Below are 144,179 nucleotides of genomic sequence, written 5' to 3'. Positions count from 1 at the left end.
GGGAATTGCAGCTGTACAGCAGCTGATCGGAAAGAGAATTATCGGGATACAGCATCAAGCACACGCTGCCTCAGCCATGCGCACAGTCTATTTGAACTGCCCTCACACGTCAAACACTTCAGAGCCTCTAAACGCACTCAGTCAGTCCATCAAGTGCTCTTTGTAGAACTGTCTGTTCTTCTACTGTAAGTCCAATCACCTCCCTGTAAGCTTGCACTACAATTATAATATTACACAACCTGAGCCACTTTATAAAGCGCGTATTTATATACGATGACGATATCATTTTTAAGATGAAATGAAGCAAAATATGTTGATTATATTATACAGATAAAATGTTAACTTCATTTAAATAATCTATATTGTTAATAATTAAACATGTGAGGACACGGTGGCTCAGCGCTAGCGAGCCGCTGGCGCCCCGTTCACGTATTGTTCCCACCTCACGCTATATTCTGGCTGAGACTGGCGTATCCACTGGAGGGATACAAGGACAGAATAATTAAACACATACTACGAAGATATTTCTCTGTTCCTTAAAAGTTTTGAAGAATCGGCATTCTAAGCTTACAGATGGCTTAACGTCTATTTACAGAGCTGATTGTGTGGCGATCGGGTATTTGGAGAAAGAAAAGGAAGGACAGGAACTGGAGGTTAGTACGTTAGAAAGAGACAGCACTGCAGCAATAAAGCATTTCATCGAAGGTCGCGCACGGCGCAGCAAGCATCTTGGGTGAGACATGAACAATCACTGCGCCACCGTGTTCCCATGTTTAATAACATTAAAATGATATCACGTATACATCTCAGTATTTTAGTTATTCAGGGAGCTGTAATATCACGAATGTAATGGACTCTGTGACCAGTTGGAGGAAGAGAGCCAGTTTAAGAAGCAAGTAGTGATTCACACACACAGATCACATACGAGTAGAAGATCAAATACAAAACAAAGCATTTAACGTGCTACTTGAATTACGATGTGATCTGAAAAACTGGTTAATTAAACGATTTTAAGATGAAGTTTATGATGTTCTACTTTAATGACCAAATAAACTACGTGATTAAAGTGGAAATGTCGAGATTGAAGTTGACATTTCGTGCTTTTCCCCCCCTGTGTGCCTTTTTTTCTCTGTACCCTAATAAGCTTTCATATGACACTCAGACTTTGGGCTACGACTCACCTTTTCACGGCGACATTGATATGTGACTTCTTTTTTATTTCCGGCACTGTGCGATTTTGTGAACGTGAGCTTTCAAGTTTCTCCAACACGCCATGTCACACGATCAACTTCCTTTTGTTGTTTATCCCACTGTTTAAACCCACAAATAGTACGTTTTTCTTTGCCTCCACTTGGTATTCACTGAAATTCTTCTATTTTCCCTCGTGCTTTTGCTATTGTCTTTTCTCAGAACGCTGAGCTTAAGGGCTATTTTCATTGATTTGCATATTCAAACAGGTGCAATTCTGGGAGGAGTTGGGGCGGGACAGCAGGCGCGTGCACGAGAGTTACTTTTCACGCTGACCGGGATTTCTGTAGCAGAAGAACGTGGAAGTTGGCGAACGCACAGATTTATGCACCTGGATTTTTTTGTGCATACGCACATTTTCGCTTTTGTCCATACAACAACAACAACATTTATTTATATAGCACATTTTCATACTAAAAGTAGCTCAAAGTGCTTTACATAATGAAGAAAATAAAATAAAAGACAAAATAAGAAATTAAAATAAGACATTAGTTAACATATGCCTTGTTATAGTGTGAGTTCTATTTTATAAACTTGATATCCAATTTCAAATTCTCAATAACAATTTCAAAAGTTTGGTTGTCCATCCATCCATTATCCAACCTGCTATATCCTAACTACAGGGTCACAGGGGTCTGCTGGAGCCAATCCCAGCCAACACAGGGTGCAAGGCAGGAAACAAACCCTGGGCAGGGCGCCAGCCCACCGCAAAAAGTGTGATATTACATTTCATAAAAAAGGTAAATGGATTCAGTATTAAAATGGCCTATGAGGGATGTTCAAAAATATTCTGCACTTTTATATTTTCGTTGGAAACTGTGAAGGCGGGTAGTAATAGTAGGAATTGGGCGTTAAAAAGTTGGTACGACACTGGGAAAGCTGCATCAAAAACGAAGGTGACTTTGTGGAAAAGTGAAGTAATTTGTTTGTGAAATTCTTAATAAAAAGAGTTTAAAAAGTGCAGAAACCTTTTGAACATCCCTCACATTTAAGCTCGCTTTTCTGAAATGAAATTTCAAAAGCACAAAATCCAACAATAAAAACTGGACATCAAATGTAAAAATGCATGAGGTTGATTAGCCCGCTCCATAGGTGGGACCCTGAGGCGCATTCACGAAGGCACATTTGCAAGATGTCTGTGATTTCTAAGGTAAATTGTGCAGAAATGTGCGTACGCTTCACTTGTCCGGGCATATGCGTGATCCTTTGTTTTGGCGTACAAGTATTTTGACACTCGAAAATCAGAAATTTAGAGTTTTCTAAAATTGTTGGCATTCAGCATCTCTTTTGAAAAATGTACTGCATATGCCGAGTAATTTTAATATCCGACATTAAACCTGCATCACGGTCAGTTTTATAGCGCCATTTTATAACATGACTCCTAAACCGCGCGTCTTTAAACGAGCCAAATGTAACCAAATGAGCCAATTTCGAGGGACTCGATGTCTCCTGTGCTTTCTCTTTCTAGTTTTCATGGTTCTGGGGAAAGTGGAAGTGAACCAATGGCAGAGGTACATCGGGGTCAAGAGCGGAATGGCCATAAGGTTCAAGTGCTACATAACCAAGCCGCACGACATGGAGAGCGTGCAAGTGCAGTGGTCGAAGCAGCAAGATGGCAAAACAGTGGAATACCTCCACACAGAAGTTATCGCCTGTGCCAAAAGAACAGACATCACCGCCAGTTACCGCCGGCCAAAGGTGACCCTCGCGCACAGCGGCGTGTATTACTGCAGTGTGCTCGGTGATGGAAATGTAACAGAAAATGGCACGGGCACGGAGCTCAAGGTCTACGGTAAGCGTTATCTTCAGGCTGTGTGCACGTATGTGTGGCCAAGTGTGGGGAAGGGGTTTGAAACATGGTGGGCCCTGAAGCTGGAACTGTTATTGGGACCCCTTCTTTAATCTTCTTCTTTAATAAACAGTTCACCGCAACTAAAAATGTGACCACTACATGTCAGATTTTGATTAAAACTGATGTAACGAATTACACTCTATCATATATATGTTTTATACAGTAGACATCCAAATGTTTAAGCAATGTGGACTAAAGTCATTCCTGAGGCCCCTCTGGGATTAGGGGTCTTGAAACTTAAGCTTGATTAGTTCCATAGTAGATCCAACACTAGGGTTTGAGATGGACAAAAGCGTTGTTTCACTAGTTGTTTTATCTTGGTTGAGTAATATATATATATTGCTCCACTTTCTCCTATTGTATTACAGTGGTGTGAAAAACTATTTGCCCCCTTCCTGATTTCTTATTCTTTTGTATGTTTGTCACACAAAATGTTTCTGATCATCAAACACATTTAACTATTTGTCAAATATAACACAAGTAAACACAAAATGCAGTTTTTAAATGATGGTTTTTATTATTTAGGGTGAAAAAAAAATCCAAACCTACATGGCTCTGTGTGAAAAAGTAATTGCCCCCTTGTTCAAAAATCACCTAACTGTGGTGTATCACACCTGAGTTCAATTTCCTGATTACTGCCACACCTGTTTCAATCAAGAAATCACTTCAATAGGAGCTGCCTGACACAGAGAAGTAGACCAAAAGCACCTCAAAAGCTAGACATCATGCCAAGATCCAAAGAAATTCAGGAACAAATGAGAACAGAAGTAATTGAGATCTATCAGTCTGGTAAAGGTTATAAAGCCATTTCTAAAGCTTTGGGACTCCAGTGAACCACAGTGAGAGCCATTATCCACAAATGGCAAAAACTTTGAACAGTGGTGAACCTTCTCAGGAGTGGCCGGCCGACCAAAATTACCCCAAGAGCGCAGAGACGACTCATCCGAGAGGTCACAAAAGACCCCAGGACAACGTCTAAAGAACTGCAGGCCTCACTTGCTTCAATTAAGGTCAGTGTTCACGACTCCACCATAAGAAAGAGACTGGCCTGCAAAAACGGCCTGCATGGCAGATTTCCAAGACGCAAACCACTGTTAAGCAAAAAGAACATTAGGGCTCGTCTCAATTTTGCTAAGAAACATCTCAATGATTGCCAAGACTTTTGGGAAAACACCTTGTGGACTGATGAGACAAAAGTTGAGCTTTTTGGAAGGCAAATGTCCCGTTACATCTGGCGTAAAAGGAACACAGCATTTCAGAAAAAGAACATCATACCAACAGTAAAATATGGTGGTGGTAGTGTGATGGTCTGGGGTTGTTTTGCTGCTTCAGGACCTGGAAGGCTTGCTGTGATAGATGGAACCATGAATTCTACTGTCTACCAAAAAATCCTGAAGGAGAATGTCCGCCATCTGTTCGTCAACTCAAGCTGAAGCGATCTTGGGTGCTGCAACAGGACAATGACCCAAAACACACCAGCAAATCCACCTCTGAATGGCTGAAGAAAAACAAAATGAAGACTTTGGAGTGGCCTAGTCAAAGTCCTGACCTGAATCCAATTGAGATGCTATGGCATGACCTTAAAAAGGCGCTTCATGCTAGAAAACCCTCAAATAAAGCTGAATTACAACAATTCTGCAAAGATGAGTGGGCCAAAATTCCTCCAGAGCGTGTAAAAGACTCATTGCAAGTTATCGCAAACGCTTGATTGCAGTTATTGCTGCTAAGGGTGGCCCAACCAGTTATTAGGTTCAGGGGGCAATTACTTTTTCACACAGGGCCATGTAGGTTTGGATTTTTTTCTCCCTAAATAATAAAACCATCATTTAAAACTGCATTTTGTGTTTACTTGTGTTATATTTGACTAATAGTTAAATGTGTTTGATGATCAGAAACATTTTGTGTGACAAACATGCAAAAGAATAAGAAATCAGGAAGGGGGCAAATAGTTTTTCACACCACTGTATGCATGCACACATCCATATACAATGCAATGTAATGTAAAGTCAGGGTGATGAAGCAAATGACAAAGCATCAGCAGTGGTGGTCCCTTTTCTAATTGGCAGGTTGGAAGCAAAAAAGGAAAAAAAAAAAAATCACATTGATGTCTCAGGTTAACCGGGTGCAAGAGGTGGGACTTCCTGTTGAGATATGGAAGTGATGTCAGAGTTCATCTTGTCAATCCTCAGGTGTGAAGGCAAAGAAAACATAAAAATATGTAAGGCAACAGCGCCCTCACGTGGTCTGGGGTGGAATCGCAGCCTGTAACCCGTATTACAGAAGCCCTGAAGTTGTCCCCTACTCATGTGTGTCCGACAGCAGCACAACAAACATGAACAGAAAATCACACATGGCTGACCATCACAGTCCAATCGTCAAAGGACTTCAGATGGTTCATAGGACCGGAACACTTAGTTAAAATGTTGGTTGACAAAGTCAGGTTAAGCACTTAAATAGTTAATACTTAGTATAATAGAATAAGTAAATAGTTGAACGTTTTCAAGGAGTAAATCCAATGACGATGTTTAGGAAAATTCACAATGACACTGTAGGGGAGTCTTTTTATTAGGCTGCTGCAGAATAGTCCAAAAAACTTCAGCAAGGTGAAATCCAGAAATAAAAAATGAAATCCCATACCCACCCCCAGGATCTCAGACCAGGATCAGGCCTAAAATTAATTAGGTGTGAAAGACCACCCTGGGCTTCTACTCAGATGGATGGAGCAGTTTACTGAAGGGACAAACCTGCTGTCTAAAACTGATGCACTTCATTTTGAAGGTTTCATGAAGTCAACGGACATGATGAATAAAAACGCCATGAAGGAAGCCATCATTTTCATGCAGATGTTCCTTCTGCTGGCCATTTTGATTGCGTCTGTGGTTATAACGCTGGGTAAAGTAAGTATGGATGCTTAGATGTGCTGTGCCGTGCCGTGCTTGCTTGCTTGCGATGTCAGCTTTGTCTTTCCTGCAGGTATCCCAGTTTCCCTTCCCACATCCTAAAGTCAGACGAGTTCTGTTAGTTGATCCAGAGTGGGTAAGGGAGGGCATGAAGGTGCCCAGCTATTGACTGGCATCCCAATCACCGTCGATTCCTGCTTTGTGCTTATTGCTGCTTTGAAAAACCGTGGTTCCCCACAACCCTTAACTGGATAATCAGGGCAACAAATGGATGAGTGGACATTAATCCAGGCCTTATGATAAAGATGGCATTCGCAGAATGCACTGGCATCTTCCCAGTTGGCAAAGAGAAAAAGAAAGAAATGCAAAACTACATTTCCCCCTGTGCTTGATAAAGTTGATCTCATGTAATCTCACTCGCTGCAATACAAAGTATCATGGCAGCAAAGAGGATGGGGGGCTGAGGGGCCGGAGAGGTGCAGTGGGGTGCAACTGGCCCTAATAAAAATGTAAATGAATGAATCAAAGAGCTTTTTATAGCGGGTGGCTTTTACAGCTGTTATCATCACAAGATGCTTTAAGAAGCCACCACTCCAAGTGACATACGCAAGCCACACTTGTCACGTAAAAGCTGCTCCACATGTCACTCTCGCTGTATGCGGGGCTTCAGAAGATTTCGTTCGTTTGTGCGGCACGTTTTATGAATACGTGAGCTTTACTGCCCTCTGGTGTCCGTCCATGCACCCTGCAGGTGCCTCAATAGAGTCACAGAGAAGTGTCGACCTGCAGAGTCACAGCAACACATGTCACCGCAGCAGTTTCAGGGCAGTTTCAAGTGACATCAACATATGTCTAGACCAGCGGTTTGGTGATAAACTATGGAGGAATATTTCGGACAAAATGAAATAAATAAATAAATGCGTAAATAAATAAAAGTACTGTGAAATGTGAGCATAAATAAATAAATGTGTCATGAAATGACAGCCTTAATAAATAAATATGTCATGAAATGAGAGCCTAAATAAATAAATGTGTCACGAAATATGTTTTTCGTTGCTTATTTATTTTATTTTGTCCGTAACATTCCTGCAAACCGTCATGAAATACGGCTTGAAATAAAACTGTCACTTTCACTCGTCAAAGTTGAGAGGGTGGGCTCTAACACGCCCTCTAGTTACTGATTGGTGAATCGATAGCACAAGAATTAATTAGAAAAATGCTTACTACTGCCGATGAAATGGATTCTGCCGAAGATATTACGTATTTCAGAGAGAGAATTGAAGATTTATCGGAAGAAATTACAATGTTGGCGGCCCTTTTAGAACTGAGTATTTGACCCTTGTTTTACGAGTAGAAAGTCAGTTGCATATTCGCAGCTACTTTTTCAAACAACTGTACAGCTCTGATCAGTGGTAAAGTTGTTCAGTTCAAAATATTAGTTGGAGCTGCTTTAGGCATTCCATGTCAAAGTACCTAAACTAATACAGCCGTTACAGCTTACCGTATATCAAACTGGCCCATTCCCCTTGTGATCGTCTTCTCCGATACATCTTATAGATCTGCAATCTGTCGTACTTTTAAACCGCATAACAGAAGGTGTTCTATTGACTCAGCTGGAATGTCAAAGGTTGGACATCCAGAGCAGGGTACTGCATCACCTGAACTGGAGTGTAGTAGAGTCTGTTCCACCTGTTCTTCGATAATTTCAAAAACAGTTTAATCTATATCGGAGTCTAAAAGGGCCGCCAACATTGTAATTTCTTCCGATAAATCTTCAGTTCTCTCTCTGAAATACGTAATATCTTCGGCAGAATCCATTTCATCGGCAGTAGTAAGCATTTTTCTAATTAATTCTTGTGCTATCGATTCACCAATCAGTAACTAGAGGGCGTGTTAGAGCTCACCCTCTCAACTTTGACGAGTGAAAGTGACAGTTTTATTTCATGACGGTTTGCAGGAATGTTACGGACAAAATGAAATAAATAAATAAGCAACGAAAAACATATTTCGTGACACATTTATTTATTTATGCTCTCATTTCTGACACATTTATTTATTTATGCTCACATTTCACAGTACTTTTATTTATTTCCGCATTTATTTATTTATTTCATTTTGTCCGAAATATTCCTCCATAATAAACGTCTACAGTTTGTCACAAATCCAACTAATTGACAAACCAAACCAGTGACGTGCGGTGAGGTTCATGGCTGGTAACTCCTTCAGAGTCAGATTTACAAATATATGAACCCCAAAGAGTCGCTTATTCACTTATCAGCTGGCAGCCGGAATGCGCATTGACTACTGGTTATGTTAAATATCTCATCAGCATTCTTTACACACACATCGGTGAGGTTCATATGTGACTAGGAAAGAACGGCGAGAGAGAGAGAGAGAGTGAGTGAGAGAGAGAAAGAGAGAGAGAGAGTGAGAGAAAGAGTGAGTGAGAGACAGACAGAGAGAGCGCATTTGCTCCTCACCCTCCATGTGTTCTCAATGTGATGTTCCAATTAGACTGGTGTACAAAAAATAGATTTCAATTTTGACCTTCATTTAAATATTTAGTTGTTTTTAAAAGTTTTAATCAATTTTAATAAAGACTGTTCAACAAAACGATAAATATTGAATTTTGTTTACTTAGTCTGATCCCATTTTTATATAATTGAAAACCGTTTATGATCTTACCATTATTTGTAAATGAAGTCCATGCGCCTGTCCTTCCACACGAAGATCTCCGTTAGTTTCTTGTAAAAGTCCTCCTTATTTTCCTTTACTTTTGAAAATTTTAATCTTCTATTTTGACAGTCAGTGGGAACAAAGACATAAAAATAAACGGCCCGCTGCCGTGCACGTGACTTTCTGATCTCGCTAATTTATTGGCGCCTCTGAGTAGAAGAACAGCAACGAGCAGCTGTTGGGCTCACATGCGCCCCCTTCAGGGCGCCACGGTACTGTCTGCCTTACTTTGTGCCTTCTCACTGTGGTTTTATGTCCGATCAGCAAGACTAAATATGTCAGACACATTCATTAAAGATATTAGCCAGACTGTGGAAAGTCAGGGTGTATAACAAACATAATATTGGCGACATGCGGAGAGACAGCGACAGGCTCGCACCAACAGCACCCAACAACCCCGTCATTGTGTGAGGAGAGTGCAGCCCGAGGTGAGGTGAGGCTCGTTGCTGCGCACCTCGCTTCTCTCCTGTGTGCCAATTCAGCCATTTCGACTATAAAAATAATGAAAATTATTGGACTCATACAGAAAAAAAAATGTATAGCACAGACCAGTGGACACATTTATTTTATCCATCCATCCATTATCCAACCCGCTATATCCTAACTACAGGGTCACGGAGGTCTGCCGGAGCCATTCCCAGCCAACAAAGGGCACAAGGCAGGAAACAAACCCCGGGCAAAGGAGAGCGTTACAGCTCTTCTAAAGGAGCCTCTTCAGGTGACTGTGTACCACCGCCGTTGTCGTCTGGAGTTTCTTCTTCCACTGAAGGCATACCAGGCAGTGTTTTGTGGGTAAGGAACATCATGACCGGCAGCTGCTGGCGCTGCTTTTTCATTTGTGTAAGGAGGTTTTTATACACTTCCGTGGCGTCGTCAAGCGCATTTCTAAATTGCAAAGAACGAATCATTTGCAGGTCCCATTCTTTAACCGATGTCTGGAGATCTTTTGCCATTCGTAGAATGGTCACGAGGCGCTCGAGAGTTAGGCCGGCGTCTTCTTCCTGTGCTGGGTCCTCTTGTTTCTTATCTTCCTCGCTTACTGACTTGGTCATCTCGGCCAAATCTTTGTCGCTCAGTGTCTCAGAGTGGGCATTGAGCAACTCATTGACGAAACTTAACTCTTCACACAGTGAAACATGTTGATGCTGAATGAGCAAGTCAAGATTTCCTGGTTAATGTAAAGCGGGAATTGAATTCTGTGCTCCATCACTGAGCCAATCAGTACCCAGGAACTTAACCGCGTGCTCTGATTGGGTAGCTTCTCAGCCATCCGCCAATAGCATTCCTTGTATGAAATTAACTGGGCAAACCAACTGAGGAAGCATCTACCAGAAATAAAAAGACCCATTGTCCACAGAAAAGTGCGAACCAGCAAAAAATATGCAATACAGTGGTGTGAAAAACTATTTGCCCCCTTCCTGATTTCTTATTCTTTTGCATGTTTGTCACACAAAATGTTTCTGATCATCAAACACATTTAACCTTTAGTCAAATATAACACAAGTAAACACAAAATGCAGTTTTAAATGATGGTTTTATTATTTAGGGAGAAAAAAATCCAAACCTACATGGCCCTGTGTGAAAAAGTCATTGCCCCCTGAACCTAATAACTGGTTGGGCCACCCTTAGCAGCAATAACTGCAATCAAGCGTTTGCGATAACTTGCAATGAGTCTTTTACACGCTCTGGAGGAACTTTGGCCCACTCATCTTTGCAGAATTGTTGTAATTCAGCTTTATTTGAGGGTTTTCTAGCATGAACCGCCTTTTTAAGGTCATGCAGGTCATAGCATCTCAATTGGATTCAGGTCAGGACTTTGACTAGGCCACTCCAAAGTCTTCATTTTGTTTTTCTTCAGCCATTCAGAGGTGGATTTGCTGGTGTGTTTTGGGTCATTGTCCTGTTGCAGCACCCAAGATCGCTTCAGCTTGAGTTGACGAACAGATGGCCGGACATTCTCCTTCAGGATTTTTTGCTAGACAGTAGAATTCATGGTTCCATCTATCACAGCAAGCCTTCCAGGTCCTGAAGCAGCAAAACAACCCCAGACCATCACACTACCACCACCATATTTTACTGTTGGTATGATGTTCTTTTTCTGAAATGCTGTGTTCCTTTTACGCCAGATGTAACGGACATTTGCCTTCCAAAAGTTCAACTTTTGTCTCATCAGTCCACAAGGTATTTTCCCAAAAGTCTTGGCAATCATTGAGATGTTTCTTAGCAAAATTGAGACGAGCCCTAATGTTCTTTTGCTTAACAGTGGTTTGCGTCTTGGAAATCTGCCATGCAGGCCGTTTTGCCCAGTCTCTTTCTTATGGTGGAGTCGTGAACACTGACCTTAATTGAGGCAAGTGAGGCCTGCAGTTCTTTAGACGTTGTCCTGGGGTCTTTTGTGACCTCTCGGATGAGTCGTCTCTGCGCTCTTGGGGTCATTTTGGTCGGCCGGCCACTCCTGGGAAGGTTCACCACTGTTCCATGTTTTTGCCATTTGTGGATAATGGCTCTCACTGTGATTAGCTGGAGTCCCAAAGCTTTAGAAATGGCTTTATAACCTTTACCAGACTGATAGATCTCAATGACATCTGTTCTCATTTGTTCCTGAATTTCTTTGGATCTTGGCATGATGTCTAGCTTTTGAGGTGCTTTTGGTCTACTTCTCTGTGTCAGGCAGCTCCTATTGAAGTGATTTCTTGATTGAAACAGGTGTGGCAGTAATCAGGAAATTGAACTCAGGTGTGATACACCACAGTTAGGTGATTTTTGAACAAGGGGGCAATTACTTTTTCACACAGGGCCATGTAGGTTTGGATTTTTTTCTCCTAAATAATAAAAACCATCATTTAAAAACTGCATTTTGTGTTTACTTGTGTTATATTTGACTAATGGTTAAATGTGTTTGATGATCAGAAACATTTTGTGTGACAAACATGCAAAAGAATAAGAAATCAGGAAGGGGGCAAATAGTTTTTCACACCACTGTATATATTTAAATATGCTTACATATAAAATCCGCGAAAGTCAAAGCGCGATAAAACGAGGGATTACTGTATAGCAATGATCAAAAGTATTGGAATCACATAGAGAAAAAATATATTGCACAGACCAGTGGAAAAATGTATTTTATGTTATCATCATTAGTTTTTTTTTACTTTTCATGACCGCACATCCCTGCACCAAACCCTAACCCGAACCTTAACCGTTTATCCTACATGCTAACCTTAGTAACCCTAACCCTTAACTTCCGTCCTGTAATTGCTGGCCAAGACCAGCAGTGACGTGTGGTGCTCTGGCTCTGCAGATGGAGATTACTGGATTTACAAAGCACTTCTTTCAGATATGGTGGCTTTTTTATTCTTATTTGTTTTTTTGTTAATTTCTATACATATCATTACAACAGCTGACGAGGCTCTTTCACTGAATTTTTCCAACTGATACAGAATTCTACTTTCTGCTAGGCGTGTTTAGAAATAGATTGATTAAACATCAATGCATTTTCAATGGCTCTTAAATATCGGATCATTTGAACGCTGAAGTTATTGTCTTTGAAATGGAAAAAAATTTGAAATAAAAGCAGCAAAGTTTAGCACTAAGAGGTGTCATCAGACGGCAGAAGAAGAAGAACATATTGATACCCTGAACCCAGTTAATCCAGTTAGAGATGATGATGATGATAATCAGGTCAGGTTGGGGAGCTGGCACTGGTGCCACACAATGCCGCACCCACCATATAATGGAACAGCTTGGGAAACCCCCCCAACCCCCCCACAGGAAGACACGAAATGACCTGCTGCAGCAAGGTGGTATATGGGTGTCCCCTTGGCCTAGTTCAGTCATTTGGGTCATCACCAGTGGGGGTCCTTAGCGTCGGACCACCCTCGGGTAATGATGTCACGTGGTATAACAGTCGCTCCCTCACAATGCAGGTCACGTGCCTCATTCGGGACACAAAGTCAGACCAGCGGTGCCCAAGGACTCTCTGAAGAGACACACGTGAAGGAGTCCGGTCACTCGATAGCATCCATGTCTTGCAACCATATATATAATGAGGCCCCTGGTTTGTAAATCTTAATGTCAGCAACCCAAAAGAATAAATATATTGGAAAATGGAGCAATAAAATCACAAGGTGTCCATGGTCCAGTCTCACAGACCTGTTTAATAAGCAAGTGTTATGGAAAGCAGAGAGGGGGCTCACCCACACCACTCCCAGCTTGAGTTGTTGCCCTCAGATCACAAATTCAAGGCTCCAAGGATAAAAAGCAACCTGTAGCGGCGCTACTTAAATGGCCTACAAGTCCCAGCAGCCCCAGTAGCATTCCACCATTGGGCAGCTTCAGAGTGGCGGAGCGGTGGTCAGAGGGCTGTAACTGAAATGCAGGTAAAGTGCCTCATTCGGGACTCCGAGACCACCTGCTCGTTCAACACAAAGTTAAACCGGTGGTACCCAAGGGTTCTAAACAACAGGCACAGTACTGAAGGAGTCCAGTCTTCATCTCAGGTCTCAGACATAGACAAGATGAGGATGATAATGGTGATTAATAATATCCTAGTAAAGATAAAGAATAATCCATCTATTATCCATTATCCAACCTGCTACATCCCAATTACAGGGCCATGGGGCTCCACCGGAGCCAACACCCTGTGGACAGGTTGCCAGCCCACCGCAGGGCACACACAAGCAAACACTAGGGACAATTTAGAATCGCCAATGCACCTTACCTGCATGGACTGTGGGAGGAAACGATAAAGAATAATAATAATAATAATAATAATAATAATAATAATAATAATAATAATAATAATTCTTTACATTTATATTGCGCTTTTCTCACTACTCAAAGCATTTTGCAAACTGCACGCAGGGGGATCCCAGGCATGGGCGTCGTAGTGGGGGGAAAAAAGGGTAATGGTTACCAAGGGCCCACTTGGCTCTCGAAGCCTGGAATGAAAAGTTTGTTTTCAAGAGGAAGGGTCCAGAGACTAAGGCACCTACCTGTATAGTCTTCAGGTACAACCCCTGACCGGGGACACGAACCTGTGATCTCCATACTGAGAGGCGGCAGCGCTAAATCTGCTGAACCCTCATAATCCAGTTGAGGCGCAGAGGGATGTTATCAATCATCATCATCATCATCATGGAACGACGGAGGAATGGAATTAGCCTTCTAACCCTGTTTGCTGCTGAGTGGCCCTCAAGAGCACCGGTGGCCCCTTCAGCATGGTTTCCGCCCTCCACTCAGGTCTTCAGAGGCGCCACTCGCTCCCAGCTGCTTGTCCCCTTTGTCCTCTGCCTGCATGTCACTCAATCCATCTCACCTGGGGTCAGAGGTAACCCGTATGCCAGACTCTTTTCTCCTGGTTCCAAGTCTAGGGTCCAATCTGCTGCTCACCAGCCCCACACACTCGAGCTGATGGACTTCAGGAGTCAGAGACGCTCCTGTTTAAAGTCCTCTCTGTAAGTGCCGTGTCTGTGCCCCCCGGGGCTGGGCATCTCCAGAGTGAAGTCTGGACCCAGAGCTCAATACATTAAGGAGAAGAACAAGAAAGCCTCTGTTCATTTGGCAGTGCTAGGAGTTCTATTGGCACTTTTTGGATGAATCTTGTTTTCATGTGCCAGTGGTCTTCAGTCATCCCCAGTCGCCCCCCAACACCCCCCATCACCCCCCATGTACCATGAACTCTTTTGCTTATGAGACAGCCTGCTGAAGGGGAACAGGCCCCATTTTGTTGTTTCGGTTGCCATGACACTGGGGGCGTGGCTTCTGCTTATGCTGCCCTACACATGACGTTTTAGAAGCCCTGCATTGCTTGTGCTGCAGCATCCAACATTATGGAGAAGTGCAAATACTATTGGCAAAAATTAAAGTAAAATAAAAGTCCATGTTGATTCTTGGTTTTCTAACCTTTTGCAAAAACCCCTTAGAATTTGTTTTTGATGATCGAACTTCTGACTACCCAGACAGACGTCACCCTGTAAGAAGGAGGCAGGTCTTCAGAGAAGGGTCCAGCTGCAGACCTCTACACCTCCGCGGTTCAGGTGCCCCACTAAACATCCAATCAGATTGCACGGTTATGTCACTTTGAGTCCGACAGCTCCTCCCACAGCCCTAATCTTTACCATCGTGTAACCGGGCACATCACATCACATCTCCTCAAGGGAGCGGAGCTCTGGAGGTCTGCAGCTGGACTCTCTTAGGGGATGGGTGCTCAGAAAGAGGGGCGTGGTGTATAATTGTGAGTGGGAGGGGCCTGAATGAGGGGCGTGTGCGTGTGTGGGGGGGGGCACCTGCTAAGAAACTGATTTCAATGAAATTGCCGGTTTTCCTCTCTTGCAGATAAAAAACAAAGCGGATCCCGAGGAATACAATGAAGAACACACTTATGAGGTATGTTTTTATTATTACTGAAGTAAACGAAACCTTTTTTTAAATTTGCTATAGCTACAGTACATCGTGGTGCTGAAGAATACAAAGACCCTTTATTAAATACTCCACAGGTTAATTTGAAAAACTGGACTCTGCTTTCAGGTGCCAAAGAGGAAAAGAAATCCAAAACTAGAGCGCGTAGTCCATCTTACACAAAGAGCCATAAAATGTACATAGCAGCAAAGTTAAGGCTTAGCTAAGGGGGTGTGAACGCTAGGTGGCACTGTTGCCCCTTAAACCCAACAGACAGACGTACAGGACACAGGTTGAAAGCACCAAGAAGTATTTTAATTCTTCTTGTCTTCTTGTATTGTGCCCCTGTGCACCACAGCCACCAATAAACAGGCAAGTAATCAAATAATAAACACAATTCTCTGTCTCTCTTTCACCTGCGCACCTCCTGTCCACCTGCCTCCGGCTCACTTGCTGGTTTCACAGCAGTCCTTTATATAGTCCTTCTGTCCTTCCATCCACGTGACTTTCCAGCACTTCCGGGTCAGATGGAGAACTTGAATTTTGAAGTACTTTGGGGCTTCTGTCCTCATGACTCATACTCCAGATGAGGTGTGGCTCCTCCGGTCCTCTTACAGCCCCTCCTGGTGGCATCCACGGTACCCAACAGGGCTGAGAAACCACATTCCAAGTCCGAGGATGCCCTGCGGGAATCCGGGGCACCGTTACACTCCAGGGGAGCTTCCATCTAGTGTTGTGGGGGAGGCAATGTCCTGGAAAAGCTGCCTTCCCCCATCCTTCTATCTCAGGGGCATCCCAGCCGTGATGAGCTGTCGGCCGTCCACCACACGCTATATAACTTAACACCCTAGGAGCTCTCATGATAGCTTCTGTGCACGGCCTGAATGGAAATCGTGACGACTCCACTGTAGGCGATTTCCAACCACAGGAACATTGATTTCAGGAACCAGTGACTTCCTGTATGATGTCCTGTAGGTGCTGAGCCACTTGTGGTCCCTTGTCACTTTCCACTGCACAACAAGAACTGTAACCTTTCTGCAAAATAGATAGATAGATAGATAGATAGATAGATAGATATGAAAGGCACTATGTAATAGATAGATAGATAGATACAGAAATATGTGACATGCAGAGAAGAGTGAGAATGTGCAAAGTGAGGCACATTCCGGAATTCACAGCCCCGCCTCTATTCCTTTGAACCAATCGCAACTTCACGGGGGAGATTATGTGGTGTATGGCGGGGTGTGGCTATGAAGAGTGATGCAGTGCAAAGGGGGACAACCTCACCTCATTGCTTCAAGACGATCCAAAGTCCAAGCTAGTAACAGATTTGTAAGATGGTGCCAGTGTTTGTGGTCAACCAATCGGCACAAGTCATCGCCCAAGACCCACCCACAATAGTTCCTGATTGAAGGAACAGTCCACACCTTGAAGGAGGAGCTAAAAAATAAAAAAGATTACCAGGTGCTACAAATGGCCTGAGTTCCTGCGGAGGGAATGCAAGAAATGTCTCCGAGTTTCTAAAGAGGTCCTTCTCCTAAAGCAGGGGTGTCCAACTCCAGTCCTGGTGGGCCACAATGGATGCAGGTTTTCATTCGAACCCTTTTCCTAATCAGTGGGCAGTTTTCGCTGCTAATTAACTCCTTTTCCCTTCATTTTAATAGCCCTGTTTTTAAGGATTCTGGCCTCTGAATTGATTCGTTTATTCATTAAACAGAAACGAGATGTGAAACGAGCCAACAGATGACCAGCTAAACTTGAACGTCAAACTCCAGCCAATCTGCGGTGGGCTGGCGCCCTGCCCGGGGTTTGTTTCCTGTCTTGCACCCTGTGTTGGCTGGGATTGGACCCCCGTGACTCAGTAGTTAGGATATAGCGGGTTGGATAATGGATGGATGGATGGACTCCAGCCAGTTTCACTCCAACCAGTTTCTTAATGAGATGCCAATTCCTGCTGTTAATTAAAGCCATTATTTAACATCAGGACTTGTTGCTGCTCTCGTTCTGCCACAGCAGGCTGCTGATTTTCTGTTATTTCTAAGACCACCGTCAAGATGTTTTGGTGACCTGAGCAGACAAACATGACCGAGACCTTCACCTTTCTTTATTTTTCAGGTGAGCTGGTCATGTGGTGGCTTGTTTTGTGTCTCATTATTGTTTGGCTGCTCATTAAGGATAAAGAAACAACTAAGGGGTCGGAATCACGTCAATTAAAACTAAAGGCAGAATGAAAACCTGCAGCCACTGCGGCCCACCAGGACCGGAGTCGGACATCCCTGTCCTAAAGTGTACTTTCAAATTTCAGTCCTCCCATTGTGCATTCTGATCTAACATTTTTCCTCCTTCATGTCTGCTGTCCAAGTTGCCCTTTAAAACTTTTAAACTGATTCTGCATCGTCTGCCCTCTACTTAGCCTGGCAGTGTATACCACAATAATAAATAAAAATAACACTTATTTGTTCCCTACTTTACGTCACTACTGTATGTAGTGTTTACTGTTACTGAGCGGTTGACGTATTTGGTCTTTTTCTTTTTTTTTTTTTGCTTTCTCCGCAGGGACTGGAAATCGAGCAGGTGGCCACTTATGAAGACATTGACACCGTCCGGCAAATTGCAAATGCCAAGTGGACCCACGGGGAACACCCATGTGAAGAATGAGCCCCCCAAATACCTCTGGTGGCGGCTTTTGCACGTGATGAGCTGATTGAAGAAGGGTGGTCTTGTGCTTTCTGACATCACATCGCCTGCCAATCATGTTGCCCGATAATGGACATGGCGTCGTTCTGCTGTCCCGCTGCAAGAGAGCCTTAAAGGCCACTGCTGCCTACGCCTTTGCTGACAGAGCGTCAATAAGCTAAAACTGCATTGGGGGAATTTGGGGGAATTGGGTGGGGTGGGGGGTCAACTAGTTATCGAAAGATAATAGACAATAAGCGGTGTTTAGTTTAGCACAGAATGACTTCTAGCCCAAGTAAAGCGTCGATTCAGGTATTCCGTTACAAAGACATAAAGACACCCTGGGGGTTCAAACTGATGTGTTTTAAAAGAACACTCGATAATCAGTCCGGCTAGATGTTCACCCGGGGTGGCAAAATTTGGGCATTTAGGAAACAATAACATAAAATAAAATACAGACCTACGAACACTCAGACTGAATACAACTTCCCAATTATATTGTTTTATGCGATTTTTGCATACTAGCGGTGTTTGGTCTCAACATCTGATGACCTACACGATCCAACAATAACACAAACACCAACAATGACACCATAAAAATAATAACAATAATAGCAATAACGTATCATAGAAGACACTGACAATGGCAAAACAAGGCTGAACAATCAAATCGGCCACCGGACTGCAGCTCTCGAACGTACTGCACTGCTAACTGTGATCATCACCCCATTAAAACTTGTGTTATTACTCGTCAAATATCGTGGCGAGATTCACTCTTGGCTCACTTAAGTTGTTCTCCATAATTCATCTCTCATGGATAGAAAAAAAAACGGAGAGGTTGTGCATCGATGGGACGTTTATATTGCGTTGTTTGCATACGTGAGAATACAGAAAATAAGAATCTTTGCCCGCGACTGTTATCTAAGGATAATCATTATACGTCAGTCTCATTGATTTTTGTGATAATATAAAGTCTCTAAGTTTATCTTATTCGTTGAAATGAGACGTATGTGTTGTGGTGCTGCATCGGTAAGATCGAAACTAAGCGGTCACCATCAACGTAACGTACAGGTTTGGCTGAAGGTTTAAACAGAAACCAAGAAACCAGTTTATTATACTTGAAGTGAAAATATCATTCTGCAGAAAAACAACAAGGGGGCACTGCCCCCTGGTCACGTCGCTCGCCAACCCCCGGGTATGGGTAACCAGATGTACAACTTAAAGTGATTGTTATGTTCATGGGAACTGTTATATATATACATAATAGAACTAACTATTTTACATTACAGCGAGTAATTAACCATATTATAAAATAGTGAAGTGTAATAAATTGAACGGAAAATTTATGTTTCATGTTGCGTCAGAGGAATTCGTTGAGTTAAACGTTTTACTTCTGTTTGGCGTTGAAATTAACACACAAATACTTTTTGAACTTTTACTGTAAAACTTCACTAAAAACAATATTTGGAATTAACTTTTCTTCAAGATCGCACTGAATTTTGATTCCGTTTTTTGAACTTTCATCGTGACAACGCAACGTATAACTGCCCGTGAGTGAATATCGTTTCTTTCTCTCTAATAAATAAACCGACTTTTTACATTACGGCGACTAAAAAGCCATAACAAAAAATAGCAAAACTTAATAAATTGAAAGAAATTTATGTTTCATGTTGCGTTAGAGGAATTCGTTGAGTTAAACATTTTCATTCTGTTTGGCTTTGAAATTAACAAGCAAATACTTTTTAAACTTTTACTGTAACATACGCCAAACAACAAATCTTTAAATTTTCGCGGATACGCCTCTTCATTGGGGAGTAACCCTACTTTTCCCTGATGGCAACACAAATTAGAAGCTTTAAACTTTAAAGCCGAACAATATCTACATACTCCTGTCATATCCCCTGCGTCCATAATTTCAATCTCTTTTCGTTGTTCTGTTATTTCACCGAGTAATAATTTACAATACACAATACAGTTTATTTTTGTATAGCCCAAAATCACACAGGAAGTGCCGCAATGGGCTTTAACAGGCCCTGCCTTTTGACAGCCCCCCAGCCTTGACTCTCTGAGAAGACAAGGAAAAACTCCCAATAAAAACCTTGTAGGGAAAAATGGAAGAAACCTCGGGAAAGGCAGTTCAAAGAGAGACCCCTTTCCAGGTAGGTTGGGCGTGCAGTGGGTGTCAAAAGTAGGGGGTCAATACAATACAATACACACAACAGAACAATTCCTTAAGACAGCATAATAAAAATTTTAGAATTACGGTTTAACAGTAGATGATATGACATAATTAGGTTTGGATATTTTTAGAGTCCTGGAGACCTCATCCATCTAGCTGCCTCCCCATTTGGCCATGCCACGGCTGAAACATTGCTCCGATGAAAGGACCCCTCTTTCCCATGATTCCTGTGATCCTCCATCAGGGATGACTTTACCACAGGCAGGCAAACAACTTGGCAGGTGGGCCGTGGCACCAATGGCCACATTTGGGTACCGAGAAAAGAAACAGAATAGGTGAGGGTTAGTATTCAAATATAATTATCATGTTACTTATGTTTAGTGCTAATGACTAACAACAGAGATGCAGTCTGTACAGTTAATCAGCAGCTCTAGTCAGGATATGCTAAACTGAAGTAGTGAGTCTTCAGCCGGGATTTAAAGGCTGAGACCGAGGGGGCATCTCTTATGGAAGCAGGAAGACCATTCCACAGTTTAGGGGCCCTGTAACTAAAAGCTCGACCTCCCACTGTTATTTTATTAATCCTTGGAATCCTAAGCAGACCGGCATCTTGAGATCTTAATGTGCTCAGGTTTGTAAGTCATGATAAGTTCAGACAAGTAAGCGGACCTTGGCCATTTAATGCTTTATATGTTAAAAGGAGGATTTTGAAATCTGCCCTAAATTTAACTGGGAGCCAGTGTAAAGATTTAAGAACTGGGGTTATGTGTTCATATTTTCTTGTTCTTGTAATAATTCTTGCAGCGCATTTTGGATTAACTGGAGGCTGTATAGAGAACAGTTTGAACAGCCAGTGAACACCACATTGCAGTAGTCAATCCTACTAGAGATAAATGCATGAATTAATTTCTCACAATCCTGTTTATTTAGAAAGCGCCTTAATTTCCTAACATTTTTAAGATGGAAAAAACATGTTTTGGACGACTTTGTAATATGTGCTTTAAATGACATGCTAGAGTCAAAGATAACTCCTAGATTGCGGGCTGATTCAGTAAAATTAATTGGGATTCCAACTGAGTTAAATGACGACAAAATATTGCTGTGATCAGCGTCATTCCCTCCAACAATTAACATCTCTGTTTTATCTGTATTTAAAGACAAGTAGTTCTCATTCATCCATTCCTTTAATTCACTAACACAACTAATTAAAGACAACATCGGAGAAACTTCATTTGATTTAAATGAAAGGTATAACTGGGTGTCATCTGCATACGAGTGAAAATTAACATTATGTTTCCTAATGAGAGATCCCAGTGGAAGCATGTAAAGTGAAAACAGTAAAGGTCCCAGTACTGAGCCCTGCGGGACACCATATTCAACTTCTGTGTATAATGATGGAGTACTGTCAGCACATTTCTGTACATACTGGAATCGATTTGATAAATAAGAACTGAACCAAGCGAGCACGGGGCCTGTAAGCCCAACATCGTTTTCTAGCCTGTGCAGTAAAATAGAATGGTCAATGGTGTCAAACGCTGCACTTAAGTCCAACAACATAATTTCACAATTTCTGTTTGTTAGTGCTCATGCAATCTTTACTATCAGTTTTTTGTGCCATTCGAGTTTTACTACTTCCATTATCTGTAACCTGCTCTGCATGCGTATCGTGCCAACATTTTTGAACCTCTTTACAACGTTCTACTCTTTGTCTTTTATTTCCTACACCGCTTGGACCTGCTAGGCTTTCAGTTCCACTTGGTCCGGGCTGATTATTACTTTCCTTATTTTCTGAATTTGCACTTAAGACTATTGCTGTTCTTTTTTGAACGTGTTTCTCTCCATCGCCTCTTTTCGACATGCTGCCTTTTCTTCTTCACTTAGTCGTCGACGTGTCATCTTGAACGTATAGAGTTATTGTCCAGAAACGAAACGAATAGACTGTATGTATAACAATACTGTCCAGGAAAGCCTTTTTAAAGGATGAAACTTTTCATAAACGACTTAAAATGAAGAAAGCGTAAAAATGTATAAGAGCTGAGAGCGCATGAAGTGTGTCTGACAAAAGCATTCACATGAATGAGAAGTGAGAGGACCGTGTGTGTGATTGAATACGGTTGAGAGGAGTGCGGGACTTGAAATGATCTCTTTGAAAAAGTCTCATCCCAGGATTTCCTTTTCTAATACAGAGACGTTAAACACGATGAATAAATCCTGTAAATTCAGCCCCCACTCCTACCCGTTTTCTGAAATGGCGCCGTTACGTCGGAGACAGGCTTACAGACAGACATTGCTTTAAGTAATTGACCTCCTCCCTTGACATTCCCAAATTGTAAATCCACTGTTTTGTATCCGGTTTAAGGAAATGTCGCCCCTCATATTTCATTATCCAACCCGCTATATCCTAACTACAGGGTCATGGGGGTCTGCTGGAGCCAATCCCAGCCAACACTGAGTGCCAGGCAGGAAACAAACCCCAGGAAGGTCACCAGCCCACCGCAGGACACACACACACACACTAGGGGCAATTTAGGATCGCCAATCCACCTAACCTGCATGTCTTTGGACTGTGGGAGGAAACCCACCCAGACACGGGGAGAACATGCAGACTCCACGCAGGGAGGACCCTGGAACGCTATTTCGATATTTAAAATAAAAAAAAAACAATAAAATGCAGGTAAATAATAAGTTTAAATGATCCATATAGGTGATTGGAAAAATACCCGGGGCGAAGTGTGAGGAGCGAAATGTGGGGGGTGAAGTTTAGGGAGCAACTCTTCTGGATCCCTTTGTATCCAAACCCTCCATGCTTGGCTGTCCCCAGTCTTGTCTTCAGGTTTCAATGTACGAGTCTGGCAGTGATGGTTCCACTCAAGCAAAGGGGGGTGACGGGACACCCTTTACCACTTCACCTCTGGCAGCAAAATAAAGCTGGCGCATAACAAAGAAACTTGAAGACAACACAGTGGTGGCATTACGTAACGCTTTCTCGCCTATTCAGCCAATTTGCCCTCCTGTACCCTCGACCCTCCTGGCGCCCTCTACTGGTGATTACTACATAGGTTCACTTACAACACGTGTTTTCATGATTTGAGGAATACCTTAGGGTGGTGAGGGTACTTTCCTCCTGAGATCGACTTACACCACTTGGAGGTGTCTTCTTGAGTGACATTGTGGAGGAGTTCATTTATGAATTTTAAACTTCTTCCTTTGGAAGTTGACAAAGGTGGCATCTAAAAATAAAGTTGACAACACAGCTAGGTGACCTGATGGTTACAAATAGCCAAGACGGTTTGTGTAAAATTGGAGAAAACAGATTATCATAATTAGAAAAACAGGTGTAGACCCCTCATCTTGGTTAAAGAAACTGGACAAAGCAGGTCAGGCAGTCAGCAGAGGAGGAATTCTCTTTTGTCCGAGTTGCTAAACTAGTCAAGGACAATCCATGAATCTATCCATCCATCCGTTTTTTCGACTGAATCGACCGCAAGGAATCTAAACAACACAAAAGGAATTCCCATCGAAATTCAACACCCATCACCACCACCGCCGCCACATTCCCCAGTAGAAAAGTCACAGCTCACCTCCCTTCACAAAGAGCACCACCACCATGTGCTTTTAAAAAAAAAGGAAAAAACGCAGCACAACATAGGATTTTGAATGATCCCCAACGTGATATAGTGCCTTTCACTTATAGATAACTTCCTAGAAATTAAAATAAACTCAATGCAGAAGAAATCTCCAGCACAGTAAACGGCTCCTTTTGTGGCGCACACCTTTGTCAAGTTGGATTTTGTTCCAGTTCTTTTCTCACTGTGCCCATTGCAGAAGGACACGATGGCACATGAAGGCACATCACGGAAACCCACCAGGCTCACGAAATCGATGACTGCTGAGGCATTCGTGCGTTTCATAGGAGGGCGATGGGAAATATGGGCAACGGCAATGAAGGCGTTTCTATGGATGTTCTTCCAGGAGGTCGCTGATCGACAGGCCCGTCTCTTGGCTTTAACTTTACGTGTAACAACTGGAGAAGTGGAGGGTCAAGTGGCCGGAGGTCATGTATGTCAGAAGAAGGTCCGCCTGGGCTGTGGGTGACGAGTGTTTACCACCCTGACGTGACCGAGCGCAGGAATGAACTCCGTGACAAAGCTCGGATGAGGTGGACGTTGACTGCAGCCGTCATTCCCTTATAATAGGATTTCTCGTTGTCTTTTCTTTTCAGCTCCATTGTTTTGGACGTATAGCTTTATGACAGGAGTCGCTAAAAGACGTGCGCGTTGTAAATAAAGTTTGAATTTTCAATAAAGTAAACAAAAGCTGAGGTTGACGTTTGCTTCCTTTTCCTGTTGTGAGAGTTATTTGATATTTATTTAGGTTATTTTCAACTGATCAAAGTATTTTCTTAATTATGATGAAGTTCTTGCCTATGCAGTAGGGGCCAACAGTCTGGGCAGTGACACAAATGTTGTGTTTTGCAAATTTTGCTGCTTCAGCATTTTTAGATGATTTTTTTCACGTTTCTATGGCACACTGAAGAACAATTATAAACATTTCATAAGTTTTAAAAGTTTTTATTGGTAAATACATCAAATTTATGTAAAGAGTCAGTATTGACAGAGTTGACCCTTCTTCTTCATAACGTTGGCAGTTCGCTCTGCCATGCTGGATATCCTATTTTGGGCCAAATCCTGACTGACGGTGGTCCATTGTAACCAAGACAAACTGGTTACCAAACTGGGATCGGGGAAGAGGACCAAATATGTTAATTCCCACCCATTACATGTGCAGGCTGACTTGCAGTGCAGCAGTAGATTATCTAACAGGCCCTTTCTTGTCAGCAAACGAGTCACACCTGCAGCAGTAGTCTTCTGTGTCGCGTTGGCACTGCCCCCAGTAGAAGCTCTGTTTCAGGTGCTCTATTGTCTTTGTTTGGCCCAAACTGGCCCGATCCTCTACCACCATGCATAGCTTCCAACACCTGGATCATACTATTGCCGCTGCAGGATCACAATCTGTAAATACAAACTGTTCCATTGGGACCAGACACCTTTCACCAACACCACTTCTGGAGCCACCTCCACTTAGGTTAGTCCACAACCTCCTGTGAATTTGTTGCACCTCCAGATACTGCTCCAGCCAAGACTGCCTGTCAGCCTGGCCCTCAGTGAGTATGTTAATTTTACGTGAAGATCACATTTGAACACATGAAATGGCATAATAAGAGAGGAGAAGAAGAAGATCTAGATAGGAGCATAAATAACAAACTGGTTAAGTGCTTGGAGTTGATCAGTGTGTCCGTCTGCGGGGAGAGTGTCGACCTCGTCGAGAGGTTTACTGACCTCGGCAGGGACATTCACGTCTGTGGTGACTCTTCCTTTGAAGTCAGTAGACAGATTGGGAGAACATGCGGGGGTCATGAGGTCTCTGGAAAGGGGAGTGTGGTGCTCCCGATATCTCAGGTCCAAGTCTTTAGAGTCCTGGTGCTTCCTGTTTGTGAGACATGGCCGCTATCCAGTGACCTGAGATGAAGACTCGACTCCTTCATGTGTGTCTCTTTGGAGGGTCCTTAGGCACCGCTGGTTTGAGTTTGTGTTGCTCACGGGGTCCCGAATGAGGCACATGTCCTGCATTGTGAGGGAGCGTCAGTTATGGCACTATGGCCATGTGGCGCGATTACCAGAGGGTAATCCAGCTCATTGTTGAGAACCAGACCAAGGGGGATGCCCACGTAACACCTGGCTAAGGCAGATAAATGGGTGGGAATGGACCACTAGTCTGGCTGGGGGGGGTTGCCAACCAGGATCCTGAGCTGTTTTGTCTTGTGGTGGGTACGCCAATGTGCTGTATACCAGTGCATGCTCCCCAACCTGATCTGGAGTTGATCACAGTATGTGGGCTTCTGTTTGTCCAACCACTTTTTCAGAATTGACCACAAGTTCTCAATGGGGAGTTTCCTGGCCACGGGTCCAAACCTTCAATGTTTTGATTTCCTGGCCACTTCGTCTGCACTTTTTTCCTTGTGTGACATGGGGCTCTAACATCCTGGAAAATACTTACAGTAGATCATCACCAGATTGCACCTGGATTGTTGGGAGAAGATGCTCTTGGAGGACATTTTGATGCCATTCTTTATTTATGGCCGTGTTCTTGGACAGAATTGTGATTGCGTCCAGTCCCTTGGATGAGAAGCAACGCCACACATGGATTGTCTCAGGATGCTCCACTGTTAGCACAGTGACACAGGACTCCTGGTAATGTTCACCTTTTATTTCCTCTGGTCAATCGATTTTCAAGATGTCCCAAACAGTTAGAAGTAGGATTCAACTGAATAAAGAACTCTGCCCCATTCTTCTGCTCTCCAGTCCTTGTACTTGATGTCCTTCATGTTTTTCTTGGAAAGAAGGGGCCTCTTTGCTGCCCTTCTTGACACAAGGCCGTTGTCCAAAAGTCTTCACCTCCCTCATAGCACCCTGCTGCCAATACTGAGCAGACTCTGACCGGGTGCCAACCCCATTCTGTAGCTGACCCCTCAAGAGGAGACAGGCCTGGTGCACACTTTTAGCTGATCAAGTGAACTTGTTATGCTAATAAAGCCCTTTGCAATGAATTAATATGCGTCTGATCTCTCTGCACAACCACATAAAAACAATGCGAATTGCCACCACCTAAACTGAAGGGTCAAATTTTACAAAGCACAACATGCGTGTCACTGCCACAACTTTTGGCCACTACTGTTCATGAATTCCGTTGTACCTTCGGAAATGGAATATTCTGATCACTTCTTGTCTCTCTGGCTGCAGAGCAGTACCAGGTTATAAAGCATGGAGGGCACACACTTTCCAGCTATGCCCGAAAGAATGCATCCTGTGCCATATCGTATTGTTTTGGCCGCACTGAATGTGATATACAGTGGTGTGAAAAACTATTTGCCCCCTTCCTGATTTCTTATTCTTTTGCATGTTTGTCACACAAAATGTTTCTGATCATCAAACACATTTAACCATTAGTCAAATATAACACAAGTAAACACAAAATGCAGTTTTTAAATGATGGTTTTTATTATTTAGGGAGAAAAAATCCAAACCTACATGGCCCTGTGTGAAAAAGTAATTGCCCCCTGAACCTAATAACTGGTTGGGCCACCCTTAGCAGCAATAACTGCAATCAAGCGTTTGCGATAACTTGCAATGAGTCTTTTACGGCGCTCTGGAGGAACTTTGGCCCACTCATCTTTGCAGAATTGTTGTAATTCAGCTTTATTTGAGGGTTTTCTAGCATGAAGCGCCTTTTTAAGGTCATGCCATAGCATCTCAATTGGATTCAGGTCAGGACTTTGACTAGGCCACTCCAAAGTCTTCATTTTGAGGTGGATTTGCTGGTGTGTTTTGGGTCATTGTCCTGTTGCAGCACCCAAGATCGCTTTAGCTTGACTTGACGAACAGATGGCCGGACATTCTCCTTCAGAATTTTTTGGTAGACAGCAGAATTCATGGTTCCATCTATCACAGCAAGACTTCCAGGTCCTGAAGCAGCAAAACAACCCCAGACCATCACACTACCACCACCATATTTTACTGTTGGTATGATGTTCTTTTCTGAAATGCTGTGTTCCTTTTACGTCAGATGTAACGGGACATTTGCCTTCCAAAAAGTTCAACTTTTGTCTCATCAGTCCACAAGGTATTTTCCCAAAGTCTTGGCAATCATTGAGATGTTTCTTAGCAAAATTGAGACGAGCCCTAATGTTCTTTTTGCTTAACAGTGGTTTGCGTCTTGGAAATCTGCCATGCAGGCCGTTTTTGCCCAGTCTCTTTCTTATGGTGGAGTCGTGAACACTGAAATTAATTGAGGCAAGTGAGGCCTGCAGTTCTTTAGACGTTGTCCTGGGGTCTTTTGTGACCTCTCGGATGAGTCGTCTCTGCGCTCTTGGGGTAATTTTGGTCGGCCGGCCACTCCTGGGAAGGTTCACCACTGTTCTATGTTTTTGCCATTTGTGGATAATGGCTCTCACTGTGGTTCGCTGGAGTCCCAAAGCTTTAGAAATGGCTTTATAACCTTTACCAGACTGATAGATCTCAATTACTTCTGTTCTCATTTGTTCCTGAATTTCTTTGGATCTTGGCATGATGTCTCGCTTTTGAGGTGCTTTTGGTCTACTTCTCTGTGTCAGGCAGCTCCTATTGAAGTGATTTCTTGATTGAAACAGGTGTGGCAGTAATCAGGCCTGGGGGGGCTACAGAAATTGAACTCAGGTGTGATACACCACAGTTAGGTTATTTTTGAACAAGGGGGCAATTACTTTTTCACACAGAGCCATGTAGGTTTGGATTTTTTTTCTCCCTAAATAATAAAAACCATCATTTAAAAACTGCATTTTGTGTTTACTTGTGTTATATTTGACTAATGGTTAAATGTGTTTGATGATCAGAAACATTTTGTGTGACAAACATGCAAAAGAATAAGAAATCAGGAAGGGGGCAGATAGTTTTTCACACCACTGTACGTAAAGAACGGACTGAAGTTGTCTTGGTAGAGCTCTCTGTTACTCCACTTTCCCCTTCTGTATTCTTCATTGTGTAGCCTTTGTCAGAATGCCTCATATGCCACAGACTTACCCCGTTTCTAAGGTATCGGACTTTATAACTTCTGCCCACCTTCCCTTCTACATCTATAACCTCAGGTCATTATATAGAGTAAAAGACATGCAGGAGTTAAGTTACAACTTTAAATAATGTATTATTGATAAAATTAATAAAATTATAACAATAGGCAATGTATGTTTGAATATTGGCAACCATACGACCTGATAAATGTGGATGTGTAGTTTCAGGCGGCACTCAGACTTGTTAGTTAGTTAACATGTCTTTAGCTAAGTCATCATTTTGTGGCTTCTTCAGGGCAGGCCTCGTGCCCGTCTCGATATGGCTGCCACATTGTGATTCTCAGTGGGGTCTTTTCAGTCCATGGTGTGTGTGAGATGCCCCTTCATTGTGATGGCATGAGAGAGAGAGAGAGAGAGAGAGAGAGAGGGAGGGAGAGGTAAAGCAATCGAATTTATAGATTCTCTGTCACAGTGAGAAAAGAACTGGAAAAAAATCCAACTTGACAAAAGTGCGCGCCACACAAGGAGCCGTTTACTGTGCTGGAGATTTCTTCTGCATGCAGACGTAAACATCAGCTTTTGTTTAGTCAGTCAGTCATTACCCAACCCGCTATTTCCTAACACAGGGTCAATGGGGTCCACTGGAGCCAGTCCCAGAAAGATGAATGCGGCCAAATACAGGGATATCCTGGACAAAAACCTTCTCCAGAGTGCTAAGGACCTCAAACTGGGACCTTCCAACAAGACAATGACCCTAAGCACACAGCTAAAATAACAAAGGAGTGGCTTCACAACAACTCTGTGACTGTTCTTGAATGGCCCAGGCAGAGCCCCGACTTAAACCCAATGGAGCATCTCTGGAGAGACCTAAAAATGGCTGTCAACCAACGTTTACCATCCAACCTGACAGAACTGGAGAGGATCTGCAAGGAGGAATGGCAGAGGATCCCCAAATCCAGGTGTGAAAAACTTGTTGCATCTTTCATAAGAAGACTCCTGGCTGTATGAGCTCAAAAGGGGGCTTCTACTAAATGCTGAGGGTTCCAGGGGTCTGAATACTTAGGACCAGGTGATATTTCAGTGTTTCTTTTTTAATAAATCTTCAACAATTTCAAAAATTCTTTTTTTTGTCTGTCAATATGGGGTGCTGTGTGTACATTAATGAGGGAAAAAATTAATTGAAATGATTTTAGCAAATGGCTGCAATATAACAAAGAGTGACAAACTGAAGGGGGTCTGAATACTTTCCGTCCCCACTGTAATTAAAATGAAGGCAAAAGAAGGTAATTAACAGCAAAAACTGGTCACAAATTAAGAAGATGGTTGGAATGAAAACCTGCAGCCACTGCGGCCCTGCAGGACGGGAGTTTGACACCTGTGCTCTAAACTCTCCATTTTTGTTTTATGTTTTCATGTAATTTTTTTGTCTGAGAGAACGACCTTTCCTGTTACAGTATACGGGGCTCAAAACCCCAAACCCTTTATGCGTTTTGTTGTGCTTTATTCACCTCTTTAAAGCCCAAAGAACCTAACGTCATACGACAAGAACCCTTTCCAGAACAAAATGCTTCCTTTTCCAAGCAATGGTCCCTTCAAGGGACCACACAATCCAGTACATTGCCTTCCCAGGACCGTTATGGGGCCCGACCAAAGGTTCAAGCAAGTCCACCCTTGTTAAACAGACCTCAACCCTCCCTCTAGCCAAGTCTGACCGAGCCCCCCCACCTGCAGACAGACAGCGTGGCTCCCTTGTGTGGGCGTCAATGAATGATCTTCATCAGGCTGCCACGGTGATCATCTAAAATGTGAATGACCCCCACATCCTCCCCCCCAACCCAGGCAGTGCCTTTCTTTTGTAAATGTTCTGATAAACATATCAAATTATGTTTTTGCAGGTAGACAGGTGTGTTCATGTACCTTCACTCGTGTTTACGCGGTGACATTTCAGCCTGTGAATATTAACACGGTGACTCTACTCGCTGACACAAAGCAGCTGCTCTATGACCCCCGGCTGAGGGGGATTAACATTTCATTAGGGGCTCATTAACGGATCTCATTTGTGGGCAACGCGTGGGAAAGTCGGCCTCCACGGGCTGCGAAAAAGTTCACACGAACGGAGGAGAAGCCGAACATTTGGGCAACCGTTTTGAGAGAAAACATAAAATTGGATACACGTTGGAAAATCCGACCGTGAATATTCAGCGCTGGAGTGCATGCACATGGAACATGAAGAGCGAGCAGATCATCACTGCATCACTATTCATTGTCAGCAAGTCCCTCATGACAGGCGCCATCTACTGTATATACACTCTGCGGCCACTTTATTAGGTACACCTTGCCAGTCCCGGGTTGGACCCCCTGGCTGTAATTCTTCATGGCGTAGATTCAATAAGGTGCTGGAAACATTCCTCGGGGATTCTGTGTCCATATTGACACGATAGCCTCTTGAAGTTGGTGCAGGTTTGTCGGCTGCACATCCATGAAGTGAATCACCCAGTCCACCACATCCCTACTGGGTTGAGATCTGGTGACTGTGGAGGCCATTGGAGTCCAGTAAACTCAAGAAACCAGTTGGAGATGATTTGAGTCTTTGTGACATGGCGGGTTTTCCTGCTGGAAGGAGCCATCAGAAGATGGGGACACTGCAGTCATAAAGGAGTGGACTTGGTCAACAACAATACTTAGGTAGGCTTGTGGCATTTAAACAATGCCTAGTTGGTACTAATGGGCCCAAAGTGTGCCAAGAAAATATCACAGACACCATTACAGCACCAGCCTGAACCACTGATACAAGGCAGGATGCTTTCATGCGGTTGACCCGACCATCCGAATGTCAATCAATCAATCAATCAACATTTATTTCTATAGCACATATTCATACAAACAAATGTAGCTCAAAGTGCTTTACAAAATGAATAGAAAAATAGAAGACACAATAAAAAATAAACATAAGTCATCATTAATTAACACAGAATAAGAGTAAGGTCCGATGGCCAGGGTGGACAGAAAAAACAAAAAAAACTCCAAGAGCTGCAGAAAAAAAATAAAATCTGTAGGGGTTCCAGACCACGAGACCACCCAGTCCCCTCTGGGCAATCTACCTAACATAAGTCAAACAGTCCTCTTTGGATTTAAATTGCAGTTTAAAATCGTATTTATGTCGCAGCAGTAACGGAGACTTATAAGACCAGGTGACATTTTTTCCAGTTTTCTGTTGTCCAGTTGTGTGAATTGTAGCCTCGGTTGCCTGTTGTTAGCTGACAGGAGTGACACCCGGTGGGGTCTCCGGCTGCTGTAGCCCACCTGTTTCAAGATTCAACGTGCTGCGCATTCAGAGATGCTCTCCTGCACAATTCACTTGTAATGAGTCCTTATTTGAGTTACGGTGGCATTTCTGTCAGCTCAAACCAGTCTGGCCATTGACCTCTGACCTCTGCCATCGATAAGGCAGAGAACTGCCGCTCACTGGATATTTTCTCTGGACCATTCCCTGTAAACTCTAGGGATGGTTGTGTTGGGAAATCTCAGTAGATCAGCAGTTTCTGAAATACTCAGAGTAGCCCGTCTGGCACCAACAACCATGCCAGGGATCAAAGTCACTTCAGTCACCTTTCTTCTTCACCAATCTGATGCTCAGTTTGAACTTCAGTAGCTCGTCTTGACAAGGTCTACACGCTGAAATGAATCGAATTGCTGCTTTGTGATTGGCTGATTAGATATAGTAGACCCCCGCAAAGACGCCGTTCAGGGTTCGCTGACTTTTTCTTAGAACCTAACTATTAATTGTTAGCGGAAAGCGCAAATATCTGCTGCAATTTTTCAGTACTGTGCTGTAGAGAGAACAGGAAGCAACCGCTGAGGGAAATGCGGTTTGGGATGGTGAAAGTAGCCAATCCGAGAGCGTTATTCAGTTCTCCTTGCTGCTGATTGGCTGCTGACCTGTGACGCGTCTCCAGCCGAGTGTCCGAGTGTTTTCCATTTTGTTATTCTTAAACACACAAGATGTCGCCGAATCACCCTGCACCTTCTAAGGCTTCTGGCACTGAGCTAAAGCGCCAGAAGAAGTTTAAAACACTCCAGGAGAAGGTTGAACTCCTGGATTTGCTCCGGGAACTAAAAAGTTATGCTGCAGTAGAGCACCACTATGGCATTAATGAAAGCACCGCACGCCACATAAAGAAGAACAAAGCAGCGATCTGGAGTACCATATCTGTAAGTTTCTGTGATTGGGCCGAAAAGGTAACGACCGTCAGGAATAAAAATATCACCGGGATGGAATCTGCCTTGGCATTGTGGATCACCGACTGCAGGAAGAAGAACATCCCCTTGGAAGGTAACGTCATCCGTGAGAAGGCACGGAAATTGTACCAGCAGTTCACTACAGGAGACAATGTAGCAACTTCCCATCACAATGTTCCTGAAATCAATAAAGAAACGCCAGCATGAAACTTCACCAGAAGACGACCCGTCCAAAGGTACGACTCCTCCTGAAGCGCCTGAAGAAGAGGTGCCACCCAAGGAGTTTTAAATCCTCTGCATCGCACTGCACAGCTACTTCATCATCATCATCATCGATATCATTCATCACTGGCAAGTACCCATACATTTTACTATATTTTAATTAAATGAAACTATTATGAATTTACTCAACTTATACCAAAAAAAACGCGCTGGCATGAATTACAGTACGTATAGCGGTGACATCGGTATTTTACATTCTAGCACCACGGGAGACACAGCAGTGCGCTACTGTACAGTACACGGGTTTACCTTTACATTCTGTTTTTAGGTAATGTATTAAGGTATTAAGCGGAGTTTGCAACAAAATGAAAGTGCTTTGGGGGCAAACCGCATTTAGGGTTGAAACTAGAAAAATAGGCATTTAAAAGGCATTTTCTAACCACATCCTAAAGAATTTGCGGGTTCTCTAGGAACGTAACCCCCGTGAATTTTGGGGGTGTACTGTATTTGCATTAGCAAGCAGCTGAACAGGTGTACCTAATAAAGTGGCTGGTGAGCGTATCTACACTGTACAATACAATGTCTGTCTGTCTGTCTGTCTGTTAATTTCACAATCATAAACACTTTGACCCATGTGGACCAAATTTTGTATTGTTACTCTGGTGGGACCACACAGACAAGAGGGGCTACCATGAAGCCTGGACACCCCCACCCCTTCCACCTAATTTCATCCCCTTGGCACATGAACGATGTCGGCACTGTCTCAAGATGACTGATCCAGTATGGTGGACCAAGATTTTTTCCATGTCATTACTGTATCGGGGGTCATTACAGTGACAGCTTTAACTGGCAATGCTAAAGGAGAAGACGTGTTCATTCCACGTATCCCGACGATACCCACCGAGGTGCCTTTCGATTTTAAGCTACCGTGAGATCCAGAGAGACTGGCATTTGCTAGGACTATAAATAAGGCCCAAGGACAGTCGCTAGGGGCAGCAGGCATTAACTTAGAACTGCCATGCTTTTCCTGTGGTCAACTACAGTGCCCACCACAATGTGTGGGACAACTTGACTTCCCCCTCTGCTACACAATTTAAAATCAGACATTTCAGATGTTCTGATTAAGTTGCTCGTTGCAGACTTTCATTGAAGGGGATTTGCAGACATTTTGGACACACAACGCTTTTTCTACAAGGCCCCCCCCATGTCAGGGCACCATCATGTTTGGGACACAGCAGTGGCAGGTCTGTTTAGGACCACATGCGACGGACAGCTTGACGTCTGTGATTCACAGACATCAGCAGGTGGTGAGGGTCTTCTCTGCCAAGCCTCTCATGCAGCCATCTTCAGCTCCCGCTTGTTTCGGGTGGCTTGTCTCCTTGAGTTTTCACTTCAGCATATGGGAGGCCTGCTCAGTTGGACCAAAGTCGGGTGACTGTCAAGAATTCCCCATTTCTTACCGTTGATGAACTCTTGTGTTGCCTCATTATCTTGTGGTTGGATAAAGTGCCGTCCAGAGAGTTTGGAGCCATCGACTGGAACTCGAGCAGATTAGATGTTTCTACACACCTCAGACTTCATTGTGCCACTGTTGTCAGCAGTTCCATTATCAATGAAGAGAAATGTGCCAAGACCTGTGGCAGCCATACATGCCCAAGCCATAACACCCTCAGCACCGCTGTGTTTTACAGATGAGGTGGTCTGCTTTGGACCTTAGGCAGTTCCTTGTCATCTCCACACTTTGCTCTCACCATCACTCTGATCAGGTTCATCTTTGTCCCATCTGTCCCCCAAGAACTTTTCCCAGCATTCTGTAGGCTCTCTGAAGTCCTTCTTCACAAACTGTACTCTGACCTTCCTGTTTTTGTGGTTTGTATCTTCAAGTGTGTCCTCAGTGTTTCTGTTCATGGAGTCTTCTGCTGTTTGTCGTCTCTGACAGACACACACATACACCGGCCCCCTGAAGACTGTTTCTGATCTGTCACACAGGCATTTGGGGCTTCTTGACCACAATGAGGATTCTTATTGTCCTACCAGTCCCTTTGTGATTATTGAGCCCACCAGTGTGTTCTTTCTTCTCCATGATATTCCAGACAGTTGATTTCGGTCATCCTGAGGTTTTGCTGACATCTCTGATGGCTTTGTTCTCGTTTTTCGGCTTCATAATGGCTTCTTTGAGTTTTATTGGCACAGCTCTTGTCCTCATGTTGAACAATGGCGACTACAGACCCCAAAGGGTAGAAACAGGCCAAGGTGTCTTATGAAGTCATGATACCCACCTGAGGAATCACAAACACCTGTGACACCAATTGTCCCAAACATTATGGAGCCCTGAAATGTAGAAGTGTCATGTGACCAAAATGTCTGCAATTCCCCTTAAATGAAAGTAAGCGATGTGCTCTTGAATCACGACATCTGAATTGCTTGATAGATAGATAGATAGATAGATAGATAGATAGATAGATAGATAGATAGATAGATAGATAGATAAGGCACTATATAATTAATTGATAGATAGATACAGTGGTGTGAAAAAGTAATTGCCCCCTTGTTAAAAAATCACCTAACTGTGGTGTATCACACCTGAGTTCAATTTCCTGATTACTGCCACACCTGTTTCAATCAAGAAATCACTTAAATAGGAGCTGCTTGACACAGAGAAGTAGACCAAAAGCACCTCAAAAGCTAGACATCATGCCAAGATCCAAAGAAATTCAGGAACAAATGAGAACAGAAGTCATTGAGATCTATCAGTCTGGTAAAGGTTATAAAGCCATTTCTAAAGCTTTGGGACTCCAGTGAACCACAATGAGAACCATTATCCACAAATGGCAAAAACATGGAACAGTGGTGAACCTTCCCAGGAGTGGCCGGCCGACCAAAATTACCCCAAGAGCGCAGAGACGACTCATCCGAGAGGTCACAAAAGACCCCAGGAAAACGTCTAAAGAACTGCAGGCCTCACTTGCCTCAAGTAAGGTCAGTGTTCACGACTCCACCATAAGAAAGAGACTGGGCAAAAACGGCCTGCATGGCAGATTTCCAAGACGCAAACCACTGTTAAGCAAAAAGAACATTAGGGCTCGTCTCAATTCTGCTAAGAAACATCTCAATGATTGCCAAGACTTTTGGGAAAATACCTTGTGGACTGATGAGACAAAAGTTGAACTTTTGGAAGGCAAATGTCCCGTTACATCTGGCGTAAAAGGAACACAGCATTTCAGAAAAAGAACATCATACCAACAGTAAAATATGGTGGTGGTAGTGTGATGGTCTGGGGTTGTTTTGCTGCTTCAGGACCTGGAAGGCTTGCTGTGATAGATGGAACCATGAATTCTACTGTCTACCAAAAAATCCTGAAGGAGAAGTCCGGCCATCTGTTCGTCAACTCAAGCTGAAGCGATCTTGGGTGCTGCAACAGGACAATGACCCAAAACACACCAGCAAATCCACCTCTGAATGGCTGAAGAAAAACAAAATGAAGACTTTGGAGTGGCCTAGTCAAAGTCCTGACCTGAATCCAATTGAGATGCTATGGCATGACCTTAAAAAGGCGGTTCATGCTAGAAAACCCTCAAATAAAGCTGAATTACAACAATTCTGCACAGATGAGTGGGCCAAAATTCCTCCAGAGCTCCGTAAAAAAGACTCATTGCAAGTTATCGCAAACGCTTGATTGCAGTTATTGCTGCTAAGGTTGGCCCAACCAGTTATTAGGTTCAGGGGGCAATTACTTTTTCACACAGGGCCATGTAGGTTTGGATTTTTTTTCCTAAATAATAAAACCCATCATTTAAAAACTGCATTTTGTGTTTACTTGTGTTATATTTGACTAATGGTTAAATGTGTTTGATGATCAGAAACATTTTATGTGACAAACATGAAAAAGAATAAGAAATCAGGAAGGGGGCAAATAGTTTTTCACACCACTGTAGATAGGTAGATAGATAGATAGATAGATAGATAGATATTTTATTAATCCCAAGGGGAAATTCATTTGAAATTGTAGAGCGGAGGGCTAAATCCAAGAATAATGGGGTCTTTGTCCCAAACATTATGGAGGGCACTTTATATACCTTGTAACACATATGCATCGGGCCCTGCGTTGGGTGGCGCCCTGCCTGGGGATTTATTCCTGCCTTGTGCCCTGTTTTAGCTGGGACTGGCTCCAGCAGACCCCCCATGACCCTGTGTTAGGATACAGTGGATTGGAAAATGACTGACTGACTGACTGACATATGCATTAGTGGACTCACCTTCCAGGCTTGGCTGAGGTATGTTATACCACCCCGAAGCGAGAGGGGGCACTGTCACTAACCTTGTTACCTGTTTCAGTCTCCTCAGCTCTGAGAAGATGCCCAGTGAGGGCAACTGACTCCGCCCCTTCCAGCAACCAACTCCGCCCCTTCTGGGTCAGGTCCTATAAAACCAGGCGTCATTCACCACAAGTCAAGCCAACCTGGAGAACGGAGCTCCGCCAGAAGCCAACACCTGCTCAGCCAAGCAAGGCTGTTAAAAAGTCAAAACTCCATTTGATGTTTTGTTGGAAGACTAGGGGGCTTCGCTCGCCAACCCCTGTGTTTGTTTTTCCAGATACACACTTTTAAGATTTTTTTCTTCTTTGAATTGTTGCCATTTCATTAGTTTCACTTTTATTTCAGAACTTCTGTAAAAACAATATTTGGAGTTCCAATGTGCTGAATCTTTTTAATGAGGACAGTGAGAGACGTGTGTTTAATGACTTTGTACCCTAATTCAGGACAGGTTTCTCTGTTTGAAATTTCAGCACAGACAAAACGATCTTCATCATCAGCAGTTCATCATTTTTTTGCAAAGTAACCAATAAATGCATGTGAGGTGAACTCCGTTTTTGAAATTCTCTTGACTTAAACTGGGCGGCACGGTGGCGCAGTGGGTAGAACTGCTGCCTCGCAGTTAGGTGACCTGGGTTTGCTTCCCGGGTTCTCCGTGCGTGGAGTTTGCATGTTCTCCCCGTGTCCGTGTAGGTTTCCTCCCACAGTCCAAAGACAAGCAGGTTAGGTGCACTGGTGATTCTAAATTGTCCCTAGTCTGTGTGTGTGTGCCCTGTGTTGGGCTGGCACCCTGCCCGGGGTTTGTTTCCTGCCCTGTATGTTGGGATTGGCTCCAGCAGACCCCCCCGAGACCCTATAGTTAGGATATAGCAGGTTGGATACTGGATGGATGACTTAAAATTCAAAGCCTTACAATATTTCCATACGTCTGACATATCACCTGTGTCCATATATTCGATCTCTATTCGTTATTTCTCTGAGTTCTAATTTCTGTTTCTTTGCGGAGAAAAGCCAAGCAAAATGACCCCTTTTATTGGCGAACTAAAAAGATTACAATATGCAAGCTTTCGAGGCAACTCAGGCCCCTTCTTCAGGCGAGATGTAAAACGCTAATGCGATCTTTACTTTCTCTGCTTTGACCCTGTCGTTGTGTTCTGCTTTCATATTCTGTCTCTCGCTCTGCGTGCGTTTCTACGAGTCTTTTGAGTTCCACTTTTCATTTTCTCTAACCTGCTCTGCCTGTGTTTGGCCCCCTCGTTTCTTAACCTCTCCATGACGTTTTACTTTGTTTTCTGCTCTTTGTCTTTTATTTCTGACCTCGCTTTATCCTGCTTTTGTTTCAATGACACCTGGTCCGCGGTGATTATTTCCCCTCTGTCGAGTAATAATTTCCGTTTGTTTGCGTTCCTGCGATCTTTACTTTCTAATTTTCCTACTTTCATTTTCTTTAACTTTCTCCACATTTGCGTATGGCGCCAACGTTTTTATTTTTTTGAGCTTTTCGAATTCCACTGCCTTCCTAATCTCCAGCCTGCTCTGCGTGTGTTTAGCGCCTGCGTTTGTGAACGTCTTTGTGAAGTTCTACTCTGTCTTGTAATTCTGAGCCCGATTGGACCTGCTTTTGTTTCAATTCCACTTGATCCAGGCTGATACTTCATTTTCTTTATGTTCTGAATTTGCACTGAGATTATTCTTTTTCATTTTTGTCTCTCCAATCCTTTTGAGTCTCTTTTCTCTGCTTAGTCGTCGATGTTTCATTTATAGCGTACTGTCCTTATATACGCTTTATATGCGCGGAGAGCCCTGGATCTGCGTCTGCTCAAAGTCTTTACACGACTGGTGTGCTCCTCCCTGTGCTCTTATTTATTTGTAAGTATGGCGCGTCTCGCAAGAATCTCATGTTCTACGTCATCGTGAGACGGTCCCGAGTCAATCTCTTTCATCTCGGTTTCATCTCGCGGGTCTTTTAAGTGTCTTCCGTGCTCTTAACGTAAGAAATATCGTCTCGTCGCCCTACTGTTTCTCTCCAGGATTTGTTTTTCTAACAGAGAGAAATAACTGGATAGTACTGGTGAGCGTCGTTGGGCTGAATGGCCTATTCTTGACTCGATTGTTCTAATAGAGAGGAGGCTACTGCGTGTATTTTCCATTTTGTGGTGCCATCGTGCATTCATTTTACATTTTGCTGAAGGAATTAAACAGAACTACCCAGATGGTGTCCCAGCATTTCATCCTTGAACCCGCGTTTCACTACCATTTGACCACAACCTATGATATGCCAACTGCCTCTCATATCTCGTTGTTATATAGCACATTTCATATTTTGATTTTTTTTTTTCTGATTTGATATATTTTATTAATCGCCAAGGAGAAATTGTCTTTTTGCATGATCTTTGGGGGTCACAGCATGGGGTCAGCCATTGTAGGGCACCCTAAAACACTTTTCACGTAAAGGGCCCAACAGAGTAGGATCCCTTCTAGCAGTGATGAGATCTGAACTGGCACAGAATTCTAGATACCCATGCAGACCCCCAGCCACAGGGCAACTTTCTGCCCATCTATTACATAGCACCTCCCATATCTTTCTGCACTCCTGCCAGAGTGACGCCACAGGGGGACCATATTTGGTCCCCAGACAAACCGTCCACATTAGATATCCCTAACATGTTCCTTAAACAGCTGGGATTGGATAATAACAGCAGATTTGTGAAATCCCAATGGCCTCCTGATGTCAGAAGGACTCCGGCTGTAGACAACGACACAGGCCACTCACTATGGAGGTCGGCTTTGTCCACATATTATGAACCTTTCAAAGAGCCTGGAGAAGAACCCTTCCCAGTATGAAATAGTTCTTTGTCAATCGATGGCTCCACTCAGCGAAATGCTGGGCCACCTTAATGGTTTCTGATGCCAATGTATGTTTCTGTTTCACTATTAAAACAGAGGCCCCCAGTGCCACAACTTTGCCCAGGGGCCTATGATGCTAGTTATGAACTGCTACTTTTAAAGAGTGATATAGCGCCTTTCATGTCTATCAGTCTGCCCCTCTTAAAATGACACTTTCAACCGCTTTTACCTCTCCAGTAAATTTTAATGACACACGTGGGCACAGATGATAGGCGTACACGCAGGATTCATTGGCCTTTACCTGGCAAGTCACCCGAGATGTCCCTTCTAATGTCAGTCCCACGCTGAATTTATTTAGCGCTCATGTCGTTATGTATTTATGAACGATGAGGTTTGTTTTGCGTGCATGAATGGAAAGGCTGGAAAGGTGTCTCATTCCAAAAACACTCACTATATGCAAAAGATGGCGATGTATAAAAAGGAAGATCCATGCAGGAGTCCAACCATCAAACTCATCGCATTCAACAAGCAAGAAAAATCAAAGCATCAGCAGGCAAAAATGGCACCAGGTACAGTCGGAGAAGGGGATCTGTGTGATTAAGTTTTACTTCTTTTGTTTTATGTTTGGGGAGAAGTACGATAATGAAGGAAGAAGTGTGGGACTGGTAAAGGTAGGGCATCTAACGAGGACCCCCAAAGTGGGACTGACTGCCGGGGTTGATCTGCTCAAAATGACATGAGAGAGAGAGAGAGAGAGAGAGAAAGAGAAAGAGACAAAGAAAGAGAAAGAAAGAAAGAAAGAGCGAGAGAGCGGAGAGAAAAAGAGAAAGAAAGAAAGAAAGAAAGAAACAAACAAACAAAGAAATAGCGAGAGAGCGGAGTGAAAGAGAGAACAAAAGAGAGAGTGGAGAGAAAGAAAGAAAGAAAGAAAGAAAGAGAGCTGCTCCTTGACTGCATTTACGTTTATTCAGTTTATTATTTAACTCCGTGTTTCTCAGCTTTTATGTATTTGCGACCCGAGTTTTCATAACAGTTTTATGCCCCCTAACGTTCTTTGAAACCCTAATAAAATGTAATCCTATATTTTTTGCTGCCGATATACCGCTACAAGTTCTATTATACAGTAACTTTTATCGACATTTATCTAACTCTATATTTATCTTTCTAGTATCAGAATGTAGTTTAAGTTAATTTTTTTTTGGTTTCAATAGATGTATTTTTCATATTTTTTATTCTTGTTTTCTTATTTTTTCAAATCTTCGCGCCCCCTTTCTTGTTACTTCGCTCCACAGGTTAAGAACCGCCGATTTCATTCTTAAGCCTTACTGATGTTTTTAAAGAAACAATCTGGACTCCCCCGTGTGGTGGAGCACCGACATTACAATTCAGTTTCATAGACACAGAAAACTCTTCTGCAGTTTCATTGCGAAGTCCCCATTCACGGAGACGCGCCGCTGAGCCTCACGTCCGAACGCGAACCTCTCACTAACTCGGTGCTTTTGTGTTTTTTTGTGGTTTTTTTTCAGGTTTTCGGTTGTTCCCGCTTCTACTCACGCTGGTTTTAACCTCATTGGAGCACACGGGAGCCTATCCGACGATTCCGCTCTCCAGCTTCTTCACAAACGCCGTGCTCAGAGCCCAGCACCTGCACCAGCTCGCCGCTGACATTTACCGGGACTTCGTATGTGCACGTCTTTGCTTCTTTCTTTCGTTTTTGTGTTATGTGAGGCACGGTGGCGTAGAGTCTAGCTCTACTGCCTGACTGCTGAATGGTACTGGGTTCAAATGGCAGGTCTGATCACTGTTGGCAGCTGGTCCTTCCTCCCACCATTCTTCCTTACCATTTACCAGTCTGGCTTTCCTTTTTTTGTTCCCGGTGGAGCTCAGGCACGTGATTTGCTCAGGGTCAGAGTGTCAGGTGTTTGAAGTTTAAAGCTTTAACTGGCACACTTTAAACACGTAGGGCAGACTGAGCCGGGCAGTACAAGTTGGCCCAAACTGTTTAAAATGGCAGGTTTCTCTTCTGGCACTACAGCTCTTTGTAGATTCGCCTTCATTCTGTGGAGGGATCTTTGCATATGAAGTTGGCTCTCAAACGTTTCTTAAACATGAGGACAGCAGTAGGTACCTAGCAGGGCACAACACATCTGGGAAGCCTAAATTTTGCAGCAGGACTCCCATTTGAAATCGGAAAGCGACCGAGAATTCACAAATCGTCATGTTTATAGCTTTAAATGGAACCCGTTGTGGCTCTAAATAAATATGAACCTTTGTATCTATGGTTCTTTGGGGAGCCAAACAGGTTTTCCCCCTATGGTGTCACTCAGAAGGTTAACTTTGGCCCCTTTATTTTGGGATTTTTCTAGAAACTGATGGACTGGCACCCCACTTGAGCCCAGTCCCTCTGGGATTGTCACCTATTTTTTGGAGTAAATGACAGGGGGAAAAAATAGATGGCTTGACCATCCATCCATCATCCAACCCGCTATATCCTAACTACAGGGTCACGGGGGTCTGCTGGAGCCAATCCCAGCCAAAATAAGGCGCGAGGCAGGAAACAAAACATGGGCAGGGTGCCAGCCCATCGCAGAGCACACACCAAGCACAATTTCAGATCGCCAATGCACCTAACCTGCATGTCTTTGGACTGTGGGAGTAAACCCACACAGACACGGGGAGAACATGCAAACTCCACTCAGGGAGGACCTGGGAAGCGAACCCAGACGGGTCTCCAAACTGCGAGGCAGCAGCGCTACCCACTGTGCCACCATGCTGCCATGGCTTGACCAGCCACTTTTTAAAATATTTAATAATGACTTTCAGATGCAAACAATGTTTCACGCAAATGTTAGGAATTAATCAGTCACACAATGAACCACAGAACAGAACAGAACAGGACGCCAAGCACATGGGGCACTTTAGTGATATATTTTTGTATAAGGTAGGTGGATAGAAACCAAGCCCAGATTAAGACCCCCACAGACCCCCTGGGTGTTCCTTAGCAAAGAGTTGATCAAACTTGTAACAATGAGGCACACAGACCCAAAGTCGCTTAATGCAGAGTGGGATTTCCTAATCTTGACTTCGGTGGGGAAAACAAGCAGGAGTGGAGGGTCCCCCTTTGGCCATTTTGGTTCCATGGAGATTCGACCGATTGTCTTAGCGAGCAGAGGGAGTCCACTTTGGATATTTCGGAGATTAGATTATTTCATCAAGTGGGGTGGTGTGTTAGGTGACATAGACCCCTTGCCATCACAGGGCCCTGGCCGCGCTCCCAAAATGCCCAGATGGTAGATGTGCCCCGATAGGTCCATTCTCCTCAAAATGGTTTTTAGGACAATTTGTGCCCATGTATGATATAGTGCCTTTTAAATCAGTCTGCCTACAATTGAGCATTTTATAGTTGTGTTACGTTTTATAGAATGTATCAGAACATGTGTTCAATATCGTACTACAGAAATGAGTCCCACTGCTACCAGCGCTCTATGAGGAGTCATTCTGACCCCCAGAACGCTGGTCACTTTGGAAGGAACAAACTTCTATCGCCATTTTCCATTGGTGGACACCTGAGGCTGGACCTGCTCTTTCCAAATGTAAACCTGTGGTGCATCCGGGCAGGTCCGACCACATCTTGATTTTCATTGACAGCAGCAGCTCTCTTATCATCCAAACCAGACGTTCTTGTGTGGCAGGGATGTGCTGTGTTGTAATATTTCTATTTTTCTTTAGCTTCTGTAAAAGTTTTCAAATTTCCCATTGAAGGACATATAAAAGTATTCTCTGTCTATCTATCTATCTATCTATCTATCTATCTACTTTGTAGGAACGCACCTACGTCCCAGACGAGCAACGCCATTCCAGCAAAAACTCCCCCTCGGCTTTTTGCTACTCAGAGACAATCCCAGCACCTACAGGCAAAGATGAAGCTCAGCAGAGATCTGTGAGTAGATTTGTTTATTGTTAACATAGGCTTAAAAAACAAAAAAGACTCATTTAAATTTAAATTATATATTATATATATATATACATATATATATATATATATATATATATATATACATATATATATACACACATATATATATACACACATATATATATATATATATATATATATATATATATATATATATATATATATGTACATACACACACACACATATATACACATACACACATATATATACATACATACATATATATATATATATATATATATATATATATATATATATATATGTATATATGTATTTGCTGTGGGTTAGTTTTGTTTCCTGCCTTGCACCCTGTGTTGGCCGGGATTGGCTCCAGCAGACCCCCGTGACCCTGTAGTTTGGATATAGCGGGTTGGATAATGGATGGATGGATTTCTGGTTTATTTTCTGTCCTTCAGTTCCAATTCTCGTCTCCCATTCCCAGTTTGACTCTTTGGTTTTATTCCTGTTTCATCTTCTGAATTGGGCAGAACCACAGTGGGCGCCACCAGAAAGCTGCCAATAGGCACACCATTAAGTCCCCGTTTCAGTTTCTCCCATACGGTTATGAAGCGTTACTGTGCAGCTCTGCCCCCGCGGGTTTCCCCGAATGCAGTCACATGTTTTAAAATGGTCCCCCTTTGCATGCCGAGCATTTTGTAGCTCTGTAGAAGCATTAGGGTCAAGTGTCCCTGTCATTGTCCCCCTTCTGTACTTCCCAGGATGTGGAGCTCCTTCGGTTCTCTTTGGCTCTCATCCAGTCTTGGATCGGCCCCCTGGGCTCTCTGAGCCGCGTCTTCACCAACAGTCTCGTCTTCAGCACCTCCGATCGACTATTTGAGAAGCTGAAGGACCTCGAGGAAGGCATCATGGTCCTCTTAAAGGTGAGGAACACAACAGAGGAGGACGAGGAAGAGGAGGAGGTGTATTCTGTTAAACGCAACTCATTGTCGGCATTTAGTTGGTCGATCCCAGGTTCAGGCTGGTTGAGTGAAGGTCTGAACACCATTGAAAGTCCTGGTCCTGTAAGTGGGCCCTTCACTCGATGGCGAGGTTCCTCAAGGGGCCAATGCTTGATAAAGAAGCATTTCATTCTGAGATGGGGTCTCTGCATCCAAAGTTGATTTGAATAAGTTGCTAGGGGGAACAACAGAAACCTGTCATGTCTAGCAGGATATCAAGAAAGCCAAAACCGAGGTAGAGATGTCCTTGGAAATTTAGGAACAATTTGGGATTTCACAAATCTGTTATTGTCCATTCATGGCTAATTATAGAAGTGGTTTCAGATTGGAATTAATAAAAGGTTCTTTCTTGAACATTTATGTAGATGGTGATTGTGGGAACCCAATTGTTAGGGTTAGGGTGCAGATTCAACCATTCTCTATTGTTTTGGCTTCTTTTTTAAAATGGTCTCTTTACAAAAACTCAAGGTGTTTTCAAACAACACCCAAGAAAATAATTGGACGGAATGAAAGATCATTGGGAAGGGTTTCCTGCGTCAGGGTGAGGGAGGTGCGCTATATAAAGTTCTGTCTATTTATATGTCTGTTTGATCGGATTTTCTTTCTCCCCATAAACCAAGGAACTCGAAGACGCGGGTTTCAGAGGCTCCCCTTTGCTCCGACTCACCTACGACAAATTTGACGTCAACCTCCGGAGCGACGATTCTTTGATGAAAAATTATGGGCTGCTGGCTTGTTTCAAGAAAGACATGCACAAAGTGGAGACGTACCTGAAGCTCATGAAGTGCCGGCGCTTTGTCGAGAGTAACTGCACGCTGTAGGAGGAGATGCGCGCGCACGTCTGGTCGCCGTTATTCTTATTTTTTGGGCAAGAAAGACACGAGTGACGAGAATGATATTTACTTTCATGTTAATGTACCTTTTACAATAGAATATGTTTGTTTGGTTTTTTTAAATATGTATATATGTCATAGTGTTTAAGAATGGTGGAAGTAAAATGCACCGTTTGAATTATTCATGAACACAAAGTGCTGTGCTCAAAGACGCAAATATTTCATTTACTGTTTTCAATAAAGCATATGTTATAAACTCCACTGCGGTCCCTCATTCATTATGCTAACCCAAAGTCGTGACGTTTTTTAAGCACGTTTACACTTTAACGTGCCATTGTAGAAGCCTGGATTTGTCAATGCTTCCTTCATGTGGTACCCCATTGCTTGACAAAAGGACCCCTTCATTCTGAGGGGCGTCTTCGAAGATGACGTTGGGTCTTTGGAAAAAAGGTTTGTAATTTGTGATAAAGTTCTGATAAAAGGTTCCTCACACCATCGCCCTCTGCTTCCTGTGTCTGAGCCAACTGTGCACCCTTCTACACCCCACTCCCTCAGCTACCACTTCTTTTAGTTTGATGCCCAACCTCTCGTGTGGCACCTTATCAAATGTTATATTCCGTGCACAGCAACATGAGATATCCAGGATTGTTTCACCCTTCGCACCATTTCTCAGCTCACAGGTACTCGCGCGGTGTGCTAAAATGGCTATGTATATGCATGCTGTGAGGTTGTAATATAAAATATTGTAATCATTTTAAATTGTACATGTTTTAATGTCATTCAATAGCATATTGCTGAATATTATTACACAGCCTAGGACTTTCTGAAAATAAACCTGATCCAATTCTCCGGTGCTCATTGGTCACATTTTGATCCACTGCAGGATTTTCACACAGATCACATTTCACTTCAGTTGAATGTTCTTTGTAGACAAAGTCATTTGAAGAAGAACATCTCAACGTTGTCATGCATACAATAAGTATAACGGTGTACCGAATGCGACACATGGAACTGGCGACTGGGCATCCACTCCTAAAACCGGCTGGGGGCAATGAAGGGAAAACACTGTGACACTGCACTTGTAGTGAATCAAGCTGAGGATGCTGCCGGTTGGTTCGAGTAAAAGTACGTTGGACAAAAATAACCGAGATCGGTGTACAAAATACATCAGAGAGAGTAGATAAGGATTAAGTAATATATCTGTGCCCAGCAGAGGGCGCGCTTTCCTTGCGAATGAGTTCTTTTCTTAGTATTTCCGCTTTGGTTACTGAAGGTGTGCATTTCTAAGACAGGGGTCTGTAACTCCGGTCCTGGAGCGCTACTGTGGCTACAGGTTTTCATTCTAACCCTTTTCTAAATTAGTGAGCAGTTCTTGCTACTAATTACCATCTTTTGCCCTAACTGTAACTGATTTACTCTTGACTCAGGCCCCTTAATTGCTTTCGCTTTTTCCTTAACTAGCAGACAAACAATAATGAGATTCAAAACGAGCAAACACGTGACCAGCTAGCCAGTGTCTATCATAATAATAATAATTCATTACATTTATATAGCGCTTTGAGTACTGAGAAAAACCCACACAGGGAAGAACCGGGAAGCGAACCCACAATCATCCTATTGCAAAGCAGCAGCACTACCACTGCGCCACCATACGATGGCTGAAAATAAAGAAAGGTGACGTTTCTCGATAATGTGGATCTGCTGAGGTCCACAAAAATAAAAACTTTTTGAAATGTCTGCTGTGGCAGAATGAGAGCATCAACATGCTATGGCATTAAATAACGGGTTTAATTAACAACAAGAATTGGCTTCTAATTAAGAAACTGATTGGAGTTTGAGTTGAAGTTAGCTGGTCTTCTGTTTAGCTCACTTCGCATCTCATTTTTGTTTGGATGCTGTTAAAGGGAATAAAATGAAGTAATTCAGAGGACTGAATCTTAATTAAACAAGTCCATTAAAATAATGCAAAAAAATAAGGTAATTAGCAGCAAAAACTGGTCACTAATTAAGAAGCAGGTTAGAATGAAAACCTGTGGCTGCAGTAGCGCCCCAGGACGGGAGTTATGATACCAAAGTATTTATATATGTTTAACTTGCTTTAAAATGCATTAACTCTAAGTATACAGTAATCATTTTAAACATTCAAATACAGCCGAAGAGGAGCCACTGGAACTCATTGGCCAGTTTAATGGGGGTCCTTCATGACTGAAGCTCCGTTTCAGAGGAGCACAGGAGGTCTTCTTCTTGCAGATATATTCTGGCTTCATGTTCCCCCCATAAATATTCACTCATGTCGCATATTCAGTGATCTATTTGTGACAATGACCAGGTATGAGGGATTGTCAGCTGAGCTATTTAGATATGTCATATATGGACTGTGCTCTTTGAAGACCCCAATAGAGCACATATGCCCTCACCTCTGCCTGAACAGGCTGTCCTTACTTCAGCCGCATGCACGCCAACAGAACTAGTCTCACAAATCACAATTATCAAATGGCTATTTGTCAATTCTGGTTACAGTATTATTCTGTTGGCTTCATCACAATTTTGCATCTTTGATCATGCCAGTTTAAATTGCCCACCGATTTCTGGAACATTCCACTTTATAATATTTGCGAATACTCTTTATTGATCCTAGCTGTGCTATACTCACCTAAGATGGTTTGAAATCTATATCAAAGTAGACCTCAGGATTAATGTTTGCAGTGTATCTCTATTATATACCATTTGTAAGGGAAATCACAAAAGCAGCATTAATGTATATGATGTGCCACCTGTAGGAATAACAAATGAAATGTGCATTTCTCTGTTATATGCCATTTGGTATGAGATTGTGATATGCCATCTGCTGGAATGACAAATGCAATGCATATGTCCCTGTTATTTACATTTACTTATTTGGCTGACACTTTTATCCAAGAAGACTTGCAACATTTATTTTACAACTGGTCTTTTAGTTTTCCAACTGGAGCACAGGCAGGTCAAGTGACTTGCTCATGGTCACACAGTGACAGTATTAAGATCTGAACCCCATGATCTCAGGGGTTGAAGTCCAAAACCTTAACCACTACACCACACTGCCTGTCTATGCCCGTGTTTTATACCATTTGGTATGGGATTGTGATGAGCCATCTGTTGGAATGACAAATACAAATGCTATTTGGTACAGGATTCATAAAAGCAGTGTTAACATTTCTGATGTGCCATCTATTGGAAAGACAGACACATACAGAAACCAGCCAGATGCAGAGAAAGATCCATGGACATTTAATAGAAACCAGACAGACATAGAGACAGATCTATGGACATTTATTCTTTTGTTAAGGTGGGTTGCCTTGTTCCTAATTTCCAAAGATTAGAAGTTCCTGCCTTGCTCACTTGCTTTGCTTTGATAGGCTCCAGCTACCCTACCACCCTGACATGAATGAGCAAGATTAAAAGATGGTTGGCTTTTGTGTCCTTTGGTGTGTTCCATGACCTCACTGGTTACTACCTTGAAATCATGGCCAACCAACCAGTTTCCATTACATTTTTTGAACCCACCTGACAGAGTCTGGACAGTCCAATTCCATTCCAATAGCCTGTTGGTTTCAGAAACATAACCTGAGTTTGAAGACTCTTCCATTTAGTCTTACCCATCCTACAATGTTTGGCCCGTTATGCAATGTGGAATCTCACGTTTGTGAGATGTGAGTGGAACACTAGAGAGTTCCGAAAAATCCTCCATACTCGGGGACACAGACAGGACACGGGCCGGGGCCAAAGGCCAGGAAAACCAGGGAGTACAGAGCCGTTTGTCCGCGGCGTGAAACACGAGTTACCATAAGGCGCAACATTGACCAGCACAACAAGATAAAACACCGCCGAGGTTTTCAGCAACGAACGGTGGCATATGTTAGTGGGCACTTTCTGTATGCCGCTCATATAGAATTTGTTGCCCTTTGCCAAGCAGCCGTTGACGCTCGTTGGAATGCCCGTGTGCGGTGAATGCCAGGCGTGTTAATTGTTTGAAAATTCGTGTCGTTGCGTAGCGATCGATGGAAACGGCGAAATACATCTAAAGCGCATCTTTTTTTTGAACAGTGCGGTTTCAGCGGGTGAACTCCTGCCAAAGAAAATACAGAAGATATTAAAAGAAAGATGAAGACAGGTAGGGGCCAATGTGATAGCCAGGGGTTGTAAGCGCCAAATGAATGGATGGATGGTGCTAGATATCGATGGGATGCGCCACTCCAGACTTCTGCTGTCCCGCTGCAGTTTCTTAATTTCTTTTGGACAGTCCTCGTCTTCCATTGATGGTCCGGTTTTATACACTTCGCCGCAGCACAGGATCGTATCAGCCTTCAATTCTGAACAGTTTATCCTGGAAGACGGAAATTCGAATTGTTAGCACTTCCAGCATCAACATTCTGTACTCAAATGCAGTCCAATGAGATGAGCGCCAGCCTGACAGGCGTTTGAAATTCTATTGCTATACCTGAGGGACTCCGTGCTTCCCAAACTCGGTCCTGGGGACCCCCTGTGGCTGCAGAGTTTTGTACCAACCAGCTTCTGTTTTTAATTGAACGCCTGGGCTAATTAAGTGAATTGATATTACTTAAGTTAATTAATTGAACTGATATTACCTAAATTCTGTGTTTAGGGAACGGTATAGAAATTAGAAAACTAATTTTGCTAAAAAATATATATTAAAAAGTACCAAGCAGTTATATAGGAATTTTTTTTTCTTTTTAACAGTTTTTCATCTCGATTTTCATTCTACTTTTCAAAGTGTTCTAATTTTTTAATTAATCCATTATGTACTAATTAGTGGGTCTGACTCTAAAGTAGTTGCGGCCTTTGATTATTCAGTGTTGTTTGCCTGGGTGTCTGATCTGCTCGTTTTAAATAATTCTCATTATTAAGATACAACAAAGGGGGAAAACTGCACAGAGAAAGGGCAAAGTATAATGAAATCTACAAACGAGAGTTAAACATTTAAATCTACAGCAAAAGCAGAAATATTTCTAAATGTCTTAGAAATGTAAAAATCATGTTGTTATGCTTTCCTGAATGTCTAATAAAAGAAAAAAAAATACCAGCTGATTAAATGAGATGAGTGTTATCAGGTGTTGTCACTGATTAGGAATGTGGTTGGAACAAAAGCCTGCAGCCACAGGGGGTCCCCAGGACCGAGTTTGGGAATCACTGATATATTGTTATGAATGACGTGGGGTGGTACAGTGGCGCAGTGGATAGCGCTGCTGCCTAGCAGTTAGGTGACCCGGGTCCTCCCTGCGTGGAGTTTGCATGCTCTCATCGTGTCTATGTGGGTTTCCTCCGGGTACTCCGATTTCCTCCCACAGTGCAAAGACATGCCAGTTGGGTCCATTGGCGATTCTAAATTGTCCTTAATGTGCGCTTGGTGTGAGGGTGTGTGTGTGTGTGCTTCACAGCCAGCAGCGTGTCATGGACTTATACTGAGAAAATCGTGATGGCAAAGCTTTTTGTGGAGGTGCCCGGGTCACTTATTGTACGCTTTTTTTTTCTTTTTCAGGGGTTATGGTCTTCGCCATTTTGCTTGTGGTGATCTTAAATTCATTTGGCCACATGGGAGATGCTCCGAAGATGAAGATCACCAGGGTCGTCAGGAACTTGGTACCAAGAGCCCGCCACTTGCACCGCCTCGCCACAGACATTTACAAGTGCTTTGTATGTATCTTGATAACCTACTCTTTACTTCTTCTTAGAATAAAAGCAATATGCATTTCCCATTTTTATTGTTTCACATGCGCTTTCAATACGTGAATATACCACGCGGTGTTGCATTTGCCCCCAATCCCACGGTGGCTGCTAGACAAAGTAGCGTCAAATCTACCGCAAGCGCCTTTTTTACTTATTTCTATCAGGGGTGCGCACTACTGCTGCACTCCGTAACAAGTTCCTCGACGTGCAGTGCTTATCAACGTGTATGCGGCATACGCTTTAAGGCCTAACCGGTTTGGTACTCCCAACTGATCGATCACAGACGCCCCGTTTATACAAGAACTCCAGTATGGAATCAGCAATGGCTTAGCTCGAGTTCGTGCCGCTCGGGGCGGGTCGGGGCGGGGCTTCAATTTACCGCCCTCCAACATATCTGAATATGTTAAACTATTTAAATAGAAAATTAAAATGACGTATAGAGAAAAAATAGGATACATTTTGCATAGATTTATTCATATATAAAGAAACAGCAATAATTTTTATATACATTTATAAGCATCAACTAGACAAGAATATAGTATAGACGCACTGATAAGCCGTGTTCTAATTATTAGTTTAATATAATTACGCTACGAAAACCAGAACCAAAGTAATAGGTGGGGATGTTTTCTAAGCAGAGCAAGAACGAACTCGGATTAATAACGAAACGAAATTATAAATTAGTTGTTTATCTTCCTACAAATTATGATCGGTGTAATGTTTCTGTTTATTTTTGTCATTGCCTCATACATTTCAACTGTTGTGTCTGATGCAGAAGGACAGTCTGGACCTTATTTTTCAAGAATTTGTGGTTCAAAATCAGAGAATTTGACTTTTTTCATACATGAGTGATATTTTTCCGAACCCTGATGCTTACACACGAATTGTACTGAGCCTTGTGGCCAATAATGCAGCCCCCAAAAATGTGCCGCCCGGGGAGGACCGCCCCCTCCAACCAGCTACGCCACTAGGAATCCTCCTATATTTTATATATAACAGATCAGATGCATGGGGGTTTGGGGGGTCAGCGTTGGGAGCATGGTGGCGCAGTGGTAATTTGACCAGAGTTTGCACGTTCGCCCCGTGTCTGCCTATGGTTCCTCCCAGGGTCCAAAGACACACATATTAGGTGAATTGACGACGGTGAATGGGCCCGAGTGTGTGTGCGCCTGTCTGTCTGTCTACGCCCTGCGATGGTGTGGCGTCCTGTCCAGGGTTTGCTCCTGCTTTGCCCCTTATGCCGGCTGGAATAGGCTCCGCCCCCCGGAAACACGCGACCGTGTTCTGGAATAAGCGGGTTAGAAAAAAAAAACCAACATGACATCTCGTATCTATTTTTAGCTCGGCAGAAATGACAACTTTTAAAAGCATTTAACGTAAAATGTGCATATTTTATTTTACAGGAGCGGACCAACGTTCCTCAGGAGCAACGCCATTCCAGTAAAAAAACTGCACTTTGTTATTCAGCCACAATCCTGGCGCCGAGAAACAAAGAGGAAACCTTACATAAATCTGTGAGTACACGCTTAATTAAACATTTCAGTTCTTTTAATGAGATGAGTGTTTCCTCGTCGATCCTTTGCTCGACACAGAATTGGTTCATTTTAATCTAGGAATGTGCGCACTGAAGAAAAGAAACAAGCGAGGATTTCCATTTTTGAGTTAATAAACGGTGATGTGCAAAGGAGAGAAGTAGTCCATGTTTACGAGAAAATCAGCACTTTGATCAGTTATGAAGACAGGAACAGTCTTGGACATTTAAGCAAACGGGAGCTGTCACATCAGCATTCGGACACACACACTATCGGGTCTGGTTGACCAGTGGGACTCCACAGGCAGCTGAGGGGTACCGGTGGGCCAAACATGTGGTGGCATCAGCTGTTGCAGAGGCAAAAACTCGGGCATGGGAGGAGTTTGGGGAAGCCATGGAAAACTATTTTCGGTCGGCACAGAGAAGGTTCTGGCAAACCATCAGGTGCCTCGGGAGGGGAAAGGAGCGCCGCCAACACTGTGTACAGTGGAGATGGGGCCCTGCTGACTTCAACTGCAGACGTTATTGACCGGTGGAAGGAATACTTCAAGGATCTTCTCAATCCCACCAGCATGTCCTCCTTAGACAGCCCGTTCATAACAGGGGTCGAGGTAGTTAAAAAGCTCCGAGGTGGCGGGTTCCTCAAGGCTCTAGGTGTTGTGGGGCTGTCCTGGGTAACACGTCTCTGGGGCAGTGCCTCTGGATTGGCAAACCAGGGTGGTGGACCCCCTTTTTAAGAAGGGTGACCGGAGGATGTGCTGCAACTATAGGGGGATCACACTCCTCAGCCTCCCCGGTAAGGTCTATTCAGGGGTGCTGGAGAAGAGAGTTTGGTCGATGGTCAAATCTTGGATTCAAGAGGAACAATGCGGATTCTGTCCCGGCCATGGAACACTGGACCAGCTCTACACCCTGGCTAGGATCCTGGAGGGGGCATGGGAGTTTGCCCAACCAGTCCACATGTGTTTTGAGGACTTGGAAAAGGCATTTGACTGTGTCCCTCGAAGCATCCTGTGGGGTGTGCTCAGAGTACAGGGTACAAGGCTCATTACGGAGGAGCAGGAGCTTGGTCCGCAGTGCCGGTAATAAGTCAGACTCGTTTCCTGTTGAAGTTGGACTCCGCCAGGGCTGGCCTTTGTCACCGATTCTGTTCATAAGTTATACGGACAATTTCTAGGTGCAGCCAAGGAGCGGATGGGGTCTGGTTTGGTTACCTCAGAATCTCGTCTCTGCCATTTGTGGATGACGTGGTCCTGTTGGCTTCATTGGCAGTGACCTCCAGCTCTCACTGGAGCGGTTCGCAGCCGAGTGTGAAGCGGAGGGGATGAGAGTCAGCACCTCTAAATCCGAGGCCATGGTTCTTAGCCGGAAAAGGATGGAATGCTCTTTCCGGGTTGGGAACACATTACTGCCTCAAGTGGAGGAGTTCAAGTATCTAGGGGTCTTGTTCACGAGTGAGGGAAGAATGGAGCGGGAGGTCGACAGACGCAGTAATGCGGGCTCTGCAACGGTCCGTCGTGGTGAAGAGACAGCTGAGCCAAAAGGCGAGGCTGTCGATTTACCAGTAGATCTACGTTCCTAACCTCACCTATGGCCACAAGCTTTGGGTAGTGACCGAAAGAACAAGACCGTGGATACAAGCGGCCCAAATGAGTTTTCTCCGCTAGGTGGCTGGACTTTCCCTTAGAGATTGGGTGAGGAGTTCAGTTATCTGGGAGAGACTCGGAGTCGAGTAGCTGCTCCTCCGCATTGAGAGGAGTTGGTTGAGGTGGTTTGGGCATCTGGTTAGGATGTCCCCTGGACGCCTCCCCTTGTGTGGGTGTTACGGGCATGCCCCACTGATAGAAGGCCAGGACACGCTGGAGGGATTATATCTCCCAGCTGGCCTGGGAACACCTTGGGATCCTCCCAGAGGAGCTGGAGGAGGTGGCCGGGGAGAGAGGGAGGTCTGGGCTTCCCTGCTTAGGCTGCTGCCCCCATGACCCAACCTCAGATAAGCGGTGGATGGATGGATGGATGGATAGATAGATATGGATAGATAGATATTAATGAACATCCTGGGTTTGATGGAGTTGTGGAAGCGGATTTAGAATTAGATTTTCTTTGCCTCCTATACAAGTTATTCCTGTAATATTACGATTATGCAGAATACATATTGATTACCCATTGGACATTTGCACATTGATCAGGCTCTGCCTCAAACTGGATAGACAAAAAGATCAGGGGCTAAAGCCACCAATGCCCACCCTCTCGATGCCACTGACCAGATTCAAGGGAAAGAATTAAATTTAAACAATTTTTAGGACAAGGCTGCAACATGACAGGTGAACATGTGAAGGGGTCTGAAGACTTTCTGAATCGACTCTAATGAGTTCAGAGGAACCACTTGGACAGCACACCGGGGTAGTATGGTGGCTCTGGCGTTGGCTTTAAATCTCCAGGAGGGTTTGGGTTCAGTCCCCTCCTTGGAGTCACTTCACTGGTGCAAATCACCCCCTCTTTCTATGTTCTTGTGCAGAGCCTCATGACAGAAAGGCGCTATATAAAGTAAAGTTGCTTTCCAGCATTTCCGTTGTTCCAGATTTTGTTTGTTTTTGAACAGGATGTGGAGTTGCTTTGGTTTTCTTTGATTATTATCCAGTCTTGGATCAACCCCTTGGAGTATCTGAGTCACCTGTTCACCAACAGACATATTTATGGGCTCTCCAATCGACTCCTTGAGAAGTTAAGAGACCTTGAAGAAGGCATCCAAGTTGCTTTGAAGGTAAGGGAAAAAAAAAAGTACTTGTATTAAGGCAGCGGTTCGCAGCCGAGTGTGAAGCGGAGGGGATGAGAGTCAGCACCTCTAAATCCGAGGCCATGGTTCTTAGCCGGAAAAGGATGGAATGCTCTTTGGGAACACATTACTGCCTCAAGTGGAGGAGTTCAAGTATCTAGGGGTCTTGTTCACGAGTGAGGGAAGAATGGAGCGGGAGGTCGACAGACGCAGTAATGCGGGCTCTGCAACGGTCCGTCGTGGTGAAGAGACAGCTGAGCCAAAAGGCGAGGCTGTCGATTTACCAGTAGATCTACGTTCCTAACCTCACCTATGGCCACAAGCTTTGGGTAGTGACCGAAAGAACAAGACCACGGATACAAGCGGCCCAAATGAGTTTTCTCCGCTAGGTGGCTGGACTTTCCCTTAGAGATTGGGTGAGGAGTTCAGTTATCTGGGAGAGACAGGCGGCACGGTGGCGCAGTGGGTAGCGCTGCTGCCTCGCAGTTAGGAGACCCGGGGTTCGCTTCCCAGGTCCTCCCTGCGTGGAGTTTGCATGTTCTCCCCGTGTCTGCGTGGGTTTCCTCCCACAGTCCAAAGACATGCAGGTTAGGTGGATTGGCGATCCTAAATTGTCCCAAGTGTGTGCTTGGTGTGCGTGCACCCTGCCTAGGGTTTGTTTCCTGCCTTGCGCCCTGTGTTGGCCGAGACTGGCTCCAGCAGACACCCTGTAGTTAGGATATAGCGGGTTGGATGGAAGTATTAAAGGCTCAAAAATGGCTCTTAACTGGGTTGAGTGGTCCTTTATACATCCACTGCTTGACAAAGAAACATTTCATTGTGGCAAATATGGAGGAAGAGACAGAAGCTATCGGGCTGCCATTTGATTCTTGTTGGTGGACTGAAGCAGGCGAAGATAGAGCTGTTAAAAAATCACAACTGAACTTGAAACTGTCTTGTCTTTGAGTTGGGTCTGGCGTTGGGGCGCTGAGACTCCCCCTGGTGGTTACATTGGAGAAAACAGACATCTTTAATATGGATAAGCAGGTTACGAAAATATATCGGTGGAGTAGGTTACCTAACAGATCACGAAAGAGCTGAACTTCTCGTATGTTATTTATTGTATGCAGCAAAAGTGAATCAGGACCACACTGATACTTCAAAGTTCTGCCATCATCTACTCCTGGCTATTTATGAAAGGATAAAAACAAATAAAAAGTTGTCTTTTTTTCTGGAACCTTCTGAGTGGGGTGGGGGATCAAAACTGGTTCCAGCTATGCCATTGCTGTGAAGAACTACTTTGGCACCTTTTATTTTGAAGGGTGACAGTTCATTATTGGGACATGCCAGGTGTTTGGCGGGGGGCACCGAGTTTGGAACATCGCCCTGCAAGAGCTAAAGAGTGCAAGGACATCTGAATGGACACGGTGAGCAGGTGCAGTGCTGCCAGAGATCAGACGGCAGATCCGTTTTCTAATTTCTTCCATCATTTTCCTAACGTTCAAAAAGGCTTTTGGGAAGTTGGACCCTATGTTCTTAAAAATGAAGGTGCCAGAGTGGTCTTTCAGAGCAATTCTGTAAGGGAACCATTTTTGGTCCCCAATAGACCCATCCACATGAAGGCTCCAGAAGGAACTTTCATTTATTTAGATCTGTAGCCGTAAATAACTATGAATAGATGGTAACACATTTGTGAAACACCAATAAGTCCCGATTTTAAAATGACTCCCACTGCATACAATAATGGAGGCTTTCTTAATCGGTTATGTCCTACTAGGTGGTCTACCATACATTAGAGATCTCAGTTTGTTTTCCTACAGAGTGGACTTTTTCAAAGCTAAAAGTACCAAAGTCATGTGCATAGAACACTTCCCAGAATGCATTGGTGCTTTGCCAAGAGCACAACCCAGTAAAGAACCATACAATGCCATTGACGAACCAGGATGACTAAGAGGGGACTGTGACTGGATGTATGGCGGACGGATTGGTAGTTTAAATAGCCAGCTGCACATGGATGGCATAAGGACACTTCACGAGTTCAGGGTTCAAACCCGGGCCCAGGTGCTGTCTGTGGGGGCTTTTCTATTGGTGTTTCAGTTTCCTATCAAACTGCATGTACAGTGGGATGCAAAAGTTTGGGCAACCTTGTTAATATTCATTATTTTCCTGTATAAATCGTTGGTTGTTACGATAAAAAATGTCAGTTAAATCTATCATATAGGAGACACACACAGTGATATTTGAGAAGTGAAATGAAGTTTATTGGATTTACAGAAAGTGTGCAATAATTGTTCAAACAAAATCAGACTGAAGAAGTTTTTCTTGTATTCCCGAAACTTCTGGGGGTCGAGGAGCGTGACAAACATCAGGTTTTCGTGGTCTTGAAATCTGGTCTGTGTCTGGCAAATAATATTGTCCAGAATCCTGCCATGGAGTTGTCAGTAGTACACACTCGGACGCCCGGAGCTCTTGCGGTGCGTTCAGTGGCCTTGTAGAGTTCCTCATATCGGCTTCTATCCAATCAATGGGTCTGAAAACGGTGATGTTGCCGTACGCCTGCTAGAGGGCCCTACTGACTCCAACTCAAAATCTGATTGGTTGAAGCAACAGGTTAATCGACATTTATTCTGTGTTAGAGTGCGTGCACAACGGCTTGTGAAGGTCTCTCTGCCTGGCAACAAATGATGGCTAAAATGTGATTGGTTAAATGCTTTAATACGAAAATACATGTCTGGAAGCAGCACAAGCATCGGAAAAGCTATGAAAGGAAGCGGACAGACTATTTGGAAGTAATTAAGAAGTATTCATGGACAGAATATAATTAACATCAGTTTGTGATTCAGATATTTTTGAGCAGAGAAGGCCTTGCAGGCCCTGACGGCCCACCACTCAAGCTCATGGTTAACTCATCAGGTCTTACATCACCGGTCAGCGCCTGACACAATTCTCTGACGCTCTCTCCAATAATATACCGGAATAATCTGACCTTAGTGTTTTCCTCTGCCTCTGGCATTGCAAGTTCTGTGTATAATGTGAACTCGTCCTTCCATGTTCTCCATGACTTCGCCAGGTCTTTAGCATCGAGGCTTTATACCCTGCCTGCGTCTTCTCATTAAACTTGTATCTTGTGAATATCTTGTGCGACCTTGCGATGTCCACGGCTCTATTTAATTTTAGCTCAGACCCGGCACTTAACAGTTTCTCTCGCACTTTCGCTGAGGGAGGGTTTCCGCAGTAGCTGCACTTATGAATATGCTAAACACAGTCCTTCACCCGCGAATATTTACCTTATATGGGCAGGCACCTAATTATGTGGGAGGCGTGATGATGCGAGATGCAACTCTGCCTCACACGGCGAGTGAGCTGCAGGCTATTACAGTGTATGGACGAAAGTACGTTCCAGTTATGACTGTCATGCGTAGAATTTTGAAATGAAACTTGCCTAACTTTTGTTAAGTAAGCTGTAAGGAATGAGCCTGCCAAATGTCAGCCTTCTAACTACACGGGAAGTTGGAGAATTAGTGATGAGTCAGTGAGTGAGTCAGTGAGGGCTTTTCCTTTTATTAGTATAGATACAGTAATAATAATAATTCCTCCCGTATAAGTAACATTTCTCAGACTGCCCTTTTCCATCTCTGAAACATTTCTAGACTTCTTCCTGTTCTTACATAACACAGTACTGAAGTATCGGTCAATGCCCGAGTCACCTCACGTACAGATTACTTTAATGCTATTTATTCTATCTGGCATCCCACTAAAACGTATCCATCGCTTACAACTTCTTCCAAATTCTGCTGCCAGGATGATAACCTGCTGTTGTAAATCCACTGAACACATCACACCGATTCTCTCTCAATGTCACTGGCTCGCTGTTCACTACTGAACATGACACACAATCCCGATCTGAACATTTAAAGCTCTCCACACCTCGCTGGTCTCCTCCAGACTGGCACTCCTCTCGCTCACTCAGATCCTGTAATGTGAGAGGATTCAGTTTGTGGAAGACAGAGACGACTAAATCATGAGCATAAAATGATGGCTGTCAGTTTCAAACTGTGTTTCCTCAATGTGCTCCATCATCTGAACCAATCTCAGCCCGAACAGACTGACTGATCAAAGATACGCTGACAGCTTGCCTTCACGTCGACCGTCAGATAACACGCTCAGCTACTTTGACCACCTTGACTGGACCCTCAGATGTTTTTGAATGTGAGCGAGTGGTAGCTTTGATCATATGATGCCGGTGGTACAGGATCTGTTACCAGACTAGCACGGCAAACGTCACAGGACAGCTTTCTCCAAATCCCATCTAAGGGCTACCTGACCTCCCACGGCTTCCTGAGGTGGATTTCATTGGGAAACCTTCAAAAGTTTGAGAAATGCTAACAGCTAACAACAATCTACATAGTTAGTGACTAAGTACGTTTAGCCAAAACGTTGTTTGGAGGCTCATAGCTTTGCTAAATTAAGATTATAAAACAGGATTTTCTAATGGGGCAGCACGGTGGTGCAATGGGTAGAGCTGCTGCCTTGCAGTCAGGAGACCCGGGTTCACTTCCCGGGTCCTCCCTGCATGGAGTTTGCATGTTCTCCCCGTGTCTGCGCGAGTTTCCTCCCACAGTCCAAAGACATGCAGGTTAGGTGCACTGGTGATTCTAAATTGTCCCTAGTGTGTGTGTGCCCTGCCTTGCGCCCTAGCAGACCTAGTTAGGATATAGCGGGTTGGATAATGGATGGATTTTCTAATTGACTTACCTAGGAAATGTAATCGTACATCTTTATCCATTACTTTTCTCCACTGCAGTGCCATCTCTCTGTGCATATTAAAAGTTCGGATCTGAAATCTTCTTTCCAAGTGTTTTAAATCGACACTCTGCTGCAAATGCCAACTATTCCTAAGCAACCAGAAGAAGTCCTTTAGTCGTTTCTCTTTTTCACCAGGTGATGTTTCTGACTGGCACCTGATGCTTGTTGGCACCGGCTTCAGCTGCCCAGACAAGCAGGTTAAGAAAATAGCTGGAGTTGGAAAACACAAACTGAATCCCATTTGAAATGACGAGTCCAATGCAGAGACACACTGCGAGTCTGAAGATTGAGGGCGCTTTATGTCCACTCAGTCTTCTTGTGTCGCCTTCTAAGTCGCTCAGTCCAGTTTAGTGTCACCAGTTCATCTAACATGCATGTCTTTGGACAGAGGGGAGGAAGTCCACGCTGACACGGGGAGGCCATTTTTGAAACTCCTGCAGCTGCGAAATTCACAGGGAACACTTTGACTTGGTACTTTTTAAATGGACATAAGAAGTTTTTATTATTATTATTACCATGCTTCTTTTAACTTCGACAATACATGAATCAATAATCAGTTTCCCTAACTGATCAATGAATCCATGTTAAGAAATGACATTTTCATATGAAGAATAGTTGAAGATTTCACCAATAGATGGCGCTAGTAATGGAATGAAATATTAAAGGAAGTGTTAAAATATTGATTACAAAATTATACTATAAGAAACCCAAGACTAAAAAGTAAAAAATTATATATATAAAACACTTTTTAAAAAAACTACACTTATATTAAGTAAAAAAAGTGAACTAAAAGTAAACTGGCCATGCTCTCTTTCCCAGGGGTGAGGGTCGACTTGTTTTCAATCCTATTTTTTTGTAAAAATTGATTTATTTGTATGGAATGATTACAATAAAATAAAAAAATGAACTAAAAAGTAAAAAAATAAGTCTCTCATACATTACTCGTAAAATACAAAAGAGATATATAGATAGATATGAAAGGCACGATAGATAGATATGTGAAAGGCACTATATAATAGATAGATAGATAGATAGATATGTGAAAGGCACTATATAATAGATATTTTTTAAGGCAGTATGTCTTTATGTTTGTGCATTTGCTTCCTTTTCCACACAGGTACTCGAAAAAAGAAGTGACAGACATACGGACACGTACCGCAAGTTTGAGGTCATCCTGCCAGCCGACGGCTCTGTGGTGAAAGTGCCCGGGCTCTTGGCTTGCTTTAGGAAAGACGCACACAGAGTGGCAACCTACCTGAATCTGGTGACATTCCGACACTTCGCCTAGAGCCACCAACCACCGTGCACTCCGTGGGACGCTTGGAGAAGCCACCACCCTGCATGGAGTGATGTTATGCATACCGTTTCCCCTTTTCTTTAAAAAATACCAGAAAGAGATAACGGATACAATTCTGTACGATTTTAAAAATAGATTGTGTTTTTTGTATATGTTACAATACACTCAAAAATGTTCTAATGGGGATGCAATTTAAAATAGTTGCTTCTGATGGCATTACTTAACTTTTTCTAGTTACATTAGCTTCAGTTTCTTAGATGTCAGACAAACACAATTCATTGATGTCAAAACAAGCAAGCAAAGGATTTTCTTTCAACAGAAATATAATCCACCTCAGGGACTGACGGCATTGCTCATTTTTTAGGATTGACTTGAAATTAAACTTTTTTTTTTTTTTAAATCCTCAAAAACACATTTCTCCAAGAACATTTGCTCCAGGGTTTAGGCCCCATAAAAAGGTCATGCTAAAAGACACCCCCTCCCCGAAATAACAAAGGATATCAAAAACTAAACTCATTTACCCGACGATAATCAGGTTTTATATATGGGACTACCCCACATTTGCATAAAATATGCTACTTTGCAAGAAGCCCCGCCCCTTTTGTTCACAACACATTCCAAAGGAGAAAAAACGTTTGAGACTTTTAGTACTGTAAACCGATTTTTTTTTTTTCCCTATAATATTGTTCTTTATGTATGCTGCTGCTGGAGTATGTGAATTTCCCCTTGGGATTAAAAAAGCATCGAACACACATGGTGATGTATGAACCAATACAGACTTAATGAATGAAACAGTTTAGTTTAAATATTATTTACACCCAATGTATATAACCAGTTGTTAATGATGTCATCCATCCATCCATTTTCCAACCCGCTGAATCCGAATACAGGGTCACGGGGGTCCGCTGGAGCCTATCCCAGCCAACACAGGGCACAAGGCAGGAATCAGTCCTGGGCAGGGTGCCAACCCACCGCAGGACACACACAAACACACCAAGCACACACTAGGGCCAATTTAGAATCGCCAATCCACCTAACCTGCATGTTTTTGGACTGTGGGAGGAAACCGGCGCGACAGGGGAGAACATGCAAACTCCACGCAGGGAGGACTGATGTCATGCACGTGTGGTTTAATTCATTTATTCAGTAAGCACATATTAATTTTAAAGTATGACTTTAAAGGTGGATAAATTTGACATAATTAAATCCAAGATTGTTTAATTTTATTAAAATCTATTGAATAAGCAGCATGGCGCTGCAGTGGTAGTGCTGCCGCCCTACAGTAAGGGGGTCCGGGTTCACATCCTTGCGTGAACTTTGCTTGTTCTCCCCAGGTCTCTGGGTGTGCTGGTTTCCACCCACTGTCCAAAGACATGCCGGTTAGGTGGACTGGCGAGGCTAAATTGGCCCTTGTACATGTGGTGTGGGTGCTTGTCCTACAATGGACTGGTGCCTCATTCATCGTTTGTCAGACTGGGGCTGTGGACCGCCAAAGCTCCACTCCACTGAGGTAGTTCTCCCCTCACATCAGACGTCGGTGATAACAGGTGGGTTACACTATGGTTAAGGTGGGCGGTGGGTTATCTGACCCAAGTCAAGTAAACCACGTGACAAAAACCTGCAATCCATGTGGCTGTCCTGTCGACCCACTGAATCACAGAACTGCTGAGGTCTGGCCTTGTGCGCTGCGCTAGCTCCGCCCCAAAAAGTAAACCACGTGACACTCGTCTGTCTTAAGAAGGTTACAAAATGAGAGGAGGTTAAAATATAGCAGACATGTTGAACAAAGTAGGATTAGCAGAATTTATTTAGTTGGAAAAACTTGATATTCAAAAATAAAGGAATGAAATCCAAAGGTGTGTTTTTCTCAGGGTCTGTAAGAATTGCACAACTGAAAATGCACTGCTGGAACCTGTGATCTTTGATTGCTGTGCTACAGGGGAGAAAATATTTTATCTGCCTTTTAGTGTTGATAGTTTGGATTTTATTTGCTATTTTTTCCACTTTATCCTCTTGAACTGGATTCTACACCAGAAAGTGAGATTAGATAATCCATATATAGCATGCTAATCAACTTCATGCATATGCAGAATTTCACTGGCTGGTAGAACAGCCACCCACCAGACGCATCGAGACGCCGCCATGAAACTGGCTGTGGTTCGCAACTGAGAGCGCAAGATCATGAGTGGCTTTATAGCGCCTTTCCTCTGCATTCTGAGGAGTTTGAGAAAGGCGTTTGGCACCATCATCTGAGCGGGTAGTTAGCACCTGACACAGTAATGAAGGGCATGATTGATGATACAATGTATAGGAAAGGCCATATGAAACACAAGGATCAGCCAGTACCTTAACGACGTACTGCATCATCACGTCTGCCAAAAGCGACTTTGCCTCAAAATTTATGAATCATGAGTGGACTCCGGCCATCAAGACATGATTTTTGCCAATCAGCTCCTGGCTCTCAGAACAAATCCCGGCTTGCTGCAGCACTATTTCAAAACAGCAGATTAGCCGGGTCAAGAACAGCGGATCACGCAATCGCAAATAGGATGATCCGGATTATCGCACATTCACGCCATTATTTAGAAGCCTTTGTGAGTTGAGAACTGAAGAGCCTACAAGTCTAAGAAACAGGCATCATGTCAGCAGAACAAGAGGTGCTGGTGGTAAGTGCTAGAAGACGGCACATCCGACAAAAGAGGAGCAACACAGTAGCAGCCAAAGAATGGAAGATGGTGTGGAGGAATATCACTGACAAGAAGGAATGCATAAAACAGTTCATCAGAGAAATATAATACTGGCAGAGTCTCTTCCAGAAGTACAAAGAGCGGCGCTCCCAAATCAGGCTACTTGCCAGCTTTTTTCCAGCCATCCATCTATTAGATAGATAATCCAACCCGCTATATCCTAACGGAGCTCTGCTGGAGCCAATCCCAGCCAACACAGGGTGCAAGGCAGGAAACAAACCCCGGGCACGGCGCCAGCCCACCACAGGGCGCTTAGACACCCACACACCAAGGACAATTTAGGACCGCTAATGCACCTAAACTGCATGGGAAGCGAACCCGGGTCTGCTAACTGCGAGGCAGCAGCGCCACCCACTGCGCCACCGTGAAATAAGAAGTGCGCTTCCGGTAGTTGTCCACTAGATGTCCCCAACATCACACCATCCTCAGATACACTTTGATCGAAGGCGTGAATGGCTAAACAATAATCGGTAACCGTAAGGGTTTCATCGGATTGGCTGGCCCAGCACTGTTTCAGCCGTGGCATGGCCAAATGGAGAAGGCAGCTTGATGGATGAGGTCTCCAGGACTCTATAAACAAATCCAAATCATATTATGTGACATCATCTACTGTTAACTACTGCTACGTACTTCTAAAATTTTTATTTGTATACTGTATTGAGGATTTGTTCTGTTCTGTGTTTTGTATTGTATTGACCCCTTTGTTTTTGACACCCACTGCACGCCCAACCTACCTGGAAAGGGGTCTCTCTTTGAATTGCCTTTCCCGAGGTTTCTTCTATGGTTTCCCTACTGGGATTTTTTTTGGAAGTTTTTCCTTGTCTTCTTAGAGAGTCAAGGCTGGGGGGCTGTCAAGAGGCAGTGCCTGTTAAGGCCCATTGCGGCTCTCCTTGTGTGCTTTTGGGCTATACAAAAAATAAATGTATTGTATTGTCATGGGAGCGGCAGTGCAACGCTGTCATCCAACACTTCGGTACAGTATGCCTCCAATATGATTAGACTGGAACAGAGAAAGAAATCCAAAACGAATCAGCATCAATAAATGGCCACTGTCATCAATGCATAGACCCATAAACCAATGTCAGAACTGCGCCTGAGCAATTTTAAAACTCACTGCCAACTTCATCATTCATGTTTGTCGGAATTAAATTGTCATACAAAAATTATGCGCACCAGGGGCAAATCTATATAGCTTGAAACTAATGAAGCTTAAGGTTCAAGGCCCCCAATTCCCGAGGGGTCCCAGTTTCGACTTTAGTTCACATTGCTTAAAATCTTGGGGTGTCTATTGTATGAGATGGGTTTTTTAAAAAAATGGTGTCATTCTCCACTACAGAAATTTTAATCAAAAGCGGAGATGTAGTGGTTATATTAAAATGTGGCTTGGAACAACCAATTTGAGGAAGATAACCGTGGTTACCCATGCCTCATTGCTGGTTGCGAATGGGCCCCCGATAACAGTTCCAAGCTTTAGGGACCCAAAAACGGACCACATACAGCTTAAAAAATAAACTACGTAAGGAAAAATAAATGAAAGCTCCAAGTTCATATCGACACCGTGCGGTTAATGTCTGCGGAGAGAGGAGCACTGGCAGAACAATATGACACAAATGCTGAGCAGCCGTTCCTTCGAAGGCTCTTCAGATCCCAACATCTAAGAAAAAATGTGCAGGTAGGTTTCCTTGGTCAGCTTACACCTCCGGTTCTGGTTGAAAACTCCGTCTCTCTGTTGCTCAGCTTAGGGCAGAACAGTGGAGGTTCCGCTCTGATTCCCCCCATTTCAGAGTCGCTCCAGTCACTTTGTCAAGAAGCGCACGAAGGCATTGGTAATACACCAAATAAAGAGCCATTACAAAACCACACTGAAGTATCTACTATACAATTGGTAGCATTTCGAATAAATATTCATATACTGTACACAGTCAAAAACAACTTAGAAATTAAGAAATCCAGAAGGAAATTAAAGAACGGTATTAAAGTAAAATTAAGTGTTATATCTGCAATATGTACATTTTACGACAGTGTGTTCTTGTTGGCCGTAAAGTGTTTGGGGTTAGAGGTTGAGTGTCTGGCGGGATTGGTGGTTCGGACATAAACGCCTTTCTGAGAAAAACTGCACCTGTACGCTCTCGTATCGTATGCAACATTAAGGATATCTGAATATACTCAGGATTGAGCCCCGATACGATGATCACCGAGTCTTACCGTAATGTCCGTCCTTAAAGTCCAGCTTCACTTTAGGCACGCCGGGGTGTCTTTCACCAGAAATCGCATTAGTCCTTCGGCCCAGTAATCCCACACAATCTAAAATAAACCCGCTCAATCCCAGATCTCTATTCGGTAGCCTAAACACTCATCACATCTTTACACGCCCGACCTCGGCCAGCCCTAAAAACCAAAAGACAAATTCCCGCAAACCGCTTGAGCGATTCTTACTGAACAGTTTTAAGGAGCCATCACATGTCGTGTGATTACTTCCATTAGTCAAATGAGCTCTAACAACATGCAGCTTCATGACACGTGTGTTATAAATCCATTCTATAAATAGCTTGATCCAAAATGTAAAGAGTCAGAGAGACCTGAAAGCAGCTGCAATATAACCGCCAAAAAATATTACATGAACATCAACGACTTCCCTATTTTCTTTCGTCGTTCCCAGCATTTACTGAGAAGGCGGGGCGAGCCAGACTGATACGTCCGTCACTTGAGCAACCAATGCAATGGGCGGTGTGGAACGCCCCTTTTCTCCTCTAGCCAATGGGATAATTGAATTTTTACATTCCTTCACAATTTCAACCAATAGAATAATGATATATCAAGCGGCTCGCGGCAACACGGCGTGTGACGTAATTAGAAGGCGCCAAATTTAGACAAGTAGCCTTGAGATGTAAGCGAGCTGTTGATATTCACTTTTAAACGACTCGCCACCGCGACTGGAGCACCTTTGCGAGAAAACTGTAAGTCCAGATCACATGGAAATTCAAGCGGACATCATAAATTTTAAAGTGCCAGTAGAAAACAACAAAACTCTATTTGTATGGAACATCCTCCCCGGTCCCAGTGAAGTGTGGGTATATGTAAGTTTATCGCGTTTTATGTTTTCGCTCCTAAAATTATGTTTACTAATTTTATAACTTATCTGGTTTACATCTAGCCAAAAAAGTTTCTATTTATTTATTCTCGCTTTGCCGATTTCGATTTTTGCAGTTGACGTCCGCTGAGCACATTTTGAACCTGCGCCTACTACCACAGTGCACCAGTAAACCTTGATGGCAGAGTGCTTAACGGGAAAACAAAGGGCCATTGTCACAGAAGAAACGGGTGTCATTTACAAAGCTTAGTGTCTTAACCAGTCGTACGCCGATTTCCAAGAAATACTGTTTGTCAGGATGAATGTTAGCTTGCGGAAATATTCTTCGTCAGCACCTCAGTTTATGTGTTCGTATGTAAAATCCAGAGGTTCTGCAAAATCGATCCGGATTAGTTTTTCCTGTATGTGCCTCTCTTAGTAAAGACGGGACTCCATTCTGTCAAACTTTAATGTTTGCTGTGGAAAGGAAGTTTCTTAATTTCCAGAATCTGCTAAATCTAATTCAAGATGGCAGGTTCTGAAGCCTGTACTGGCACACCTTAAACAATTCTTGGGGTATGTGGCATATTCCCCAGATGACCCCTGACATCATTTCTTGAGTTGTTTGTGTAGAAACGTCATAAATGTTTTTTCATGCCTAGAGAAATGTATTTTTGGGGTATACATGTACCCCAAAATACTTTTTTTTTTTTGGACTAAATGCGAAATTAAAATATTCTAAAGCTTTGCTATTGGCCCGTCTTTAGTTTTACACAGTCACCTCAAATTATTCCTGCTTTTGTGGGTGTTTAGTCTGGCAGAGCCAATGTGATTCTAAAAACAAGAGCACACGTCCGGGAACAACTCCTTAAAAAAATTGTAGCGATTGTCGGCAAAAATCTGCTGCTGCAAAGGCTCCGCCCACAGGGCTTCTTCCTAAAACACCCGCACCCCTCCAATTCCTCCGGTCGTTGCACTTTAAACTGCTGGGGTTTCAGGGAGACAGTAAATGAAGCTGAACAGTAGACTTGACGCTGTGAGAAAGTTAGAAGTTATAAGTTATAAATGCTAATATCCGTTCACGAGGTCAGTAACATTCGGCAACTTAACGATTCATGTATACATTATAAAGAGGGCGACGAGAGACAAACACACACACACCCCACTGCAGGTGCTTGACCTCCTCCTTCTCTCTGCTATGATATCTTTCTGTCGTTTCCACTTTTGCTTCACTATATGGCATGACAACAACAAATGGAGTTTAGATAAGCATTGTGGTCTTAAAACGCTGTGGATACCTTCTGGCAGGGCCTGTTGGCATTTCCAATTGGACAGTCATGTTAACTTTCTTTACTCATTCGTTTAGATCTGCAGCCAGAAGGTGGATGCTGTGCCATCTTGTCTGTGCCTCTTGGTTATCTGCTGTCTTAATGGCAGACCTTTTGACTGAGTGTGACACACTGTTTACTTCAACATTGAAGGTTTTTAGCATGACAGCTACACAGTATCCAGTAGAATGGTCCTTAAAATGTACCCGATGCTGTACCCCACTCTAGGGAGGCTACTAGTGTTGGATTAGTACTAACATTTTGATTTTGATATCAATACCTCCTTTCGGACCACAATACTGTTACCAAAACCATTCAGAAGCAAATAACGGATAAACTCCAAACCCCCGATCTTACTCCAGCCCCTTTGTGTCGCACTAATGCTTTCCTTCCTGGTGTACCACCTTAAGCAGCACTGTGCCACGCTTCCCTTTTGGTGCCCATGAAGTCCTGATCACGTTGAAGCAATAAGGGGTGGGGTCTCCCATAAAGGACCAATCTTGTCAAAGCAAAGCAATGAAGGGAGGTACCCCGTGAAGTTCCAATCGCGTTGAATCAATGGGGGTTGGGGGGTGGTCCCTTTGGATTCCCAATCATGTCAAAGCTTCAAGTTTCATTGCATGAAGTCTACAACTACAATAGCGACTGTGATTTGAGGTTTGAGAGGAAAGCGAAAGTTTCCTTCTGGTGCCGAAATGCTGCTACCATACTGTTTTAAAACTGAAGTTTTTTTTTTTGGTATTTTACCAGTACTGGTGTACTACACAACCTTAAGGGATACTAACAAAATTGTGGAGTTCTTTACACAACTCTGAAAGCCTGATAAAGTCCAATCGCACGGCGTCCATTGCCTCCATATAACGTGCTCTTCTTCTTCCGCAGGAGTCTGTGTATGCAGCATTTTCTCACTTTGGCGCTCTCTTCTCGGTGCGGATTTGTCCAAATGCGGCAGTGGTGCACCCTGGGTATTATGCGATTGTGAAGTTCTACAGCGCTGCCCACGCAGGCAGGGCACAGGAGGCAACAAATAACACTGGCGTGTTTCAGGAGGCCCCCCTTAAGGTGAGCGTAACTTCTCTACTGTGCGTTCTCATGGAAACAAAAGTTCATCTGATTTTGTGAAGCATCAAGATTAAATAAGTCCAGCAATGGCCTCCTCCATGCTGTCTTCCCCTAAGAGATGTTGGCCCACTCAACCCAAGATTTTATATATATATATCTCCTCTTTAATAAAACCCCTGTGTGCCTCCAGGTGTCCGTGTGTCTTCTGGTGAAGTGCGCATGCGTGGGGCCAAACGGCACGTGTTCAGTCTCTTCCTGAGCATTCCCTGTGCAGAGAGAGGGACAGACACGCAGGCGCGTTACTTTTCTTGTTTGTTTATTGAATTACGGATTTTTCAAATGTTCATTTTTTTCCCCCTGTGCTTAAAACTCATTAAAAAAAGTGTTTTTAGTGATCGGGTCATAAGGCTACAGCGCAAACTCTTGCAGTGTTAGTTTTCTCTGTTGTTCAAGGTTTTCTCAGTGTTATTCAATGTTTTTACATTTCATTTAGTTTACTATTACGCTGTGCATTCAATGGTCTAATTAACTATATTTGTGCTTATATATATATATATATATATATATATATATATATATATATATATATATATTTACATACAGTTCATATGGTCTGGAACGGATTTACATACAATCCTAGGGGGGAAATTACTTCGGTTCACGACCAAATGGGTTACAACCAGAATTTTGGAACAAATTATGGTCGTGAGCCGAGGTTCCACTGTATTACTGTCATACAAAATTACAGGCATTTTACAGAAATACAAACCAGTATTACTGAGAGAAAAAATTAAAGGCACAATACAGTGACGCATATTACAGCCACATACAAGGTCCCTTGCCATTTAATATAGACTGTTCATACAAATGTTTATGCACTACTGTTCTAGCGTCTAGTTTTTATATAATATACATATCACAGAAGACACTTAAAGACCCGTGAGACTAAAGAGATTGGCCACGGAGCGTCTCGCGGGGACCTTAAACATGAGACTTTGTGTCAACAGATTGATTCAGGACCGTCTCACGATGACGTGGAACATGAGATTCTTGCGAGACGCGCCCTACTTACAAATAAATAAGAGCACGGGCAGCAACGCACTCAGTCGTGTTTTGGCTTTGAGCACACAGGTCCAAAGTGTATAAGGACAATACATTTTTAAATGAAATGTCGACGACTAAGTGTAGAAGAAAGCAGCACGGAGAAAAGAGACTCAAAAGTGTTGGAGAGAAAAAAAAAAAAAATTAAAATCATAATCTAGGTGTAAATTCAGAAAATAAGGAAAGTAATTATCAATTAAATATTAACAAGTGGAATTGAAAAAAAAAAAAAAAGCAGGTCCAATCTGGACATTGGCGCAATACACATGCAGAGCAGGTTAGAGATTATGAAAGCAGTGGAATTCGAAAGGCTCAAAAAAAAAAAAAAAGTTGGCGCTATATACATGTGGAGAAAGTTAAAAAATATGAAAGTAGGAACATTAGAAAATATATAAAAAAAAAGAAAGTAAATATCGCAGTAGCACAAACAAACGGAAATTATTACTCGAAAAAGGGAAATAATCACCACTGACCAGGTGTCATTGAAACAAAAGCAGGGCAAAGCGAAGTCAGAAATACAAGACAGAGTAGAAAATAAAGTAAAACGTCATAAAGAGGTTAAAAAACGAGGGGGCCAAACACATGCAGAGCAGGTTAGGGAAAATAAAAACTGGAATTCAAAAGACTCCAAAAGAAGTAGGCGTGAAACACATGCAGAGCAAGATACAGAATATGAAAGCAGCAAACGACAGTGTCAAAAAAACAAAGTACAGACCGCATTAGCGCAAAGAAAGAGAAATTATTACTCGGAGAAATAACGAAAAGGCGAATAAAGATCCAATATATGGACACATGTCAGACGTATGGAAATATTGTTAGGCTTTGAAGTTTAAGTCAGAGAATTTCAAAAACGGAGTTTACCTCACATGCATTTATTGGTTACTTTACAAAAAAAATGATGAACTGCTGATGATGAAGATCGCGTTGTCTGTGCTGAAATTCCAAACAGAGAAACCTATCCCGAATTATGGTACAAAGTCATTAAACACAAGTCTCACTGACCTCATTTAAAAGATTCAGCACATTGGGACACCAAAGATTCCAAACATTGTTTTTACAGAAGTTCTGAAGTAAAAGTGAAACTAATGAAATAGCAACAATTCAAAGAGAAAAAAATCTTAAAAGTGTGCATCTGGAAAAACAAACACGGGGTTGGCGAGCGAAGCCCCCTAGTATTTAAAAAAAAAAAAAAAATCTTATCTTGGCATTTTGACTTTCCTTTGACAGGTTCGTCTCTGCACCCAACAGAACCCTGGCTTTCTACAAAATGTACGGCCACTCAGCAGCACGAAATGCTACGACTTGGCGAATTATTATCTTGGGTTTAACGGCTGGTCCTTGCATATTGTCACGGTAAGTCGACGGCTGATGCATCCTCGGGCCATTTCGTACGGTGGCAGAGAAGGGCAAAACAAATTTACATTTCAGAAAACAAATTTACAATACTGAGAACAATTTACAACTCCCGAAACAAATTTACAAGCGGTAAAACAAATTAACAGCTCAGAAAACAATTTTACTAATGGCCCGAAACAAATTTACAAGCGCAAATCAAACGGAAAGGGCAGGCACAAATACACAGGGAGAGCTCGTCGCTGACCTTTTGTGCTATTCAAACTGTTTTGCGATGAACTGAGGAGATCGTTCCTCCCCCACACTATGCGACTCTTCAATTCCACCCACCCGGGATTGGGGTCAGGGAGGTAGAGGCCATGGTGGGTAAACGTTAATATTTTACAAAATTATTGTCTGTCTGTTATTTCTTCATTGTTATTAATCTTTAATTTAATATTGTTCTTTATCAGTATACTGCTGCTGGAGTGTGTGAATTTCCCCTTAATTAATAAAGTATCTATCTATCTATCTATCTTGCTTACTTCACATCAATATTGCTACTTCTTTGTCTTGTCTTTGCACAATGTCTTGTTTATGTTTTAATTTTTAATTTGCACTTCATGTTGTTACACTGTGGACCCTGAGCTGCGCAATTTCGTCTATCTGTATACAGTACTTGAATATGGTTGAGATGACAATAAAGTTCGCTTTGACTTTGATTGTGGACAACACTGTAGCGACCTCCACGTCAAGTAGGGATCACAGAACAGTTTACTGGAGCAGTAAAAAAAAACAAACAAACACAGGATTGTAACTGCAGAAATGAACGCCTGTGAACTTGACCTACAATATTTACAGTTTCCTATAAATCTGTGTATTCTGTCCTGAGAGACGTCGTTAAAGAAATAATAAAAAAAAAAAACAAACTCGCCGCCTTCTTAATGCAACAATCCCTTCCTTCTCGAACCCTCTTCCTCAAGAGGCCCAACACCGCTTCCGTCCCCTCCATTCCGGGTATTTCAGCGTCAATCATACCTCCGCTATCAGTCCTCCGCGCACCCTCAATCGGACCCAAAAGTCAATCCCAAGGGCCTTCAATCTGGCTGGGATGTGACAGTATTTAAGGGGATGTGTGGCTAATGTCTGTCTTGTCCTTCTGTTTGATCGCAGTCATTTCGCCTTTTTGACACGCACCCGTTTGCACCCCGCTGCAGCGTTACGCGACTGAGGTTATCGGGAATATCACGGTTGTTTGGTCCTACATGATGACCAATCCACATCACCCGCACTATCGCTTGATTCAACTAATGTTTTAGTTTCAATTTGCTCCTTTTCGTTTACACGCCGTTGTGTTTAGGTTGAAGGCCCCGCCCAAATCATGAATATGGATGAGTTACATTTAGCTCGGCAACACGCATAGAAGGAATCATGATGTCATTTCATCCACTAGATGGCAGCAGAATACTGTCCCTAAAGATGTTGGACGTAACACTTTAAAGTCGCCATACCCCACTCACATCGTCATCACCATCGCTTTATTCAGCTTCCGTTTGTGCTAAAATGGACTTTATAGCTTCTTGTGTATACGCCATTGTGTTTTGATGAAGGCTATAACTCGGTTATGAATATTAAAGAGTTACCTTAGAGTGGCAAAATGTACAAAGAGTCATGTTTTTTTGGCAGGATGATGTCATTCCATCCACTAGATGGCAGCAGCATACTGTCCCTAAAGTTTTTGTGGCGGGGGCTTAACACTTCAAAGTAGCCACACCATCTGCACTTCAGAAGAGGTCATCCACCTGAAGCCAAGCACGTTCGGGCCCGGCCAGTATTCCCGAAACAAATTTACAAAAAAAAATGAACAGTTCAGAAAACAATTTTACTAATGGCCCGAAACAAATTTACAAGCACAAATCCATCCAGGAGCAACCCAAGCTTTTCTTAGAAGAGGTGTTGGTGAAACCAGCAGGGGCTGCTAACCCTGAGGTCTGTATGTGGATCTCAATGTCCCAGTGCAGTGATGGGGACCCCGTCCTTCAGGTGAGATGTAAAACTGAGGTCTTCACTCTCTGTGGTCATAGGAGATCCCTGGGCATCCTTCATAAAGAGTAGGGTGTATCCTGATGTCCTGGCTAAATTGCCCTCCATGGCCTGGTCATTCTGGCCCCCTAATCATCTAACCCCCATCTCTAATTGGCTATCTGTGTCACCTAACAGCTAATGTGTGGTGAGTATACTGGCACAAAAATGGCTGCTGTCGTTTCATGCAGGTGGATGCTGCACATTAATGGTGGTTAGTGTGAAAAGGCGCTATATAAATAAAACTTATGTGGCTTCTCACACGCTAAAGTGCTTTGCACACTGAGAAAAGCTCTATATAAACGTAAAGAATTATTATTATCGCACGTCACCCCAAGTCTAACTTTTGAATAACCGCAATTGCAGAGATGTTCGGGATTAATGCCAAGGAAGTTAAAGAAAGAAACCCACTGTTAGGGGCACATCCTCTGAGGTCGTAACACAACACGATGGGTTAAATGATCTCGGGTATAGAATTCCAAGCCCAAGTGACATTTGGGGGTGTTGGGTTATATGTCAAAAACTTGAAAACTCTCATTCTTAGAAGTGTTCAGATGCTCCAAATTGTCCTCGGGTGCCTCTTGTTTGCTTCCATTCTTCATGAGATGCTTTGAGAACTTGACTGGAGTCCACTTTTGCCTTTTGCTTCATCATGTTGGTCACCAAACTGTTGTTGGATGGTTGGCAGAAGTTGCTCTCGGTTGATGTTTTGGTCCCATTCTTAATTCATGGCTGTGTTCTTAGGTCAGATTGTGAGTGAGCCCTGCACTGCCTTGGCTGAGAAGCAACCTCACGTGACATGAATGGTCTCAGGATGCTTTACTGTTGGCCTGACACAGAACTGATTGTAGTGCCGCTCATCTTCTCTTTTTTCTGGATGCCCCACACAATCAGAAAGGGGATTCATCAGAGAAAATGACTTTTCCCCCAGCAGTCCAATCCCAGAATGTCAGTCTGTCCCTGATGGCTTTTTCGCTGCCCTTCTTGACGCCCACCTGGCCATCCTCAAAAAGTCTTCACCTCACTCGCACCTGCCTGCTGCCATTCCTGGTGGTGCCCCGATCTTGCAGCTGAATCCACTTTAGGAGACGCTACTGGCGCTTGCTGGATTATCTTGGGTGCCCTGATACCTTCTTCACCCCTCTATTGTGACTCCATCAGCGTGACAGAGTGACCTCCAGCCTTGTCCTCGTCTCACCTGACTTTACGAGAGGATCACTGAAGTGACGTCAGCAGGTCCTTTGGTGGCAGGGCTGACTTGCAGTGTTTTTTTTTGGGATGAAGTCCATTTTCGTGGCAAAGAGGGACTTTGCAATTCATCTGCTCACTTGTCAGAACGTTCTGGAATCGATGCCAATTGGAATCATAAGAACTGAGGCAGCAAACTTTGTGAAAATTCATTTTGGTGCCATTTACAAAACTTTTGGCCACGACTGTAGACCACTGGTGTGTGTGTTGGAGTTAAGAGGTAAAAAGTCTGAAGTGTCTTTAAAGTGAATGAATATCTTTGGAAAGTAAACTGTGGAAACTTATTAAAAGCACCCTGTCACTTAAAAGGTCACTTGCCACATGTGGATGACTTATTTATTTTTTTTTATACTGGGGATCCGTTATTATTATGTCACGGGGCAGGGGGGATTTCAGAACACCTGAGGGAAGTGTGCCCACTTAAGGACGAGTTTGTTGTCCGTGTGCCAGTCCAGACCCTGCTAACCGGAGTGAATGAAACCTGGAAAGTCGGTGACCACCCATCCAGTCTGTGCTGCCAGTTAACTCTTTGGGCCCCTGTGCCCACCCCTTCACAGAGTCCTGCGCCCACTCAATGTCTGCATTTGTCTTTTTAGTATCGAGGGTATTGATGCCATAATTACACATGAGGAATATTCAATTTGTTCTGTAAACTTGTATTGTTGTCCTCTCTTCTAGATGAAGGACATTTCCCAGTTGGATGAGAAGGAGAATTTGTCTTTACTTGAAGAAGTTCAGACCCCGACCCTGAAATATGGCTGTATCGTTGAGTTGATTTTCACTGAATATCAGGTCAGGTGTCGAGGATACGGAGTTGCCCAGGAGTTTGTGGAAAAGGATGCCGGTGAGTGGAGTCGTTAATACACCCGGCACGTTACACAGGGCTGGTTATGTGGGACAAGTAAGGATTAGGCCGGAGAAATCGGCTTTTTGATTTGTACCAGTGGGAGGGATTTATACACAGAGTGTGGGTTCATCTAATTTTTAAAATTTTAGAAGGGGTCTCGAAAGATCGGCCCAAGAGCGGTCCCGCATGGACACCCCTCAGATGAAACGCCAGTGTTCCACTTTTTAATAGACGTGGGATGTGTTTTGTGATTTAAAAGGTGACCTCGTTAACGAAGCTACTGTTATGTCTGCCAGCAGACCGGGTTTGAGAGTGAGCCAGGAGAGGAGGCGAAAGTCAAACCGGGGTCTATACTGGGAGATCAAAAAGGACGAGCATCAAAGCCAAAGCATGAGACAAGACTCGTGGTCAAGAAACGAGAACAGAGAAGTTGCCTACCAAAATTTCAATTAACATAACGTTTGAAAGGGCGATTAGAAAATGGGTTTTGAATCCAAAATTTGGATGAGGAAATGAATTTCAGGAGGACCTTTTAACCCCTAACAATGGGCGCCTTTGCTTAACCTCCTTGGCGTTAACACCAGGCATGGAATTCTACACAAGTACAGTAATTCCCGGGTTGGACTCGGGGTGACGTGTAATGATCTGCTATACAGTGTTAAGCCTGAAAAACGTTCAGGACAGCATTCTGTTGCCGTCTTTTATGACCACAGAGATTCAGGACCTCGGTTTTACGTCTCGCGTGTTTACAGCACGGTGTCCCCATCACTGCACTGGGGGCTTTGGGATCCACAATCGGACCCCAGCCCCCTGCTGGTTTCACCAACACACCACTTCCAGGAGCAACCCAAGCTTTTCTTAGATGGTCTCCCATTCAAGTACTGGCCGGGCCTGAACGTGCTTGGCTTCAGGTGGGTGACCTCTTCTGAAGTTCAGGTGGTCTGGCTACTTTTAAAGTGTTAAGCCCCCAGCAACTTTAGGGACAGTATTCAGCTGCCATCTAGTGGATGAAATATCATGCTGCAAAAAAAAAAAAAAAACCAACTCTTTCTATGCATGTTGCCACTCTAAGGTAACTCCTCAATATTCATGAGTGAGGCGGAGCCTTCAATCAGAACACAATGGCATATAAACAAGAAGCTATAAAGTCCATTTTGACCCAAACTGAAACTGAATGAAGCGATGGTGATGAGGATGTGAATTGGTCATCAGACGCTGACACGGATAGTGAAACTGACACACATGACATTGTAGAACCAAACCACTGTGACATGCCTGGTGACTTGAGGTGCACAACATCTAAGGTAACTCGTCCATATTCATGAATTGGGCGGAGCCTTCAACCAAAATACAACAGCGTGTAAACGAGGAAGCTATAAAGTTTATTTTGGAACAAAACCTGAAACTAAACCATTTGTTGAATCAAGAGATAATGAGGACAATGTGGATTGGTCATCAGACGTCGACATGGATATTGAAACCAGCCCATCCGACACTGTAGGACCAAACAGCCGTGATATTCCTGATGACCCCGGTTGCGTGGCAAAAACATGAAATGACTACAATCAAGCAGAAGGACAAGAAAGAGCCTTCGCCTCCTAAGCACTGTTCACAATGCAGCACCTGTTAATGTCCGTGTCAGTGGGAATGAGGAAGCCTTGCACTGTGGTAGCCCACCCTAACCCAGGGGGCGCTTCAGTCGTGTGGATTAGGAGCTGACATTCTACCTGTGCGTTTGGCGAAGGTTTCCAGATGGTTCAAAACAGTTCAAATGCAGTAGAGCAGGGGAGCCCAACTCTGGTAATGGAGGGCCGCAGTGGCTGCAGGTTTTCATTCTAACCCTTTTCTTAATTAGTGATCTGTTTTTGCTGCTAATTAATTTCTTTTGAATTGATTTTAATTGACTTGGTTTTCAAGAGATGTTTCCCTGAATTTCTTCATCGTTCCTCTGAATTGCTTCATTTCCTTCCTTAAATGTCACCCAAACAGAAATGAAATGTGAAGTGAGGGAGCCAACAGAAGACCAACTAATTCCAACCAATTTCACTCCAACCAGCTGCTTAATGAGGTGCCAATTCCTGACGTTAATTAAACCCGTTCTTTAATTTTGTGGCTTGTTTCTGCTCTTGTGGTGCATTAGCAGACATGTCCGAAATTTTTGATTTTCTCTTTTCTAAGAGCTCTTGTTCAAATGTTTTATGGACCTGAGCAGAACGACATTCCCAAGACCTTCACCTTTCTTTCTTTTCAGATATTGTACGATGGACACCAGTTGTTTCAGCTCATTTTGTATCTCATTATTGTTTGGCTACTAATTAGGGAAAAAAAGAAACCATTAAGGGGTCCGAGTCTTCAAGAGCAAGTCAATTAAAATGAGTTCAAAAGACGTGAATTAGCAGCTAAAACGGGTCACTCATACAGAAAAGGGTTAGAATGAAAACTTGCAGCCAGGGTGGTCCTCCAGGACTGGAGTTGGCGACCCCTGATTTAAAGGTTGCCGGAAGTGGCCCAAAAGTTGATAGGATTCCATATTTTTGATATAAAGCAGGTGTACAAAATCTCACTGACCGCGGTCAAAGCATTTTCGACTTATCGTGTTTACACACAGACAGACATCATTTCAAAAATATTATTTCCCGACTCGGGAAGGTCTAAAACGTCAGGATTCATTAGAATCTTGAGGCTGAATCTTTTCACGCTTCCTATACTTTCTCTTTACTATTTCTATGAGAAAGTAAAAAGTTGATAATACAAGCAATAAAGAAAGGGGGAGAAAAGGGGGGAACTTGGGATATTCTGCTTAAATATCTCGATTACGTTTCTTAAGGCTTCTACACGTTGTTCTCGGTGGCGGACAGAAATCGGAAATCTCTCAACCCTTAATGTCCATCTGTCTGTCTGGCCATTCCTGTTCCTTTCTCGCTGTCTAACCTCAGTCTAGGGTGGCACAGTGGAGCAGTGGTGGCATTACTGCCTCGCAGTTAGGAGACCTGGATTTGCTTCCCGGGTCCTCCCTGTGTGGAGTTTCCAAAGACATGCAGGTTAGGTGGATTGGTGATTCTAAATTCTCCCTAGTGTGTGCTTGGTGTGTATGTGTGTGCCCTGCGGTGGGCTGGCGCCCTGCCCTTGGGTTTGTTTTCCTACCTTGCGCCCTGTGTTGGCTGGGATTGGCTCCAGCAGACCCGCGTGACCCTGTGGTTTGGATATAGCAGGTTGGATAATGAATGGATGGATGAATGGATAACCTCAGTCTATGGGCTGTTCTCCTGTCACACAGAGTTACGATTTTGCACATTACATTTTCTATAATATATTATATTTTCTATAGCCCAGCGTTTCTCAACCTTTAAGTATTTGTGACCCGAGTTTTCATGACCGTTTTAATTGCACCCCCTCTAAGGTTTTTTTGAAGCCCTAATGAAATGTATTCCTATATTTTTTGCTGCCGATACACCGCTACCAGTTTTATTATCAACATTTATCTAACTCCTATATTTATTTTTCTGGTATCAGAATGTAGTTTAAGTTCATTTATTGGTTTCAATAGATGTATTTTTCATATTTTCGATTCTTTTTATCTTTGCACCCTCTCCCCCTTTTTGTTAATTCTAGGGGGTGCGCCCCACATTTTGAGAACCGCTGCGTTATTCAGAGGTGGGTAGAGTAGCCAAAAATTGTACTCAAGTAAGAGTAGCGTGACTTCAAATTAAAATCACTCAAGTAGAACTAAAAAGTAGTCATCCAAAAATGACTCAAGTAAGAGTGAAAAAAGTATTTGGTGGAAAGACTACTCAAGTACGGAGTAACTGTTTGATCTTAATAAATTTTTTAGAAATGTAATAAGACAGACAAAAATATAAAATAATGTGCAAATTCTGCTGTTTCCAAATAACAAAACAAAAAATGAGTAAAAATAAATAACATCTTTACAAAATAAAGATGCACAAATAACACAAAGTTCCAAATCTGTTTTTCACAACAAAGCTTTTGAAGCCGATACCTACAGTAGGTGACGTGTCTGTCTGAACAGTGCGGACCACTTACAGTGACGAGATCTCCTGTACGCTGACCGTCTGATGCTGCGTATTCACTCGCCATCAGAATAACAGAGCCAATAGAAAATAAAATCGAAGCAAGGCAAGTTCTGCACATACAAGAAATCTGACTTTACCTCGACTGCCTGCGTCTGTGCCTCTTTGGTTAACACGTGTTTGTTCTTCACTCAGTGACGTGATCGTTAAGCTTCAGCAGGAGTTGGCTCTCAAGATTCCTGTAATGAAGCTGTGACCGCTTAGCACAGTGATCAGGAGCCCTGCATGACTAAAAAGTCTCTCACGGGCTGCAGACGCAGGAAGTTTGTGTGTGGTCATGTGACCGCATGGCTATGTCCGTTTGGTGAAATGGAGTCATGTGATTATTGTTGCTACATTTGATTGGTGAAACAGTCATTCAGTAGATCCACTGGCGACTTCTCTCCAACTAAAATATCTCTTCTATATATTTCTCTTCTGGTTCGTCCTGCTTCCTCTTCAAACCTGGTTACCCCCCACCCAACACGCAGCCCACACGGCATTTCTCGATTCCTATTCCTCCTCTTCCAAACCCTTCCCCACACTGGCCAGCAACCTCCCATACACCCCCACGCCACTTTTGTCGATTCCTGTTCCTCCTTCGGACTACCGCGTTCCCTGCTCCCCTCAAATGACCCCATTGGTGTCACATCACCACCCTATATCTAGCCTGACCGTGTGACCTTTCACTTCGGCCATGTGTGCACCTGGGAGTCTTGTCCATAGTCTGCTACAGGAAGGTACTCTCTCGACCATTGGCATTGGTTTTCGCTCCTTGCTATTTTCGTTATACTGCGACGGTTGATTCCTAAGCCTTTGTTATAAAGTGAACGACAGTATCTTCTCTGTCAACGGGTTTTTGTACAACGTCCTCTGTATTCCGGGATCCGGCAACTGCCTGTTCGTATCAGTGGATTATTTCTTGACACAAATGGTTGACGAAGGCAATGCACTCGCACTATGACATAGGGCAGTAGATTTTGTTGCATCACATTGGGACAGATTTGGAGACGTTCTTCCTGTTCTGAATTCCTTTCTCACTGTTTTTCCATTCCTATTCTTACACTGCTGTATGCTACGGTGGGCGTCGGCTAGTAGCGTATATAAATCTGTAAATGGAAAAAAAAGTAACGAGTCGGGAGTTGCCCAGTGCAGCGGAGTAAGAGTAGCGTCTCTTCTTCACAAATGTACTCAAGTAAAAGTAAAAAGTTTGGTGCAGTAAAACTACTCTTAGAAGTACAGTTTTATTATTTTTTTTTTTAAAGTTACTCAAGTAAATGTAACTCATTACTACCCACCTCTGCCATTATCTATGTTAAGCTACTGTATATTATATTCAAGTTCAAGCTAAGCAGAGTAAGGAAAATTTACCATTAACATAAACTTAAAGGATTTGGCCCTTACACTGCCCCCTCATGCTCAAACAGCAGAAAATAAAATATAAGAAAAAAAAAAACATGCGTCTTCTATCCCGATTGCGATGTTATTGGGATGTGCACTGGTGACCGTTTCCAAACGTGTCCCACGAAGGACACGTACTAATCCTGCATCGTCGGGGCAGCAGTGGACACTCGACAGGCCGCTCCTACTGTGATTATGTCGATGTTTTGCTATTTACACTATTTTTAATTTTTTTTTTTATTTTATTTTTTGGTTTGCTATTTGTTTTGCTATTTACAATATTTTTAAATTTTTTTTTAATTTATTTTATTTTTTGTTTTGGTATTTATTTGATGTTTTGCTATTTACACTTTATTTTTAAAAATTCTTAAATTTATTTTGTATCTTGTTTTGCTATTTTTGATGTTTTGCTATTTACACTGTTTTTTGTAATTTTATTTTTTGGTTTGCTATTTATTTGATGTTTTGCTATTTACACGTTTTCTCTTACACACGCAAAATTTCATTTTTAACTGTTGAAGAAAGATTTGATGTTTTTTGGCTCATTTTTCTGAGCGTAAATAAAACGCTAAGGAGGTTAAACAATTTGGGGGCTTCAAAAATTCCAGCGATCGTGAAATTTGAAATGGTGGAGTAAAGAGTCCACAAAATAGTCGACCATTTAAAACAAAAGAGAAATGGAGGCCAGGCATTAAAGTTGGGGGCTCAAAAAAAAAAAAACCAAAATGAGTGTCCGATGACCAAAATTGATAAATTTAAAAAATTCCCAGTAAAAGGAACCCAATCCTAACAACTATGGGATGTAGTTCAGTAAACGGTCTCCTCCATAATGGCATCGACTGGCTGCTTGGTCAGTTCCTGTCTTGTGCCCAGTGCAGTTGTGGCAGGTGCCCTGTGACCTGGAACTGCATGAGTCGATTAGAAGATGGATGACTAGTTTAAATTGCTCCAGTCTGGCTCGTTCCCTGTCATTGATTCTAATATGGCGGCTCCAGCTGGATCATCCACTGTCTCTGCAGTGCCCACGGAGTGGCAGCCCCCTGCACTACAAGGCTGCTGTTTGGGGTCCATCTCACTTTTGATGTCCTTGTATCCATGCAGTACAGCTTTGGTGAGATTTTAAGCAGAATGTTTCAACATATTCTGCGTTGGTCATAACAAAGTGGATTTTTATTTATTTTTTTTTTCATAGTAGGTTAAGGTTTATCTTTTTCAACTTTGTTTCTAGATCCTCTTGAAAAGATCACCAAAAGAGCTAAGCTGCAGAAATGGGCCAAGGAGCGAGCGGTGGCCGATGCGTTCCAGAGAGTTCTGCTCGTTGTTTTGGGTGAGTGGCACGTTACGAGATTCTCAAATCCCTGGTATGGTGACTTCTGATTTTTCATGACGGCCTCATTAAGTTGGGAGTTTTTGTCCTTCTGTGTGTTGAATTGATTAATCCTGGTCCTACTTGTGACTCGTCTGCAATCCATGGGCGCCTTTCCACTGCAGCAGCTTTTTCAAGGAACTTTTTAGTACCAGGGTGTTGTACCATGTTAGCCATTACGAAGGTATTGAGAAGTCGAGCAGAATGACACCTTTTATTGGCTAACTAATAAGATTACAATATGCAAGCTTTCTAGGCAACTCGGGCCCCTTCTTCAGGCGAGATGTAATACAGAAATGGGAGTTCCCTGTGTTTATATACACACTAGGACAAGAAACATCAAAAAATTAATAATAATGTAAAAAATTAAATAGACCTCTTCAGGCTAAGATTCATTTAGCAACAGAGGAGAACAATGAATACTCGAGATCTTTGGGTAAGATGACTGTCCAACAAAGTCTTTTGAAGTCTCTGATGAGTTTTTCAATACAATGTCGATCTGTTGTTAGCCCAAGAGATGCAAACAATCCTCATATCTGGTGTCACAGGAGGCTGGGGGACAGACCCAACCGGGACGCCTGGAAGGACCGGGAGGTGGCATATACGTCCCCCGGGCCACTAAGGGGCAATCGCCCTGGATGTTGGAGGGGACCACGGGAAATAAACTTCAAGCCCATTGGGGCCCGTGGCCACTGCCAGGGGGCGCCCCAAGCCTCATGGTGCCCGGGAAACATTCACTTCCGCCACACCTGGGAAGATGGAGGAAGATCCTTCCAGGGACGCCCGGAGTGCTTCAGGGTGCAAGGGCAGCACTTCTGCCACATCAGGAAGTGCTGCCGGATGAGTGTCATCAGGCATAAAGAAGCAGTGTCTGTCTGGTGGTGTTCGGACCCGAGTCTCACACTGGCCATAAAACTCTGGTCTCTATTTAAACCATGTTGTCAGTCGGTCATTACCCAACCTGCTATACCCTAACACAGGATCACAGGTGTCCGCTGGAGCCAATCCCAGCCAGCACAGGGCGCAAGGCAGAAACAAACCCCGGGCAGGGTGCCAGCCCACCGCAGGGCACACACACACACACCAAGCACACCGTAATGTGTTCAGTTTTAGCATGACTTTAACTTGCCATTCTATTCCCTCTTGCTGTGTTCTGAACAACAACAACATTTATTTCTATAGCACATGTTCATACAAACAGTAACTCAAAGTGCTTTACATAATAAAGAATAGAAAAATGAAAGACACAATAATAAAAAATAAATCAACATTAATTAACATAGAATAAGAGTAAAGTTCAATGGCCAGGGGACAGAAAAAACAAAAAAAACTCCAGACGGCTGGAGAAAAAATAAAATCTGCAGGGATTCCAGACCACGAGACCACCCAGTCCCCTCTGGGCATTCTACCTAACATAAATGAAACAGTCCTCTTGGATTTAGAGTTCTCACGGAAGGGCTTGATGATGATGTGTCATGTAGACTTCTGCCTTTAAATCCATCCATCATTGTTGGAGCATCATGAAGCTTTGAGTAGGTGGAGGTGGTGCAGGTCGCCACCACAAAGAAACCGGAAAAAGAAACAGAAAAAGAGAGTTGGGGTCAGTACGGATTTTAGAGCCACTATGAGTAGTTATTATGAAGAATTGAACATACAGAGTATCAGGATTAAGTTAAAGTGAAGTTATAAAAAGGCCATGTTAAAGTAATGTGTGTTCAGCCGTGTTTTAAACTGCTCTACTGTATCAGCCTGGTGAATTCCTATCGGCAGGCTATTCCAGATTTTAGGTGCATAGCAGCAGAAGGCCGCCTGCCCGCCTCACCACTTCTTTTAAGTTTTGTTCTTGGAATTCTAAGGAGACACTCATTTGAGGATCTGAGGTTACGATTTGGAATATAAGGTGTCAGACATTCCGATATATAAGATGGGGCGAGATTATTTAAGGCTTTATAAACCATAAGCAGAATTTTAAAGTCAATCCTGAATGACACAGGTAACCAGTGCAGTGACATTAAAACTGGAGAGATGTGTTCAGATTTTCTTTTCCTAGTTAGGATTCTAGCAGCTGCATTCTGCACTCGTTGCAAACGATTTGTCTTTTTTGGGTGGTCCTGAGAGGAGTGCGTTACAGTAATCTAGTCGACTGAAAACAAACGCGTGAACTAATTTCTCAGCATCTTTCAATGATATAAGAGGTCTAACTTTACTTATGTTTCTTAAGTGAAAAAATGCTGTCCTAGTGGTCTGATGAATATGCGATTTAAAATTCAGCTTACAGTCAACAATCACCCCTAAGCTTTTTACCTCCGTCTTGACTTTTAATCCTAATGTATCCAGTTTATTTCTAATAGCCTCATTGTATCCATTATTGGTAATCACTACGATTTCAGTTTTCTCTTTATTTAACTTGAGAAAGTTACTATTCATCCATTCAGAGATACAAGTCAGACATTGTGTTAGTGAATCAAGAGAGTCGGGGTCATCAGGTTGCATTGATAAGTACAGCTGTGTGTCATCAGCATAGCTGTGGCAGCTCACGTTGTGCCCTGAGATAATCTGACCTAACAGAAGCATGTAGATTGAGAAGAGCAGCGGACCCAGGATAGAGCCGTGTGGAGTTCTGAAGTTGCCCAGAAGCCCCGTGGACTTTAATGTCCCTCTCACAGTGTCCATGGCTGTTGAAATGAGCTACTACAGGAACATCTGAGTTGCCATGCTTGATGTGGCACCTGTGGAAATTCATTCTCTGGTGGAGTGTTTGTCCAGTGCAGTGTCAGGACATTTCACACAGAGAATAAGCTCAATCAAATTAGATGATCTGCAGGAAAATGACCCCTTTATGGGATGTTCTAGTTGGCAGTGTGGTGTAACTGCACAGTCTGTATTATAAATGTGATCATGTCTTGCATCTTTTCTATAGGCAGGGAGTTGTGCCATTTTCTGTTGACTCACTTAGGGAGCTTCGGACAATTAGTTGCTGCAGGTTTGGCAGTAGGGAAGGTTCTGTAAACACATTTTTCAGTGTTCCGTCATTGTGTAGCATTGGCTGAAGTTCTTTTCTAAGTTTTCGAAGTGCTTCAAGATGTGGGTTACAGGTGAGAACAAGGGAGGTGCAGTTCTGGAACTTTTGTAGCATTTCAACTGCAGGAACTCGGGCCATGTGTAGTTTTCACTTCTGTTTTTATTGTGCTCCTGCTGTGTACTTTTCTTTCAATCAGGAACTATCATGGGAGGGGCTCAGGTGATGAGTGATGCTGATTGGTTGATCACAAGCACTGGCTCCACCTTATAAATCTGTTACTAGTTTGGACTTTGGAGTGTTCTCGGGATCGCCGCATTTTGCTCCACATCACTCTTCATAGCCTCCTCCCTGGTGTGCCTCGCCATCAAAGCCATAATGTCCCCTGTGAAGTCCACAGCACCTCAGATCAGTAAAAGGTGGAGGAGTGGTGTGTCCCACCAACTCTCAAACTCCACACTGTGACGCTCTTCTTTGCACGTCACGTATTTTGCATAAGGGTTACAGATCCTATTGTGCGGTGGAAACACAACCCACGAACGTGGCCAGGAACCACAGGGGGCTCGGGGGGTGCCAGCATATACAGGAACTCCTTGGCTCCTGTGGTGGGAAAACACCTCCTGTATGAATGTAGAACTACCCCTTATTGTAAGTTTTGCAATCAGAGTGCAACAAAAAACTAACGTTCTTTAAATGAACTGAATGTTGATTGGTCAGTCAGGTGCACAGAATCAGTCTGGCAGGAGACGTTACGTTACATTTACTTATTTGGCTGATTCCTTTATCCAAAGCGACTCCATTTATGATAAAATGCGAAGTCAAGCAAAATGACATATTTTATTGGCTATCTAAAAAGGTCATAATATGCAAGCTTTTGAGGCTACTCGGTGTGACGGTCTTATGTTGATGCGGGGCGCTGGAAGAAGCAGCAGCGGCCGCTAAATAGCCAAATAAAGCACAGTAAAGAGTTGACAGCTGCAGTGCTGAAAGATTCGTAAAGTGAAATGAATCCCCCATAAGGCACTTAATGTTCGCACATCATTTTAGTAAATATCAGATTTTTGATTTCAGATAATGCCTTCACTTACCGGTCTTGGTGGTGCCCCAATCATGATCGGATTAGCTGCGTTAACAGTTTTAAATCTACGCGAGCGTACGCATGCATCATGGCGGCCACGCGTCCCCAGCGTTCATTTGACACGTCCTCCGAGCAGGTCCTCAGAAATGAACGCGACCGCGTGCGCGAGTTGCGGTACCAGCAAAAAGTCGGGGGGCGCAGTGTGATAAAAGTCGGAACGTGACGTCAGAGTCTCCGTTTACTATCTACATGTGACAGAAAGCCGCTATGCGGATCCTAGTAGGTTCGATGTGCGCGCTGCGATGTTTGATGAACGGGTTGATGTGGCGAAGCATAATGCCGACATACAGATGCATTCGTAGTGCTTTTATACTCAAGCGATGTAATGACACGATACAGTTTAAAAGTCTCACGTACCATCTTCAGTGACGTCTTTTTTTCCGTGGCTCCCTCCGGAAACGACAGCAACAATCGCCACACAGAACACGTTAAATGTATAATATTCCAATTCTCTCCACATTTGGAATCCTTAGATTTATACTTGATATGACTTTCATGATGGCATGCATTAAAGTATGTATGTTAACATTTTACAGATAAATCGTTAATTTCGTTTAAATAACGAATACTGTTATTAAGTACACACATAGGGGTGACATGGCGGAGCGGTAGCGCTGCTGTCTCCCAGGGAGTCACTTCCCTGATATTCCCTGCCTGGAGTTTACATATGTTTTCCTGCTGGGTTTCCACAGTGAGCTCCAGTTTCCTTCCACGGATATGCAGATTTGGTGGCACTAAAATGACGCTAGTGTATGTGAGTGTGCTTGTATTCACCTTGCAGTCAGCTGATGCCCCATCCAGGGATTGTTTCTGCCTCGTGCCCAATGCCAGCTGGAATGGACACATCCCCGGATTGCTGGATTTAATCATTTAAACATCTTTTTCAGAGATATTGCAGTAAGGTGTCCTCGGAATTGAATGGGTGTTCCAGGAAAATTACAACATAGCGAAGCCGAGCCTGTTCTCACCGTGATGATATCTGGCACTGCCACCTGGTGGATTCTTCCAGATTTACATAAAGTACGCGTACGTTAGTATGAATGAACAGTACAACGCTTGCGTAGCAGGAAAGTCCGCTGGAGCACGCATCCCATCGTGTGAAGTATAAATCTGCTGCTAAAAGTCGGCAGGCTGCCGATTTCGCAATAGTCGGGAGGAATGAAACGGGAAAGGGGGAAAGCAAGATGCAGTGCGTGGATGGTAGTAGTTTTACTCCACTCCCTCGTGTATTTTATGTATTGTTGTTGTTTAAAAGTGTGCTTGTAATCCCCGGGGATGTGCGAGATGTAGATAAGATAGTGTATGTGTAGGAATAAAGTGAGGATAAGGCGGTGGACCCTCCACCTGTATCTGAATGGTAGGTGCCAACTGCCTTTAGCGAGTCGCAGGAGTGTCGAACTCCAGGCCTGGAGGGCGGCAGTGGCAACAGGTTTTCATTCCAACCCTTTCCCTAATCAGTGACTCAGCTAATTAACTTCTTTTCCCCTTCATTTTAATAGCCCTGTTTTTAAGGATTCACTCCTCTGAATTGATTCCTTTCATCATTAAATGACAGCCAAACAGAAATGAAACGAGCCAACAGTTTACCAGCTAAATGGGGGCTTCAAACTCCAACCAGTTTCTTAATGAGAAGCTGGTTCTTGCTGTTAATTAAACCCATTATTTCATTCCATGACTTGTTGCTGCTCTCATTCTGTCACAGCAGACACTTCCAAGACTATTGATTTTCTGGTTTTTCTTAGAACACCGTCAAAATGTTTTGGTGACCTAAAAGATCATCCTTACTGGGACCTTCAACTTTCTTAATTTTCAGATATTGTGTGATGGGCACAGGTGAGCTGGTCATGTGGGGGCTCATTTTGTGTCTCATTATTGTTTGGCTGCCAATTAAGGAAAAAAAGAAACAATTAAGGGACCAGAGTCAAGTAAAAAAAAATGAAGGCAAAGGAAATTAATTGGCAGCAAAAACTGGTCAATAGTTAAGAAGATGGTTAGAATGAAAACCTACAGCCACGGCAGTCATCTGTGAGCCAGTGGGTAGGAAATACTTACAAAAGGCCTCGGTACCAGGGAGGTGAGTGGTGATGATAGGTGGCGCTGTTGTACGTATTGCGAAATGCTGTAGGTTGTCTTAAAGGTTTTGTTTTTTCTCAACTTTTTGAAGTCAGTAAGTCCCTAAGATTTCCGGGAAAGAGAGGTTTTGGCTGCTTCAGAGCCATTGGACCTGTTATTCATATTTTATTTATATTTTTCTTTCTACCATTTTATTTTTTAGGCAGCCCTTTCTCAATTTTTTTTGGTGTAAATATGTATTATCTAACTGCTTTACCCTAACCTTTCTTGTTTCTATTTGACTGTTTTATTTTATTCTGTCTGTTATTAGATACAACTGAGAAGGCAAATTTAACGTTTTCTTGTGTAAACATTACTAAATAAAGAAACGTTAAACCTTAATTACTATGCATGAATGTTTTCAGTCATTTCTTCATTTATGTTCGGCATTCATATTTTTACAGATGCCAAATCGATGCTTTTATGAACTGTTCAGTTAGTCATCGACTGCAGGTTTGTGTCGTTTATTTCTCTGTATAGGAAATGGGAAGGTAGCTGTTGAGTGCCGACCCGATCCAGACGCCATTGTACCGGACGACGAAACAAATGGAATCATCCAGGTAATGTGTAATAACTATTTCTGATTTACTTAAGAATTTAGTTCTTACCGTTGTTTAAATGAAACCGCCTGCCTTGAAGAGAAATCACGTTGTAGATCACTATTTAATTAGAACATAAAATATTTAAACATTCCGTTTCAGTGGTCACATTTAGGCAAAACCTCAAAGTTCAAGATTTCTTGTATTATCAATCTTAAAAGTGTAATAATAACTAGAGGCCTGCGCGACCCGCTAGCCTGTTTGCGGTTCTGCCGCTGGCATATGGGGATGCGGATGTACAATTTAAAGAGATTTTTATTTTCATGGGAATTCTTACATACGCATCAATATGACGTATAACTGTCCGTGATTGAATTTCATTTCTTTCTCTTTATTAAATAAAATGACTTTTTCGGTAGTTTGGCTCTGAGATTTGTTAATTGTCTTAGCAGAAGCTATTCTAACCGGAAACTGTAAATGTTTTAATATGAATGGCGTATCGAGATCTCCTTTGGTGTCTAAGGTTATTCCCTGAAGATGAACTACATTACCTTTCTTGGATACATCCTTCTTTCTACAGTAATTCGGCCGGTAGAAGACCCGACGATGTTAACGGTTGTAGATATTCTTCGTGATATTGTAAGTTGATGGGGAAGCGGGTGCAATGCGGGTTTGCTCCAGGCTTCCATCCGACTTCCGGGAGCTGTTGAACCCAACACCGTCGGTAATGTCACCGAGATGAGCTGACAAATGAGGACATTTCTCTAATTAGCCAGGGGATAGCGCAATCAGTACAAAGGTGCTTTTATTAAAAATCCATCCATTTTCTAACCCGCTGAATCCGAATACAGGGTCACGGGGCGGAAAACAAAAACAGTTAGTGCAGTGCTGCACAGTTCTAAGAAATAAATCCATAAAAACAGTGAAAAGTTGGGATAATAAATAAATAAATGATTCTTAAAAATCCGAAGTTAAAATGCAGTCTCGCTCTTCACGATCTCGGCCCACCTCCGTCTTTCATTCTCCCCGGCTCACGCGTTGCTCCCGTAGCCGGCGGAGACTCCACAGCAACAAGCTCCTTTTCTGCCGACCTCCATCTTGGCTGCCTCCATGCAAGCATCACGGCCAAACCGTAAGAGGTCGGCTCTCCTCCCTTGTTCTTTCGCGCTCACGTAGTCGCTTCTCAGATCCATCAGGGTAGATCGACACTGTAAGGTGGAGTTCCCTTATCTATCTATCTGTCTATTATATTGTGCCTTCTACATCTATCTATCTGTCAAAATCCACGCAAGGAGGACCCGGGAAACGCACCCAGGTCTCCTTACTGCGAGGCAGCACTGCGCCACCGTGCCGCCCCACTATTTTCATATTACTTATATATAAAATAATAATAATAAAATATATATATATATATATATATATATATATATATATATATATAAACAATTTCTTAGTGAATTCTTTGTCAGTATTTCAACTATCCTCTACCTCTTTTGTTTCCATGTTCTTTGTGTAGACCAAATTAATGACATTATGGGCTTCCTCCACGTGAGTAGCAGTTCACGTTTTGAATGGGTAATAATAAGAATAAGGTCGGATTCAGCGGGTTAGACAATGGATGGATATATGTTACAGTGGGGGACATCATGGTTTTAGAGAGGCCTAGGTGGGACATGACCAAAAAAAAAAAAGGTTGGGAACCACTGAGTTAGAGTAAAAACGGCTGGACCGAAAAAATACCAAACTCGAGCCTTCTACGAGATGAGGACGTGAGCCAAATTGTGCAAGAGAAAGAGGTGCTCTAGAGCAGGGGGTCCTCAAAGTCCGTCCTGGGGGGCCCACTGTGACTGCAGGTTTTTGCTTCATCCAGATTCATAATCGGTGACAACAACTGGTAACGCACTGATCTTAATTAATTAGCTGCTATGTATTCCTCTTCTCTTAGTCTACATTAAGAAAACACGGCAGCATGATTTTTATGTTTTTAAGACATTCAGAAATATTTCTGCTTTTGCTATCAATTCAAATGCTTAACTCTCTTTTGTTGATTTCATTATATCCTGCCCTTTCTCTGTGCAGTTTGCTCCCTTCATCGTATCTTATTAATGACAATTAAAAACGAGCAGAACAGACACCCAGGCAAATGACACTGAATCATGAAAGCATCATGATCTCACCTTATGAGAAGGATTTAGGAGTCATAGTGGACTCCAAGCTATCAACTTCCAAACAGTGTTCAGAAGCCATTAAGAAGGCTAACAGACTGTCAGGTTATATAGCGCCTTGATGTGTGGAGTTCAAGTCACAGGAGGTTCTGCTCAAGCTTTATAACACACTGGTGAGGCCTCATCTGGAGTACGGGGTGCAGTTTTGGTCTCCAGGCTACAAAAAGGACATAGCAGCACAAGAGAAGGTCCAGAGAAGAGCGACTAGGCTGATTCCAGGTCTACAGGGGTTGAATTATGAGGAAAGATTAAAAGAGCTGAGCCTTTACAGTTTAAGCAAAAGAAGATTAAGAGGAGACATGATTGAAGTGTTTAAAATTATGAAGGGAATTAGTACAGTGGATCGAGACTTGTATTTTAAAATGAGTTCATCAAGAACACGGGGACACAGTTGGAAACTGTTTAAGGGTAAATTTCACACAAACATTAGGAAGTTTTTCTTTACACAAAGAACGATAGACACTTGGAATAAGCTACCAAGTAGGGTGGTAGACAGTAAGACGTTAGGGACTTTCAAAACTCGACTTGATGTTTTCTTGGAGGAAACCAGTGGATAGGACTTGGCGGGCTTTGTTGGGCTGAATGGCCTGTTCTCGTCTAGAGTGTTCGAATTCTAATTCTAATGAAAGGCTGCAGCTACTTTATCATCAGACCCACTAATTAGAAAACAATGGGTTAATTAAACAATTAGAACACCCGGAAAAATAGAATGAACAGTCAGTCGGTCCTCGTCCAACCCGCTATATCCTAACTACGGGGTCAAGGGGGGTTTGCTGGAGCCTGTCACAGCCAACGCAGGGCACAAGGCAGGAAACCAACCACAGGCAGGGTGCCAGCCGACCGCATGGCACACCCACTAGGGTTAATTTAGGATCGCCAGTGCACCTAACCTGCATGTCTTTGGACTGTGGGAGGAAACCCACGCAGACACGGGGAGGACATGCAAACTCCACGCAGGGAGAACCTGAGAGGCGAACCCAGACGGGTCTCCTAACTGTGAGGCAGCAACGCTACCACCGTGCCACCAGAATGAACATCAAAATGAAAATATTGTTAAGAAAAAGCGTACATTATTCCCAAATAACTGTTTAGTGCATTTTAATATTTTTATTATTACTTTTCTAATTTCTATATTGTTCCCAAAACATAGAATCTGGGAATTAACAGTTCACTTAATAAGCCCAGAAGTCCAATTAAAAACCGAACCTAGTTGGAACAAATGCAACAGCCACAGGGGGGTCCCCAGGACCAACATTGCGACCCCCTGCTCTGGAGGAACCCTCAAATACCGTAATCCTGCAATGAATTATGAATTCTTCTCGTCTGTTGCTATCGTAATAATCAGAAAGATCAGCATCAGAGCGGTAAATAATGACTGAAATGTTATTGAATAGTTACCCATCCATTATCCAACCCGCTCTATCCTAACTACAGGGTCACGGGGGTCTGCTGGAGCCAATCCCGGCCAACACAGGGCACAAGGCAGGAAACAAACCCCGGGCAGGGCGCCAGCCCACTGCAGTTGAATCGTTACTTAGTTGAATAACTTGGTTCCTACTGATGCTCGGGTCCAAATTTATATTTATCTTTTTTCTTTTTTGATAAATAGGTGGCTGACATTTCTTGGAGTGAGTTTGATCCAGAAGATGATGACGATGAACTTCTAGCTGATATAACCCTAAACCTGACGTCTGAATCATGATGTGGCTCATTGGTTTCTCCCTTCGGAAAGCACGGCCTCGTTTCCTTCAGTACGGTGAAGTGCCAGCTTTTCATTTTTACGTTTGTCTAGCGACTCGCGATGTACGTGACTTGACAGAATCAAAGTATCCGAGTTCTCCGACTCACACGGAATATGCGAGAGACGTTATCTTAATACTTCTGACTCACGGCTGCAGGCACTTTCTGGAGTGTCTTTTTAATGAATATGGGGGCTGAAAGGTTAATTGCAGATGACTTGATGGGTGAAGTCGAATCTTGAAAATAGCTTTGTAAATAAACAGTTGTAGTATTTAAAACTGTTAAGGCCAGTATATTGTTCTCTTCTTTGTATATCTTAGAAAGTGAAAAATAAAATCCTCGCATTTACTCCATTAAAGTGTTTAAGACGTAACCCCACCTTCACCAACCTAACTAATTCTATTCAAACTCCCAGGGAGCTGGAGCCGATCCTAGCAGCAGTGGGCACCAGTCTGGCACCAGGGCCATTTTGAACTTGCTAATTAGCATAACACACACATGATCTTAAACACAGGGGGGCACCTGCTAACATACAGTGGATTCACAAAGTTTGGGTTGTAGACATTCAGTTGTGCTTGAAAGTTTGTGAACCCTTTAGAATTTTCTCTATTTCTGCATAAATATGACCTAAAACATCATCAGATCTTCATTCAAGTCCTAAAAGTAGATAAAGAGAAACCAGTTAAACAAATGAGACTCAAATGTTATACTTGGTCATTTATTTATTGAGGAAAATGATTGAATATTACATATCTGTGAGTGGCAAAAGTATGAGACCCTCACGGATGATCAGTTAGTTTGAAGGTGAAATTCGAGTCAATGTGATGCCAATCAGGTTTGAGTGGGCACCCTGTGTGATTTAAAGAACAGGATCTATCAAAGTCTGCTCTTCACAACACACGTTTGTGGAAGTGTATTATGGCATGAACAAAGGAGATTTCTGAGGACCTCACAAAAAGAATTGTTGATGCTCATCAGGCTGGAAAAGGTTACAAAACCATCTCTAAAGAGTTTGGACTCCACCAATCCACAGTCAGACAGATTGTGTAGAAATGGAGGAAATTCAAGACCATTGTGACCCTCCCCAGGAGTGGTCGACCAACAAAGATCACTCCAAGAGCAAGATGTGTGATAGTCGGCGAGGTCACAAAGGACCCCAGGGTCACTTCTAAGCAGCTGAAGGCCTCTCTCACATTGGCTAATGTTCATGAGTCCACCATCAGGAGAACACTGAACAACAATGGTGTGCATGGCAGGGTTACAGGGAGAAAACACATTGCTGCTTGTCTGCAGTTTGCTAAAGATCACGTGGACAAACCAGAAGGCTGTTGGAAGAATGTTTTGTGGACGGATGAGACCAAAATAGAACTTTCTGGTTTAAATGAAAAGCGTTATGTTTGGAGAAAGGAAAACACTGCAGTCCAGCATAAGAACCTCATCCCATCTGTGAAACATGGTGGTGGTATCATGGTTTGGGCCTGTTCTGCTGCATCTGGTCCAGGACGGCTTGCCTTCACTGATGGAACAATGAATTGTGAATTATATCAGAGAATTCTAAAGGAAAATGTCGGGACATCTGTCCATGAACTGAATCTCAAGAGACGGTGGGTCATGCAGCAGGACAACGACCCTAAGCACACAAGTCGTTCTACCAAAGAATGGTTACAGAAGAATAAAGTGAATGTTCTGGAATGGCCAAGTCAAAGTCTTGACCTTAATCCAATCAAATTAGAACACTCTAGACGAGAACGGGCCATTCAGCCCAACAAAGCTCGCCAGTCCTATCCACTTGTTTCCTCCAAGAAAACATCAAGTCGAGTTTTGAAAGTTCCTAACGTCTTACTGTCTACCACACTACTTGGTCGCTTATTCCAAGTGTCTATCATTGTGGAAGGACCTGAAGCGAGAAGTTCATGTGAGGAAACCCACCAACATCCCAGAATTGAAGCTGTTCTGTACGGAGGAATGGGATAAACTTCCTCCAAGCCGGTGTTGCAGGAATGAGCAGAAGTTACCGGAAACGTTTAGTGGGGGTGATTCACAGCAGATACTGAAAGCAAAGGGTCACATACTTTTGCCACTCACAAATATGTAATATTCAATCATTTTCCTTAATAAATAAATGACCAAGTATTATATTTTTGTCTCATTTGTTTAACTGGTTTCTCTTTATCTACTTTTAGGACTTGAGTGAACATCTGATGATGTTTTAGGTCATATTGATGCAGAAATATAGAAACTTCTAAAGGGCTCACAAACTTTCAAGCACAACTGTAAGCTGCCAAAATCTGCCATCTTAACCCATCAATCTACACTCAGTAACCCATTATCAAAAAGCAAAGCCTCTCATTCATTTAAATCATTGAGACCCTTCAGTAAATCATTACAGAAGGACTTGGATAGCATACAGGCTTGGGCAGATTTGTGGCAGATGAAATTTAATGTCAATAAATGTAAAGTATTACACATAGGAAGTAAAAATATTAGGTTTGAATACACAATGGGTGGTCGGAAAATCGAGAGTACACCTTATGAGAAGGATTTAGGAGTCATAGTGGACTCCAAGCTATCAACTTCCAAACAGTGTTCAGAAGCCATTAAGAAGGCTAACAGAATGTTAGGTTATATAGCGCCTTGATCTGTGGAGTACAAGTCCAAGGAGGTTATGCTCAACCTTTATAACTCACTGGTGAGGCCTCATCTTGAGTACTGTGTGCAGTTTTGGTCTCCAGGCTACAAAAAGGACATAGCAGCACAAGAGAAGGTCCAGAGAAGAGCGACTAGGCTGATTCCAGGTCTACAGGGGTTGAGTTATGAGGAAAGATTAAAAGAGCTGAGCCTTTACAGTTTAAGCAAAAGAAGATTAAGAGGTGACATGCTTGAAGTGTTTAAAATTATGAAGGGAATTAGTACAGTGGAGCGAGACTTGTATTTTAAAATGAGTTCATCAAGAACATGGGGACACAGTTGGAAACTTGTTAAGGGTAAATTTCACACAAACATTAGGAAGTTTTTCTTTACACAAAGAACGATAGACACTTGGAATAAGCGACCAAGTAGTGTGGTAGACAGGAAGACGTTAGGGACTTTCAAAACTCGACTTGATGTTTTCTTGGAGGAAACCAGTGGATAGGACTGGCGAGCTGTGTTGGGCTGAATGGCCTGTTCTCGTCTAGATTGTTCTAATTCTAATTCTAAGAAGCCCCTTTGGCAGTCTTTTACAGTAAGTCTCTACAAGCTTGGCACACCTGGACCTGGGCAGTTTATCCCATTCTTCCTGGCAGATCCTCCCCAGCTCTGCTAGGTTGGTTTTGACGCATCTGTAAACTGCCACCTTCAGGGCTCTCTCTCCACATTTGGTTCTTCGAGCTTAGAAAAGGTTAAACAGAAAATCTTTAGCAGATGACCTAGCAGAATACGGACAGCTCAAGAAGACCTGAATGGGGTCTGTTAGAATCAGAAGCCCACTGGCATTTCACAAATCTCTTCTCTTCTATTTATGGAGCCTGCTATCGATCTAAATAAATAAATAGTCTTTCTGGAACCTTCTTGTGGATGGCTGCTTTGGGAACCACAAATGGTTTGCCCATGGCATTGCTTTGACGAACCACTGTGGCACCAGAAAAGCAAAAAGAAGAAAAACCTCATTGGTGGTCCAAGTCTCCTGGTCCATGTTGGTTGGTGCCTTAGACCAGAGTCCTTGTGCTTTTTTCCATTGACAGAGCACACCTGGGCTAAGGCCCGTCAAACGCACCTTACGAGGAGTAAAATCTAAGCTGTGTGCCAACTTCAGTCGAGTATGTGACATGCTCTTCATTAGATTAATTTCATTAATCCCGGGGAGAAACTGAAATGCATACAGCAGCAGAAATATAAAAACCCAAAGCTAATTACAATGCAATTTGTTTTTGTAAAGCCCAAGGAGGGTTGCAATGAGCTTTAACAGGCCCTGCTTTTTGACGGCGGCCTTGACTCTCTAAGAAGACAAGAAGAGAAGAAACCCTTGTAGGGGAAAAAATAATGGAAGAAACCTCCGGAAAGGCAGTTCAGAGAGAGAGAGAGAGAGAGAGAGAGAGAGAGAGACCCCCTTTCCAGGTAGGTTGGGTGTGGTGGGTGTCATATAAAGGGGGTCAATATAATATAAAACAACTAGTACAGATAATCGATCAGCCAGTCCCTGTGTAACCTGCTTAGTCCTGCACAGGTTCATGGGGGGCTCTGCTGTAGCCTTTCCCAGCGAGCATAAGGCACAATACAGTGTGATAGATAGATAGATAGATAGATACTTTATTAATCCCAAGGGGAAATTCACATAATCCAGCAGCAGTATACTGATACAAAGAAACAATATTAAATTAAATAGTAATAAAAATGAAAAAAATTAAAATAAAATTAATGTTCGCATTTACTCCCCCGGGTGGAATTGAAGAGTCGCATAGTGTGGTGGAGGAACGATCTCGTCAGTCTGTCAGTGGAGCAGGACGGTGACAAAAGTCTGTCACTGAAGCTACTCCTCTGTCTGGAGATGATCCTGTTCAGTGGATGCAGTGGATTTTTCATGATTGACAGGAGTTTGCTTAGTGCCCGTCGCTCTGCCACAGATGTTAAACTGTCCAACTTTAATCCTACAATGGAGCCTGCCTTCTTAACAAGTTTGTCCAGGCGTGAGGCGTCTTTCATCTTTATGCTGCCACCCCAGCACACCACCGCGTAGAAGAGGGCACTCGCCACAACCGTCTGGTAGAACATCTGCAGCATCTTACTGCAGATGTTGAAGGATGCCAACCTTCTCAGAAAGTATAGTCTGCTCTGACCTTTCTTACATAGAGCATCAGTATTGGCAGTCCAGTCCAGTTTGTCATCCAGCTGCACTGCCAGGTATTTAAAGGTCTGCACCCTCTGCACAGTCACCTCTGATGATCACAGGGTCCATGAGGGGCCTGGGCCTCATAAAATCCACCACCAGCTCCTTGGTCTTGCTGGTGTTAAGGTGTAAGTGGTTTGAGTCACACCATTTAACAAAGTCTTTGATTTGGTATAGCCGGTCCGCGGCTTCCAATAAGAAAAGGCCAGGTTTTAAATCCCTATAGCCGTGCCGTTCTCCGTGGGCGCGATTGCACGACCGCGGGGAGTTAATGATGTGTTGGAGAGAGTCGCACCTGCACGTGTGGATGTGGTCATTCTCGATTACTTCATTGGCTTCCTGCGGTGAGTGATTAGGGCGCTGCGCCCACAGAGGCACACGGGGGTGGGTCTGGGGTGTGTGTATATATATATATATATATATATATATATATATATATATATATATATATATATATATATATATATATATATATATATATATATATATATATATATATATATGCGGGTCAAATCAAGGGGAAGGTGTGCGCGTGCGCGCTAAGGAGCGTTAAGCTGTTGCACCCTGGGGGCTAGTTCGGGTGAGTGGGATGAGCAAGGTAGGTGTCCTCCCAAGGGATCCGAGGAGCGACTACGGGTGCGCAAAGGATGAAGGGAGATGTGCCGACCTCGGACAGTTTGGCAGTGACGTCCGCAAGGAGGCCAAGATGGAGGTTGGCTGTATGAGATCTCCGCCGGCTGCGGAAGTAATGGGTGAACCGGCTAGAAAGAAGGGTGTGCCGAGATCGGGATGATAGAGACTACATTTTAACCTCGTATTTTAAAGGATTTCTTTGATTTTTATCCACACTGGACACTTGTTTTATGGATTATTTATTGAAACCTGATGCGCTGCACTTTGGACACTGATTATTGTTTTAATAAAAGCACTTATGCACTTTTTTTGGATATATCCCCTGGCTTCATGTGAGATTTGTCCTCATTTGGCAGCTCATCTCGGTGACATTACGTGTTGGGTTCAGGGCCCCCATAAGGACGTTGGGAGCCTGAAGAAAACCTGCAGCGTCACATACAGCAATACATCCTGGACAGGACACCAGTCCATCACGGACATCATCAATAAATAAAAATAAACTTAATAATACATGGCTTGGAATAATCAAATTGCTTCATAGTACTGCGCAGAAAAGACCCCCGGTGACCCCCAGAGGTGCTTCTTGGCCCATCCGTGATGGAATGAGCCTCCAATACAGCACCTGGTTTACCAGTTTGCTAACATCCTCTTTTCTACAACCGCTCCCAGTATGCCCAGGGGTCGCCCGGTGATGGCACGGGCTTTCCTGATAAGTTTGTACAGCCATCGTGTTTCTTCTGTGCTCAGGCTGCTTCTCCAGCGTAGACCACCACATTGGCCAGTATGCCCTGGTTGAACATTTCCAGCAGCTTACTGCACACATCACAAGATCTGAGTCTCCTTATGAAGTCCAGGCTGCTCCGACCCTCCTTGTACTGTCAGACCAGGCCAGGATGCTCTGTACCAGTTCCACGTCCTCAGTTCCCCCCTGGATGGCGGCTGCTCCGAGGGGACTCCTCTACAAGCCTCAAGCCCACCACCTGCTGCTGTTGAGTTGCAAGTTGTTATCCCTGCACCTCAAGACGGAGTTCTTTATGACTTTCCTGCCTCCGGACTCGTGTCCATCATTAAGGCAGCCCGTGCTGGGCGAGTCATCCGAGCGCGTTAACCGTTGACAGAACAAACGCTTGCCGACTTTTGCGGGCCTTGCGTTTTTGTTCTTTTTCTTGTAGGGTGGGATATACAATGGGTCGACCCCTTCTCGAATTTCTCTCTAGATATCTGAAGCTTTTAAAAGATTCACTTCTTGTGATGCAACTATGTCTGAAGTGTTCATATTTTATTTGAATAAAAGAGGAAACGAGAATGCTTATTTGCTTGTATAAGTTATTTATTTGTTTCACAGTGTAAAATACAGTATAAAAGACATGGGCATGTTCTTATATAAAATATAATCATTCAAAAAATACAAAACACTGAGCTGACGACAACATGTAAGTAAATGCGTTTACAAAAATAATCTGAATAACTAAGAGTCAAAAATACTGCGCTGTGGCCGCCTTCGCAGATCGACACGTCGACATTTCAACACGAGACGACGCGGCGACCCGGCGACCCAACCTTAGGGTCGGAAAGTTGAGACAACTCCGGCAACGAGAGGACGGGGCGCAGATCTCAAATACGCCGATACAAATGGGGCTCTACAGTAAAAGGAGCGACACCCATACGGGTGACGTTAGGCGTTCGTGCGGCACTCGCACCTTCAGTATACCGCACACTGAAATGGCTGAGCACCGTCCGGCACGGCTTGAGTGCAAGTGTAAGTTTCACAAATGAATAAATTACAAATAAAAATCAGTAGTAAACCGTTACTAATAAATACATACAATAAATATTCATATAAAAATATACCTTTTCAAGATAGTTAAAATAAAAATATCACTAGGAGTTACAATTGACGCATCACGTTCGTGTTGAGCGTCCTTATCAACAAATATTGACGATTGAAATGTCCGTCAGGAGATATTCGGGGTTATTGCCGTCCAATCCATTACAGTACTGGATATCCAGACACAACGTATAGAATAAATGCGCTTTATAAAACACAGGAGGCGCTGTCCGCGAATGGCCGTCACTTAGCCAGGATGTGTAACTGAATCAGGTGGCTCCTCACGTCTGCCCGGATCACCTCCCACGCACAGAAGCTGTAGTTCTGCAAATAAAAGCACATTTCAGAGAGTTGATTAGACAGAAAGAGAAAAGGCACTATATAATAGATAGACCTGAAAGGCACGATAGATAGATAGATAGATAGATATGCTTTATTTGTCTTCAAACGGAAATTGAATCTTTACGGAAGTTCAAGATAAAAATATGTATATATATGTATATGTAAATATGAAATAAATATCAATAACAACTCCTCCCCTGACACACTTCCGGCTTGACTAAAAGAGCCGCTGCCGTCGATCCCAGGCTTGTTCAGGACATTAAGCTGTGCTCAGATCTGACCGCTGGTACTGCAGGTTTACATCTAAAGGCATTGACATTTGAATAGAGCAGGTCCAGCAATGCAACATGCTAATTGAAGCTTTTGGCTTAGATAAATTAGAATGGATTCAACTGGTCAGGATCACTCATCAGATCCACTCTAGATCCCCTGGAGATCGTAGTAAAAGAGTGAACGAAGACAAGGCTGAGTGTCATTATGAACAACGCTGCACATCCTCTCTCTGACACCAACACTGAGTACTTGCAGACAACAAATTATTCAACACAAGTGAATCAATAAATGCGACTGGGGGACCTTTTGCACCAACAGCAATACGCCCGTATAGCGCCTCACTGGGACTATTAAGTCAGATATTCTTCATTTTTCTTACTTTTGTACCTATTTCATCTTTCTGGTGTGTTTTATACCATCTATCTATCTATCTATCTATCTATCTATCTATCTATCTATCTATCTATCTATCTATGGTGCTTTCCGTGTCTAACTATCAATCTATTTAGGATATAGTGCCTTTCCTATCTTACTATCTCTTATTTACTGCCTTTCATATCCTATTATATAGTGCATTCGTCATTCATATATTTATCATATAATGCCTTTTACATCTATTATAGGGTGCCTTTCATGTCTATCTATTATATAGTGCCTTTCCAATATTTTTAGTGCCTTTCATAATTATCTATCAAATAGTGTCTTTTATATGTCATAACTACACACTTTTCATCACAGGGTGTCCAGAAGCCCATGGCTGTCCCAGAGCGTCATGTGTGAATCGGACTCTAGCCCCGGACTGGCGGCAGGGCGCTGTAGGGTAACTCGTTAGTTTGGTGTCCCGTCCAGAGTTTGCTTCTGTCCAGTGCTTCCCGCATAGGCTCGACCCCCGTTACTTTAATGGATTGATCAGGGTTGTCAATATAAATATCCGTTTAAATGCACAGTATGAAGTTACCTTTTCTTTCAGAATCTCCTGAAGCACCTCGAAATGTGTCACCAGTCTTCTGTCACTGATATTAGCAGCATCAGCAGGAAGCTAACAGAAACGGAACAATGAACAGCAGTCAGGCCAGTTGTGGAGTGAGTTACGAGTCCCAAATCGCGGTCCCCCATCGCCGTCGAGTACTTACACACTTCTTGAACTCCTGAACTTTGGTGAAAATGTTGTTGCGAAACGTCAGCTTGCAGGTTTCATTCCACGACGATGGCATCCCCTCGTTCGTAAAAATCTTTTCAATCTGAAGCAGAACTTCGTAAATGAAAGCATTGCCGCTGGTCTGTAGAAATAAAATATCATTAAACATGTCAGCCTGAAGATTTCTTCCAGTTTTATGTTGTGTTGATTCTTTAAAACGTTCTGATGTTTAATAATTAAAAACATATTCGTGATTTTCCAATCACTTTCCTAAAAGATTCCCATAAAAATGTATCAGTTATTTGAAATCGCTTACAGTGGCGGGGAGCCAAAGCCTACCCTGCACCTTTGGGCGCACATTAAGGACCACCATAAAGCCCATTACAGGGATGGACACTCCATATTAAGATAATCGAATAAACCTGACAGCTGGTAGGTGGGCTCCACAAGGACCACCCAAACACTACAGGTAAGTCTACAAGGAAGGCGCCCGGACCAGAGAAGCGAAGCGGTCCAAACTCCAGTAGTGCTGTTCAAGCATATGGCGACTTGATTCTGAACTCAAGCTCAAGTTATTTTAGTGCAATGAAGTAAAAATTCTAAACGACTAATAAACGTGACTTTGAGCTCCTCTTTTTTCACAGGTGACATTTCACGCAGCGCCGCTTTAGACGTCTGCGCATGTGCACACAGCGGCAGAGCCCTCAATTCCAGTCATCGTGTGGAGTATGGATGTTTCACCAATGCCTTTCTGACTTTTCACCCCATATTCCCTTCTCATATCAAAGACCTGCCTACGGACTGGTCACTTTGTATTGTCCATACGAGCGATTGGACCACGAGACAAAGTGTAAAAACTGACCATCTTAAACACCTAAGAAGCCACTAAAGGTTAAGGCATGAGAGGCTTTAGCAGAATAAGAAGAAATAAATGAATGGATTACAGTCTGTAAAATTACAAAAGTTAAAGGAACACGAGGCCAGCCTAAACACTAACTTATTGAATAATCGATAGAGAGAAAATAAATGGACATTCTGATAAAATAAACTGTCCATCATTAAGAAGGTCATCCTACCTTCGAAGATCTGTAGCATTCCACTGGAAAATTAATTTTCATTTTCTCCCAAACGCACTGCTTAGGGAAGTCGCCTCCCTGGTCGAAGAAGAAGGAAGACAAAGATAAGAAAACAGCGCAGAGCCCAAACGCCGAGAGGCGGCCACGTGAAGGTGAACTCACCAGAGTCTTAAGCAGCTCCACGTTTTCCTTGTTGAAGTTCCTCTGAAAGTTGCACTTGAGAGGCAAAGCGGCAAAGCCCGAGCAGAGGCAGGAAAGGATGAGCAGCGCAAAGATGGTGAGATGAGCCATGACGAGGGCGACACGACGACTTGTCCTTTAAGTGTCCGGCACGGGTAAGAGAAGCGCAGTCAGTGGGACGTTTTTAGACACTTGATGTCTGAGAGGATCGTTTGAAGACGAGTGTGCATTGTGAAGGAATCCTTAAATTTATACGATAGACTGCAAAAATACCCGAAGACAAAAAGGAAGACGCGACGTATTGTGTTTCGCTTTCCTCTTTCTTTTCTTTAGCGCCGTATATTTTGTTCTGCAGGCAATTTCAAAACATGAACGAAAAACGGACATTGATGGATAGACAGATGTAAAAATTGATAGATTGATATAAGGCACTAGATAGATAGATAGATAGAAGGCACAATATATAAAAACTTATGATAGATTGATAGGAATGGCATATAACAGCTAGAGAAATAGACAGGAAAGGCACTGCAAAGTGCAGTAAGTGCAGCCTCGCAGTAAGGAGACCTGGGTTTGCTTCTAGGGTCCTCCCTGCTTGGAATTTGCATGTTCTCCCCGTGTATTCCGGGTGCTCCGATTTCCCCATACAGTCCAAAAACATGCAGGTTAGGAGCATTGGCGATCCTAAATTATCCCTGATGTGTGGGTGTGCTTGTGCCCTGAGGTGGGCTGGCGCCCTGCGCGGGAATTTGTTCCTGCCTTGTGCCCTGTGTTGGCTGGGATTGGCTCCAGCAGACCCCCGTGACCCTGTGTTAGGATATAGCGGGTTGGAAAATGGTTGACTAACTGACTGACTATTGGAGATACATAGATAGGCGGTAAAGGTACTGTAAGATAGATAGATAGATAAATAGATAGATAGAAGCAATGAGAATGACTTTAAGAAATATAGGAAATTAACTGTATAATAGATAATATACTGTATATTAAAGACATTACATAAAAGATGGATAGATACATAGACAGATAAGAAAAGCACTATATAAGAAAGAAATAGATACAGTAACTGATAGGACACTATGATAGAAAGATAGTTATTATCTTTATTTCTTCAAATTGTTTGATGCCAATCTATTGCCAATGCAAATGGTATTCTGAGAAAGATGTGGGCTTTTGACTCTTTTGGAAAATGCATGTTTACAACATATGAAAGGCACCATAAAATAGATAGATAGATAGGAAAGGAACTGTATAATAAATATTATATATTAAAGACATTACATAAAACATGGATAGATACATAGACAAAAAGGAAAGGCAGTATATAAGAAAGAAATAGATAACTGATATATAGGACACTATGATTGATAGATAGATAGATGAAAGGCACTATACAACACATAGATAGATATATGGTGCCTTCTATCTATCTATATAATAGATAGATAGATAGATAGAGTGAAAGGCACTATATCATAGATAGATAGATAGATAGATTAAATGCAGACAAGCCAGAGGGTTTCCTGCATGGTCACTTAAACAGACCACTGGTTGCATCACAGCGCTGTGTCATCTTCATGTACGTTTTGGGTGTCCTGTTATTTAACAGCATGCCACGCCATCTCAGCAATACCCGTTTCTTCTTCAGCAGGCTCGCACGTGGTATTTAACACTAAATTATTGAAGCACTTCTCTGTTTGTCAAAGCAGACGCTAATCAACAGATACGCAAACTATCAGGTCACGGCTCTCCACTAACATAAGTGTTATAAAGGGGTCTTTGCTCCTGCCATCACTGGTCACATGGCTTGGTTTTTGATGAAAGTCGACCTAGGAATTGAACTTTGTACTTAACTATTGATGCACATGTGACCACATATCACGTGATATCTCTAAGCCAGGGGTTCTCAACCTTTTTTTTCCCCCCAAACTGTTAATTAGGCACAACTGAAGATGTTTTTGGGGAGATTACCAAGTGGTTTGTGTCGGTGTGCCCATTTGAATTTTATTTGTATATGCCAAATACGTTTTTTTTTTTTAAGAGAGATTGTCATACATGTCTGGGATGCCCTCCGGAGTGACCATCTTGACTAACTGTGGTTTTGCTCAGAAGACAAGGTGATCAGGTGACAACCTGCATTGTTTGAGTGCTTCAACCCCAAGCACTACACCTTCCAGCTTGTGGGTTGACCAGTGGTAGTCCACTCTCTGCCCTTCTGCTTTTGGTTTCCAGGTCATCCTCTCCCTCTTAAATGAGAGCCAATAGGAGGTTCTCTGAGCTGCCTCTCTCAGCCTATGGATTGTTGTTGGTCTGCCCTGGCCATAAGGCTGGATAAAGACCCCCACATGGCCCTTGGTGACAAAGAGTTGATTATTCTTTCATTTCCGTATCAGACTAGATCACTTCATCACCAACTTGATTTTTTCAACTCATGGATGCTAATTTGCTTCATCAAGCATGGACAGGAATTCTTAGTGAGAGGGCACCTTGGTGTCACAGTAATTCCCAGAATGCCCTGGTGGCAGCTCCACTCTTGTTCCTCACCTCTTACCGCCATACTGGTAAGCAGTTTCCACTGCCAGCAGGAACAGCCAGGTTTGCCACCCTTTTTCCTTGCAGGTGTTTACCAGCTGTTGGTGTTAGCTGGTCTTCCATTCTGCTGCCCCCTCACAGCCTTCTTCAAACAGTATGGTCATCTCCAGTATGACGATTGTCTTCCCTTCTGTTGAGCAGCTAACCACGTCTGGCCTTAGGGTCCTGGAAAGCTCATCTCACATTTGTTGGCTGACTGGTGGGCTAGGCTAATTTTCAGCTGTGGACTTTCCGTTTTCCTTGACAAAGGTGGTGATGCAGAATGAGTTTGCTTTGGCATGGTGTTACTTCCACCTTTTCTGATCCAATCAACAGTATTGTGGTTTGAGGTGGGAAAAAACTTAGAAAGCAAAATTTCTGAGAGGGATGCCACCTTTCACTGTGTGTTGGTATATAATGTAAGAGATCAGAGAGACCACGATAAAGAGTTGGGGCACCACCCTGGGGACCCCATGTAACCGAAGTTTGTGAAACAAAGAAAAAGTGTGCAGTAATTGCGGAGACGTTTTCTCAGACGCAATTTCTCATTTGAACAGATTTAAGATGGCAGACATTCCGGCGTTAGGTCTTTCGGGAACAGGAGGGTCCAGGTGGACGGACACCAGAAGTGACATCATTGGTGTTACAGCTGTCAATCATCTTTTCTGCAGCGGGAGGAAGAGCAAAGGCATTAAACACACTGCGACATCCCCTGGAGTGGCAGGGAATTGCAATCACCAGAGCCTTTAAGCTGTCCCTTATGTGCACGGGTGTGACAATAAATATCTTCAGCAGGGGGGCTTCAATGACATGTACCTAATTCCTTCACTATCAACACCTTCCCACCCTAAACATGCACTCTTTCTGGTGGGTCACTTTGTTTCCATCAGGTATTAGGCTTTTTTTTTTTTTTGGACAACTATGAGATTTTTCATAAGCTAAACATTTTTAAATGACCTGGCAGTCCTGTCATCTGGGGTTATTCATGCCAGAGATGCCCACTTTTATCAGTCAGGGCCTCCTAGTTATGAGTCTGCTAAACACTATCTCTCATTTGTATCCTCTTGAAAGGAAATGGACATTCTTTTATTTTGTAACTCATTGTTAGGAGGAGGGTGATGATGAAATAGGTGGTCTGGCCACCATCTGCAGACGTCACTCTGTTAGGGCCCGATTTGTCACCATCCAGCATCACCAGCACCCTGGCACACTAGAAGGCATTATAAAGGTCTTCTATTTGACTCCTTACAATGTTATCGCAGCAGTCTGATCGGGTACTTGAAATATCCCACCACTGGAGCAGCTCCAGATTGGGGGAGCACATCAGGACCATAGTGTGAAATGTCCCAGGATGCCAATGATGTCTCAGTCTGTATGGAAACAGCTAATCTTTTCAATTCAACACATTTTAAAGATAGAAAGGAAAACAGAAAGGCTTGTTGGTTTCACTTGTGGCTTACACGTCAGGAAAAAGTCTTTAGAAAAAGAGTTAATGCAAGTTGTGAATGGCGGGGCTTTTACATTTAGGGGGTGGGCTATTTGTGCCTGTAAGCGCATATTTAAAATACACTAAAAAAAAAAACACACTGGACGTCCACTTTCTAAAAGTCCAGTAACGTATAGGATGTGTTGCAGATTTCATTTAAAATGGGAAAATGTGTATGTGTGCCCATTAATCTACAAACAACTCACAATGACAAAGTGAAAACATGTGACCAGAAAAGTTTGCAAATATTAGAAAAAAAAAAAATCAAGAAAACGAAATCCTAATCTTGTTTTTTTTTCTTTCAATATTAAATTCCTAAATAAATCTACTTCAGAGTTTCTTTTCTTAACATCAATACTGAGGTTTTCATTAATTGCTTAGGTTTATCACAAATAATATATAATTGCTTCTCTATCTATCTTTATACCTATGGGACGGCATATGAAACGATAGTGCCGTACCACAAAAAACAAATCGTTACACAATCACGATAATCTTTCCTGGCCGCAGATCCTGATCCTTTACACTGGCTGCCATCTCTCGAATATTAGAACAACATTAAAAACAGTGAAGGAATTCCGAGCCTATAATCAGACAGTAAGATTTCGTCATTCTGTTTTTGCTGCCCGCCGGGTAACCGGCAAAGCTGGAAACCTCAGCGCTGATTGGCTGTAAAGAAGCCGCTGTGCGTTTCATCACTCGATGGAGCTCAATGCGCATGTGCAGTAAATGCTGCCGGCTTGCTGCTTCTCTTTCGTCACGGTTTCGAAAGTGAAAATAACCGTTCTGTGCAAATGTACTTTTTGTTTGTTCTAAAATTTTACATTGATAATTATGAATGCTGTTAGGGTCATGTCTTGTTTTACATGTATTTTCCTATAAAACTATATTAATAAAAAGTTAAATGATGACGTAGTAAAAAAAGATGACAAATATCACAATGCACACAACACACGCGCGAGCACCTGTTTCCTATTTCTGTACGAATTCTTCAAGTATCTTCTAAAGAGCTTTTATTATTATTACTATTATGAAGAACCTTCCCTATATTTACATCTGTTATATAATGCGTTTATTATCTTTGTATATTTTTATGTCCTTTATGTTTCATTTTTTGACTGGACGTACACAATCAGCAATTCGTTACAAAATCACAACAAACTTGCCTGGCCAAATGGCCGGCTTGGCGGTGTAGTCTGATCTTTCACACTGGCTGCCATCTCTCGAACATCAACACAGCACAGTAAAGGAATTCAGAGCCTATAATTAGACAGTAAGATTTCGTCACTCTGTTCTTGCTGCCCGTAGGGTAATCTAGCAAAGGTGGAACCTCAGCTCTGATTGGCTGTGAAGAAGCTGCCGTGCGTTTCATCATACCTCGGAGTCCAGGCACGGAATTCCCAGCGTCGTCTTCTTAATAGAGCACAGTACGCATGCGCACTATAGCTGCCGGCGTTCCGCTCCCGTTTCATCATGATTTAGAAAGCGAAAGGAACTTTAGTGAGCTAATTCCTTTTACTTTTGAGAAAATGACCAAACGAAGGTGAAATGTCTTGTGGCGTGGGGTTCAGTACTCATCTACAATTTTTATTCTGTCCTTGTACTAAAATGTGGGGTTCCAATACAGAGTGAGACTCCTGCTAAACGACTATTGTCACACATAGTAAACAAAAAAAAACACATTAATTTAAAATTTGGTGACATATTTTAAATCCCCGATGTACATTTTCGAGCAACACCGTGCCACCTGTTGGTCTTTCAGCACTAAACTTTGTTGAGTCTGTCATAAAGGATTTATGAGGTGGCACGACGTGCTCTCGTGGTTGTAAGCCGTTGCTTTTCAAACTGGGTGCCATCAGGGTTCACTTGGTCGCTGTAGCAGTCCTGATAAAGTTGACGTTAAAAAAATAAAAAAAAATTCCTGTTTTAAAGATAGATTAGTCAAACATGCGCTTTACCTTCCAGGCTCCTCAGAAGGATGTAATACTTGGCTGGGACGAGAGGAGGCGCTGTTCGTAATGGTCGCCTCTCATTTTATTTTCCTCACATTGCCAAAAAGACAGCCACTGAGGGCAACTGAGATAGAGAAGCCTTGTTCCTTCCACCTTATACAGCATTAAAAGTAGATGACATCTGTTGGCATCGGTTGGCATGAATGGTAGCATTAATTTTTGGACCGGAGCAACAGTAGGTGCAGAGCTCCCCAATCTCTTCTCAATTTCTTTTACCTTTATTGAATATTTTGTTTTCTGCATTAAACTGGGTGATGCAGTTGGCACCCCAGCTTTTCTTCAGGACGCTCTAAAATCTATCACATCGATCATACCAATGTAGTTACAGCTCAGAGCAGAGGTTCTCAACCTGTGTGGTACATAAGCAACTGGCAGGTGGCATGAAGTATGTGAAGGAACAAACACAAAAAAAAAAATGGTGGGAAAAAGGCATGCCTTAGGAACAGCAGTCAAAACTCACCGTGAATCACAGGCCATGCTTCAATCCCACCACTCATGTCACGGTGCTCCTTCCACTTGACTCCTCTTCTTTCTCTCCAATCTGGCCTCATTCTCCTCCTCCTTGCCCACAACCTATGCCAATTCCAAGTCTCTCACTGCTCACATGGGGTCACTGTTTCAGTTTACACCTGTGTAATTAATACACCTTGAAAAAAGGACAAGTGTCTGTGTCTCTCTGTATATGTGCGTTCACCTTGTTGCCATGCCTCCATCATTCCAGAAGAAATAAAATGCATTGCTACAAATGTTTGTGCCATCGGTTGGAATGCAAAATGGTGCATCACAAACATTTGCAGGAATACATTTTATTTCTACAAATTTTTTTGAAGCTCCACCTGTTAGAATGACAGACAGTTGTAACATCATAAATATTTGTAGCAATGCATTTTATTTCTACAAATGTTTCTGAAGTGCCATATGTTAGAATGTAAAATGGTGCATCACAAACATTTTATTACTACATATATTATAAACTACATTCCAGTAGATGGTGCACTGCAAATGTTAACGCTGAAGTCTAATTTGATTACTTGCAATTGATTTCATCCTGTCTTAGATGGGCATCACAGCTACTAATAAAACAAATATATTTACTGTATCTATTATACGGCACCTTCTATCTATCTATCTATCTATCTATCTATCTATCTATCTATCTATCTATCTATCTATCTATTATACACTACTTTTAATACCTGTGTATCTATCTGCTATATAGTACCTGTCCTAACTATCCATTCGCTTTGTAGTGCGTTTCCTATCCGTTTCTCTAGCTGTTATATAATGATGTTCATATCAATCTCATATATTTTTGTCTTATATTGCGCCTTTAATCAATCAATCTATCTATCTATCTATCTATGGTGAGGCGGCCTTCTGCTGCTATGCACCTAAAATCTGGAATAGCCTGCCAATAGGAATTCACCAGGCTGATACAGTAGAGCAGTTTAAAACACTGCTGAAAACACATTACTGTAACATGGCCTTTTTATAACTTCATTTTAATCGTAATTTAACTTAATCCTGATACTCTATATGTTCAATCTCCGCAAAATAACTATTCATGGTGGCTCTAAAATCGGTACTGACCCCTACTCTCTTTTCTGTTTCTTTTTCCAGTTTCTTTGTGGTGATGGCCTGCGCCACCTCCACCTACTCAAAGCTTCATGATGCTCCAACAATGATGGACGGATTAAAAGGCAGAAGTCTACGTGACCATCATCATCATCAAGCCCTTCCGTGAGAATCCTAAATCCAAAGAGGACTGTTTCATTTATATTAGGTAGAATGCCCAGAGGGGACTGGGTGGTCTCATGGTCTGGAATCCCTACAGATTTTATTTTTTCTCCAGCCGTCTGGAGTTTTTTTGTTTTTTCTGTCCCCCCTGGCCATTGAACCTTACTCTTATTCGATGTTAATGTTGATTTATTTTGTTTTCTTATTGTGTCTTTCATTTTTCTATTCTTTAATATGTAAAGCACTTTGAGCTACTGTGTGTATGAAAATGTGCTATAGAAATAAATGTTGTTGTTGTTGTTGTTATCTATCTATCTATCTATCTATCTATCTATCTATCTATCTATCTATCTATCTATCTATCTATCTATCTATCTATCTATTATATAGTTCTTTATTTATCTATCTATCTATCTATCTATCTATCTATCTATCTATCTATCTATCTATCTATCTATCTATCTATCTATCTATCTATCTATCTCAGCGAGTTACCAAATGTCACTTTTTCGCTCATTGTTTGAAATTGCCTGCAGAACAAAATATGCGGCGCTAAGAATTTTGGAAAAGAGGAAAACGAAACACAATACGCCGCGTCTTCGTTTTTTTCTTCGGGTAATTTTGCAGTCTATCGTATAAATTTAAGGATTCCTTCACAATGCACACTCGTCTTCAAACGATCCTCTCAGACATCAAGTGTCTAAAAACGTCCCACTGACTGCGCTTCTCTTCCCCGTGCCGGACATTTAAAGGACAAGTCGTCGTGTCGCCCTCGTCATGGCTCATCTCACCATCTTTGCGCTGCTCATCCTTTCCTGCCTCTGCTCCGGCTTTGCCGCTTTGCCTCTCAAGTGCAACTTTCAGAGGAACTTCAACAAGGAAAACGTGGAGCTGCTTACGACTCTGGTGAGTTCACCTTCACGTGGCCGCCTCTCGGTGTTTGGGCTCTGCGCTGTTTTCTTATCTTTGTCTTCCTTCTTCTTCGACCAGGGAGGCGACTTCCCTAAGCAGTGCATTTGGGAGAAAATGAAAATTAATTTTCCAGTGGACTGCTACAGCTCTTCGAAGGTAGGATGACCTTCATAATGATGGACAGTTTATTTTATCAGAATGTCCATTTTTTTCTCTCTATCGATTATTCAAAACGTTAGTGTTTAGGCTGGCCTCGTGTTCCTTTAACTTTTGTAATTTTACAGACTGTAATCCATTCATTTATTTTTTCTTATTCTACTAAAGGCTCTCGTGCAATCTTTAGTGGCTTCTGCAGGTGTTTAAGATGGTCAGTTTTTACAATTTGTCTCGTGGTCCACTCGCTCGAATGGACAACACAAAGTGACCAGTCCGTGGGCAGGTCTTTGATATGAGAAGGGAATATGGGGTGAAAAGTCAGAAAGGCATTGGAGAAACATCCAAACTCCACACGATGACTGGAATTGAGGGCTCTGCCGCTGTGTGCACATGCGCAGACGTCTAAAGCGGCGCTGCGTGAAATGTCACCTGTGAAAAAAGAGGAGCTCAAAGTCAGATTTATTAGTCGTTTAGAATTTTTACTTCCTTGCACTAAAATAACTTGAGCTTGAGTTCAGAATCAAGTCGCCATATGCTTGGACAGCATGGAGTTTGGACCCCTTCGATTCACTGGTGCGGGCTCCTTCCGTGTAGACTTATCTGTAGTGTTGAGGTGGTCCTTGTGGAGCCCATCGACCAGCTGTCAGGTTTATTCGATTATCTTAATATGAGAGTGCCCGTTCCTGGGTTTATGGTGGTCCTTAATATGCGCCGAAAGGTGCAGGGATTTTGGCTCCCCGCCACTGTAAGCCACTTCAAATAACGAATGTATTTTTATGGAATTATTTTATGGAAAGTGATTGGAAAATCACGAGTACGTTTGTTTAATCATTAAACATCAGAACGTTTTATAGAAGAAACAGAACATAAAGTTTAAAGGAATCTTCAGGCTGACATGTTTAATGATATTTTATTTCTACAGACCAGCGCCAATGCTTTCATTTACAAAGTTCTGCTTCAAATTGAAAAGATTTTTATGAACGAGGGGATGCCATCGTCGTGGAATGAAACCTGCAAGTTGACGTTTCGCAACAACATTTTCACCAAAGTTCAGGAGTTCAAGAAGTGTGTAAGTCACTAAGGTCCTCTGATTCTGGCAATCTTGTTGTGCCCCACACTAATCTACACTCCATGGGTGACAGGGCCTTCAGCTGAATAGCGCCCAGACTCTGGAATAACTTATCGAAATTAATTAAATCAGCTGACTCCATGAATTCTTTTAAAAAACAACTTAAAACTCATCTGTTCAGGAAGGCTTTTTACTCTACTTGACTTTACTACCCTTCTCTCAGTTTACCTCTCTGTCAAGATGCTCATGTAACCTGCATGTGTGCTAGACCATCAATTCTGTTGTCTGTTAGGCTTTCTCTGAATTTACTGTCTTAATCTTCTTTATTTATTTATTTGCTTTGTACTATGCTATATACTGTATACCCTGCCATTCTATCTTATATTCTTTAAGTGCCTTGAGCATGGGAAAGGCGCTATATAAATACAAATGTATTATTATTATTAAGTTCTCGATGGTGATGGGGGTCCGCGATTTGGGACTCGTAACTCACTCCACAACTGGTCTGACTGCTGTTCATTGTTCCGTTTCTGTTAGCTTCCTGCTGATGCTGCTGATCTCAGTGACAGAAGACTGGTGACACATTTTGAGGGGCTTCAGAAGATTCTGAAAGAAAAGGTAACTTCATACATTTAAACGGATATTTACATTGACAACCCTGATCAATCCATGAAAGTAACGGGGGTCGAGCCTATACGGGGAGCACTGAGTAGAAGCAAACTCTGGACCGGACGCCAGACTAACAAATACAGCATTGCCTGGGTCACCAAAGTAACACACGCATAGAACATGCACTGCAACAGTTAGCGCATCACAACCTTTGTAGCAAAGCATTTTATTTCTAAATGTTTGCATGTTTCTACATGTGTACATGTTTATTTCTATGTTTATGTTTTTGATGCGCCATCTACTGGAGAAAATGGCATTCTGGGACAGACGTGGGCTTCTGACTCTGTATTCGAAAGCACGTGTTTACAACATATGAAAGGCACCATATAGATAGATAGATAAATAGATAGATAGATAGATAGATAGATAGATAGATAGATAGATACTTAAAAAAGCACTATATAATAGATAGATAGATAGATAGATAGATAGATAGATAGATAGATAGATAGATAGATAGATAGATAGAGTGAAAGGCACTATATGATAGATAGATAGATAGATAGATAGATAGATAGATAGATAGATAGATAGATAGATAGATAGATAGATAGATAGAAATACTTTATTTGTCCTGAAGATGAAATTAAACATTTACAGAAGGTACATACTGCAGGTTTACATTTAAAGGTACTGATATTTGAACAGAGCAGGTCCTTATAGTGTCCAAAAATCCAACATGCTAATTGACGTTTTATGGCTTACATAGATTAGAATATTCAACTATGGAACCCACTCTGGGCCCTCTGGAGGTTGTAGCAAAAGACAGAATGAAGACAGAGCTGAGTGCCATTATAAACACAGGTGCACATCCTCTCTGTAACACCGACACTGCGAACTGTCAATCAATATATTAGCGCCTCACTGTGACCATGACAGATAAGTCAGAAGGTTTTTGTTCTTTTTAATTATAACATTTTTTTGTCTTTCTGGTGTATCTTCAGATCTATCTATCTATCTATCTATCTATCTATCTATCTATCTATCTATCTATCATTATATAGTGCCTTTTATCTATCTATCTATCTATCTATCTCTCTTGCTGTCTGTGTGTTGCTCGATTAGTGCTGTCTGGGGTGGGCGTGTTTGAGTCGGTGGAAGCCGACGGGCGTCGACGTCTCTGTGTAAGCCTCTTTTTTTTCTCTTTTTCCTTTTTCTTAGAGATTTGTTTTAGAGTTATTGGTGTTTTTTTGATAAGTTTTTTTACTGTTAAGACGCGGCTTTGGCGGTTATCGCCATGGCCGTGTCCAAAGGCCGGGCACCTGGTTTGTTTCCAAAGGCGTTTGAAAGTCTTTCACGCCGCCATGGCGCTAAGGTCCTGGTGGACACTCAGGTTTCTGCCGAAGCTTGTGTGATGGGAGTAGGGAAAATAGTTGGTTATAAAAATGTTCTATCAGCAAGCAGAATGAATAAGGCTGTAGTCGTCTTTCTAAACGACGAGTCTCTCGTAAATAAACTTGTTGAAGAAGGGGTTGTTATAAATGGCGCATTAGTTCCTGTCCTGCCGTTATCAGCGCCTGCGAAGAAAGTTATTGTCTCTAATGTTCCACCTTTCTTAAAAAATGATATTTTACTAAGGGAATTGAGACGTTATGGGCAGATTATGTCTGATATAGTGCTTATCCCCCTTGGCTGCAAAATGCAGGAGTTAAAACATGTGGTCTCCTTTCGGAGACAAGTTTATATGATTTTAAATAATATGAATGAAGATCTAAACGTGGCCCTCAGGTTTAAGGTGGAAGGTGATGATTATGTAGTGTTTGTAACTTCTGATTCAATGCGTTGCTTTAACTGTGGCAGAGCTGGACACAAGGCGGCACAGTGCAAACATGAGCCCGTAGTGATGCCGGCCGGCTCTGCTCCGGTCAAAGAGAACACGGACGGGGTTAACGATGAAAACTGCGAGTCTGAGTATGAAAGTGAGGTGGAGAATATGGAGAAGGATGGGTCTGAGTGTAATGAGCGGTTGGATGGAGCGGGTGTTGTGTATGATCGGCCCGAAAATTTTCTGTCTAAAGACGCTCCAGAGAAGAGCGCGCTTCTTGTTGCCGAGGATATGGCGGCTGAAACTGAAAGTGCAGCGAGTAAAGTGAGCACAGAGCCTGAGACCAGTAGCAGTGAGGGACGACATTGAACACTCTTTCCGAGGGAGTTGCGCCAGTTGCCTCCGCTGTGAACGAGTCTCAGGCATCCGATGAAGCTGCACAAGTGCAGGCTGCTGAAGACGCGGTGCTGATAAAGCCTATCCCAGAGCAAGCCGTGGAAAGGCAGATGAATGAGAGGCCGATGGATGAGGTGTGTGAAGTGGAGAGTGGGAGTGCAAGTGTGAGCGAGAGGGATGAGATTTTCAAAGTGCCCGTCACAAACGAAAGATTAAATCAGAGAATACTAAGTCGGCAAAGAAAAGCCTTGTGTCCAGCGAGCCATCCAGTGAACGCAGCAACTTGTTCAAGAGTTACAGTGACTGTGACGTGGGCGACAGAGAGGATGAGGGTAGTGACACTGACACCTCCGTGAGAAGCGAGTCCTCTTCAAGATATACACTGGGAGGCGGATACAGCACCGCAAGTATACGGTATTTTTTAGAATTTATTGAGGGTAAGAGAGGGGTTAAAGTGGAGGAACACTTCCCAGACGTTCAGCTCTTCCTGGTGTCAGCACAGAGGGTGATGCGCAATGCCGTGCAGCTTGGCATGGACCAGAAAGAGTCAGTGAGACTAAAGAATTTGATCAGTAGGGTTAGGAAATCACTGCTTTAATCAGGATGGATTTAGTCCTACGTTTCTTTTATTTATTTGTGTTATGTATTTTATTGGTTACTCCCTTATGTCTTGAATTAATGGAATCTTTTCATATTGGGAGTCTGAATGTGAACGGGTGTAGGGGAGACGCAAAAGGGCTGCAGTTTTTGAGTATTTAGAGCAAAAAGGCCTTCACATTGCACTACTTCAGGAAACACACTGATATTAAGAATGAACAGGACTGGTTACGTGAATGGGGGGGTCAGGCTGTGCTTAGTCACGGATCTCATGTCAGTGCTGGGGTAGCTGTGATGATTTCCAAAACTGTGAATTTAAAAATCACTAATATTAGTGAGGTGGTGGCTGGGCGCCTGCTGGTGGTGCAGATTAAAGATGGGGATCAAGACCTCGTGTTAATTAATTCATATGCACCAACAAATGGTCGAGAGAGGATCTGTTTCTTTGATTCTTTGAGAAGAGTGGTGGAATCTTTTATTAATGGGGAAATTCTTCTACTGGGAGGGGATTTTAATTGTACTGATAACGCTCAGCTTGATCGAAATGGTACTGAGCCACATCCAGCTTCTGTCAGAGTATTAAATACTTTGTTACAGCAGACAGATCTGGTAGATGTATGGCGGATTAAATTTCCTACAGATAGACACATTTCTATGGCACGGTTAGACCGGTTTTACTGTTCAAGGCATCTTTTAAATTCAGTCACTACTACTTATATCTGTCCTTTCGGTCTTTCTCATCACTCTCTGGTGGCTTTAAAGCTCACCTTTTCAAAAAAAAACCTTTCTTTAAGTCTTTCTGGCAATTCAATGTTTCCCTGTTGGATGATTCAAACTTCCTTCAGTGCTTTGAGTTTTCTGGCAGCAATGGACCCTCACTAAATCCAAATTCACTTCCCTCAGACAATGGTGGGATGTCTCAAAAGTTCAGATTAAAGCTTTCTGCCAACAATACACCCAGCAAGTGACGAAGAGGAGTGTGGATCATATGAAAAGCCTGGAGGAGGACATCACTGAACTACACGCCACTCTTCAGAACAGTTTTGATAAAGACAATTTTGAGATTTTAACAGCTAAGAAACATTCACTGTCTCAGCTTCTGGAGTTGCAGGCTAAGGGAGCTTTAGTGAGGTCTCGCTTCCAGAATCTCAATCACCTGGACGCACCCACAAGGTTTTTTTTTAGTCTAGAAAAGAAGGAAGCACAGAGTAAGACAATTCATATGCTCCGTGACACCGACGGCCAAGAACTGTGCACTACAGGGGAGATAAGAGACTTTGCTGTCTCTTTTTACACAAATTTGTTTAAGGATGAAAGCATTGATGAAGCTGCCATGTCCGAGTTTTTGGAAGGTTTGCCAACAATTTCAGAAAAGTTCCGATTACATCTGGACATCGAGATCAGTCTTCAAGAACTCTCTGACTCACTTTCTAATCTGAATGTTGGAAAGACTCCGGGGATTGATGGGATTCCAACAGAATTTTATAAGCAGTTCTGGCATTTGCTGGGACCGGACATGCTTTCAGTTTTTCTGGAGAGTGTAAAGGTTGGTGAACTACCACTGAGCTGCAGGAGGGCGGTCATTGTTCTGCTACCAAAAAAAGGGGACTTGTGCCAAATCAAAACTGGCGCCTGTGAGCCTATTGTGCACGGATTACAAAATCTTTTCAAGGGCCTTGGCCAACCGCCTGAGGAATGTGATGGACTCCATAATTCACCCGTGTCAATCGTACTGTGTGCCTGACCGCTCAATCCATGATAATATATTTGTATTGAGGGATGTTATCTCAGCCTGTAATCTGTGCGGGGTTGATTTGGGGATTCTGTCTCTAGACCAGGAAAAGGCTTTTGATCGAGTAGATCATCGATACTTGTTTTATACGCTGAAAAGCTTTGGATTTGGGGAATATTTTATAAATATGATCAGGCTCTTGTATACTAATATTTTTGGCGTTTTAAAAGTCAATGGTTCTTTGAGTGCCCCGTTCTCAGTAAAGAGAGGAATCGACAGGGCTGTGCCTTATCTGGAATGCTCTACGCTTTGTCAATCGAACCGTTTTTACGTCAGATAAGTCACAAACTGCAGGGCGTGAGTTTTCCTATGTGCCCAAATGTTACTTTTAAATATTTGGCTTACGCTGATGATGTCGTCATTTTTGTCACGTCAAACGATGACATTAAAATGTTAATCTCATGTCAACAGATATTTGAGAGAATATCTTCAGCAAAATCAACTGGGCCAAAAGTACGCTTTTTACTTGGATCCTGGACTGCAAGTTCACCACCAGATCTGCCCTTAGAAATTAAGTGGGACAGAAAGTGTTTTAGATATCTCGGGGTGGTGATGGGTGCTGAGGGGTGGACAAAGTAATTGGGAAGGATTTTTAGATAAAGTAACAATGCGACTGAACAAATGGAGGTGGATTGTGACCAAGCTGTCTTACAGGGGACGAGTGATTGTTTGTAACAATTTGATAGCTTCTATGCTTTGGCACAAACTTGTGAGTGGGGACCCTCCTCCTGGACTTTTACACAGAATCCAGAAACTTCTGGTTGATTTTTTTTGGGTTGGCCTGCACTGGATAAAACAAAGTGTAATCTTTTTACCTTTGGAAGAGGGGGGTCAGGGGCTCATTGACGTTGTCTCTAAAGTTGCACAATTTAGACTTCAGGCTCTGCAGAAAGTTTTTTTTGTTTCTCACCCTCTGAGTTGGAGAGAGCTGGCATTGGGTTTCTTCAGACGAGTGGGAGGTTTACGTTTTGATAGACAACTTCTAGTGATGAACATTCACAAAATGGACCTGTCCAGCCTACCCCATTTTTACAAGGGAGTCCTATTAACATGGCACTTTGTCTTTAAAAGAAACTTTGTTACATCTGGTTGGTTGGTTGATGAGCCTTTAGTTTACAACTCTGTTTTCTCATGTCCTCTGTTGTTCAGCGATAGTTTTGTTAAAATACTCATCACAAATCAAATACTTACACTGTCCCAAATTTACGATGAGAGCAAGAAGTCTTTTATTGACCCAGCAGAGCTATCTTCAATACTGGGGGTCAAGTCGGTCAGAATAGTTCAGAGTTTTTTATCATTCATGGCCAAAGATTATCATCGGCTGAACAACTCGATCAGAGCAACAAACACGGAGATGGAGGTCTGCCCTGCTGTTGATCTGTCCTCACTCACCGACAATACAATCGTGACATTCCATAAAGGGGAAGTCGTGAGCTTTAAGTCTTTGTCAAAGGGGGACCTTTATAAATATTGTATTAAAATTATACACTTTACAGAACTAAAAACAGTTCATGACACGCCATGGAGAGACAATCTGGGGGTGGATGGTGGGAGTGCACCTGCTTGGAGGGAGCTGTATAAGAAAAGAAGAGCTGACCTGCAATGGAGAATTCTGCATGGGATTGTCGCTACAAATTCTTTTTAAAAGTAATTGAGCAGAAAGGGGATGATAATTGTATATTTTGTGGACAAAAGAAACTATATTCCATTTATTCTTGCAATGTATGAGACTCAGTTTTTTTAGTGAATTATGTAAAAAGTTAATGGGGAAATTTAATAATATCATGTTCATTCATGGTACAAAATACAACAAAAAATATCGGCAAAAAGCTCAGTTATCAAATTATCTATTGGGTGAAGCCAAACTAGCAATTTTAAAGAGTCGAAATAATAAACAATCTGGGACAGGGGCTGCTGATGCTGTCTTGATTTTAAAGATAAATGTATGATCTAGAATAACAATGGAATATACGTATCATAAATTGATGAATACATTAGTTATTTAAAAATGTGTGGGGAATTAAAGGGGTGCTTTGCTCAATTGAGGATGGAGAACTAAAAATGAATGTATGAGACATTAGTTAAGTTTTCTGTATTTGTATTTTGTTTTCTTAGGATGATGTTAGTATCTATCAGGTATTGTGTGCTGTGGAGGGGGGCGAACTGGTGCTCAACTGGGAATAAAAAAGTGGTGGGCATCAACAATATGCTTTTATTAATGTGCAGAGTAGGAGGAGTGTAAAGGGGGAGTAGTGGTGGTCTGATATTTTTTTGGCTCTTTTTGTTATATTCTGAAAATTGGGCTTGTTTGGTTTTTGACTGTGTATATTATTAATATTTTCAAATTTTATGTTCACAATAAAGGTCTTTTTAAAAATAAAAATATCTATCTATCTATCATTATATAGTGCCTTTTACTCTATCTATCTATCTATCTATCTATCTATCTATCTATCTATCTATCTATCTATCTATCTATCTATCTATCTATATAGTGCCTTTTCTCTTTCTGTCTAATTAACTCTCTGAAATGTCCTTTTTGTTGCAGAACTACAGCTTCTGTGCGTGGGAGGTGATCCGGGCAGACGTGAGGCGCCACCTGATTCAGTTACACATCCTGGCTAAGTGACGGCCATTCGCGGACAGCGCCTCCTGTGTTTTATAAAGCGCATTTATTCTATACGTCGTGTCTGGATATCCAGTAATGGTTTACCCAGCAATAACCCCGAATATCTCCTGACGGACATTTCAATCGTTGTTGATAAGGGCACTAAACACGTACGGATGGGTCAATTGTAACTCCTGCTGATTTAGGCATTATTTTTATGGCAACTATCTTTTATATTTATATTTTATTTTAATATTTATTTATATACAGTATTTATTTTTTATTATTTCTTTGTAATGGTTTACCTGTCATCTTTCCATCCATTTGTAATTTATTAAGTTGTGAAACATGCCCTGGACTCAAGACGTCGAGAACTGTGAAGTCCAGATATTTCAGTCTGCAGTATTGAGCGTGTGTGGGATGTCGCTCCGTTATCGGTGGGCTCCATTTATATCGAGCACTCCGTCCAGGGTTGGTTCCTTTTGCTGCCTCAACTCGATTAAGAGGCTCGTCAATAAGCTGATCTCTGAATGTAACCAGAATGTATCTAGAATGTGTAGTATTACACGTTTTATTGACTTTGAGTTTTTTATAATTTTTTGTTTGTGCTCTGTTAAAGCATTCATTTATAAACACATTTATTTATAGCTCAGTATTTATATTTTTTAACAACTGTGATATTTATATAATACAATAAATTGACAATGTTTGTAATGCTCTATTTTTATAATGTGAAACTCAAATAAATACCTTATACTGTACAAGTAAATCAGCATTTTTCACTTCATATATATATATATATATATATATACTAGGGGTCTTTGCCCCCTGTTCACTTTGCTCGCCCCACCCTCAACCCAAACCCCCATCCCGGGTGCCCTAGATGCACCAGCCACTTCACATCTCTGCTGCTCACGTTGTGGAGAAGAGGAGCTGAACACACGCTAAGGAGATGTGGTCGCTACTCCGAAACCCCCTCTTAAACGGTGATACAATGGGAGACAAGTACATTGTTTTAACCTCCTCTTTGCTCAATCAGCTGTTGGCTTTCTGCTGCTGCTACTTCTGCTGCCGTGCTGCAGCACTTTGAACATTTAAAAGCCTGTACAGCAGCTGTCATTTTGTCTCACTGTCGTGTCTCACAGAACATTAAAGTGTCTCTGAGAAAATCACATCTTGTCTCCTTCCAAGATATAAATACACTGAAAAAAGTATAACCGCCATTCACCTTAAAATAATGAAGGCAATACACTTAGTAATTTCAATCTGAACCAATTTAGTTCTTTTTATCTTATTGAACCCACAATTTTTAAGTTGAGGCAAATCATTTGGAGTGATTGGGTGTAATTCACTTGTTTTATACTGAAGCAAATCTATTTTTTTAAGTTGTTACAATTAAATTTTTTTTTTTTTGTCATAACCTGTTTTTATGCTATTAGAAGTATTTTAAACATAACACATTCCAATGCTGTACTTTTTACATTTATTTAAAAATCTAGTGCAAATACACAAGCATTTTGCAGTGTAAATCTTAAATATCCATCCATTCATTATCCAACCCGCTACATCCTGGGTCACAGGGGTCTGCTGGAGCCAATCCCAGCCAACACAGGGTGCAAGGCAGGAAACAAACCCCGGGCAGGGTGCCAGCCCACCGCAGGGCACGCACACTCACACACCAAGCACACATTCGGGACAGTTTAGAATCACCAATACACCAAACCTGCATGTTTTTTGGACTGTGGGAGGAAACCCACGCAGACACGGGGAGAACATGAAAACTCCACGCAGGGAGGACCCGGGAAGCGAACCACAGGTCTTCTTACTGTGAGGCAGCAGTGCTACCCCCTGCGCCACCTTGCCACCCATAATCTTAAATACACAGAAAAAAATTATTAAACATTTTTACAGCTTTCTTGAAAGTCTCTTTTATTACGAGTTCTTATACTTCAAATTAACAGTCGAGAAACAGGGTTACTTACCAGAAATCCTCCGTTATAAAAGTCTGCTGCTGAAAACAACCAGACCTGCATAGCCACGTCCACTGCACTCGGGGAAAGTGTTCTTCTTTATTGACAGTTGGAAAGCCATCACGCTGGAAAGTTCGACCAGAAGAAAATACAAACAGCCCTCAAACACAGCACACGAACAAGAGTTAATGCAAGTTGTGAATGGCGGGGCTTTTACATTTAGGGGATGGGCTATTTGTGCCTGTAAGCCCATATTTAAAATACACTAAAAAAACACACACTGGATGTCCACTTTCTAAAGTCGAGTAACGTATAGGATGTGTTGCAGATTTAATTTAAAATGGGAAAATGTGTATGTGTGCCCATTAATCTACAAACAACTCACAATGACAAAGTGAAAACATGTGACCAGAAAAGTTTGCAAATATTACAAAAAAAATCAAGAAAACGAAATCCTAATCTTGTTTTTTTTTTCTTTCAATATTAAATTCTTAAATAAATCTACTTCAGAGTTTCTTTTCTTAACATCAATACTGAGGTTTTCATTAATTGCTTAGGTTTATCACAAGTATTATATAAATGCTTCTCTATCTATCTTTATACCTATGGGACGGCATATGAAACGATAGTGCCGTACCACAAAAAACAAATCGTTACACAATCACGATAATCTTTCCTGGCCGCAGATCCTGATCCTTTACACTGGCTGCCATCTCTCGAATATTAGAACAACATTAAAAACAGTGAAGGAATTCCGAGCCTATAATCAGACAGTAAGATTTCGTCATTCTGTTTTTGCTGCCCGCCGGGTAACCCGGCAAAGGTGGAAACTTCAGCGCTGATTGGCTGTAAAGAAGCCGCCGTGCGTTTCATCATCACTCGAACTCCAGGAACTGTCCTGCTGGAGCTCAATGCGCATGTGCGGTAAATTCTGCCGGCTTGCTGCTTCTCTTTCGTCACGGTTTAGAAAGTGAAAATAACCGTTCTGTGCAAATTCATTTTACTTTTTTGTTTATTCTAAAATTTTACATTAATAATTATGAATGTCGCTAGGGTCATGGCTTGTTTTACATGTATTTTCCCTAAAAATATAGTACTAGGGTGTTGTGAATTTCCCCTTGGGATTAATAAAGTATCTATCTATCTATCTATCTATCTACCGTGTTAGCCATTATGAATGTAGTGAAAAGACAAGCAAAATGACACCTTTTATTAGCTAACTAAAAAGATTACAATATGCAAGAAGAGGCCTGAGTTGCCTCGAAAGCTTGCATATTGTACACTGAAAAAATGTTATGTCAGATTAAAACAAAAAAAAATATGCACATCGGTTGCACATAATAAAATTGTTTTTTGTCAAAAATAATTTAATTATAGTTAATGCACTAAATTATTATATTCTGAAACAACATAATATTTTTATATAAAATTAATGAAACTTTTTCATTCTCTGTTAAATTAATTATGTTATGTTAAATAAACATGGCTCGTCAATAAAACAACTGAGAAGCAGCAGCTCTACCACTGCACCACCGTGCCAGCCTTGATAAAACATAAAAAGAGAATACAAGTAAAAACGCAAAACGAAGTAACGTTATTTTGGATGAATATCTGAATATTTCTCATTGTGTGTGTGTGTATTTTTTAATTTTTTTTACTTTTATTTCACTAACCTTTTGCTCTTAACCAGCTACATGAACTCAAACGAACGACCTGTTGCTTCTTTGAAAGTCACGTGACTTTACCGCCAAGTTATCCAAACTCTGCTGATGATTTCCGGTGAGGACTAAATATAACTATTTTGACTTCTAGCTAAATGACTGAAATTAGTATATTGCACATCCCACAGGATTAAATAAATTAAACGTGATCGAGTTATGTTCAAAAGTGGAACATAAACAATACATGTAATATAAGGTAAATCCATTCTTGTAAATGTAACAACCTGCCATTTCCCTTTTTTTCAGTGTAAACCCCGAGCAGGACGCCAGCCCACCGCAGTGAAGTGAATAGTTAAAAAATCTATCTAATGATATAACGCCTATTACAACTATTATGAAGAACCTTCCCTATCTGTATTTACATCTGTTATATAGTGCCTTTAGATAGATAGATAGATAGATAGATAGATAGATAGATAGATAGATAGATAGATAGATAGATAGATAGATAGATAGATAGATAGATACTTTATTAATCCCAAGGGGAAATTCACATAATCCAGCAGCAGTATACTGATGCAAAGAAACAATATTAAATTAAATAGTAATAAAAATGAAAAAAAATTAAAATTAAATTAATGTTCGCATTCACTCCCCCGGTTGGAATTGAAGAGTCGCATAGTGTTGGGGAGGAACGATCTCCTCAGTCTGTCAGTGGAGCAGGACGGTGACAAAAGTCTGTCACTGAAGCTACTCCTCTGTCTGGAGATGATCCTGTTAAGTGGATGCAGTGGATTCTTCATGATTGACAGGAGTTTGCTTAATGCCCGTCGCTCTGCCACAGATGTTAAACTGTCCAACTTTAATCCTACAATAGAGCCTGCCTTCTTAACAAGTTTGTCCAGGCGTGAGGCGTCTTTCATCTTTATGCTGCCACCCCAGCACACCACCGCGTAGAAGAGGGCACTCGCCACAACCGTCTGGTAGAAGATCTGCAGCATCTTACTGCAGATGTTGAAGGATGCCAACCTTCTCAGAAAGTATAGTCTGCTCTGACCATTCTTACATAGAGCATCAGTATTGGCAGTCCAGTCCAATTTGTCATCCAGCTGCACTCCCAGATATTTATAGGTCTGCACCCTCTGCACAGTCACCTCTGATGATCACAGGGTCCATGAGGGGCCTGGGCCTCCTAAAATCCACCACCAGCTCCTTGGTCTTGCTGGTGTTCAGATGTAAGTGGTTTGAGTCACACCATTTAACAAAGTCTTTGATTAACTTTCTGTACTCCTCCTCCTGCCCACTCCTGATGCAGCCCACAATAGCAGTGTCATAAGCGAACTTTTGCACGTGGCAGGACTCCGAGTCATATTGGAAGTCTGATGTATATAGATTGAACAGGACCGGAAAGTCCAGTCCCCTGCAGCGCCCCTGTATTGCTGCACACAATGTCAGACCTGCAGTTCCCAAGACGAAAATATTGAGGTCTGTCTGTAAGATAGTCCACAATCCATGCCACAAGGTGTGAATCTACTCCCATCTCAGTCAGCTTATCCCTAAAGAGCAGAGGTTGGATGGTGATGAAGGCGCTAGAGAAGTCCAAAAACATAATTCTTACAACACCACTGCCTCTGTCCAAGTGGGAGAGGGGTCGATGAAGCATATAGATGATGGCATCCTCCGCTCCCACCTTCTCCTGGTATGCGAACTGCAGAGGGTCGAGGGCGTGGCGGACCTGTGGCCTCAGGTGGTGAAGCAGCAGCCGCTCAATGGTCTTCATCACATGTGACGTCAGAGCAACAGGCCAGAAGTCATTCAGCTCACTAGGACGTGATACCTTTGGGACAGGAGTGATACAAGATGTTTTCCAAAGCCTTGGGACTCTCCCCTGTTCTTTATTATTTTTATATATGTTTTATGTCCTTACTGTTTAACTTTTGGACTGGACGTACACAATCAGTAATTCGTTACACAATCACGACAAACTTGCCTGTCAAAATGACCGCCTTGGCGGCGTAGTCTGGTATTTCACACTGGCTGCTATCTCTCGAATATTAGAACAACATTAAAAACAGTGAAGGAATTCCGAGCCTATAATCAGACAGTAAGATTTCGTCATTCTGTTTTTGCTGCCCGCCGGGTAACCCGGCAAAGCTGGAAACCTCAGCGCTGATTGGCTGTAAAGAAGCCGCCGTGCGTTTCATCATCACTCGAACTCCCGGCACTGTCCTGCTGGAGCTCAATGCGCATGTGCAGTAAATGCTGCCGGCTTGCTGCTTCTCTTTCGTCACGGTTTCGAAAGTGAAAATAACCGTTCTGTGCAAATTCATTTTACTTTTTTGTTTATTCTAAAATTTTACATTAATAATTATGAATGTCGCTAGGGTCATGGCTTGTTTTACATGTATTTTCCCTAAAAATATAGTACTAGGGTGTTGTGAATTTCCCCTTGGGATTAATAAAGTATCTATCTATCTATCTATCTATCTATCTATCTATCTATCTATCTATCTAAAAAAAGTGAAAATAACCGTTCTGTGCAAATGTACTTTTTGTTTGTTCTAAAATTTTACATTGATAATTATGAATGCTGTTAGGGTCATATCTTGTTTTACATGTATTTTCCTATAAAACTATATTAATAAAAAGTTAAATGATGACGTAGTAAAAAAAGATGACAAATATCACAATGCACACAACACACGCGCGAGCACCTGTTTCCTATTTCTGTACGAATTCTTCAAGTATCTTCTAAAGAGCTTTTATTATTATTACTATTATGAAGAACCTTCCCTATATTTACATCTGTTATATAATGCGTTTATTATCTTTGTATATTTTTATGTCCTTTATGTTTCATTTTTGGACTGGACGTACACAATCAGCAATTCGTTAAAAAATCACAACAAACTTGCCTGGCCAAATGGCCGCCTTGGCGGTGTAGTCTGATCTTTCACACTGGCTGCCATCTCTCGAACATCAACACAGCACAGTAAAGGAATTCAGAGCCTATAATTAGACAGTAAGATTTCGTCACTCTGTTCTTGCTGCCCGTAGGGTAATCTAGCAAAGGTGGAACCTCAGCTCTGATTGGCTGTGAAGAAGCTGCCGTGCGTTTCATCATATCTCGGAGTCCAGGCACGGAATTCCCAGCGTCGTCTTCTTAATAGAGCACAGTACGCATGCGCACTATAGCTGCCGGCGTTCCGCTCCCGTTTCATCATGATTTAGAAAGCGAAAGGAACTTTAGTGAGCTAATTCCTTTTACTTTTGAGAAAATGACCAAACGAAGGTGAAATGTCTTGTGGCGTGGGGTTCAGTACTCATCTACAATTTTTATTCTGTCCTTGTACTAAAATGTGGGGTTCCAATACAGAGTGAGACTCCTGCTAAACGACTATTGTCACACATAGTAAACAAAAAAAAACACATTAATTTAAAATTTGGTGACATATTTTAAATCCCCGATGTACATTTTCGAGCAACACCGTGCCACCTGTTGGTCTTTCAGCACTAAACTTTGTTGAGTCTGTCATAAAGGATTTATGAGGTGGCACGACGTGCTCTCGTGGTTGTAAGCCGTTGCTTTTCAAACTGGGTGCCATCAGGGTTCACTTGGTCGCTGTAGCAGTCCTGATAAAGTTGACGTTAAAAAAAAAAAAATCCTGTTTTAAAGATAGATTAGTCAAACATGCGCTTTACCTTCCAGGCTCCTCAGAAGGATGTAATACTTGGCTGGGACGAGAGGGGGTGCTGTTCGTAATGGTCGCCTCTCATTTTATTTTCCTCACATTGCCAAAAAGACAGCCACTGAGGGCAACTGAGATAGAGAAGCCTTGTCCCTTCCACCTTATACAGCATTAAAAGTAGATGACATCTGTTGGCATCGGTTGGCATGAATGGTAGCATCAATTTTTGGACCGGAGCAACAGTAGGTGCAGAGCTCCCCAATCTCCAAATTTCTTTTACCTTTATTGAATATTTTGTTTTCTGCATTAAACTGGGTGATGCAGTTGGCACCCCAGCTTTTCTTCAGGACGCTCTAAAATCTATCACATCGATCATACCAATGTAGTTACAGCCCAGAGCAGAGGTTCTCAACCTGTGTGGTACAAGAGCAACTGGCAGGTGGCATGAAGTATGTGAAGGAACAAACACAAAAAAAAAAATGGTGGGAAAAAGGCATGCCTTAGGAACAGCAGTCAAAACTCACCGTGAATCACAGGCCATGCTTCAATCCCACCACTCATGTCACGGTGCTCCTGCAACTTGACTCCTCTTCTTTCTCTCCAATCTGGCCTCATTCTCCTCCTCCTTGCCCACCACCTATGCCAATTCCAAGTCTCTCACTGCTCACATGGGGTCACTGTTTCAGTTTACACCTGTGTAATTAATACACCTTGAAAAAAGAACAAGTGTCTGTGTCTCTCTGTATATGTGCGTTCACCTTGTTGCCATGCCTCCATCATTCCAGAAGAAATAAAATGCATTGCTACAAATGTTTGTGCCATCTGTTGGAATGCAAAATGGTGCATCACAAACATTTGTAGCAATGCATTTTATTTCTACAAATTTTTTTGAAGCTCCACCTGTTAGAATGACAGACAGTTGTAACATCATAAATATTTGTAGCAATGCATTTTATTTCTACAAATGTTTCTGAAGTGCCATATGTTAGAATGTAAAATGGTGCATCACAAACATTTTATTACTACATATATTATAAACTACATTCCAGTAGATGGTGCACTGCAAATGTTAAAGCTGAAGTCTAATTTGATTACTTGCAATTGATTTCATCCTGTCTTAGATGGACATCACAGCTACTAATAAAACAAATATATTTACTGTATCTATTATACGGCGCCTTCTATCTATCTATCTATCTATCTATCTATCTATCTATCTATCTATCTATCTATCTATCTATCTATCTATCTATCTATCTATCTATCTATCTATCTCAGCGAGTTACCAAATGTCACATTTTCGCTCATTGTTTGAAATTGCCTGCAGAACAAAATATGCAGCGCTAAGAATTTTGGAAAAGAGGAAAGCGAAACACAATACGTCGCGTCTTCCTTTTTGTCTTCGGGTATTTTTGCAGTCTATCGTATAAATTTAAGGATTCCTTCACAATGCACACTCGTCTTCAAACGATCCTCTCAGACATCAAGTGTCTAAAAACCTCCCACTGACTGCGCTTCTCTTACCCGTGCCGGACACTTAAAGGACAAGTCGTCGTGTCGCCTTCGTCATGGCTCATCTCACCATCTTTGCGCTGCTCATCCTTTCCTGCCTCTGCTCGGGCTTTGCCGCTTTGCCTCTCAAGTGCAACTTTCAGAGGAACTTCAACAAGGAAAACGTGGAGCTGCTTAAGACTCTGGTGAGTTCACCTTCACGTGGCCGCCTCTCGGTGTTTGGGCTCTGCGCTTTTTTCTTATCTTTGTCTTCCTTCTTCTTCGACCAGGGAGGCGACTTCCCTAAGCAGTGCATTTGGGAGAAAATGAAAATTAATTTTCCAGTGGACTGCTACAGCTCTTCGAAGGTAGGATGACCTTCTTAATGATGGACAGTTTATTTTATCAGAATGTCCATTTATTTTCTCTCTATCGATTATTCAATAAGTTAGTGTTTAGGCTGGCCTCGTGTTCCTTTAACTTTTGTAATTTTACAGACTGTAATCCATTCATTTATTTTTTCTTATTCTACTAAAGGCTCTCGTGCAATCTTTAGTGGCTTCTGCAGGTGTGTAAGTCAGATTTATTAGTCGTTTAGAATTTTTACTTCCTTGCACTAAAATAACTTGAGCTTGAGTTCAAACTCACGTCGCCATATGCTTGGACAGCATGGAGTTTGGACCCCTTCGATTCACTGGTGCGGGCGCCTTCCGTGTAGACTTACCTGTAGTGTTGAGGTGGTCCTTGTGGAGCCCATCGACCAGCTGTCAGGTTTATTCTATTATCTTAATATGAGAGTGCCCGTTCCTGGGTTTATGGTGGTCCTTAATATGCGCCCAAAGGTGCAGGGATTTGGCTCCCCGCCACTGTAAGCCACTTCAAATAACGTATGTATTTTTATTGAATTATTTTATGGAAAGTGATTGGAAAATCACGAGTACGTTTGTTTAATCATTAAACATCAGAACGTTTTATAGAAGAAACAGAACATAAAGTTTAAAGGAATCTTCAGGCTTATATGTTTAATGATATTTTATTTCTACAGACCAGCGCCAATGCTTTCATTTACGAAGTTCTGCTTCAGATTGAAAAGATTTTTATGAACGAGGGGATGCCATCGTCGTGGAATGAAACCTGCAAGTTGACGTTTCAGAACAACATTTTCACCAAAGTTCAGGAGTTCAAGAAGTGTGTAAGTCACTAAGGTCCTCTGATTCTAGCAATCTTGTTGTGCCCCACACTAATCTACACTCCATGGGTGACAGGGCCTTCAGCTGAATAGCGCCCAGACTCTGGAATAACTTATCGAAATTAATTAAATCAGCTGACTCCATGAATTCTTTTAAAAAACAACTTAAAACTCATCTGTTCAGGAAGGCTTTTTACTCTACTTGACTTTACTACCCTTCTCTCAGTTTACCTCTCTGTCAAGATGCTCATGTAACCTGCATGTGTGCTAGACCATCAATTCTGTTGTCTGTTAGGCTTTCTCTGAATTTACTGTCTTAATCTTCTTTATTTATTTATTTGCTTTGTACTATGCTATATACTGTATACCCTGCCATTCTATCTTATATTCTTTAAGTGCCTTGAGCATGGGAAAGGCGCTATATAAATACAAATGTATTATTATTATTAAGTTCTCGATGGTGATGGGGGTCCGCGATTTGGGACTCGTAACTCACTCCACAACTGGTCTGACTGCTGTTCATTGTTCCGTTTCTGTTAGCTTCCTGCTGATGCTGCTGATCTCAGTGACAGAAGACTGGTGACACATTTTGAGGGGCTTCAGAAGATTCTGAAAGAAAAGGTAACTTCATACATTTAAACGGATATTTACATTGACAACCCTGATCAATCCATGAAAGTAACGGGGGTCGAGCCTATACGGGGAGCACTGAGTAGAAGCAAACTCTGGACCGGACGCCAGACTAACAAATACAGCATTGCCTGGGTCACCAAAGTAACACACGCATAGAACATGCACTCCAACAGTTAGCGCATCACAACCTTTGTAGCAAAGCATTTTATTTCTAAATGTTTGCATGTTTCTACATGTGTACATGTTTATTTCTATGTTTATGTTTTTGATGCGCCATCTACTGGAGAAAATGGCATTCTGGGACAGACGTGGGCTTCTGACTCTGTATTCGAAAGCACGTGTTTACAACATATGAAAGGCACCTTATAGATAGATAGATAGATAGATAGATAGATAGATAGATAGATAGATAGCGTGAAAGGCACTATATAATAGATAGATAGATAGATAGATAGATAGATAGATAGATAGATAGATAGATAGATAGATAGATAGATAATGATCTGAAGATACACCAGAAAGACAAAAAAATGTTATAATTAAAAAGAACAAAAACCTTCTGACTTATCTGTCATGGTTACAGTGAGGCGCTAATATATTGATTGACAGTTCGCAGTGTCGGTGTTACAGAGAGGATGTGCACCTGTGTTTGTAATGGCACTCAGCTCTGTCTTCATTTTGTCTTTTGCTACAACCTCCAGAGGGCCCAGAATGGGTTCCATAGTTGAATATTCTAATCTATGTAAGCCATAAAACGTCAATTAGCATGTTGGATTTTTGGACACTATAAGGACCTGCTCTGTTCAAATATCAGTACCTTTAAATGTAAACCTGCAGTACGTACCTTCTGTTAATGTTTAATTTCATCTTCAGGACAAATAAAGTATTTCTATCTATCTATCTATCTATCTATTATATAGTGCCTTTCACTCTATATCTATCTATCTATCTATCTATCTATCTATCTATCTATCTATCTATCTATCTATCTATCTATCTATCATTATATAGTGCCTTTTACTCTATCTATCTATCTATCTATCTATCTATCTATCTATCTATCTATCTATCATTATATAGTGCCTTTTACTCTATCTATCTATCTATCTATCTATCTATCTATCTATCTATCTATCTATCTATCTATCTATCTATCTATCTATATAGTGCCTTTTCTCTTTCTGTCTAATTAACTCTCTGAAATGTGCTTTTATTTGCAGAACTACAGCTTCTGTGCGTGGGAGGTGATCCGGGCAGACGTGAGGCGCCACCTGATTCAGTTACACATCCTGGCTAAGTGACGGCCATTCGCGGACAGCGCCTCCTGTGTTTTATAAAGCGCATTTATTCTATACGTCGTGTCTGGATATCCAGTAATGGTTTACCCAGCAATAACCCCGAATATCTCCTGACGGACATTTCAATCGTTGTTGATAAGGGCACTAAACACGTACGGATGGGTCAATTGTAACTCCTGCTGATTTAGGCATTATTTTTATGGCAACTATCTTTTATATTTATGTTTTATTTTAATATTTATTTATATACAGTATTTATTTTTTTATTATTTCTTTGTAATGGTTTACCTGTCATCTTTCCATCCATTTGTAATTTATTAAGTTGTGAAACATGCCCTGGACTCAAGACGTCGAGAACTGTGAAGTCCAGATATTTCAGTCTGCAGTATTGAGCGTGTGTGGGATGTCGCTCCGTTATCGGTGGGCTCCATTTATATCGAGCACTCCGTCCAGGGTTGGTTCCTTTTGCTGCCTCAACTCGACTAAGAGGCTCGTCAATAAGCTGATCTCTGAATGTAACCAGAATGTATCTAGAATGTGTAGTATTACACGTTTTATTGACTTTGAGTTTTTTATAATTTTTTGTTTGTGCTCTGTTAAAGCATTAATTTATAAACACATTTATTTATAGCTCAGTATTTATATTTTTTAACAACTGTGATATTTATATAATACAGTAAATTGACAATGTTTGTAATGCTGTATTTTTATAATGTGAAACTCAAATAAATACCTTATACTGTACAAGTAAATCAGCATTTTTCACTTCATATATATATATATACATACTAGGGGTCTTTGCCCCCTGTTCACTTTGCTCGCCCCACCCTCAACCCAAACCCAAGCATTTTGCAGTGTAAATCTTAAATATCCATCCATTCATTATCCAACCCGCTACATCCTGGGTCACAGGGGTCTGCTGGAGCCAATCCCAGCCAACACAGGGTGCAAGGCAGGAAACAAACCCCGGGCAGGGTGCCAGCCCACCGCAGGGCACGCACACTCACACACCAAGCACACACTCGGGACAGTTTAGAATCACCAATACACCAAACCTGCATGTTTTTTGGACTGTGGGAGGAAACCCACGCAGACACGGGGAGAACATGAAAACTCCACGCAGGGAGGACCCGGGAAGCGAACCACAGGTCTTCTTACTGTGAGGCAGCAGTGCTACCCACTGAGCCACCGTGCCACTCATAATCTTAAATATACAGAAAAAATTATTAAACATTTTTACAGCTTTCTTGAAAGTCTCTTTTATTACGAGTTCTTATACTTCAAATTAACAGTCGAGAAACAGAGTTACTTACCAGAAATCCTCCGTTATAAAAGTCTGCTGCTGAAAACAACCAGACCTGCATAGCCACGTCCACTGCACTCGGGGAAAGTGTTCTTCTTTATTGACAGTTGGAAAGCCATCACGCTGGAAAGTTCGACCAGAAGAAAAGACAAACAGCCCTCAAACACAGCAGCACACGAACAACCTAAAGTATCAGGTTCACTGAAATAGGATTTTTATGTTTATTTCCTCCACCATAACTTACTTTGGTACAAACAATTTGTTTTACTTTGATTGAGATCTAAAAAGCAAATATTTCAAGCTACGACACTAAATGACTAACCTTAAGTTGATTGAAAGAGAAAATTTACGTTGAATGAACAACATCAATGTTAGACTTTTTTCAGTGACCGCCTGAAAATACCACCGAGGTTCAGGGGATAAAGTTCAATTCTGTATTCGATTCTTTGAAATACTTTAATGTTTCCCTGCCTGGTTTGCCGCCTTGTCTTGGACATTTTGGAGTATACTTAAGTGATTTAGATCGTTTTTTTCTATAATTTGCTTGAACATTATGGTTGATTTTGCGACTTTTCTCATTGCGTTAAGTATCAGAGTCCGCTTTCTGCAGCGATTTATTTGCACGAATCTGAGCGAGAAGCTGCGGGCCGAGGGATGAAGGATGCTGGATCTCAGAAGTAGGGAGCCGGACGGCCCTCCTCACTTACGCCAGCCTCTGCTCCAGTCGCTCTACTTCTCGCATACCTTGCATCTGCTTGTTTGTTCAGCAGAGATTGTTAAGGAGTAACGTTTGATGTTTTTGAGAAAGAAATCAGAGCTACATGTGTATTAGAGGGGAGCTGCTCATTGGCACAGACAGATGTGCTCTTTTCTCTACACGGAGGACACTCCAGTCAGGGCTGAACGCGATCAGATACAGTGGCCTCGTGTGAAGTTGGAGCGTACATTCCGCTTGGCTAGAATTACATATTTTTATATTGATTTTTAAAGTTTGTCCCGTTTATGGGGAGAGCAGCGAGGAACAGCTAGTTTTTATATGAATCAATAGTAACATTAGACAGAGAATTCTCAACGTTTTTAAAAAGCTACAGTTATTTAGAGAACAGTTCAATATGCAGTTTACATCTTTATATCCCACCTTCCTTGTAAAACTAAAAACGTGACAAAAGAGAAACACGGCCAGAAAAGAAGAGCTAAGCAATAAAAAGTACTTTTTGGGAAAGCCACTTTGAATAATGTAAATGATATGCAAACTCGGGTGGCACGGTGGCGCAGTGGGTAGCGCTGCTGCCTTGCAGTGAGGAGACCTGGGTTGGAGTTTACATGTTCTCCAAAAACATGCAGATTAGGTGCATTGGCAATCCTAATTTGTGCCCTGCGGTGGACTGGCACCCTGCCCGGTGTTACTTACCTGCCTTGCACCCTGTGTTGGCTGGGATTGGCTCCAGCCAGTTTGGATACAGCGGGTTGGATGACGGATGGATGTATAAACTCATAAACAGTGGATGCTAAGAGAAATTCAAGACCAACATAAAGAGTTGGGGTACCACCCTGGCATAACTAATAGAATGCAACATAAAAGGAAATACAGACTAGACAGGCGAGAGAAAAGGGAAAAGGTATTTGGACACGGCGCCATCCTCTGGAACTGCGGGAAATTACAATCTGTGCTTGAGGAAGTGCATGAGATCTCCACCTCCTCTGTGATATTTCAGCTCTTGTGGATGTAAAGGGTGACGTATGCCAAGCAATTCACTAAATCCTGTGGATGGCAGGAACCAACTTGGAGAAGGGGACACTAGCATCTAAAGTTGCCCTTTCTTTCTTTCTTTCTATGCCATTTTTTACTTAAACATAGTTTGTTACAAGTCATATCAAAGGGCACAAAAGGCCTGCCATGCTCTTTCTTGATTCAGCCTGTGCATCATTTCATTTCAGGCGGTGGTTGGAGTCATTGGATGAAGCAAGTAAACACAAAAGGCAATTCAAGTCACAATAAATTTGCTTATGCTGTTCAACTTCTGTTCAGGGTTCCTACTGCTGTGGTGCAAATGTTGTGATGCCCAGGTAGCAATGCAGTAAAGCCAATATAACACATCAGAAAACTGCACGTCAGAGTGGATGTCAGACTTAATGACCGAGTTGCTAATCTCGTTGCTGGATTGTGTCAAATTGACGTGACTAGAAGTCGTAGGGTATGTCAAAGTAGACGACTGCATGGCACAGTTTCACATTCCCAACAATGTGCGGCCTTACTCAGCTGCTGAGTCGGCATGCAGTTTACAGGTAAGTCAAGTTCAGCCACAATGTCTGCCATTGCTTTTTTTCTCTCCATTGTGTTATGGTACATAAAACACAAGACACACAAGCTTCTCTTCTGTTCACGAGGTGCACAGCATCTGAGAAGGAGAGCATCCACCTTCTTTATTCCTCCTCACTACCTTATATTCATGGAATTTGTAAGTGAGCACTCGTGGCTGTCAGCTCTCACAAGCACACAACCCACCACTGCAATTTAACAAAATGGAGGCTTTTGTAGATTTATTGGAACAAATGCCCAGGACTGTCACACTGTGTGTCATGGAAGTGTACCATCCCTGATAGTAAAGTCGAACGGCATGCATGACGCGGGCTTAACACGGTGAGTTTTCCAATCACAAACAAATGAAAGTCTTTTTATATTTTAAACTCACTGGTACCCTCGACCGTAACCCCGTGTCAGCGCACTTTTGAACCTTCTCTTTGACTTGGAAGAAAATGTAACATCGTCATGGCCTCTAGATCATGACATGCCGCATGAAGAAGTACAGGATGAAAAGCAAGCAGGGAGTACCGCCAGTTCTTCCTGCTCAAGTGACATGGCTCTGCTTCATTTTGGTCATCTCGCTTCTTAAGATTCCGAACTTACCTTCCATAAATCACAATCACCTTGTAAAGGGGCTTTCGTGAATATGCTAATCATCCTCATATGCATTGACGTTGCTGCCGATGTTCATTGGCTTAGAGAGCAGCCTTCCTCCTGACGAGACCCCGCCTCCTGCGTTCAAGAGAATCTGCCTGCGCGCGCACCGCAACTGAGCACACAAAGTGAAGTGCGGCATAAGAGCGCCTCTCCTCTGTGTGCTGCCTTAAGACTAACAAACTTTAAAATTTAGGGCTCCTAATCCAGAAGGGGTCCCCAGAAGTGACTTTAGTCCAACATTGCTTAAAACTTTTGGGTGTCCACTGTATGTCAAGGGTTTTTTAAGTAATTGTGTAATTCAATACAAAATAACAGTTAAAATAAAGATTAAAAGGTTATCAAAATATCAAAAGTGGCGATCTGTTGCGGAGGAACTCCAGTGAAGATAACAGTGATTACTCAGACCTCGTTGCTGGTCAAGAAATAGAGGTCTGCTTTTGCTAACAGGACAAGAAAACACAAACTGCCTGCGTTATCCTATACAGGAACACGTCTTTTTAAATCAGGAACCCATTGGTATTGCAGAAATCTATTATCATCTGTTCATGGCTATTCATGGATAAATAAATAAATAATGGGACTTTCTGGAACTTTCATCTCAAAGGTTCTTTTGGAAACTGAAAATGGTTCCTCTGTGGCATCGCTCTGAAGAACCGCCATGCATGGTACCTTCATTTTGATTTTCATTTTTTTTAAGTCAATAATGATAGGAATATTTTAATCTGGATTTGAAATGCAATGTTGAGCAGTTAATGCAGTCGTATTAATTAATAAGATGAGACGTTTCTTCAAAACTTCAGTTTTATTTTAGTTTTTGTATGCAAAATCCATGTAAAAAAATTCTCATTATAAAACAAAGCAGTTTAACCTGTGTGGCAAACAGTTTTCTAAATTATTTAACATTTCAAGCATAATAAATATAAATCTCTTTAAATAAATAAATAAATAAATAATTTATCAATAAATAATTTGCCAATAAATAAATAAATAGAATAACAAATGACGAAAGTTCGAATTAACAGAGATCACGTGGTTCATTTGCCATTAAAATTCTGTAAATTCCCGTAATTTAAAGGTGGTCTGCGATTCGCCGCCGCCGTCAGTTTGTCATTCTGTTCACAAGATGGTTGATCCAGTTCAGATTATAAAGCACTTCTTTTCTGATGATTTCCCAGGCGCAGTCATCGTAACCCTGCAAGCACAGAAAAGCCATCTGATGAAAAATTGTGCCCCTTGCTGTGTAGGCAGCGCAGTGGTTATAGAAGCTCATAGGATGCATGGGCACTACCGGGCGCGGTATCACGTGCGTTTTTTCTTACCTAAATTAACGTAACTTTGACTTTTCGATTCTGTTATTTAAGACTTGTGACTTAACATACTCGCACTTTATCACTAAAACCCAAATTCTAAATAATTCTGTTTTACACATTTCAGATAACATTATAAAACTGCAGGTCATTTTCGTTTTACACCATTTGAATTAAATGAGCAATAAAGTCGACACACTAAAGCAGCCCAAATCACCACCACCGATAAAGTGTTTCAGGAACCCCCCAAGCCCCCATCGCTGTAAGGTGCAGGAAGAAGCGACTGTTACCTCAAGCCGAGGGTCCACATCGCGGTGTGACCCTGAGCACGTGACTTCACCTGCCTGGGCCCCAGTTGGAACAAGACATGGAGCCAATTGGACTTCACATGTCTTGGATAATAAAGGCGTCAGGCAAGTACTAAAAATATATAAAGACGAAGTGTGGGCGTGTTTGTGTGTGTCCTGCGGTGGGTTGGCACCCTGCCCAGGATTGGTTCCTGCCTTGTGCCCTGTGTTGGCTGGGATTGGCTCCAGCAGACCCCCGTGACCCTGTATTCGGATTCAGCGGGTTGGAACATGGATGGATGGATGAACTTGTGGTTCATTAGTTTTGAAATCCCTTTATTCGCAAATATAATGAAAGGAATAATAAAATACGTTTACTATTTCAGTTGTAAACCATACGTTTCACATAATATGTAAACAGCTTGATGCTGCTTTTATTTTGGCGCACAAACCAAGCACAATTTAAAACTGCCAATGCGCCTAACCAGCATGTCTTTGGAAGGACACCGGAGCACCCGGAGAACATGCAAACTCCACGCAGGGAGGACCCGAGAAGCGAATCCATGTCTCCTTACTGCGAGGCAGCAGCTCTACCACTGTGCCATCCATAAAATAAGTAAATAAATAGATTTTTTTAAAAAGTGCAATGAAATGTGACAACAAATAAACAATAACAGCGTGAAATACAGTATGCGTGCGAATAATTAAACATGGCACAAAATATGTTTTGTTACTTTTTTCGTTAAGTATTCATTTATTTATTTATTTTATTTTAGTGACACGGCACACATTATAAAGTGCCAACTGTCACTTTACTCGTCAAAGCTCATAGGATGCATGGGCACTACCGGGCGCGGTATCAAGTGCGTTTTTTCTTACCTAAATTAACGTAACTTTGACTTTTCGATTCTGTTATTTAAGACTTGTGACTTAACATACTCGCACTTTATCACTAAAACCCAAATTCTAAATAATTCTGTTTTACACATTTCAGATAACATTATAAAACTGCAGGTCATTTTCGTTTTACACCATTTGAATTAAATGAGCAATAAAGTTGACACACTAAAGCGGCCCAAATCACCACCTCCCATAAAGTGTTTCAGGAAACCCCCCCCAAGCCCCCATCGCTGTAAGGTGCAGGAAGAAGCGACTGTTACCTCGGATTTTAAGGCTTCTTTCATCTTCTGGAAGTAACTATTCAAAGCGACATTGGTGCCCACAAAGCTTTCTGCCTCTTGTGCCTCTTTGGTAATGGGAATGCGATCTCCAAGCTGAAGGAAGAAGACACACACGTTCAATGTTAAAATGAAGAAAGACGGCATTTTGTAAGCCGAAAGATCACCAGCAGCGGACATCAGACTTACACATTCCCGCAGCTTCTCAGTCTTTCGATTCAAGATGTTAAGAAAGTCGTCCAACTTCATTTCGTCCCAGTAAACGGGCTGAAGGTCACTACTGAAAATGTCCTCAATGTGGCGGAGAGCTTCATATGCAAACATCGCGAGGTCTTCGGCCTTGTGGAGACAATTAACGAAAAAATAGATAAGCGTAACATCAACGAGGAGACAATGGGAACAATTAACAAAAATAAATACATAAGCTTTTTTTCTTTTTTCTTTAATAAAACGAAATGTTTTATTATTGCCTATCATGTAAGACGCTATATATTTTCTTTCTTCCCAAAGTTAAATGCTTTGTACTTTATTTTAGGTATTACTTAACATGAAAAACGTTCTAAAAATATATTTTTCTTTCTTTGCAAAGTTAAATGCTTTGTTATTATCTGCTTTGCTTAACATGAAAGGAACTATAAAACTTTCTTTCTTTGTTAATAATGCTAAATGCTTTGCTACTGCTAATCATGAAAGTCGATATATAATATTTTCTTTCTTTCTCTTTCTTGCTTTCTTAAATGGTATTTACTTTAGGTATTGCTTAACATGAAAGGCGCTATAAAAATACTTTCATTCTTTCTTTCATTAATAAGTTAAATGCTTTGCTATCTACTATGCATATTGCTTAACATGAAAAGCAACTTTTCTTCTTAAAAAAGATAAATGCTATTGCTGATAATGAAAGACGCTATATTTTCGTTCTTTCTTTTTCTCTTTATGAAGTGAAATGCTTTGTTATCTAGTTTGGGGATTGCTTAATGGCGCTATTAAACAGTTTATTATTTGTCAATAAATCTAAATGCTTTACTGTTGCTCATTATTAAAGATGCTTTATCCTCATGTAAATGATATCCGTTGTATCTGTTTGTTTCGTCTGGTGTAACCGCTGTATTATGGCCCACATCATATCTGAGCCCTGGCCGCTCTTCCCTCACTTCCCTCACGCAGGCTGCCATTAGAAGCTCTCAGACTAATCATGAGTCACATGAATTTCAAAAGGCCCACCAAGCATTTGAGTTTCTTTTTTTCCTTCTTCTTCGTCTTTTCTTTTTTCTTTTTGTGACCCTGTCATATCCCTTTCCAGTCTGAATGGTCAGATCTGAGCTTGTCGCTGTGGTGAGGTTGACGTTTTTGTCCTTCCTGGTTGCTCTTTTTACTTTTTAATGCTTCTCTGTAGGCGGATTGAGCCCATGTGCTCCATCACATCCTCCAACTCTTTCAAACCGAAACCCTAGAAACCCAGCGCCACAGAGCACTTTCTGAGCAGCCTCTATCGGCAGAAGGACGAGCTGACCCAGGGTGTAAGGAGCCATGTGTGTCTTTCTTTGCGTACACAAAAATAAATCCAAAACGGTCTTCAGAACGATACCATAGAGGAACTATTTTTGATTCCAAGCAGAACCGTGCAGTTGAAAGTTTTGAAAGAAACTTTATTAAGATCCTCTAACTGATTCCTAACATAACCATAGGAGATTTTTGAAATCCCAATTGGCTCCTAATTTGTAAAGGACCCCCACGACATCCATTCGCGCAGACTCAGTTCAGGTTTTCTTCATCTGTCGCCTCCTGCTAGGTCGCCAACTAGACTTTGAAGATTCTGTTTTGTCCAAACAGCAAGAACCTTTTCAAAAGAAGCATTCAGGGAATGCAATGATTCTTATGGGGCTTCGGGAAGCCAACGATGAAGAGCCAGGATTTGTACGAGTGCGCCCGCTAGATTCGTTGACGTGGACTGCCGACCACCATGACGGGCTAAACTGTTTCAATGTAATCACAAATGGACTTTCAAAATCTTTCGGAAAGTTTTCTTTTAATACTTCTTAAATATCGATTGTATCAGTTCACCATATGCTTTGAACAGAACAAGCAAACGTGTTAAATGAATACTTACAGTGTAAGTGTCTGGGACTTTGTAAAGATTTTCAAGAGAATCCAAGCGTATTTTCTTTCTAATGCACTGCGAGGGCATCTCCGGACCCTAAGAAAAAAGAAAAAGGATTAATTTTACTTATTCATTTATCTCTTTAATTTTGATTTACTGTATTTATCAGGAAACCGTCTATTTTGTCTTAACACAAGGTCACGGGAGTCTGCTGGAGCCAATCCCAGCCAACACACGGCGCAAGGCAGGAATAAATCCCGGGTAGGGCGCCAGCCCACCGCAGGTTCCCTTAATGCAATATATATATATATATATATATATATATATATATATATATATATATATATATATATATATATATATATATATATTTTTATATACATTTCTATAAATAAAGTAAATCACATTTTTTTTGTCACATAAAAAAATTACACATGCTCAGTTGCTCAATTTCTATGACTGTGCCTTTAAGATGAAGAATAAA

General features: G+C 42.3%; 7 protein-coding genes across 10 annotated transcripts in view; 5 read left to right on the top strand and 2 right to left on the bottom strand.

The window, feature by feature from the left end:
* LOC120517864 (B-cell antigen receptor complex-associated protein beta chain-like) overlaps nt 1-19,291 on the top strand; it is a 24,602-nt gene extending 5,311 nt beyond the window's left edge. The window contains exons 2-5 of the mRNA XM_039740367.1: nt 2,717-3,040; nt 5,879-5,997; nt 15,073-15,123; nt 17,692-19,291. Coding sequence (XP_039596301.1) covers nt 2,717-3,040; nt 5,879-5,997; nt 15,073-15,123; nt 17,692-17,793 — 596 coding nt within the window. The 3' untranslated portion in view covers nt 17,794-19,291. The remainder of the gene's footprint in view (nt 1-2,716; nt 3,041-5,878; nt 5,998-15,072; nt 15,124-17,691) is intronic.
* A 21,385-nt stretch (nt 19,292-40,676) lies between these two features.
* Nucleotides 40,677-45,970, top strand: LOC120518007 (somatotropin-1-like). Its single transcript, XM_039740554.1, has 4 exons — nt 40,677-40,782; nt 41,740-41,894; nt 44,910-45,071; nt 45,770-45,970. The coding sequence occupies exons 1-4, from the start codon at nt 40,677-40,679 to the stop codon at nt 45,968-45,970; spliced, it is 624 nt and encodes a 207-aa protein (XP_039596488.1).
* A 5,187-nt stretch (nt 45,971-51,157) lies between these two features.
* On the top strand, nt 51,158-62,270 carry LOC120517793 (somatotropin-like). The gene is made up of 4 exons (XM_039740283.1): nt 51,158-51,235; nt 51,519-51,673; nt 53,110-53,220; nt 61,916-62,270. Exons 1-4 carry the CDS (start codon nt 51,187-51,189, stop codon nt 62,084-62,086), a joined length of 486 nt encoding a protein of 161 aa, XP_039596217.1. The 5' UTR covers nt 51,158-51,186; the 3' UTR covers nt 62,087-62,270.
* A 5,403-nt stretch (nt 62,271-67,673) lies between these two features.
* rdm1 (RAD52 motif containing 1) lies at nt 67,674-104,603 on the top strand. Of its 3 annotated transcripts, none has more exons than XM_039740190.1 (8): nt 67,674-67,919; nt 70,123-70,302; nt 72,631-72,756; nt 76,744-76,909; nt 83,612-83,710; nt 90,499-90,578; nt 94,392-94,533; nt 104,245-104,603. In XM_039740190.1, the coding sequence occupies exons 1-7, from the start codon at nt 67,815-67,817 to the stop codon at nt 94,482-94,484; spliced, it is 849 nt and encodes a 282-aa protein (XP_039596124.1). In that variant the 5' UTR covers nt 67,674-67,814; the 3' UTR covers nt 94,485-94,533; nt 104,245-104,603. The 3 variants fall into 3 exon arrangements, with proteins under 3 accessions (XP_039596124.1, XP_039596125.1, XP_039596123.1); XM_039740191.1 differs by lacking the exon at nt 104,245-104,603 and adding an exon at nt 100,376-101,331; XM_039740189.1 differs by lacking the exon at nt 104,245-104,603 and having other exon boundaries at nt 94,392-94,869.
* On the bottom strand, nt 102,091-104,967 carry LOC120518006 (interferon alpha-4-like). The gene is made up of 5 exons (XM_039740553.1): nt 104,839-104,967; nt 104,677-104,754; nt 103,596-103,742; nt 103,421-103,501; nt 102,091-102,171 (listed from the first exon to the last, which is right to left on the bottom strand). Exons 1-5 carry the CDS (start codon nt 104,965-104,967, stop codon nt 102,091-102,093), a joined length of 516 nt encoding a protein of 171 aa, XP_039596487.1.
* An 8,185-nt stretch (nt 104,968-113,152) lies between these two features.
* LOC120517984 (interferon alpha-13-like) lies at nt 113,153-123,252 on the top strand. 2 transcript variants are annotated; one of them, XM_039740529.1, is made up of 4 exons: nt 113,153-113,730; nt 114,653-114,799; nt 115,337-115,417; nt 122,567-123,252. In XM_039740529.1, the coding sequence occupies exons 1-4, from the start codon at nt 113,440-113,442 to the stop codon at nt 122,645-122,647; spliced, it is 600 nt and encodes a 199-aa protein (XP_039596463.1). In that variant the 5' UTR covers nt 113,153-113,439; the 3' UTR covers nt 122,648-123,252. The 2 variants fall into 2 exon arrangements, 1 of the variants encoding a protein (XP_039596463.1); XR_005631158.1 differs by lacking the exons at nt 113,153-113,730; nt 114,653-114,799; nt 115,337-115,417 and adding an exon at nt 116,494-116,592 and having other exon boundaries at nt 122,567-122,655.
* Nucleotides 123,253-139,813: 16,561 nt separating this feature from the next.
* Nucleotides 139,814-144,179, bottom strand: part of LOC120518004 (interferon a3-like) — a 5,647-nt gene continuing 1,281 nt past the window's right edge. The window contains exons 2-5 of the mRNA XM_039740551.1: nt 143,705-143,791; nt 141,784-141,933; nt 141,577-141,690; nt 139,814-140,014 (exon numbers count right to left, since the gene is read on the bottom strand). Of these exons, the coding sequence (XP_039596485.1) occupies nt 139,922-140,014; nt 141,577-141,690; nt 141,784-141,933; nt 143,705-143,791 (444 nt within the window). The 3' untranslated portion in view covers nt 139,814-139,921. The remainder of the gene's footprint in view (nt 140,015-141,576; nt 141,691-141,783; nt 141,934-143,704; nt 143,792-144,179) is intronic.

This window comes from Polypterus senegalus, chromosome 17 (genome assembly GCF_016835505.1).
Source record: "Polypterus senegalus isolate Bchr_013 chromosome 17, ASM1683550v1, whole genome shotgun sequence".
In the NCBI taxonomy this organism is placed as follows: domain Eukaryota; kingdom Metazoa; phylum Chordata; class Cladistia; order Polypteriformes; family Polypteridae; genus Polypterus; species Polypterus senegalus.
The sequence above is the reverse complement of the archived record's forward strand: the minus strand, read 5'-3'. Positions and strand labels throughout refer to the sequence as shown.

What these genes read in the sequence shown, in the direction of transcription:
- rdm1 (XM_039740190.1), top strand. Translation starts at nt 67,815, where the DNA reads ATGGAAATTCAAGCGGACATCATAAATTTTAAAGTGCCAGTAGAAAAC. An exon ending in CCAGTGAAGTGTGGGTATAT is followed by an intron (nt 67,920 to 70,122) that starts GTAAGTTTATCG and finishes CTTCTTCCGCAG; the next exon opens with GAGTCTGTGTATGCAGCATT. An exon ending in TTCAGGAGGCCCCCCTTAAG is followed by an intron (nt 70,303 to 72,630) that starts GTGAGCGTAACT and finishes TTCCTTTGACAG; the next exon opens with GTTCGTCTCTGCACCCAACA.
- LOC120518006 (XM_039740553.1), bottom strand. Translation starts at nt 104,967, where the DNA reads ATGGCTCATCTCACCATCTTTGCGCTGCTCATCCTTTCCTGCCTCTGC. An exon ending in TGGAGCTGCTTAAGACTCTG is followed by an intron (nt 104,755 to 104,838) that starts GTGAGTTCACCT and finishes TTCTTCGACCAG; the next exon opens with GGAGGCGACTTCCCTAAGCA. An exon ending in TTCAGGAGTTCAAGAAGTGT is followed by an intron (nt 103,502 to 103,595) that starts GTAAGTACTCGA and finishes CGTTTCTGTTAG; the next exon opens with CTTCCTGCTGATGCTGCTAA.
- LOC120517984 (XM_039740529.1), top strand. Translation starts at nt 113,440, where the DNA reads ATGGCTCATCTCACCATCTTTGCGCTGCTCATCCTTTCCTGCCTCTGC. An exon ending in ACTGCTACAGCTCTTCGAAG is followed by an intron (nt 113,731 to 114,652) that starts GTAGGATGACCT and finishes TTATTTCTACAG; the next exon opens with ACCAGCGCCAATGCTTTCAT. An exon ending in TTCAGGAGTTCAAGAAGTGT is followed by an intron (nt 114,800 to 115,336) that starts GTAAGTCACTAA and finishes CGTTTCTGTTAG; the next exon opens with CTTCCTGCTGATGCTGCTGA.
- LOC120518007 (XM_039740554.1), top strand. Translation starts at nt 40,677, where the DNA reads ATGGCGATGTATAAAAAGGAAGATCCATGCAGGAGTCCAACCATCAAA. An exon ending in GCAGGCAAAAATGGCACCAG is followed by an intron (nt 40,783 to 41,739) that starts GTACAGTCGGAG and finishes GTTTTTTTTCAG; the next exon opens with GTTTTCGGTTGTTCCCGCTT. An exon ending in CTGACATTTACCGGGACTTC is followed by an intron (nt 41,895 to 44,909) that starts GTATGTGCACGT and finishes TGTACTTCCCAG; the next exon opens with GATGTGGAGCTCCTTCGGTT.
- LOC120517793 (XM_039740283.1), top strand. Translation starts at nt 51,187, where the DNA reads ATGACGTGGGGTGGTACAGTGGCGCAGTGGATAGCGCTGCTGCCTAGC. An exon ending in CAGACATTTACAAGTGCTTT is followed by an intron (nt 51,674 to 53,109) that starts GTATGTATCTTG and finishes TTTATTTTACAG; the next exon opens with GAGCGGACCAACGTTCCTCA. An exon ending in AGGAAACCTTACATAAATCT is followed by an intron (nt 53,221 to 61,915) that starts GTGAGTACACGC and finishes TTTTCCACACAG; the next exon opens with GTACTCGAAAAAAGAAGTGA.